Here is a 123,734-nt window from a genome sequence, read left to right on the forward strand (position 1 = left end):
TCTTTATTATATAACTTGGCTTCACATTTCTTTCTCATGACTAACTAATTTTGGAACCACGGTATAATAGTACTTTTAATTTCTGCAATAATAAAAAACGTAGTAATTTTATCCAACATATATAATAATTCCATTTATTTTATTGCTTGGATATAATCAGTCATTTAAATTAATACACAATTTCTTGCAAATGGTTACTAGTGAGAAAATTGCTGACTTGCAGACATTTGATCTACAAACACGTTCATTAAAATCAAACGCCTTCCTGGTACCGTACCCATTTACACTGCCATGTCTGCTGAAAAATTTTAGCCTTCTACTAAATTGCTGTTTCCTAGTCAACACGATGCCAAAGGGACATAATTAGGGTCTGATTAAGTTTTCTGCAGGAGACACAAATATTCAGAGATGTTCTAATATTTTGTTTTGATGGGCTTTTCATACAATCCCTAATTGTCTGACATCCTTTGGTACACTTAAAATAAATACGGTGCGCACGGATACGGGGTTTTTAAAGTAACGTCTCCTTGAACTGCTCCTGGAGAAGAGATTTCTTCTGCAGGGAGACTTGTCCTGTTCTGCGAGAGGTGGTATCTTGGGGACTGGAGACAAAAGAAAGCAAGATGTGCCTCCAGACTCCCCAATTCTCGCCTTTCCTTCAGTAATCCCCTCCTCCCTGTCCTACTTTTCAGCCTGACGTTTCTATTCTGGGTTTCACTGTCTTGATTCATCGGCCCCGTGCAGCCCAAGCTGCTGCAGAGGTTTCTTGGCGGGGGAGGTGGGTGTGAAAGGCCTCAGGCTTGGCCCTTCCACCCCGGCTCCGATGGGACAACAGGCACGTTAATGGCAGGACCAGCGGCAAGGGGCAGGCTCCCGGGAGGCCGTTTGGTCGCCACAGAGGCCTCGCAGCTCTCTCCAAGCTCCCTCACACTGGTCACCTCACGCGTGTGGCCCAAGGAGAAGTTGGCGCCATCCAACACCCGTCCCTCATGCTCCCGCTCAGCCTCTGCGAAGCGCGGGGAGGGACGAGGCGCTTCCAGGCCTGGCCTGGGACATGGCGGCTGAAGCCCTCGGGGAAACTTGGCCCTTCGCGTCCCTTCCGCGGAGCCAGGAGGGAGCCAGGCTGCCGGGGGCGGGAGGTGGCAGCGCTGCTTAAGCGCCCGCCGGCGCGGAGGGGTGCGCAGGATGCGCGGGAAGGGTCTCTCCGCCTCCCCGGTCCCGCTCCCGTCGATGCGGGCGGTGTCCGCCAGGCGGCTCCGCGCCCGGCGCTGAGGGGAGGAGGAGGAGGAGGAGGAGGCGGCGGCGGCGGCGAAAGGAAATTTCCTGCGCGGCTGCCGCCGCCTCTGCCCGCCGCCTCGGGCCGGAGACCGGCTGGGCGTCCCGCGGGCGGGGGCGCCGAGGGGCCGGCGGAGCCGCCGCCGAGGGAGCCGGCGAGGCGAGGTGAGGGGAGCCGGAGGGCGGGAAGCGGAGGGCGGAGAAGCAGGGTGGGGGGGAGGAGAGGAGGAAGGACCCGCCCGGGCAGCGGGCTGGGGGCGGCGGGGCCGCCGCTGCCCGTCAGCAGGTGCTTGCGGTGGGGGCCGGGGCTCGGCGCGGAGCGGCGGGGGGAAGCCCCGTCCGCGGGTGCGCGTCGGGAGGGGACCGGGGGGTTTGCGGGCGCGTTCCCGCAGAGCTCCCGGGGCCGGCCCCGGCTGCCCGCTCCTGGGGGTGGGGGACACGCGTGTCCCCTCCTCCACGGGATGCCCGTCCTCGGGAGTGCCCGCTGGAGAGGCCGGAGGGGTTGGGCGCGTTCCGGTGGGAGCCGGGAGGCCAGCGGGCGCCCTGGCGTTGAGGCCGGGTTTTGGGGCGATGCATCGGGGCCAAGCGTTGTGTGACCCACTGCCGGGCATCCCCCTGAACTGGTCTCCAGGTCACCCAACTGGGAGGCACGGTGGCCGGCTCTTCCCCGGCCCCCAGGATGGGGCTCGCCAGCCAAGTTCAGGTTTAACAAGGTGTTTTATCTCCTGTCAGTGTGTCCACCTTGTTTTCATCCAGCTCCTTCTGAGGTGAGCGGGGCTGTGGGTCTATGCAGCATTCAGGGGTACAGGACCAGTGACTGAGGGAGTGACGTGGCTGCATCCAAACTCTTTCACTCTCCCTTGGGTAAAATTAGCGTTGTTCAAAACCTTTACGTTTCCGTTGGTGCCGTTTATTGGTTTGCTGTTACGTTGGTCGGCTGGTTCCCACGGCTGACAACACGGTGCCTGGGCAAACACTGAGATTTGGCACCAAAGGGTGCCCGGAGGAAGGGGGTCACTGGGGAGCCAGTGTCGGTGCTGCTGCCCCTGTGCTCCCCGGTGACCCCTTCCCTGGGGGAGAGCGAGGGGCTCGCTGAGGCTCCGGTGAGCCTGGGGCTGCTGGCAAGGAAAGCACCTGGTTGTGTGGAGGTAGGTGTAAATCCTGCAGCTGGTGAAAAACTTTGTGTTTTCCTTATGCAAGCTCTGAGGGAGAAGTCAAATGAGGCTTTTGTGGAAAAAATTGAATTATTACTTGCAAAATTAAAGATACTGTGTTCCCCCCCCCCCCCATGGTTTAGTTTAAAATAATGACAAACCTCACAAAGATAACGTAAATTTAACTGTCTCCTATAATTGGATTTTTTTTTCACTTTAATTGAGGGTTGTCGAAAGGGTTAATGCATATCTGCTGCAAGATTGGACAGTGTTTTTTAATTGGGAAGGGGTGTCTCTTAATTTTTTTAAATCTTTCTGTGAGGTTGCTCTCCTTGTGGCTTATTTCCATAGAGTGAGGTGATTTGCTGTGTGTTCAGCTGCGTCGCTGCTAAACTACTGCCAGTGCCTGATTTGTATGGGGTAGAGGCTGCTGAGTTAGAAAGAAATGACATCGCTTATTGAGCTTTTTTTTCCTTAAAATGTTATAAGGTCTATGAGAAAACTTAGTGGAAATAAAGAGGCTGAGAACTGAAAAATATTTATTATGTGCATGGCAATCTTAGCTTGTAAAAAAAAAAAAAAAAACAAAAAAAAAACCAAAAAAAAACTTTTGATGAAAATTAATGATGTTCAGCTGGAAACTTGATGTCATTGAAAAGAGATTTTTATGTGGATATAACAAGCCTCCTGGACGAGGAGAGCGCATTAAGTTCCCAGTTATCTTTGCTGGGTAAGAAATGAAACCACTTATGTCATGATGTAGGAAGATGCAGGTGGTCTGGTGGCACCAGCCCTGTATTGTTCTTGCTGGAGGTGGAAGTTGGGCCTTGAGGAGTCCCTAATGGGGTAATGTTAATTACTAATTACTGTTGATGGCGTGGGGGGGGCTTGCGGGGCAGCCTGCCCCTGCTTTGTGCTGGGGGTGGTGGCACTTGTGTCCCGGGAGATGAAGGGAGTGAGGATGGAGGTGGGAAAAGCAGAGACCGTCTGGCTGAGGAGTCCGCGATGAGCGGGGCTGTGATGGTGTGGATGCAAATATCACGTACGGGGGCTCTGCATGAGGGAGAGCCAAGGGAGTTAAGCTAGAAACGTTTGTTTTTGCAAGTGACAGAATCAGTTGTTTTAGAAATGTAGGAGGAGAAGGGAAAGAAAATAATGCGAGAAACAAAATGGTGTGGGTGTAGTGTTTGATCCCTTAATTTGCTCTGTCCTTGCTCACAAATAAAAGAATTACACAGAAGCTGTGTTACACCAGCCATCCTTGCTTGCTATGCTTTGACTAACATACTCTGTATTCCTTAAATGCATTTAATATATTCTTTGAAAATAAAAACTGAATTCCTAGTTTAAAAGCTTCCTGACACCTTTAATAAAACCAAACATCTTTATATTCCTTAAATCAGTGTGATGATGCTGTTTGGACTACAGTAATTTATCCTCAGCCTGTGAAATGCAGGTGCAAAGTGGATAATTTTAGCATGTTTGGGTCCTAGTTTGCTTTTGTATCTTGCTTTCTCTCCTCTTTTCCACTTCACATGTTTATGTACATGTTACCCAGCTCGATCGATGTTTTTCATCTGTATGAGTTAAGGGCTGACCTCTGCCAGAACAGCTGCCTCGAATCCCCGTTTTTCTTGGTCTCATTTTTCTTCCCCTTCCCTCCGTTGCACTCCCAGCTCCCGGATTATACGGCCTGGGCAATGTCAGAAATGCACCATGTGGGCTGAAATTATGGGGAGCTGGAAGATGATGGTTCGGGGACTCTGCAGATTTGAGGTCTGTGTAAGACCTTCCTCTTCCTCGTGGATTCTCAGGAAGGTGAAGCTGAGGATAGGCAGAGCTGCAGTCCTTGCCTTGCACAGGTCGAGTGGGCTCTGGCATGTTCGCAGCTGGAAGGGGCCAGCAGTGGCTTTTGGGGATTTTGAAGTTTGTATTTTCTTGGCCTCTTTCTCACAGGATGGTGTGTCCTTCGTTACAGCAAAAGTTGCACTCGTGAAATAAGTTTGGTGCCTTGCGCTGCGCCCGTGGTGCACTTTTTGATTCTTCTGTAGGACAAGCTGTGCCATGAGTTGTTTTTTTGGAGTCATTGGTTTATGGATCAAAGCTGCAGAGCTGTGTTATTAACTGAACTTGTTTTAGAGCATGTGATAGGAGTACTTCGACCGGTGTACTTGGTGACCTTTCTCTTTCATTTAAGAGGTTATATGAAGAAAAATGGTGGACGTGGGTTGACAAATTACAAAGTGAAAAAGAGCTGTAGGAAGTCAGTGGCACAATCCTGCCTTGTCAGAGATGTCCTTGGCCTTTTCAGAGAAGTCAGCTATGTTATCAGTAAAGTGCTTATATACTACTTCATGTTTGATGATGTCACGTAAATTTGTTCACTAAGGTTTTTGGAGCAGGTCAGTCATACTGTGGCGAAGAACAAAAAAGAGCTGAGGGGAGTGCTGAATGCTGTGTGGGATGAAAAACAGAATGATAAAAAGGAGCACTGACTGTTTGCCTTAGTGATGTGAGCAGAGTCCCCCCTGCTCACTGAAGGAGTGGGAGGTTCTGCAGGACAAATTGCTCGATTATAAAGCTGAGGATTATGTTTGTACCTCCTTTGAATGATGTTGTCATTTTATAAATGTGATATTATATTTCAGTCTCTATTTCCAAAATACTCTTCAGCACAGATTTATGACAGGGCTTAACACCAGGTGGAGATCCTGTGTTTGAAGGTTGTATCAGAGCACTTGAAGGCCATCACCAATGAATGAAGATGCTTTAGTGAAAAAAAAAAACCAACTTGCCTTTGCATAGAAACATTACAGTGAATGACTCTGTATCTGAAAGTACCCTGAAAATTCCTCAGCGAAAGCAGTTGGCAAGAAAACAGCTGGTTTTGGTAGAAGGTGCTGTTCTGTGGGTGCTGGGGGTCGGTAAGTAAGAAGGGGCCGGCTGAGTGGTGGGGGCTGATCTCCGTGGGGAGCAGAGGTGGGGCAGGTTGGGCTCTGGTTCCTGCCCAGGAATGGGGAAAGCAGCAGCGAGACAAACCCACGTGCCGAGGCGCCCACGGTCAAACCCCTGCTTTCAGAAGGGTGATGCTGGCGTTTTTAATTTTTATGTAAAACGTAGTGATGGGGGCAAGGCAAAGAGATTGCTGAGTATACAGTTATATGTTTGAGTTTACTGAAGGGTGTAAGGGGCTCTTAGGAGTTTTCTCAGGGTTAGCAGGAGTGGTGCATTCAAAGTAGATGGAGAGCTGTGTGAGAAATTGCTGCTTGTTTAAAATGGAAGGCTCATTACCATAATTGTCGTGTTTAGAGATAACCACGCAGTTTACCCCATCCTGGAATATAAGCCGTACACTGCATTTCAAGGAAATACTTGGATTTTTTTTTTTTTTTTTTTTTTTAAATTAATGCCTAAAGAGTGTAGGAGGAACAGTGCAAGGCGGTGTTCCCGGGGAGTCATGGATGCAAACTGAAACTTGGCCACTCGCTCCGCGTCCAGCGGGCGCCGGGATGCTGTGGTTTTCCAGCGCCGCGTCTTCGCGGGCCGGGAAGCGGCAGCAGAGGAGCCAACCTGAGAGCTGCCGGTGGGGTGCCTGCAGTGAGCAGGTCTTTGTTTCTTGACAGACGTTTCATGATTGATTTCTTGATACAATATTAATGAAAGCCGAATCCCTCTGTAACCTAAAATATAATTTGGTGCCCCGTAATCGAAAGTCTTGTAAATTGACTCGATGCATTATTAAAGAGTTCTGAATTACGTATTCTTTGTGGAGCACCGTGTATGGGTACCCTGTATGTGATGCTTGTTTTATGGGTTGAGAGCTGTCTTGGGGAATGATTCAGATATTGCTTTAACTGATTTGCGATGTGATGCAGCAGAATTCAAGCTGAATGAAAAGTGGCTGTAGCCACCAGGCTGCTCTGCACAGGCTTTCTGCATCCTTTTGAACTGTAATCTTATCTTCTTTTTCTCATTGCTTATGCCCTTCTGCACAAGGTTTCATCCAAGTGTAGTCTTTGTCCTGTCTGATAATATATTGTATAATCCCAAATGCTATAAGGGTTAATATTAAAAAAGAAGTGCCTGTGTTTGTTCCAAACTTTTTGCTAAAATGTAGATATCTTTTAAATATGTATGTACAACAGACTGGAAAACTTGTGTAAGCCAGAGCTGAAATGAGATACTGGTAAGGCAGAGATTAGGAGAAGATCATCATCAGCAATTTATTGAAGTGTTCGTACAAGATTTATTTTTGAGTTATTCACAACATGGAACATATTTTTCAGGCATGTGCACAGTGCTGTGCCTTTTAATTCAGTCGATTTACTGCAGGTATTCCATCACAGTATCCTTTTGCCTGCCAAAATCCTCTGTGGGGTCTGCAGAGGATGCCTCTGGGCAATGGAAGAGTAGATGGGAGATTTTCTTGCTGATGGGAGACAGTGATGCTGTTGGACTGCATTTTGGTTGCGGCGTGCTCAGATTTTTCTTTCTGAGTAAGCCAGCCAACCCATTACCTCCAGTGAAACAGCTCCCTGCGCAAGTGTAGCATTAAAGGCTCATTTTTTTTTTCCTATCCTCCTGGCCCTGGCAGCACACGAGGAGACGAGTGGCCTCGCTGATGGTCTGCCCTGGCACCCGCAGCACAGGCACAGGAGCCCTCGCCCTGCCTGGTGCCGTGGCCATTGGGCACGGGGGGGGGGAGCTGCCTCCACTCCTCACCGAGTACATCCCCTGTCCACCAGTGATGCCCTAAAAATGCCCTTTTTCCTTTGACTCCTGGCTTGTGACTCACTGATGAAGTGGCAAAGCAGAACTAGATGCTTGCAGACATCTAGTGCTTGCCCATGCAGAGGTGATGTGTCTGTGCTCAAAGGTGGCTCCTGGCTAAGGGAAGAAATCAAACTGGAAAGAAATTTGTTGGGGTAGTTTGTTGCTTGCAGTGACAGCTTATTGTCACTGGAAAATGTGGCACAACTCAGTCGTGTGCTTTTCGATCCCTTTTATCCCCGCTGTAAAAAAGGAAAAAGTGCTCAGTCCTGAAAACCTAGCTTATCAGAGATTTTCTAATGTAAAGTAATAATTTTCCGTAAGAATGAGAGATCTGAGCAGGTAAAACCAAATAACAAAACTGTAAATCAGGTAAAGATGAGATGAGATATGAACTAAAAAACATAGATGAGTGATGGAAGTGACAGTTTTTTGGATTATTGGCACCGAGAAGAAGCAACTGTTTCATGCAGGAGAGTGGGGATGCCCTGGCAGCTGGGCAAAGCTGTGCCAGTCATGCTGCTGTTCACTGAAGGTGACACACAGAGGCAACGATGCAGCAACGTCAAGAATCGCCAGGAAAAATGCCGTCTCATAAAGGCTTGAATTTTTAAGAAAAAGCAAATAACTAGCAGAAGACTTACAAGGGAAGCAAGTGAAAATTGTATTACTCCTGTCACTGAAAAAAAATCAGGACAAAATAATTAGATAAGCTGGAGGATAAATTTTTCTACCGCAGCAAGGGAGTTAGCTGAACTAAGAGGTCTCTTCCTACTTCGAGGTTTTGTTGCTGTGGAGGCACCAGAGCATAATTCAGAATGAAATATGCAACTCCACATTCATGGCAAGATCTTACTCTTTCTGAGACCAGGCGGTTGCAGGTTTCCTGATGGTTGAGTGTTTCTTTAATTGTTGTGGTTCTTGAGTTTTCTTCCTCTTCAGTAAAATCAATATTTCTTTCATCTGAACTAGCTTTTAAAGAAAACTTAGCTAAAATGGAGCGCTGCCATCGTTCACGACAGTGCCTTGCAGGGGGGTGACTGAAGACTAGCAGAATAATTTTGATTATCGGCCAGCGTAACCAGACTGAGGTGAACTGTGGGAGCACGATGCTCTTAAACATCACTTTCCCGTGGACGCGGTGTAATGTGGGTTGTAACAAGGCCACAATAATTTGGTTGCACAGAGCTGGTACTTCCCAGCCTGTGGCCTTGCAGCTGAAGGGACATGGTGCCCCGTGGTCGGCTGGTGTCCTGCCTGCGGGCGGGACCACGTTCCCTGAGCTTCGTGCTACGTCGTCTCTTATCTTGGCATTTGCTCCCATCACTTGTTACCTCTCCTGGTTCTTCTAATGAAATTTTTTATCAGAAACAAAAGATAGCTCTTTGGCGATGAGAGAGAGCCCATGTAATCACAACTTGAAGCTAGCGATGAGAATTTGTGGTTAAAGACCCTCTTGTTTTCAGTACATTTGATGAAGGATCTATAAATATTTCCTTACCAAGAGCTGTAATTCTTTCGCTTCAGAGCAGTTTTCACTACATGGGATGCATTTTAATTTGTTTCTTAGAGGGGTAATTCACTTTTCAACCAACCTTTCTGTCTTTTAATTTATTTTTGGTAAAATGTGGCAATTTGTAAGCATATCTGTGTGTAAAATCTGCAGAGAATTTACCATAACTTATTCAGATACTTTCTTCTCTCACTTGTCTGAGTAGTGCCAGGTCTACTCTCACTTCCAGTGTGCTTCAGTTGCAATTTTTAGACTTCCAATGCTGTAAGACTGGTTGGAAGAGTGTGAACCTTTCAAAGTGTACTTAAAATTATTTTTTTCCTAACAGATTTTATTGCTGAACATGCTGATTTCTTCACCTGTAGCTGTTTTTCAGCTGAATTCCAAACTAACAGTGCAGATTAAAAAAATAAACAAGCAAATGAAAACAATCTTGTCCGATACAAATATATCTATTAACCCTTCTTCCATCTGGCTTGCTATTTCTTTTAGTAAATCCCATTTTTATTGTCTTTTGCTCTTTAATCTTGCTGTCTTTGCTGTTTGTCCTTTGATTATTTTTCTGTGCATTCCTAGCCTTAGTTTCTGCTGTAATCCGCTGTGTATGGCTCGAGCTACAATGCTGTGCTTTTTCATGAGTAGTAGGCTGTTGGTTTAAAAAAGCAATGGATAATGTTTGTATCCCATGTTCTACAGCTTTAGATGTCTCAGGTACTTTCTGAGGGTTGTTTTTTTTTTTTTAAATTTAGATTTGGGTTTCATGAATGTGTTTAATCAGACTGCACAGTGTCACTTAAAATATTTAATTACTCAACAATATTAATTTATCTGCTGCCTGTTTCTACTAATCTTGTACAATTGGGCCAAGTTTGCAAATTGCTACTGAGAGCAAGATAGCAGTAAAAAAGCTTTCATAATGCAGAAGAAAAGCCTTTGTATAAACAAGTTAAAATGATATATGCTTTTCCTGTTAAACAGAGAGATGACTTTAAATGGGTTCACATTATCATTTTGTTTGCAGTTGTCAAAAACTCATTAATTTTAAGTCAAACTACCTAGCTTGCTGCTTCAAATTGCTTTTAAATTACACATGGGCTGATCAGTCTTGAAAAGCCAAATTAAAAACTCAGCTGAGGGCACATTTCAAGGCCACAGATACAACACTTAATTCTAATCTGGTTTTCACAGGCTAACCTCCCACCTCCAGCACCTCTCCGGTTCCCGGCAGAGCTGGGGGGAGAGGAAGTTTTAGTGACTTAGATATTTCTAGGAAGGCTGGGAGGAAAGGAAAAGGTGGAAACAGGGAACTATATTTAAATAATGACCTATTTACATTGCTTAGTTTGAACTGTTAGAAGCAAACTTAGAAAGATGTGACGTTGAGATAATTGGTACTGTTATAATGTGTGATTTTTTTTTTTTTTTTTTTTTTTTTTTCGAGGAGACTTGCTCCTACTCCAGTGTAAGTCCCTCTGTTTCATCGAAGCACAACGTGACTTGACCTGCGGTACAGAGTGATGTGCAGGAGGGCTCTTGGCAGTCAGATACTTCACTTTTTCTTTTTTTTAATGTCTTTGACCAGAAAACTGCAGAAGTTATTTACAAGTTATGTGTCCACGTGACTGACTGAGTTGTAATTTGTGCTGGAAAAGCTGCAGAATTGCTGTATTATATCGAGCTATTAGCCCTTGAAATTTGGCCTCATTTACCGGGATCTTCAGAGGAAGAAACTTGAATAATTTCCTTGAAAAATCACTGAACCCTCAAAATTTGCTCTGTCAACAGTGTTTTACATTTCTAAAGGCCCTTGGTTAGCAGTTTATTCTTTAAAATGAAAGCTTAATGCCTTCCAAAAGAGATTACATATTTTGTCCAGTGTAGCTCTGTATGCAGTTAACCTCTTCAGGCTCAGTTCTGCCTGTCTGTCACTGTCCCACCAGCATACTGCTTTTTCCTCCTGCGATGTTATATTTAAATATGATAAATTTTAGCAGGTTAATTGCCCACGATACCTTTTAGATTTTTTTTTTTTTTTCTGGTACTCTGTCCTTCCCTCATCTGCCGGGCTCTTTCACATCAGTTTTGCCAGCTGTAATGTCTACATTTCCTGATGTTGGTTTTCCTTTAAAAAAATGACAAGGAAAGGTCCTGCAGTGGCTGAGCCTCCGTGACATCTCCTGGATCTTAGAAGGAGAGAAAACGGGGGTGGAATTGGTGTCAAAGTTGGAAACAGCTTGCACCGTACTGTTCCCTGATAATATACTGACTTCTTTGGGGCATTGTGCTTTCTAACTGATATTTGACTGCAGTGGATATTTTCATAGCTGTTAGCCTCGGTGGGGAATGGAGGTACCTTTTGTTCCTCGTTGGGGATTGTATGAAAGAGAGCTGAAACACAGGGACTGTCAGAAGGAAGAGAGCAGAGAGCCTGGGAATAGCTGCTGGTTTATCTCCAACCTGCCCCTATAATCTGTACAGGGCTAATGTTTTAAGTAATTAATACTATGCAGGATGCTTTGGTGCTGAAGATGTTCTTTAAGGACAGTTTTGCGCCATGTACTTTTATTGTAATTGAACTTAAAGGTGGCTGGTTATGAAATGCTGAAAGGAGAAGAAAGATTATGTTAGAAAATTCCCTCGGGGGGAGGGCTGTGATTTTTATCTTTTTTAAAGGAGAAAGTATCCTGCTTGCAAAATGAGATGAAAAGTATTCCAGCAATAGATTAGCAGAAGAAAAATCTTCTGGGTTTCGAGACAGTGCATTTATTTACTTTGGCCCTTGTGGCAAGGTAAGACCCTCAAGCAACTCTGCATTTTCGGAGACAAAGCTTATTTTGGAGTTTTTGGAGGATAGATAAATAAGAATCCACTGTTCCTGTCCAGCCTGGCTGTGGTCTGCCGAGATCTTTCCCCTCCGGAGAGAAACTATTCAGCCCCTTAAAAAATGATCCAGTGTGAGCTTTGGGGACAGACCGTGGCTGAGCTTTTGTCCCCAGGGCTCCTCGTTGCAGAAGGCGCTGGGGCTGCCTGCCCCGCGGGACGCTGCCGCCGCTGGGAGCTGCAATCGGAACCAGCTCCGGAGCGTGGGACAGGAAGGGACTATCCTGCTGGACGGCTGTCTGCAGAAATGTGCCCAGCTGTCCAGGGGCCGGAGAGGGGAAAGCGATGTTTTGTCAGTTTTTCAGCTAGAAATGCATTCACAGCTGTGTACCAGTTTTCAGAGGGGTGTTTACAGGATTTAATTTTTGCTTTCATACCTGAATTTTATATATATTTCACTTTTAAATTTAATGACTTCTACTAAACATAGCTGTTTACATCTGTAATACAGATACTAGGTGATCTTTAAGGTCCCTTAAAGATTTTGTAGTCTTCTTCAAAACCTCCAGGCTCTCCTGTTCTCTTACAGCTGTTGTCCTGTGCTATTACACAGCCCCATATCTATCCAGCAGTGCTTTGGGCAGCTTTTAATGTCTTAAATGATGATGCTACTATGCAAAGACATGTTGAAAGGTTGGTGGATTTCTACTTATTCATTTAACTTATTGCTCAAGTGCAGTAATGTTTTTCATGGTGTTGCTGAGAGGCTCTGACAGTGCTCTGTCCTGCTGCTCTCAACCCTTGTTGCATCCAAGTAATTAATATCCTCATCACTGATGGAATCCAGCAGGTTGGATTTTTATTAAGCTGCTTGCAAAATAATTTTCTGAAGCTGTCAGCAACTTGGATGCGTGACAGTTACTTCCACTTCCACATGTGCACTCTGCCTGGAAGTGAGTAGCTGTGTTCTCATCCTCCTCCGTGAGTTTATGCCCACAGTGCTAAACCCCATAATAACCATTGCATGACTGATAACGGAAACATCATCTTTGTAGCAAACAGAAAGTAAGATCCTGGTGTAGTTCAGCTGGTTTTCAAGTGTCTGAGCTGTAGTACAGAAAATTGCATATCCTCATTTACTGCTCTCTGTAGGTGTGTGCTGTTATGGCCAAGAAATAGAGGCTGATGATTCAAGGTCAATGAGACAGCAGACTGGCAGGATTTGTTAATAGATATCCGTTGGTGGTAGGATCATGTAACCTACCTGGACAAAGCATTTGACACTGTCCCACACGACATCCTTGTCTCTAAATTGGAGAGACATGGATTTGATGGACAGACCACTCGGTGGGTAAGGAATTGGCTGGATGGTTGCACTCAAAGAGTTGTGGTCAACAGTTCAATGTCCAAGTGTTGAGCAGTGACGAGTGGCATCCTCAGGGGTCGGGGTTGGGACTGGCACTGTTTAACATCTCTGTTGGTGACATGGATAGTGGGATCGAGGCACCCTCAGCAAGTTCACCAACGACACCGAGCTGTGTGGTGCGGTGACACGCTGGAGGGAAGGGATGTGCCATCCAGAGGGACCTGGACAGGCTGGAGAGGTGGGACATGCAAACCTCATGGAGTTCAACAAGGCCAAGGGCAGAGTCCTGCCCATGGGTCGGGGCAATCCCAAGCACAAATCCAGGCTGGGTGAGGAGTGGATGGAGAGCAGCCCCAAGGAGAAGGACTTGGGGGTATCAGTGGATGGAAAACTGACTGTGAGCCAGCAACGTGCGCTGGCAGCCCAGAAAGCCAACCGTGTGCTGGGCTGCATCCAGAGCAGTGTGGGCAGCAGGGCGAGGGAGGGGATTCTCCCCCTCTGCTCTGCTCTGCTCTCGTGAGACCCCCCTGCAGTGCTGTGTCCAGCTCTGGGGGCACCAACATCAGAAGGACACGGACCTGCTCGAGCAGGGCCAGAGGAGGCCACGAAGATTCTCGTGGGGCTGGAGCAGCTCCCCTGTGAGGACAGGCTGAGAGAGTTGGGGGTGTTCAGCTGGAGAAGAGAAGGCTCCGGGGAGACCTTAGAGCGGCCTCCCAGGACTGAAAGGGGCTACAGGAAAGGGGGGAGGGACTCTTGATTGGGGGGGGCAGGGGGGGATAGGATGAGGGGTAACAGCTTTAAACTGAAAGAGGAGAGATTTAGATTAGATCTAAGGCAGAAATTCTTCCCTGTAAGGGTGGTGAGGCCCTGGCACAGGTTGCCCAGAGAAGCTGTGGCTGCCCCCTCCCTGGAAGGGTTCAAGGCCAGGTTGGACGGGGCTTTGGGCAACCTGGGCTAGTGGAAGGTGTCCCTGCCTGTGGCAGGGGGTTGGGACTAGATGGTCTTTAAGGTCCTTTCCAATCCAAACCAGTCTGATTCTGTGATCACTTTGAAGACATTCCTTTTATAAAGGTAGATTTATGGCAAATGCTTATATTGTATTTTACTTTTAAAAACATTAAAAAAAAAAAAAAAAAAAAGACCAACCCCCTGAAAGGCTTGTCTGGCAAAGCATGATGTGCCCCTTTGATGGTACTTGGATGCTTAGGTTCCTATGCTCCTTTACTAAGCAGATGGACAAGTTGAAGTTCAGTGGAGAATAGGTGCTATGTCACAGTTCCTCACCCATGGAGCATCGGGGTTAAAATTGGAGCTGGGATATTCTGTCTTCCTCCCAGCAGTCAGGTTATTCTCATAACAAGGAGAATGACATATGCTCTGCAGCCCCTCAGAGAAATATTCCTTTCTCACACGGTGTGTGGGTGTGAGCTTGTATTATTTTTCTGTGTTTGGGAGCAGGTCCAGCTGCTGCTGGGATGGAAGGAGGCTGTGCCTGATCCTTCTGGCAGAGCAGGCTCAGGCTCTTGAACTGCCTCTCGATGGTCAGCGGGCGTTTGCATGCACAGAACGCTGAATTTAAGTATATGAGAAATGTGTTTTCACACTGGTTGTATTTTAACACTGCTGCTTTTGCCATGATCAGAATGGAAAGTTGGTGGTTGGGTAAATTTTCAAACTGTTGTATCTGTACATGAGGCATGCTGCTGTTAAACAGGACATTCAAAGTTGAGAAGCGTATTAATACTGTATTTTTTCCAAGATTAATGTATTGTGTTTTCAAAGGCAAATTTTTTGTGAGTGTCTCATAATTAAAACCTCTAGGAACCTAGATACGTTGCTATCTTAATATTACTGTAAATTTGAAAACTTGTATTTCCCGGTTTATAAACTTGGGTATGTGCACTCCCCAGCACTGTACCCCTAAACTGGCAGGCTGGTTTACTTAAGCTCTGCCTTTAGTTGCTAGAGAGAATCTTCTGCAGTGATAATTCAGACAACCTGTGGGCTTCTGCCCTGTACTGAGGGCACTTCTGGCCCCGAGACACTTGTCCTACCTTGTCCCGCCCTCTGATGAGGGAAGGGAGCACGGAGAGATTAACTGGTCGAGTTCCAGTGTTGGGCAATGTACATTTTATAGATCTATTTGTGTCTATTCATATATAGAGATTGATTCTTGCAGCTAAAAGAAACTTACCAAAGCCAACAGAACAAGGTAAATACAATAAAAATATTTTAGTTTATTTCTTGTATACGAATAACAATGATAACCTGATTGGTAGACAAAATTCATGGATAGTTTGAATGGGAATAAAACAAGGTGTGATTTTTTTTATTTTATTTTATTTTTTTTAAGATTTGAAGTGAAACTTCAGCCTGTTGATGTTTAGTTTCCAGGGATGGAGGTGGCTTATGTCAAGCTGTTTGGGGAAAGGCAAGATGAAGAGAACAGATAATCATGAATTCAGGAGAGGGCTGTGGTGATGCCTGGGTCGAGTGGCAGGTGGGTGAGGGTATGAGAAACCCCCTGAAGGGGCAGGGTCTGGAAGGTGGAAGTGGGCTTGCGAGTTCCTGGCTCTGGTGGTCATCACCTCCTTGGTATAACCGGCTACAGGGCAGAAGTTGCAGCTAGTAAGGGTGATGGGCTTTCCTGTTTCTGCTTTGAATAACAACCTGAAGCCAAAGAACACCTTGCAAATGTATCCTCATGTGCATTAAAGATTTTGTCGTAAAAATGATTTTTTTATAACAAGATCTGCCCTCATTTTTGAATGAATCAAATCTGGCCGTGCTGCAGCTTTCCCTTAGGTAAGCACATTTCCTGATTGCTTTTCATTTTGAGACACTCTGTAGCTTTGGTGCTTACTGAAAGTTGCTTCAAAACGCAAGGATGAAACAAAAACCCTGAAATTTTTAAGAAAATACTGCATTTCTTTTGAGTATTTTTCACCGGAGGTGATACAAGCACATCTGTTGATGTCTAGTAGGCTGCTGCTCAACCCAGCCTTGAGGAACCACAAACACCCATTGTGTTGGGCAACACGATGGGCTCTGGAGCTCGCTCGTCACACGGTGCCAAACACTGAAGCTATTCACAGTGTCTGATCCAAGGGGCTGGCTGACAGCAATCTTTATCTCTGCATAGAAACTAGAATTTTCCTCTGGGACAGAAGCAACAAAGCTTGAGGGGAAAAATGACCGTGTTCAGCACCGATTTGTTGCATCCTGTCAACGGCAAGGCCGGAGCGTAGGGAAGTCTCTCCACTTCCCTGAGCCAAAGGCAGGTGGTATCAGCTCTTTAGTATCTGGGGCTTATGGCTGTGTTTTATATATGCTTATCTTTCTCACAAGTGAGGCTTTTTATTTATTTTTTTCATATCTTATTAGGTCAGAAGGGCATACTGCTTTCTGGAAAGATTCGTTGTAGTATTGATCTATTTTTTTTTTTAACACTATTGATGAATTGTATCTATGGAACATAAGTGCAGTTTCAAAATACTGTTGTGATCTCAGGTAGAAGGCAAAGGGAACTTTTTTGGGTGGTTTCAGCATCTAAAATCAACAGTTAGAAATGATACAGCATGTAAACATCAGAAGTAGTACTGCATTTGCTGGGAATTGGTGGCATGTCAGAATTTGCTGCTTAGGGGTTTGCAGCAGCTGAACAGTAGCTTATAAATTTTCAAAAGTATTAAACAGATTCTGTTAGTTTTTGGGGCCAAAAGGAAACAAAACTCAGAAACCGCAGAGGCATTTGTGTGATTTCTGACTCCATGTTTAAGAACTCCCATGGGAACCTCTTAAAACCAACAGGTGTTTTCTAGCTTTTTAGGTCTTTATTGTTTTCTAGCTTTTTAGGTCTCCCTGGAAACATAAACAATTGCATCACATGCCTGCTCTTTGATCAGAGTCTTTAAATACTGAAACTCTTCTTGTTTAATTGCAACACATGCTGTTTGGTAACATGAATTTGTGAAATAGTGTATCCTTAAAATAGCTTCATACCTAGGTCGTGGTAAATACATAATCAAATTCAAGCTGTACCAAGGTACTAAGTGGGGGAAATTGGTAATTGTTGCAGTAAAATTAATTTCGGGATTGTTGAGACAACAAAGTTGTTGTGTTTCTTTGGTTTGGGGTCTATTTTTGGTCCATTTTAATTATGCCAGTTAAATAATTGAGCAAGGATGATGTTTATGGCAGCAATTCCCTAGTGTGGCTGAGCCTCAAAATAGGAGGTTGCTCCATCCCGAATCCCTGTAGCCCACATTGCTTCTGGATTGTCTGGCAGCTGTTCGTTTTATTTTTTTTTTCCCAAGGCATGCAAGCAGGTATTGAATATGTCTATGCTGTCATCTCTGTCTGTAGGAAGAATGGGCAAACAAGGCATTGCCTGTTTATAAAGTTGCTGGAACGCTAGAATCATTTGTGTGCTTTGTTTCCAAGCAAACAAAATCAGGACAATGGGGAAAGGATATTGTTATTGGGCCTCTGGGACTCTGCGACTGCATTTTATTTTGAAATAGCCTTTAATATTTCTGACCTGATATCCTGAGCAATATAAAAAAATTCCAAGTGGATAGCTAGCTTTCCTTATTTTGGAAATGTCTCTGCTTCCCCCCATTTTTTATTTATTTATTTTTTTTAACTTAAGATGCAGGTTATTTTCTTAATGCTAGACCAGCTTATCTGCTGGTGGTGCACCACTGTGTCTGAGAAGTTCAGTAAAAAATAATTCTCAACACAAATGAAACCAGCTAATGTGGTGTCGATGTCCTGCCAGATGGTAAAGCAGAAAGTAAAAAAGGGAAATAAATTATGCAGATAAATAGCATCACAAGAGGAAGCATTGAGTATAGGGTTAGATGATGGATGTTGTTTGAGACTGTCTTGAGTGTCCGTCCGTCCATGAGCTTTCAGCCAGGTAGGATCAAGTCTTTAAAATACCATCTGAATGAACAAGGAACCTTTATAATGTTGGATCCTAGAGAGGGCTAAAATTATGTCATGGCCTTGTGGTCCAGAGATCCAAATCCAAACTATTTCTCCTCCCAGCCTTGAATACTATTAGCAGGCATTATTCCGTAGATGTCTTTTAAAACTTTATTTTAAAATGTTGTTTCATGTTAACTGAATGGCCCAGGGCAGGCAGGGATCCCTTGCTCCAGCCTGAAGGGAAGCACTTGAACGGCGCTTCAGCACAACGGTCCAGTTTGATGCTGTCTGGGTTTAATTTAGCAGATTTGGGGCGTTTTCTAGGGTTATTTTTACAAGAGAAGGAACAACTTTCTTGCTGGGAATGCTGAGCAGTTGTTACTGCGCGTGGGTGGGCTGTGTCTGGGCGATGTTACACTTCATTTTGGCTCATCTCTTGGGGGATACCTTCTCTCCATTTATGTCTTCAGTAACATGTTTACTGTTAGCATTTAAAAAAAAAATAAATCTGGTTTTCATTTTCCTTTTACAATGTTTCTGCATAACAAATGGAACAAATTTATTGCGTATTCTCGCTGAGTTAACCTCAGTTCCTGGTAACCCACGAGGACCAGCCAGGAGCCAACTTAGTCTGTGCAGACTCTGTTTCAGCAATACTTCTGCTCGCCTTGAAATAAAAAGTTTACTGATATTGTGAAATAATGCATGGTATTGTGAAGATATAGAGTACATTATTGCATGGTATTAAGACACTAACAGGGATAGATATCTGGGTTAATGTTGTGGCATTCTGTGCTGCTTCCTTCCGAGGCTTAGGCTATGTACTCTTGAGAGTGTCTCTGATGCTGACCTGGTGGGGGTGGCTTGTGCAGCAGCTTTCTTATATTTTTGACTGAGGCATAAAGTGATCATTCCTGGTAACAAAATGATATTTCTGTCATTCATGTCTGTTAGAGGGACAAGGACAGCTTGGACAGATAAGAAATGGCCATTAAAAGAAGAGGTAAGAGCTGCTGTCAAAATTCTTTTTCATGATTATGTACAGAATTTGCCACGTGACTGAAGAAATCTCATTGGCAAATGTAGGTTTTGGAGAAGAGGAGCTACAGAAAGATGCTGCTCCTTACAGTAAACACAGGAGGCATGAAGAGAGAAAAATCCTTCCTTAGATGCACCAATATGTTTGCTGCCATCAGTAAAAGTGACTGGGACGTCCTTCATATTGTCTCAAAAATATTTTTAAAAAATTTGCAATAATTAGGGGAGCTTATGACGACTTGCTAATAGTCCCCATCTTCCAGCGTTTGTGCCATCATTTCACTTCTGAAGGCTTTGGGCTGGGATGTGGTTCTTCTCTTCGGTTCCCCTCCCTCACCCAGCTGTGGTTTACCTACTGGGAAGCTGCTAAACCAGTCCTAGCTCTGAGGCCTTGGCTTCCTGAGGGCCCTGAATTTTAGGTTGAAGGATGAGAACAGTCAGAGGTCTTTAAAACTAGACCCTTTGGGTTTCTGTCCTCCTGAAACAGATCTCCCTGGGAGCTGTGGTTGCAGTAGGGGCACTTTACACTCCACATGGAGATGTAAGAGAGGAATATGCATGACCCAGGAGACTGTGTGTTGATTTTTTTCCACATCCCTGGAGTGTGGACGGCATTCTTGGTGTGGCCCATCAGTCTCTTGAGCGATTCACATCTTTTGTTGCTGGTTTGTGGACCTGCCTGCCAGGTCCCGTCACCATGTCTGTCCCTTCTGTAGCTTCAACCTCAGAGCAAGAGGGAGAGAAGAGCACACGAGCAGAAAAGGCCTTTCTAAGCTGATTGATTTCTAGCTCTATGGTGTTTACAGTTGAATTCATCTGTGTAGGGCTATCCAACCACCAGTATTGGAGGGAAAGGTTCATCTGAAAGACAGGCACTGTTATTTGAGCCTTTTAAAGGCAATCAAGTCGAAGAGGGTGTTTTCTTCATGGAAAAATAGTCTGTGCCAAAAGCTGGGCATAACTCTCCATTATTTAAGGAGTGGAAGGGACTGGGGCAGCAGAAGAGCCCATAGAGAGTCAAGTCTACCCCTTGACTTTAACATGTGGACTTCACTCTGAAAAAAACGTGTGTAATACATGCATTGGAAGTTATGGGACTCTGGAGGTGGCAGGAGTCACTGTACTGGTCATCATCCTCAGCCTTGAACAGCTCCTGGACATCTCAGAAAATATATCGGTGTTCATTATGTGTTTTCAGCTTGGAGTTGTAGAACTCCTCCCTCATCGTGTTTTTGTAAAATAGTGAGAGTCCATATGAAATCCTGTATTTTTAAAAGGAGATTCATCTGTTTTTATTTCACTCTCCCACCAGTAGTTTTTGTTTTGCAACTGGATTTCGGGTTGTTTATCCAACCTTCAAACATGAACATCTGACGTGCTCCTGGAGCCAGTAGTAATAATGACTTAAGGAAGAACGAAGTTCACCATTTCTTTTTGGATAATTGTAGGGAAGAATAGCTGAAATAAGCAAAAACTGATACAAGTATGAGTTTTCATCTCGCACATTAGGCAAACAGTGGTTCTAAGTTTCTACAGGAAGGTCTTAGGATAGCAGTGTCCAAGCCCCTGTAGGATGTATCCAGTATATTCAAATGAAGGAAATTTTGTATAAATGAAAACATGAAATGCTCTCTGAGGGCGGTAACTTTTATTTATCCCCTCAGTGTTACAGAAAACAAACTTGGAACCAATTTCTGCTCTTTAAAGCATCACTCTGAGTCTCTGGAGGATGCTGGCCTCCTTCCTGTGCATGTACAGGTCTCCAAGGAAGAGTCCTCTCCAGTCAGCTCAATCTGTGAAGTTGGACCTTTCTTCTGCGCTAAGGCAGAGAAACAGTTTATTCTCATCACGTTTGTTCTTAAACAGAAGAAAAGGCTATAGGTTAACTTGGCATCAAAGCACATTTATAATGAAAATTGGCACTCCTAAGAGGAGGAGGTTACATCTCCTGTACTGCAACATTAAATGACAGAATAGTTCCTTGAATCTTACAGATTGATCGTGGAATGGTTAAGGCAAGGCAGTGCTAGAATGAAGATGATGAAGGTGATATTTAAATGTTTCCTGCTGTTGAGGTATGTGATTGTGAGAATCCCATTGTGATAAAACTTAATGCCTCAGAAACAGGAGATTGTTTGTACTTATCTGGAAGTTGCCTTTCTCTCAAGCTGATAAAATTCTGAGGAGAATAAAAATAGAAATTGCCATCCACTGAGTTGTGTCATCTCATTCGGAACAGGTTTTCTAGGCACTCTAGTTGATGGAAAAATATTTTCTTTAAATAATATTTAATGCAATCTATCATGTTCGTGAAGTAGAGTTGCATTATATGGGCTGTGGAAGAGGAAACTGAAGGAAATAACTTGTTAACTCTTACCGGTGATCTGGTGGTGTGGATGCTGCTCCCACGCTGCAGACGAGTGTCCACTGCAGCAGACCTGACCTGGCAGCGCCGGTCTCCAGGATGGGAGAGGGATTAATATTCTGTTTGCATTACACTGGAAAAAACTATTCCGAAATCTGTGCAAATGGCTCACGATTTACTTGAGCACCAGACGGAGATGACCGCAGGACCTGCAAGCAGAGCCTGCGTTTCCCTGGCTCCGCAGAGGAGCTGCTCTGCTCGGCGCAGTCGGTCTTTCTGGTCTGTTTATCTTCCCTTTTGCCCACAGGGAGCCATTATGTGAAGGAGATTTTTGGACAGGAAAAGTTACAAACTAAACAGAGACGACAGACAAAGGCTGAAGTAAATGAGCTAACAGTGTTCTTGTTTTGTCGATTTGAATGAAGGCTCTTCTGGTTATATGAATGTCTTCTTCCAGCAAAAATTGTTAATAGGTTTCTGCCTGTCCTCAGTTACTTATTCATGCCCCTGAGCTGCCACTCACTGAAGATGTATAATGTTATTATTTGTGGGCTGTAAATCAGATCAGGGAAATGTTTCCTTCTGCAGGGCTCTTTTATTTATTTATATTTTATCTATTTCTTTTAACCCAGATAGTTTCTCAGGCTGGCTTACAGCAAACAGTTATGCCAAGAGACCAGGGATGGTGTGGTGTGGAGCGACTGAGGTTCTCCGCTACGGAGGGAGGAGAGAAGAGACAAAGGGGAAGAAAAAGGAACCTCTGATCTTGGACATTGTTTTTATTGCTGTTTGTATTCATGCACGTGCTGCACTCTTTGTTTTTGCAGTGCTGTGAGCTGTGCTTCCTTTCAGCGTAATGTTGAAAAGAAGGTCCCCCATGGTTATATGGTGTTTTAGATGGCTACGTCGCAACTGGTGGTCGTGTCTTAAAGATGCCACACAAAGAGAAAAGTAGAAAGATTGAACAGGAAGAATAATAAACTGATTATTACTAAATCAATATGAAATGCAACACGGAGAGCCATGTTTCTGTAAAAGCACGGATGGCTGATGGAGCTGCCCTTTCCTCGGGCTGTGGCAGTAGGTGCTGTAGCCAGGACTGCCCTTAGGGTAGAGGGAACTGTCATTGCCCAATAACCTGAGATTCTGACTTAAATTCGTTGCTTCCCCTGGATATCCCTGTTTGAGAGCACACTCTTGTACCACTTAGCTTGTCAGGTTTGCACTTCCTGTGACACTTCTCTGATTGTCCCAGGGGGAAATTGCCTTGCTCTCGGTAATCCTTTCAGAATGAGCGTGTTATCAAACCCTAACGTTATTTCCGGATGTTGCAAAATAAGGTTGTTTTCAAGACCTATATTGCCACATATTGATGCAGAGCTTAGTCATCAAGTTTTGCTTCTGGTAATTTGTTAAATAACTGTTTAAAACTCTTCAATAACAAATACATCTGGACTATTTAAAAAAGGAAAAAAAAAAATCTCCTATGTCCTTATAGAGATAATATTTCATATTATCTTCTTCAGAATTACAGTTTCTCCTCTGACACAGAGGGTAAATCCAGAGCTTCCAAAGCAGAACCCTAAAATGTTTGCTGCAAACACACATCCCTTGTTAACTAGTATTTACATAAAACATGCTGACACCACTTTGGGGAGATTGAGTAGGATGCTTTCTCAGCTGCTGAAATTTGCACACGAGATGGAAGATGTTTTGATTAAAAAAAAAAAAAAAAAGGGTTAGCTGAATATTTTTTTCCATTTATTCCCATGTGTCAAAATCAAAGCAGCGTTTCTCCAGGCGTTTTGCCCATTTTTCTTTTTTTGTTCCTCTTGTTCAGTTGTTTGGATTTTTTCCCTCAAGGTTGTGATTTGGGGTTTTTTTTTCCTCTTAATGGAGGAATTCAATCACTTAATGAGATAAATACATGTAAAAATGCCTTTTAGACAAAAATGAACATAATGTTACTAGTTTTAGTTTCCTGCTTATTTTTAGTAATATTTGTAAATTCATTCTTTTATTTATTGGTATAGGCAATGGTGAACTAGGGGCAGACAGTAGGAGACCTGTGAGACTTCACCAAGAACGTCCTCCTGCTGTGAGAACACTAATGAAAAAGATTACAGTTATAATGCCTATTTTACTTCTACACATTCTTTTACCTTGTGAGTTTTCTAATATGAAGCCCTTTCTGTGACAACATTTTAGTATGTGGTTGCTTAGTTTATTTTTGAGCTGTATTTCAAAAGCCTCCTGTCAAGGAGGAGAACTCCAACTTTCTTAATCAGTGTTGAAATGACTTCTTAAAAGCATAAAATAGAATCTTATCTTTTTTTTCCCTGCAGTGAGGAAAAACATTCCCTTTCTCATTTCTTTGTTTTTATTTGCTCGTGCTTCTGGCCACTCAGAAACTAGAGCAAAATCTTTTTTTAGAAACTAGAGCAGAATTTTCATAATAAACCTGATCTCGTGCAGATTCAGAGCCTCCTTCGGGGGGAGGGATGCTGGAATTAGGAAGGGTTATAAGCAATGTAATTTCAAGGATCCATATTCTAAAAAGTCTCCATGGATTTGCCACTACTGCCTGGATTAGGAAGCCCTTTAATTTGCTTTTAATTAAAATGATTTTCATTTATTCTGTGCCTTCTTCAAAGGTCCCAAGGCACCTTACAAACTTGTGATTATATATATGAAATGCAAAATCCATATTCATGTGATGATGAGGTTTCACGTTGAAGTATGAAAGAGTTTTACCCTCCTTTTTTCTATTAGCATTTTTAGAACCTCAATTCCCCATTACAGTGGAACTTTTAAAGCACTGTACATGTTTGATCTCAATGAGATTGCAGTCCAAAGTGTAAACATTGACCTTCCATAAATATCTTATCTGAATAATATATTTGAGTAGCCAAGGCTTTATTTTTGCAACCTCATTAAGCTGGAGGAAGAAATCATGTAAATACCTTTATTTTGTAACAAAAGGAAATGCACCTATTGCAGAAAATTCCAAAACAAAATGCTATAAAAATGGTGTATTAAAATGGAAACTGTTACATAGCTCATATGTGTAGTTAGTTTATGCTAATTTTCTTTTAAATAGCTGGTCTTAATACAATGTAAATATTCAGAAATGAAGAAAAGCCTTTCCTAAAGATGACTGTACTGCACTATATTTTACTTGTGTACTTGACAAGAATTACTAAGGGGAGACCTTCTCTCCATGTTCCAGTATTTAAAGGGTGGCTACAAAGCAGATGGAGACTCCCTTTTTACAAGGCGTCCCATGGAAAAGATGAGGGGTAGTGGGTACAGACATTCTGACCGGATACGAGGAAAATTTTTCACAATGAGAACAATCAGCCACTGGAATAATCCCCCCAGGGAAGTGGTGGGTTCCCCAACATTGGACACTTCTTAAGATTAAGCTGGACAGGGTGCTGAGCCAGCTTATCTAGGCCGTGCTTTTGCCAAGAAAGGCTGGGCCAGATGCTCCTTGAGGGCCCTTCCAACCTGCTATTCTATGATACTAAAGAATAGAAGAAATAGGGTCATCAGCTGGGAAATACCCATATTTTAAATTACTTCTGTGGTGGTTTCGTTCTTTTTGGTTATTTGCTGTGGAATTAAACTTGATGATCAGCACAGAAACCTGAAGAAGTCCAAGGAGTCGTATGGATAGCGAAGTCTTGGGTAGGAATTTGATGGCCCAGGTAAGATGATGGAGCTGGTGTTGGGAGAGAGGAGCAGCAGAGAGCAGGAGGCTGGCAGGAGCAGGGATGCACAAATGCTGAATTTTTCCAGAGACTGGAAAAGTTGCTTTTATGTTGGTTCTTTTGGTTTTGGAAGAAGCATAAGCTATAGTGGCAGAGATGCTAACATTTATTTTTTTTTTTCATGCTCATTAGTTTAGACAGCTCTGCATTAGCGTTGGGACATTTTGTAACGACCCACAGTCTGCTGGAGGCAGAAGTTCTCTGTGTGCTTTTGCACGCCGTAGGCAGTTGTACAAATTTGGTAACTGTACCATGAGTTTTTAATATGTGGTAATTAAAATGGAGAGACAGAATAAAGTCCTTAAAACAATTTAGACATACTTATTTCATAATAAACTTGTATCTTGAAAAAAATGGGTCTTCTACTGTCAAGGAAAACCTGATACTTTTGCTTGTTTATAGAGAGCCAGAAATTTCACTGTTCAAGTTTGGGTAAGCAAAATGCCATTTTTGACATTACACTGTTGTTTGAAGATATTACACTAGAATTGTGAGCAGCATATTTTCTTATAATACCGTTTTTGTTTTCGAAATGAATACAGCAGTGTTCGTTTCTACGGAGGAGTTATTCATGAGGAGTTCACAGAACTTGCTGAGGATCTGGGAGGAGGGGAGATGGCTGTGCTCAGAAATTTGACCAAGGATGGGATTTTCAGGGGGTTAATTATGGAAAGGTTGGGATCTTTGCGTGGATATGTAATATACAATTTTAAAAAAAATGATGCGTTTCAATTCCGTAGCTGTTGGCAGTCATCTGCCAAAGCTATCCAGGTAGGGTAGAGGTGGTGCTGGTGGAGGCTGTGGTTGAGTAGCAAGAACTGAGTGTTCCCAGTGAACAGACAACTTCTACTTGCAGGATTTCTTTTCCTAAACGTGAATTTTTGAGTTTACTGAATTCAGTTTGAGGCTTATTGGTTTTTTTTCATTTGTTTTTCTTCCACCATTATGTCCCAAACCTGTTCCCCATCTCTTGCTCTACAGTCAAAACCATAAAGTCTCAATATTATTTTCTGGTAGAACCGATAAATAAAAGTGACTGAACACGTGAAGGCTGGTATTTGGCGAAGCATTAGTGAAACACATTGTGAGGTAAAGTGTCTCCTCAGGGCAGATATGCCGCCTTCTCCCTGCTGTGTCCTCTTCTGGCCTCTGTGGTTTACAGTGGCAGCAGATTTCTGGTGGTTGAGTCTTTCTTCAGACCTGGAGTGGCTTGTTTCCAGTAAGAAGTTGCTTGCAAACTTTGGCCTGAGAATCATGAATTTCTGCTTTCTGGAAACACGTTAGGCAGTAGGAAAACTGTATTTTAAAAATACAGTTGCATGGTAAAGCTGAAAAGGCCTTTCATTTATTTTTTTCTTGGTTTTAATTGACTCTTACCTTGAATAAGATGTTTGACTGAATTAGAAAGATGGTTATAACCATCTTATGAAACAACTGTGTTCTGTTACTCTGTAAATAGGTATCAGAAATGACTGGTTTGGGATTGTGTTCATTTGAGACCAAGAAACATGCTGCTGCAGGGTCATTTCTTGTGAAATTGGAGGCCATTAGGACAATGGACTTTGCAGCAGCTCTCTGCATACAGCTTTATGAAGGGCCAGTTTATGCATTTGTGATGAAAACCGTAGCAGTTGTGTACTTTAAATGACTTTGTGAGCCATCTGTGTTGCATCTACTGTGCTCCGTTGTTTCATTTAGGCACAGATGTTAGAAAAATGACTGAATGGAGTTATGTAAAACTCCAGTGCAAATGGTTATTCTCTTTGAAATGAGGACGGTGTCATCTTATTTTGACTCTGGGGAGGTCAGATGAAATGGGCTTCCTAGAGGAACATCAAATACCGCAATTTGCAGCTGAGTGTGACCCCACATGCTTTGTGAGAGCTCACTGCTCTCCATCCCTTTAGTAGTACTACCACCATGTGGCATCGGTGTGAATTATGATCCCCAGAGAAATGGCATTTACGCTGCGTTTCGCTGCCCGTGGGAGGGTGTCGGCATCCAATAAAGGACCATCATGTTGGAAATCCAGTTGAAGAGATGTATCCTGCTGTCCTGATGTGCTACTTCAGGACGAAAGGGTGTAGAGAAGTGCCTGTAAATTCTACAGGTTTAATGAACAGCCTTAAAGGCTTCCCACAAAGCAGCATTCACTGCTCTTCAGGCAGTGCCATTGTATTTTGAAGGCGAGGGCAAGGTATGCAGAGGTAACCCCTGTAACTGCTGAGGGTTTTGGCCGGCTCTGGTCTGGTGCAACTTCACCTCTTTGTTCAGGATTTCTGATCAGGTGTTCATCTGTGAGTTTATCTAAAGCTGGATATGCAGCGAATGCTGCAAAGTTGTTGTCATCTCATACGTGCATGAAAGGAAGTTCCTTAATGAGTGCAGGGTAAAAGTCATTTTCATAATTACTGTTCTAAAATAAATTTAGGAAATACTCATAACTCTGACAGTCTCTGGAAAACCTAATCTAAGGCCCAGCTTTCCACAGAAGATTGGACCAGGTCTCCACAGCTCCTTGCCAACTTCAGCTTTCCTACCATCAATTTTAAAATCACTTGGCATGTTTCTTTCAGGATTTGCAGCCTCTTCAGTAGATGCAATTAATTAATTTCAGGTGGAGAAGAGTGCTTAAAAGAAGCCTTGGGGAGGCACATTTAAACTCGTGTCAAGCATATGTCTTTTTTTGGGAGGGGTGGCAGTGGTGTGGAGCCCTTTTAATGCATGCATTAATGCAAGTGAGTAACCAGCATGTTGGAAATAAATGCGGTCGCACACCCCTCAGTGAACATCTGAGTTGAGCTGTTTGTATTTCTGCTGCATTGAGGTGTAGTGACGTTTGGGATTTTGCCTCTTGAGTGCTTGTGGCAAATGGGAAAAACATCAGCCATTGAAGTCTGCTGAAATAACTTCAGGTTTTAAAGTGTTTTATATTCATCAAGAAGCAATTTTTGTTGTGGGTTGTTTTTTTTTAAGGTGTGGTACAAGAGTTGGATGTTAGTTAACATTGTCCTGATTTTGCATTCTGTATACATCTAAAACATCCTAACAAACATCCTTTGCACATCAAAAACATAGAAGGCATGCAAAGCCTGACCTCTGAACACAGTGGATTTTTCCTGTTTACATTGGCCAAGACGCTTTAAAAAAATTATTTATTTTGTCATGAAGACAACTACCAAATAAGTTCACATCTGTGGAAGCTTGTCTAAGGTAGTGAAACTTGGCATGTTCTGTGTGTTCTTGTCCTTCCAGGAGATCACTCAGGACTTCTGTGTGGTACCATAGTCTTGTCATTGGAGACACATGGGATCAAAATGAAGTGACTGCTACTGCGCTTTACCAGGGAGCAAACTCTGAAGTCAGGTTTGCCCAGCAGCTGTTCCTTATTTAATCTGAACAAACATGAGAGCAAAGGTCTTTATACATCATTTTCCACTGGAGACTGTTCAGCCATGTGTTCATATGCAACATCTCTGCCAGTGACCTGGGTGAGGGGATGAAGTGCGTGCTCAGCGGGTTGGCAGATGGCCCCGGTTTGGGAGGAGGGGTTGCTGTGCTGGAGGGCGGGGCTGCTCTGCAGAGGGACATCAAAAAGCCTCCTGGCCTTGGGCAAAGCCAAGTGCAAGGGCATGAGGATGTGAAGCCCAGAGGAGAGGCCTTGCAGGGTGGGGACTGAACTGAAGTATCCTTGGAGGAAGGGGATGGAGAAGGCTGAGCCAAGCTCTACGCCGAGGTGCAGAGCGCAAGGGGAGGAGGCACTGGGCACAAGCAACTGGTTCTATGGGGGGAAAAAACAAAAATTCTTCATGAAGGTGGTGTGCAGCCCTGGAGCAGGAGCACAGGGGGGCTGCAGCATCCCTTCCTCGGAGCCCCCCCAGCATGAGCACACATCCCAGCAGCCTGGAGCTCAGCTCTGCTGTCAGCAGGAGGTTGGGCAGATTGACCCTAAAGGTCCTTCTTGGCTTAAGTTATTCTATCTCCTTCAGCATTGATGCCCACCTGAAATCGTTGCCATAAGCTGTAAGTGCTGTTAAGTGACTGGCTACTGTTAACTGGGAAGTAAGAAAAAATTACTTACGAAAGGGAGTTCACATCTGTGTGCATCTCCAGCTACACTCGGGTATATACAGCAGGATTCCAAAACGCTGGAGATCCTCACACTTCTTATCATCAATCTGCTTAATTTTTATTATTATTAATCATTATTATTAATATTATTATTAATACTTATGATTAGTCTAAGAAAAATGTTTAACATTTCTGTTCAGAGGCTGTATTGACAGGATAGCGTAGCTTATCACAGCGGGTGTTTGTGCTGTTCTGAGGGACTGCACTGCTTTAAAACATCCTCTGGTTACAGTTGTTAATTGAATTATATTATAAATAAATTTTCATGAAGTAGGTGTACTGTTATGCTTTTATTTTGAGCCGTGCTGTTAGCTGGTATAATACTAGAAATCGGAAACAATTCTGTTGATTCAGAGGAGAGTAAAATTTGACATTTATGTAATGCTTAAATTATTAATGCTTCTAACAGACTACAGGGCAAAGTGAGAGCTCAGCTTAAATGTGGAGAGGGTTGTAATGTAAGTCTGGTGTACTTAGTGAACTCAAAGCAGCGTTACAGACCGTAGTTAACGGTTTTAAAGAAACTGAGAGGTGAACCCATGTTTCAGGGTTTAAACTCCCAACAGGGGAGGCTTAGACTGGACATTAGGAAAAAAATTTTCTCAGAAAGAGTGGTCGGACAGTGGAATAGGCTGCCCAGGGAGGGGGTGGAGTCACCATCCCTGGATGTGTTTCAGGGTCATTTAGATGAGATGTTGGGGGATGTGGTGTAGGGGAGAACTTTGTACAGTAGGGCTGATGGTTGGACTCGATGATCCCAAGGGTCTTTTCCAACCTGAATGATTCTGTGATTCAGTCATCAGAAGGTACCATGTTTCAATACTGGTCACTCACCACCACCCATCCTCTGCAAAGAGCTTATCTTTTTGCACCATCCCCGTATTTATATCAAAAATAGTGCTGTTTCTAGCCCATTAAACCAGGACGAGTAACACCAGACACAGTTTGTAAAGGAAGTAAAATATATATTTATATAGCCTTGTGTGGTAGCTGTGATACATGTATGTATGCATATATATCATAGCTATACATATATGTATTATAGCTATACATATATGAAAGGTAATACACAGTTCTACTCTGTTTTGAATTTTTAGTGTTGAAAAATAAGTCAGTTTTTATCAAGTTGGTACAGTTACGTCTTACAATACGTCTACTTTTGTGTTTTTCGTGATGCATTTTGCCTGTGTGGGTGAGCATGCACTAATTAAAAGTCATCAAGGGGTAAAAGTCTTGGATCTTTAATGAGTTTCTTCAGATCTTTTTGATGAAGAAGGGAAGGGTTCCCCTCCAAAGGAGTAAGCTCTGCAGGTATCAAAAGTGTCAACAGAAAATGTGTTTAGATTTAGATCTTCATAGAAGGAAAAGGTTGAGAAGCTGCACAGAAAGGTATGCAGATTAGTTTTGAATTGTATTCTGCTGGGGGAATCATGCTGTTCTAGAAAGGCTGATAATGAATGAATCACTAGAAGATCTCCTGTGGCCTCTTTTGGGCAATATTTAGAGAAGTACTTCGTTACCAGTGCTGGGAGGCAGAAGGACACAGTGGGCTACAGCCGTAGCTCTCAGCCACTACAGCCAGCTCCCGTGGGTGCAGTACGTGGTTCAACTGAGCGCCAAAACCTCTGCATTTTGGTCGAAAATCACTCTGCTCTAGAGAGCACGTGGCAGCAACCTGCCTGGGGGCCTCCTGGCTTCCACCCCTGCCTGTGCAGGTAACTTTGCAGATTGTTTGGGTTTCAGGCAGTGCCATGAGCCATCAGTGCCCCCTGGCGTAGTGGGTTAGTCCTCAAGGATGGGTAGAAAACCAGGGGGCTTTTCAGAGCCAGCAACATCTTCTCAAGATCTAGTGAGTTTAGAGACAACCCGTTGTGTGTATAGTCAACATTTTCCCCTATTTTACCAGTTTGCATTGGTCATGATTGAGTGGTGTGATAACCTTCCCCAAAATCTGATCAGGAAATGTGAACTTTGTCCAGACTGAATAATTTTAAACCTGCAGATTTCATCACCTCCCTCTTTATCCTTTTTCCAGATCCCTGAAGAATGGCATTTCTTTTATTTATATCGTCCAGGCGCCAGTGCAGCTCCTCATGAAACACTGTTGTGAAAACCAGTAAGTAGAGCAGGAAGAGTAAAGGGCAGAAAAAGTGATTCACCTGCTAGCAGGTCTTCAGCTGTGTCCTCTGGTTAAAATACAATGACGTCAAGAACCTCAGTTTTACATTTTCCAAAAATGATGTTTAGGAAGTGTCCTCCATCCCAATCTTATTCTTGGTGATCAGTGTTTGTGAAATAAGGAGAAAAAAAAACCCAGTGTCTTGCCATTCCACCTCACTTCACATTTTTTTGTCAATACAGGTGAAGCAAAGGTTTTGCTTTATTACTGAAGAATCTAGTTGGCCATTGTTTCGAAAATACTCCCTGAGGGTTCATCTTTCACTGGCTCAAAAGCACGTTAAAGAAGGCATTGCCTTATCTCAGGAATGCATCTTGGAAAGTCATTTAGTGAGCAAATTGCCAGAATTGCAGTTGCATTGATCTGCTGTCGAGAAAAATGCTGGTAATGGACTGATCTTAATCATGATATCAAAATATTGGTTCTGTTCTATTAATTAACATGCTGTGAAATATATATATATATTTTTAGAGAAGCAACTTAGGCTGATCTGATTTGCTTTTTATTTTTAGTTAATGCCTTTAATTGGTTCCCTGAAAGAATCAGAGCTTTGTGCCTGTGTGTGTGAGAGGGAAAAACAATTTCTAGGGTGGCAATAAATGAAAATATTAAAGTGTTTTACATAAAAGAAATTTTGAGGTATATCTCGGGATTTTGTGTAGCTTTGTTGAAAGATTTTTCTCTTTCCTTCAACACTGCTGTTTTCCTAAGAGTTGCCCACCAGTGACAGCATGTGCTTCACTTTTAAATCAGTTGTTAGCAGGAAAACTCCTGCATTAGTCTGTCATGGTACATCTGCATTTTCTTTTGCTGACCTTGTCAGAGAAGGTGATGACTGAGCAGCCAGGAGATGCAGGAAGGTGATTGAGTTTGGCTTTTTCCATGAAGTTTTAAAGCTTCCTTGATGGTTTTGGTGACACCCGGAAAGCTGCTGTTCAGACACGGAGGAGGCTCATTTTATAGGATGTTTATGACTTAATTTGCTTTTCTCCCACACTTTCCTTTGTAGTTGATCTACTTGACCTGTGAACAAAAGGTCTCTTGGAAGCCAGTGTGTCTTGATTTTCTTATGTTGTTGGGTTTTGGTTTTGTTTTGAAGCACTTTTTTGCAGAATAGTATTGACCTAAGTGTAGTTAACATCAATTTTGTTGATAATTAGACTTGGCTCTCTGCTCTCCAGCAATTTTTTTTTTTTTTTTAAATCTTTACATAACTTACTGCTGTTAATACAGCCAAATAATTAAGACAGTGAAATAGGTGCAAAAATCAGTTGGAGCCTGGAAATGAGTTACAATCCCATTATTTTGTCTCATTTATTTTTCAGACTGTGGTTCTTCCGTGGCCTTTGAGGAAAGGTATGCAGTATATTTGAGTATGAAGGGAGAAGAATTGAGGATAGGATTTCTTTTCAGAAATGCTCCGGTGCTACTTCTGATAAGGCTAAGATATGTTTTATGAAAGAGCTAACTTGCATTAAATTGTACATTAATGACTTGAGCTGGAAAAGCAGATCATAAGCACAAAATATGCATGCCCCAGGGCAGGTTTTTGTAGCTAATGCCTGATGTGATAGGAAAGGAAGGGATATGTTTCAGACGCAGACTGCAGAGCTGCTTGTAAATGTAGCTTGGTTCCATTTCTCTCCATCACTGCAGTATGCTGCATATAGGGTGTATATATATTTTTTTTTTTTTTTTTTTTTTTTTTTTTTTTTGCTGTTTAAAAGTGTGTGAGATGGGGAGAAGCCCTCAGCACCCCGGCAGTGCCTCCTGTGGTCTCTGGGATAATCCTTACCAGTGCAGGAGCGAGCGGTTCTGCCAGGCATGCTGTGCTCGGAAGTATACCAGTAAATTATCCTGTTTTGGTTTGTTTTTTTTTTTCTTGGTGTAAAGCAGTTGACTTCAACCTAGCAAAATCGGAACTACCCGTTGTTTTGCAGCTGCTAGAAAGATTTCTTGGGGAAAAAAAAAAAATCAACTCTGGTCTTCCACCTAACGATGCTTCAAGTTCCACATGAGTCTTTCTGAGACTTCATTAACTCAAGTTTATCTGCTGCCTTTCTGAGTTTCCCACAATTAGTAATTGCTAATATCTAAGAAAAAGACCCTGTTTTTGTTACGTGAAATTTTTGTTACGTGAAACACAGAGTCCCACAGAGCACATGGGTGAACTCTTATCTTTGCTCTTCCCACCACCCTGCTCAAAATGAGTGTGTTACACCATCAGTTGGTGGGGCTTCCCAGAAAGCAATTTCCTTGCTTTGGGACATCTAATAGGCTTTAAATTAGCTTTTCCAGCTCACTGAGTGCAGCTCTTGGTTCTTTTAAATGCCTGTAAAGAGACAGTTCTCCGGAGCCTGCTGGACTCTCAGAATATAGTTAAAATTACCCTGACCTGGTGATAAAAATCTGGTTTACTTTTTCCTGCTCTCTCAAGCTTGTGCATCTTTTTCAAACATGAAATTTTTCTCCTTCTTCCTTCTCGTGAGATGTTTCCCAACATGTATGAAAAAATAAAGTAGTTGGAGATGGGATTTTTAATTTAATCTCTTGCAAATATGTTGCAGGAACCCCCTTCTGGGGGCAGGGAGCAGGGGCACCCGAGCGATGGGAGCAGCGTTAACTGGGTTTGAAGAAGTTGAGCCCCAGTTTCCCAAGCTGGGCTTTCCCAGGGCAGGGGGGAGGCAGCCGGCGTGGGAGCACGCTGACAGTGCGCTTGTAGGGAAAAGGGAAAATTGCAGAAAAAAAAATTTCCTGCAACTTCCCCTTTCCTCCTCCCCCAGCGTTTGTTGATGAGACTGAGGACTGTATATTGAATATTTTGTTTACCTGTACCACAAGCAGATTTTCTGTTATCTCCTAGGATAGAAATACGTGACCAGGTTCTCAGTAGCTGCTCTGTTGAAAAAAAGAAGGGACTTCACTTTGTTGTGGCTTCAACCAGTCATTGATCAGCCTGAGTGTTTCCTTTTCCAGTCACAAGAGGGAAATTTTGATGTTCTAATGTGGCCAGTGCCTCTCAGGTTATTCCACTGAATCCATGGGATGAGCACTTATCACATGCTAAAGCCATGAGCAAAACATTCAGCAATCAGGTTTTCCATCACCAGGGTGGGACTATACAAGCACACTGAATTTATTCTATAAAAAAGTTCATCCTTTTTTTGGCTGATACATTCTGAAAGACAAGTTTGACAGCCAGCAGCATTCAACTGATCTGAAAAAATGGATCCCCTGGGGCAGCGGTGTTTGCTCTTGCGCAGCTCTGCATCAGTTGGAAAGCAGGTAAATAAAAGGAAAATAAAAATTATCAGTTTGTATAATTCAATTTGATGAAGTGTACCTGTATTTCTAGATATGTGCCATCTTTGGGACCACAGAGGGGAAATACAGGAGATGTTGTGTGTCTCATATTTTGCCGTGCTGGGGTAAATCTGCCCAAATGCTGTGGAAGAGGAGGGCACGGCTGGGGGCGCAGGGAGGCAGCGAGGGACTGGAGGGACAGTGGAAACACGTCTTGCTGAAATACAACTCCACTAGTGCATTTAGATTGAAGGACTGAGAATGAATCAGGATTACTTTTAGTAGGCTTGGCCATTGATTGACCTGAAATAATCTCTTCAGGAATATTAAATTAAAAAAAAAAAAAAGAAACACAAATGAGGGGGAGGACTGTAGAACAGCAACCTATAAATTACTTAAGTGAAAAGAGTTGGAAATACAATTTGGAGGGTCTCCTTCCTTACTCTCTTGGGCCTATATTTTTTTTTTTATCCTAAAATGTACATGTGTGTGACTTGTCTCTATGAAGCTGGTACTATGGCTTGGGTTTAAAAATATGGGTGTATTATTTGTGCTTTAAGTGACTGTGGTCCAGAATGTACAAAGGAAAAAAAACAAGGTTGTGTTTTGTGGACCAGGAAAACAGAGAACTAGGAAGGTATTTTAAATATTCACTGCTTTGAAAGATTTGTTGTTTTAGAGAAATTCAGTTGTTACAGTGTGGTAGCCGATTACTCAAAATATAAGATGAAAATGCAAACCAACCAAACGAAAGAAGTAAAAATATTAGTACATGTGCATTTGTAAATTATACTGCTTTCGTACTGGAGATTTTGGTGATGCTATTTTAATCCTGCTTCATCAGAAAGGGTTATCAAAAGGAAGTAAGGTTGACTGGTTTAGTTTCATATCCTCTGAGGCTAAAAGTGTCATTTAAGTAATTTTAGGGTCTTTCTGTATCTGACAAACTAAAATTAAGGGTTTATGTTTCTGTAGCCTAAGGCAGTCTGGAAGTTTTATCGTTGTCGTATTAAAAAGTTACTGTTTAATTAGCTATATCATACTGGCAGTGTATTTTTATTACAGCAGATGTAACATACTATGATGCTCAGTACTTGTAAAATTGCACTTCTAGTGAAAACCTCAAATTCTTTTCCATATGAAAAGAAAATTCATCTTCTGAAATGGGCCTTGAGGTGTATGGTATCTGTATGCAGGTGCTTGGTTGTTCTGCAGGTAAGCGGAAGTCTGGAGGGGGGTGAATTTTGGAGTAACAAATTATTTGTGTAATATTCCCTGGTAAAAGCCTGTGAGCAGCCGCGCACCGTGCAATTGCCAAGGTTGGATTAGCAACTACAGCGTGTACCTACCCGCTATGACTGGGACCTCGGGACCCCTCAGTGTCCCCGGAATCCCTTGGGGAGGGACAGAGCCAATGATATCCAAGGCCAATGGTATCCTGGCTTGAATCAGCACTAGCGTGGCCAGCAGGGACAGGGAAGGGATCTTACCCCTGGACTCGGCACTGGTGAGGCTGCACCTCGATGACTGGGTTCAGTTTTGGGCCCCTCACTCCAAAAAGGCCATTGAATGGCTCGAGCATGTCCAGAGAAGGGCAACGGAGCTGGTGCAGGGTCTGGAGCACAGGTCTGATGGGGAGCGGCTGAGGGAACTGGGGGGGTTTAGTCTGGAGAAGAGGAGGCTGAGGGGAGACCTCATCGCCCTCTACAACTCCCTAACAGGAGGGTGCAGAGAGGGGGGATGAGTCTCTTGACCCAAGGAACAAGCACCAGGACAAGAGGGAATGGCCTCAAGTTGCGCCAGGGCAGGGTCAGACTGGCTCTTAGGAAGTATTTCTTTGCAGAAGGGGTTGTTGGGCGTTGGAATGGGCTGCCCAGGGCAGAGGGGGAGTCCCCATCCCTGGAGGGGTTGAAGAGTCGGGCTGACCCAGCACTGAGGGATCTGGTGGAGTTGAGAATGGTCAGTGTGAGGTTCATGGTTGGACTGGAGGATCTTCAAGGTCTTTTCCAACGGAGATGATTCTGTGATTCTGTGGAGCTGATCCCAGGAGCCTCGTGGTGCCTCATGCTCCTCCCGTGGCAAGAAACATGCTTTTTTTTCTCCCACCCTCGTGTTCTCCCCCCAAACACACTCCTGCTTGCGTTTTATCCTCAACGTGTAATGTGAAATAAGGGACTCAAACATCACGTAAGTGAATAACCGGATGTGGAGCCTGTCTGAAGCGCAGGGGAGTGTGTGTTTGTGCATCCTCCACGTGAGGCTGGGCTACCAGCAGGTTTCCAGTAAGCAGAAACAGATGGCTCGGGCAGACGCAGAGCTCTTGCCAGCTTCCTTTTTTCAGCACATGCCGTAATAAACACTGGGGCAGAAAAAAAAAAGAAGTTTTTATTAAGAGAAAAAAAAAATCTGCCCTTTCAGGGAACAACTAGTTTTAGAAAGGGAGGAGCTTTCCTACCCCGTTATTTCAGTGGATGCTGCTGGTGCTTGGCATGGAAGGGGCAGGACATGTGCCTGCCAGACAGTACCAGGTTGTAGGCTCTGCTCTTGCTGTTGTCTGCTGTTGGGTTTGTGAAAATAAAGCTTGCAGATTTGGAACTGAGTGTCCTGTACAAATGATGGATTTTTTTTTTTTTTTTTTTTTAGTTAACATACTTCCAAAATAGAAATAGAATTCTCTTTGATCTTAGATCCAGAATACAGTCTCAGTCCAAAAAGCTATTCCCATGGTAATAACCCACATTTGACCAACGGGTATTTTCCACCAAATAGTATTTTTGGATGAAATAGGCCAGCATCTCTAAATGCGATGGTCAAATCAACAACTTTGTTACGTGTTTCACTTCAAGGACATTCCAAAATGGGATCCTCTTCTGTATTTTCTACACATGGTGTCTTAGAGACAGCTGTCAAGGTCTGGTGGGAAAACACTCTGCCTTTTTTAATTCCTATCCTCAAAGAAAAACATTCCTTTATGAAAAAATCCAACTTACAGAGTAAGGAAGAGAAATAAATGACTTTAGAAATCCTTGCAAAATTATGTTTTTGTGAGCTATAACAAAATCTGCTGTAAATGCCCAGAGCAGCACTCAAAATTTGCTTGTGCTAAGTATTTCCCGAGAGTATGCTTCTATATTATTGCTATTATTATTGTACTATTAATCCCATACCGTTTTTCTTCTGTTCCTTAGTAAATACGTTCAGGAGCAGCAATTCCTTTTAATATCATGTCTTGAAAAGAATTGATGAGAATTTGAATGCTGCCTGGCTCTGGATGTTCGGTGCTTTGCCAGGGATTTAAGATACGTGTACATTTTATCAACGGTAATGCCATCAGGAATTCCAGTGACAATTTTAAAACACATTAAATAATAAAATATCAGTTTATTCTGCAGCAAACCTAACAGTAAGTGCATACTGTTGTTGACACGAGCTGTCACTGGAAAGCAAATATTCTTTAAGTTGTTTATTTGTAGGCAGCAGAAGTGATGACAGCAACCTATAGGAAAATCAATAGCTGGATTTTCCATCAGGCCAAACTACTCCTGAATGAAACCGCTTCAAATTAGCATGTCTGCACGCTTCTTTGTTAATGAATATTGTTGAAATCCGAGCAGAAGAAAAAGGGGGTTCTGTATTAATTGTGGATGGGACAAATGGCAAGCGTAGGAGTGAGGGCTGCTGGTGGCTGGGTTGGGGAGCATCAGTGTTTCCTACCCCAGCGTGTTGCGGTTGTGGGTGTCCAGGAGGTCAGCCCCTGCTTGTGCTTTGGGGAAGATTGATCATCTCTTGAGTTAATTCTCATCATATTTTCCCGGTTACCATACATCTGCCAGTTGTTTTTCCTTCTGAGTGATACTTTCAACCTTACTTTATTGCTTGAAATTTGCTACTTGAAATTATCTGACGATTAAATGCTACATTGCTATTTTTTGCTTGAAATCCAGCCCCTGACAACCTCTTTCTTGTCTCCTTCCAAAAAAACCTAAAAAAAAGTAAGTTGAGGACTTAGGAGGACTTCATTCATGAATAAGCAATGGCAAATTGTAGCCTTTTGGCCCTGTCTGCTAAAGCTGCTGTGGGGAGTTCTTGTACAGGCTGTGATTTTTTTTTTTATTTTTTTTTTTTTATTATCCCCCCCCCAATTTGACTTGAAAACTGACTTTAAGCCTTTGATGCAATATGGTATTCATACCTGGTAAGGTCCCAGAGGAGCCACCAGCCTTCCTGCTGGTACCAGAGTTGCCCTGTTTTCTGTGCTGGACTTTTTCTTTAGTGGATTTTCCTGATTTTTGCTTCAATATACACAATTACAGCTGTATCTCAGAAACCGTCTGGCATCCATCTGCTCCCATCCAGTGCAAGGTTTTCCTTCTCTTACTCTTCTTTACATGTGTTGGAAATGCGTTTTTCTTAATTATTTCACCCACGCCCTTCAAACCGTGTTTGAAACAAGGGAGGCAGTGGTTTACTGCACTAAGGGTCAGCAGAAAAAGGGGCTATAGCAAAAGGAAAGAAGAACTGTCATTAATTGTGGAAAACAAGCACTTATTGAAGTTAATTGAAGTGTAAATGAACTTGTTGCATGCATTAGCATCAGTGAAACTGAATATGCTGTTTGGTAACTGCAGTGGGGGCAAGCAACTCTCTAGATCCAGACTACTTCAGATATTTTTAGTTGTTCCTTTAGTCATCAGCTTCCACTTTTGTCTGTTCCAGGCACCGGTGGGAAAATACAGCAGCTCTTTTCTCCAGAGGGTCACGTTGTTCTGAGGAGATACGATTTCTTTCAGTTCTTTTTTAGCATGAAGGGAAAATGCAGCGTTTTGAGCTCTTAGCATTACGCTGGTGAATACTTACTCCCATCACAAATCTGTAATGTTTCTTTCTCAACCTGTCAGCTTTTTGAGGATTATTAGAAAGGTGTTAAACAGGTCTGAGTTTGAGTTGAAATAACAAATACTGCTCGTGATAAGCAGCTGAATATCTCCTCTAATGAATTATCTTCCATCTGAACTGCAACATTGGACAAAACATGAAGTAGCACACCTGGAGATGTGCGTCCATTTTCTAGCAATCTGCTGGGTTTTGTACTGAATTAGGTAATTACCAAAAGTCCAGGCAAACTACACCATTCGTGGCAACTTCCAGTGAATGATGGAATTGCTTTAGAATGATTTTACTTTAAAAACTTCTCTGGGTGAGGCCAAGTGTTATATCCAAGAACTGCCTGGTTTATGGGTCTCCATGTGGTTCTGCCTTCTTGTGTCTCTTGAATGCACTAAATGAAGCAATTAGATTATGGGGGAAAAGTGCACAGTGAAAATGTTACAAAGGTTGTAAAACTCCTCCTTAGCTTCTTTCTTTCTGGAAAGACATTGTGCTAATTATTGAGGAGTCTTGTTAACTGGAGGCAGGAGTATGGTGCTTTCCTGGAGGTGGTGGCGTTGACGTGAGCATAGAGGGGAGACTCCAGAGGAGAGAATTGTTCCCGAGAGCATCTGCAGACATCAGGGAAGGATGGGTTGACCTTCCTTTTCCTTCTGTTGTTGACTTGGACTGTACGCATCTGTATCATGTGTGTGGCAGTAAAAGCTGTGGTGGCGGTGGTCTGAGTGAACTTCTACAGTGAACTCTGCTCATCAGAATAGTTTGGTTCAAGGAGCAGTTGTATGCCACAGGTTTTTGTAGCTCCTTAGATCTACAGGTCAATGTTAAGGTGATGAAGAGGAAATTCAGTATTTTAGCAGAAAATCTCAGGAGCTTGGACTCTGATGGGGTCAAGCTGTCAGGGCTGAAGCTCTCTCTAGCTGAAGACCTATATGGTGCTGTGGTTCATGCACAGTACAATAATCTTTACCATTTTTAAAGAACTTTGCTGGTTTTCTCCACATAAAATTTTTCAAAATAGCTTGAAGTTGCTATGCCAGTTAATTAAACCCATACTGACTATAATCAGAAATGAATGGGAGCAAACATCAGTCACAGCTAAACCTGCGCTGGAATGGAGCGAGAAAATGGCAGAAACAGAAATTCACTGTTTCTCCATGTCAAGCTGCAGCAATAATTGAATATAGTCAATTGTGGGCCAAGATCTAAAGCCAGCTTTACAGCTGGCAGGCAGAACTGGGGTGAAAAGGGGACTGTCACACACAGAATAATGTACCAGGTGTGTTGAAATGGTATAAACAAGGTCTGGAGGAAGCAGAACCTTTCATTTCCATCTGCTCTTAGTCTGTGGGGTCAGAAAAGACCTTGGTATTGTAAATTAGGGAATATCTGCCTTTCAGGTGGTTGTTCACGACGATCATCTTCGTACAGTGTGTCCTTCAGAAAATCAGCTGTAATGTCCCCGTGATGTGCACTGATGTGGACCCTTACTGTAACACAGCCTGTGCACAGCAGAAATACAAACCAAAAAATATTACAGTTACTACAAAATAACTGTCTGGGCTTCACTGTCTGGGTTGGCAGTATTTGAACATATGTTTGCTGTCAGCTTGGCTTGCAGATGAAAACCTTAATGTTTCAAACAAACCGGCTCTTGTGGGCTCTGCATGTTAAGGGGAGGTGTAACAGCCCCGAGAGCCTTGTCTGTGGTCGGATTCAGCAGCAGGATTCTTGTTTCAGTGCTGGGAATTCATCTTCCTTTAGCTTCTTTAATATTTTCCCAGTAACAGCTGTTACACCCTATGACTACTGGTGTATACTTACATAATAAGCTTATATATTATTATTTAATTATTTTTATTACTGCTGTATTACCCGGTTTGCTAAGCATTCTGCTTTAGGCATCGCGTGAAGGTGCAGAAGTGGTTTTGCTGAGCAAGATGAGGAGGGGTTTACGCCGAAGCCCAGCCAGGCGTCTGCTCATCGTGCTGACAGTGCTGGATGTGCAGGATAACCTAAATACACAGTTTTAGGCAGCTTCAACTGAATTGATTTGACCTCTTTTTTTTCTTTCCTTTTTTTTTTTTTTAAATTTTTTTGGAAACGTGAGCCATAAAAGGGAAGGAAGCAGCTTTCTCTGTTGGTTTTTATTTTCAGTCTGTCTGTTAAGTCCTCTCACATTTGTATTCGAAGGGCATTACGTTTAAACGGTCCAGTTTGCTGTTATGTGGCAGATTGGTACAAGTGACACGTTGCTGCAAGGAACCACACATGCAAACCAGTTCATTAAGAATATATAATCAGGTTTAAAATCATTAGATATTCTCCTGATGACTCCACTGGTGTCATATGACTTCTCATTATTACAAAAGTAAGAGAACAAAAGTGAAAAAAAACAGCTTGTTGATGGCTTTTTGATTTGTGGGGGTTTTTTGACTTGTAAATTAAGTAAGTCTTGGCACATAAATATTTTAAGTTTGGCATCAGGAATTGTTGAAGTTCACGCTTAGTCTGACAACGTAATAGAATAGAATATTTTCTGTTGTAAAGGTGTGAGTCTAGGATGTAAACTACTTTGTGTTGTATTTTCATTTTGGACTTTATAGTCTGAAACACGAATAATTTCTAAATAGTGGGTGGAAATGTATGTGTACATACAGACAGGCCATGGACCTCGAAGCAGTCGTACTTGCAGGGTGAGAAAGAGCCATTGCAGCCTCACTATCTGTTGTCCCCCAGAGATCCATCTTCTCCCCGCAACGGCTCCTTCAGGAAAGGGCAGCCCCTGCATTTGGGGAGTTGGGGATGTCGCAGAAGGGATGCAGCCCTCTCCTCTGCAGAACAAGTTGCTGTCGGGATGCTGCGGATGTCTGCCCTGGCTGTGATTTGTAACCTGCAGTTTGCTGCTCTCACCAAATATTCCCATTTAAGAGCAGATAAACCTGTCAGTAAATCAGACTGCAGTCTGCTTGTTTCTCTTCCATAGGGGATAAAGTGTGTTTCGAGAGTGCCAACCCCTGTTTTACTCTTCCAGAAGCAGAGACAGATGTAGTGGCCAGCTTATATGAGGCTTTACTTCTCCTGAGTAAAGCTCCATGGGTGATGGGACTTTGTACCTTTGTCTGCCTGAATTTGAGTTAAAGCTGCTGGTCCTACATGAGACCTCTTAGTAATGGGGTCCAAAGTCTTCTGAGAAAATGTGCTGCTTAGGGTGTGCTGAAAGCAAGCCTGAGTGGAAGCTAACATAGCATGAATAACGTGACTAAATGCATCTCTTGTTCTGATTCAGCAGTGACTTTGTGGGAATAAATGGAGAACGTTCTCAAGTAAATATTTTATGCACGTCCAAGTTGTGCAGAACAACAGGAGCGATGCAGACCTTGTCTTGTCAGTGAGAAACTAGGGGATAAGAAGTGAATGGGGGTTAGTTTCATCTCTTTAGAGATTTAGGAATATGTTCCTACTCAGAGCCTATGTGAAGCTGCTGGAGAGAAACCTCCAGTTAACCCGTGCTGCAAGGGCAGAGGTTCCTGCTTGGTGACACTTCCCCTGCCATGTCATTGCTGGGGTCACAGAATCCCAGAATCATCTCGGTTGGAAAAAACCTTGAAGATCCTCCAGTCCAACCATGAACCTCACACTGACCATTCTCAACTCCACCAGATCCCTCAGCGCTGGATCAATCCGACTCTTCAACCCCTCCAGGGATGGGGACTCCCCCCCTGCCCTGGGCAGCCCATTCCAACGCCCAACAACCCCTTCTGCAAAGAAATACTTCCTAAGAGCCAGTCTGACCCTGCCCTGGCGCAGCTTGAGGCCATTCCCTCTTGTCCTGGCGCTTGTTCCTTGGGTCAAGAGACTCATCCCCCCTCTCTGCACCCTCCTTTCAGAGAGTTGTAGAGGGTGATGAGGTCTCCCCTCAGCCTCCTCTTCTCCAGACTAAGCCCCCCCAGGTCCCTCAGCCGCTCCCCATCAGACCTGTGCTCCAGACCCTGCACCAGCTCCGTTGCCCTTCCCTGGACACGCTCGAGTCATTCAATGGCCTTTTTGGAGTGAGGGGCCCAAAACTGAACCCACTCATCGAGGCACGGCCTCACCAGTGCCGAGTCCAGGGGTAAGATCCCTTCCCTGTCCCTGCTGGCCACGCTATTGCTGATACGAGCCAGGATACCATTGGCCTTCTTGGCCACCTGGGCACACTGCTGGCTCATTATCAATCAATCACCCCCCCCCAGGTCCCTCTCTGACTGGCAGCTCTCCAGCCACTCCTCCCCAAGCCTGTAGCGCTGCTGAGGGTTGTTGTGGCCCAAGTACAGCACCCGACATTTGGCCTTATTGAAACTCCTACAGTTGGCCTCAGCCCAGCGATCCAGCCTGTTGAGCACGTGTAACGCCACCTGGCTGGAGCTCCGTGGTCCTGCCTGGAGTGCCCCGGCAGAGGACAGTGGGTTGCTCTTCTGTTAAGTTGGTAGAGGTTACTCAGCCACCCAAAGGGCTCCTCTCCCCAGTTTCTTCCACAACCAGGTGGGAAGCTACAGAAACCCATAGCAGCTATACTGCAACATCACCATGGCAACCAGCGAAAATAAGGGCCCCTTCTGGGAAAACGAGAGATTTCAAATTTTGTTGCAGCCAAGAATTATTATTAGTGTCTGATTGCAGCGCCAGCACATCCTTGTTTCAAAGTTTCTCATCAAACCAAATGGTGATGGCTATTTCTCTGATGCTTGGGTGAAGGTATTGGCAAGCCTGTACTGTTGGTTCAAGAAAAATAAATGGGATTAAGCCAAAAATACAGAAGAACTACTGCGTTAATTGCATTTATAAAGCTACTTAAGTGCAAGATTAAAACCTAAAAGTCTACAACAGTCCTCAGTTCTGTGTGTAGCCTCCATGAAAAGTATATAAGGCTGTGTATAAAATCAGAACACCTTGAGTCTGTAGGTGAAGTTTAAGGTCTAGTGTTTTGGTTTTAGTTTAAGCCACTGGAGGAAGTAGCCATGCATCCAGTCATTTTCTGAATGTGAGAACCCTTTTTTTTTAATATTGGGCTCCTTTGCCAGTCCTCAAGGTATCGGTTTGCTCTAGTTCTTTGTACACAAATCTCTGAAATTGTTGGGGTTTGGTTATTGTTTTTTTTAATCAGGAAGTTACTAACAAAACTTGAAAACATGTAAATAAAAATGGGGAATTTGAGAATTACAAAAGCAGTGTGCTGTTGAGTCAGAGCTTATTTTGCATAGAATTACCATTTCATGTCCTCTTTAGCTAAGAAACTGAACTATGTAAGAAAATACCATATGATATTACATATGGCATTTTAATAACACCTATTTTACATAGCTACTGCTTAGCCTAACTGATAAATGTGAAATGTAAAATTTCAAAGACACTTTACATTTCTAACGGAAAGTCAAGTTTGCCTGGCAAGCTAGACCATGCTTTTGGTTTTTTTTTTTTCCTTTTTCATTTTTTCTTTGAGCAGAGGGGTGAGTCCTGTGCAACTGGAGGACTGTTGCCCCATCAGCATGGTTATTCGTTCATCAGATCTTCCCGAGCCAGGTCGTCGTGCTGTGCTTGAAGCAGTGGGGCTCTGTGGGGGCCACCTCCTTCCTCCTCTTCTTCCTTTAATCACAGTTAGTGACAGCTCCTCATTAAATGTAGGTTCAGGTGAAGATCAGGGATCTTTTTCAGTTATTTCTGGCTCCTGCATTTTAACTATTGATCTATGTTGATGAGGGAAGGGAGAAAGAAGGAGAGTAGAGGAGAGCCTGCAGCCAGCAAATGGAGAAGGCATATATATATGAAGATATGACCCTGCTTGGATTTCTGTGTGTCTATTATAAATGAAAGCTTACATATTTTAACCGATAAAAGTTGATTTTATTCTAGTTCATAATGTTGGTGTGGGGAAATACATGGGTCTCCAAATAATAGTACCCACTGGTCTGGAGGGTTGGAGTCTTGGGTTTATTTTCTGGCTTTACACAAACTACTCGTATGTTCTGGTTTGAAAGCCTAAATCCATACATTTTTAGGTACTTAAAGGAACTGAATGTTGCCCAATGAAATTTTCCAAAGTATCGAGGTGCCAGACGTCAGATCTAAGATACAGGATTTTTACCCTTCCACAATTACCTTTATACCTGATTTGAAGACCTGACATGGTGCCTTACTCACACTTACAATATATAAAAGTAAATATAAACTGGTTTTAAATTATATATAAAAATATAATATACTTTATATATATTATATATAAAAATATATTAATATATATTAATATATTATATATTTTATATATTAATATATATTAATATATTATATATAAAAATATAATTTAAATTATAAATTATAAATTAGTATATATAAAATATATTTAAATTATAAATATATATTTATTTATATAAATATATATAAATTATAATTAAAGCTACTTTTGTCATAGAAAATTTAGACTTTGAGGAAAGTTGCTGAAATATTTTTAGCCCTCTACATACTGCTTCCATTGTAGCATATAAAAAGTTTCCAAAATTTTACTCAGCAAAACATACTAACTTTTTTTCATAAATGTAATCTTAGCATTAGTTTATTTTCAGGAAATATATTTCAGTCCATTAAATCTGCCTTTCCTAAGGTGGAGGACTTGGAGTTGGCAATAAAGACCTGACCCCTACCTCTTTCCTCCCATTATTAACATTTGAAGCCTGTGATGGTTTTCCTCTGTTTGTTTATACATGGAAAAAAGTTGGATAGATCAGCTCCATATGCCATTTCCTTCCTGAGAAAGTGGAATGTTGAGGTTTTTTTCTGAATGTATAGGTAGGATGAGTATTGACTACACATCATCTTGATCATTCAAACCTGTTATTTTAAAAATTATCATCACTACTGTGATATTAAAATCAAGGATTAAGTTGCCTTTATTGCAGAGTAGACATTCACTTAAATATTGACAATTCAAGAATAAGAAAAAATAAAGAATTGGAAGTTCTCGGGTTTGATAAAACAGTTTGAGTGATACATAATTTGTGGATCTCATGCTCAGCTGCAGAGATTCAGCCTTGGGTATCACTTGGGCAAGTAATACATAAGTAAATAAAACCTCTTCCTTTTTAAATCAAAAGTCAATATGGTTGAACCCTGCCCAGCATTCCTGTTTGCAGTCCAGTTTAGTTCCCTGTCCTTAAGAGATGGAGGAGAATCTCTGGCCACACCTCTAAAAGAAAGTTATTTAATGATTACTGTAATCTTAGGTTGTACTGCATTTGAACAAGCAGGTCTCCAAGGGCACTTTACACTGTTAGCAGTAGATATAAGACTTTGCTCGAGTGTTTGAAGTTGGTGGTGGTTTTTTTTTTTCGCAAAGAACTGTTCCCAAGTTAACATCAAAACAACGTTTTCAGGTGATCTTGAGCATTTCTGAGAATGCTCTGTGAATGTGCAGTTGAGTCCTCAGAATTATTCTAGATTATCACATCACTGGTGAGACTATATAAAATACATATTTTAAAAGGCCCAAAGAAGACTTAAAGATAATTTTAATGCCTTTTGGCTTAAATTTCAGGGACTTTGCTGGGTTTGCATGAAGAATTTTAATAAACATGTATTGGCTGTATTAGCTTAAGTGCTTAGAAAAACACAGTGATGGGAATGGATTGTTTGGTTAATAAGAAAGGAATAGAAAAGTATTATAGGCTTACTGCTTCCATTTTCAGGAACATACGTGTCTTGGGCTGCTTTCCACAATATGAAACAATCTTTCCCCTAAGCTGATGTATAGGGCATCTCTATTTTGGGGTATATCTAAGTGCATTCCAGCAGATGCATTCAAAAATTCTGCACAGCTGCCATTTTTCTGAAGTTATTCACAATTAAAATAATATGATTAAGTAATTTAAATGTGGTCACAATTAAAATAATTTTTATATGGTATATGTACTCTCCAGTCTGACTTCAGCATGGGCTGCAGAGCTATTCTGCATGCAAATGAATATTAAAGGGTTTCCTGTTTGAACTACCTGGAGATAGCCACAAATGTTCACCTTCCTTGGGAGGCAACAGATTGCCTGCATCAAAGTTTTTTGTCCTCATTTAGATGTAATCTTTTACCTTTTCCCCAGGTTTTTTTTTTTTGGTGCCTTCCTTTTCTTGTATGTATGACACTGCCTTATTACCAAATAAAAATTGGCTTACTTTTGGATAAACAGTGTATTTCATGTTGATGAAAAGGAATTAAAGATTATAGGGCATATGAAGAGAAATGAAACTCCTGCATATGTCTTAGAAATGAGTGTTCATGCATCATGAAATTATTCTTTGGCAGTTATTTATATATAAAGACTCATTGTTTTCCAAGTAGTTTTCATTTTGATGAAGAAATGAGGCATAAAGCTGTGCTTTCAGACCATATATGCATTTTGGAAATGACATGTGGACATTCTCCTTTTCTGTTTTTTTTTCTGGGGTTATAGCGAAGTTGAGTCCAGCGCGGTGCAGTTCAAAGCACCGGTGTGCTAGATTTTGCAGCTGTTACATTTCGGGGGCTGTTTAATTTCTTTGAGATTAATTTTGAAATACTAATCCTTGCCTTTTGAGGCAGTATCTTAGAATTATTGAAGGGATAAATTTTGCTTGGAATCATCTACTTAACTAGCTCAAATGCCAAGAGAGCTGAACTGAAGATTTATCGTTTATCACTGTAGTTATGATTGAAGAAAAGATGTTAGCACCAAGTGCCACAGATACACTTTTAGGAGAAGGATCTAAGCTTCACTTTGGCAGGTCATTATGTATATCATACTGTTGTTCGGTTTTCTGAGCCAACAGGATATAAATATCTAGGAAGGAAAATAGAAGGTCAAGTGTAAACCTCTCAACATCAAAGGAGGCCATCTAGCATCTACCAACCTTCATTGTGCTAATCTCTGATGAGAAAAACATATTTTTTTTTTCATAATGCAAACAAACCAGCCCCCCACCCCACCCCACCCCCCCCCAAAAAAAAAAAAAAAAGTCTCTGAATTCACTCGGGCTAGGAATAGTAAAAGGTGGGAAGTTAGGAAATAGGTGGCTTGAGGAGTGTCAGGGATGGTACAGCCCAAGGGCAAGAGCAGTTACTGACACTGGATCCTTGTGCCAGATTTTCCTGGGAAGTGTTTTTAGACTATACTCTTTGATACAGCTGTAAATGTGAGAATGGGCCATGTTTAAATGTTTTTTTGCTGTAGATAATACTTTCAAGGAAGCTCAAAATGTTATGACACTCGCATAAGAGCTGCTTTTCTAAATATAGTGATGATATTTAATTTATAATTCTCTCCTCTTCTTTGGGGCAAGAAAAGCTCACTCTCCTGCTCAAGTTTCTGAGATGGTGAATATGACTACTGAATGTGTAGGCAGTAGTGGAAGTAATTTGTGGGCATGGAGGCTATACATAAATTTCATATGCTGTTCCCCTACCCTACTAAAATGCCGCGTGATTCGGAGGCTGGGTGGGGGCGCAGGGTGCACCCTTGCCCAGTTTGCCAACAGCACCCAACTGGAAGGGTGGCTGGTAGACCTGATGGCTGTGCTGCCGTCTAGAGGGACCAGGACCTGCTGAAGACGTGGGCCAGCAGGAACCTGGTGAAGCTCAGCACAGACATGCCAAGTCCTGCCCCTGGGCAGAGTCCTGCCTGCGGGAAGGCGGCTGGAGGAATGCTGCTGCATGTTTAAATCTGCTTTAGGATCTAACTTTTGAAAGCTGCCCTTTGGTCGACTAACGTTATGCATCATTGGCTTGAGCCCCGTGTTCTGCATTAGCATTTTAAGCTTAGTTTTTTAAACAGGAGCTCTTGCAAAAATGGCTGGCATTTAAAATTTGGCCATGTGTATTCAAATATTTATTGTGGCTTAATGACTTCACTCATTTTGAATATATCAGATTGTGATATTTATTTTTTTTTTTAGTGATACAAAACCTACAAGCAGTGCACTGCTTCTGCATTTGAGTTTGAATTAAACCAATGGGAAGGATGGTGGTAATAAGCTGCAAGGTCTGCTGTTGTCCAGGGGACACTTTTTAAGTCCCCCAGTCAACAACTTTTGTTTTCCTGACGTCTCTTGGACCGAATGGTCCGACAGTGCTGTAGGATGGCAGTCGCACAGAGACAACTGTAAGGGTTGAAATGTCCGTTAATGCTATAGGTTGGCTTTGCTGTCGATGCTTACGATTGCTCTTCCTGACTTTCTTGTTAATAGATTAATGCATTTCAGACAATTTGCACTCTTTGGCACAATTTTGGCCTTTATAGATGCATAATGTAGTAGGCTGAAACACTGAATAGTCAAAAGTAAGAGCTAACGTAGCAATCAGCATTTTGGAAGCAGATCTAAAATAGTCGAAGTATGCTCTTTTCTGAACATTCAGACAATATAAGCCTTGTCAAGGTTGTGCAGTTATCTTGCATATTTATGAGAATATCGCCTGCCCTTGCTAAAGCAGTGTATGGTGGGACTTCCATAGCTGTGAAGTCTCTGGCACCTCCTCAGATCGCACAAATGCAAAATTTGTGGCATAAGTATGTTGTTGTGAGCAGCAGTGAGTACCATGGATTATTTTCCTGAAGGTTTTCAAGAAGAACCTTGTTACAGAAGTTGCAGTGTTATTAGTTCACAATAAATATCCCAGTTGACCAAAAAACCTGTTTTGGTACTGGAGGTTGCTATTTGTGTTTAGGTGGCATTGAAGAGAGAAAAATCCTGATGTAATTTAGTGAAGCCATCAGAACTAAATAAATAATATGACCTTGGTTGCCTGATCTAATGATACATTTTCTCAAAAGATGCAGCAGCTCCACTGCAGAGAGATTCCTGTATTTTGGGTAAGTAGCACAGTTTTTGGAGAAGGCGGGGAAGCTACTGACCTAAATACATGTTTATCTGAGAACTATTCCATTACAGGGAGGTTTTTAAATAAAAATGGTCTTAATGTTTGTCCTCTAAATCAGTAGGGGTTTGGAGATTTTTAAGGTTACAGGACCCAATACATTTGCATGGACTTTTCTTGCATTATTCTGTGTTTATTACACAGTTTCTTTAAAAATCTTGCAGTTTATCATTGGTCTGGATGTTTGTGTATTGGTAGTATGAATTTAGTGTGAAGGTATGGCACAGATGTAAAGTGCACCATGTTAGACTGAATATTATACCTACTTTTCATTAATTTTTTTTGAATGGGTATTTCAGAGGAGATGATTTTCTGGCTGTAACAGTTCAAGTTTTTTCAAGGCTCAGAAGCACTAGATAGAGAAACATTTTTCTTTACTCATAAGATGCTGTCGGTTTTTATATACCACAGACAGTGACTTTTTTTTTTTTTTTCCCTGCTGTTCTCACATTTGTAAGCAGCATCTCTAATGCACTAAAGAGGCTGCAAATGTGCCCTCCGGTGTGTATTTTATTTTTCTTCCACTTGAACTCTCTTGCCGCTGCCTGCCAGCCGCTCTCCCCGGTGTGAGCTCCCCCTCCGTGCCTTGCCCCAGCAGGCCCCGCGGCTGCTGGCATGTGGTTTGGAGAAGTTGTGGTGATCAGGGAGGGAGGGGAGGCTGGAAATGAGGAGGCAGAGCAGCGATGGGTGCTTTTGCAAAGGCCTTGTTTCTTCTGCAAAATTACAGTCAAAAAAATGAGAATATTAGCTGGGGATTCTGTCATTGCCTGCTCCTTCCCTGAGCGTGAAGAACCGTTTGTTGTACCAGGCACGGCTGTAGGATGTTGTTAATAAAATATTTGTGAAGATGAAAATCAAATTAAATAATAATTCTAGGAAATTGTACTGCCTGCAGTACTGAAGACTCTTTCAGCCATCAAGGATGAAGAGAGAGATCTTGGAGGCAGAGTAACTTTTTTTTTCCTTTAAGCCTGAGTTGGGTGGAAAGGAACAGAGGACTGTGTAAGGCAGAAACTTTGCCTGTCACAAGGCATCCTGTCATCCTGCAGATGTGTGGAGAAGAGGAATATATTTGGGGAACAGAAGTTTTGTCATGTCACTTCAAGGAGAAAAAGGAAAAACAATGCAGCCCTCAGCCCTTATTTAAGGAAAGCTTTCTGTTGACTTGCATAAGACATCGTGAACTTTGGCTGTACTTTGTAGTGCAAACACTAAGAGCTGCTCACAGATACCAGGAGACACAACCTGAATTTTTGCAAATATAGTGACTATAGCATGTGTTTCACTACGCAGCTTTCTTTCTGATTAATTACTAAGTGGTTAAGTTCTTGCAGATCAGAGCCTAAGGCTGTTGTCATTGACAGTCGGGACGCTCAGATGGTGATGCTGTTCAGATAGGAGAGAAAAAAAAAAAAAAAGTTCAATAATGTTCCAGTAATGAAGTTTATATTTTCATTCAGAAGAAAAAATTAGAAGCCACCCATCGTTAGACAGAAGTAGTTATGGAAGAAGAATTATCTCTGTGCTTCTTGATGCATAAAGGCTTCAGCCTTAAGCTTTCTGCCTGAAGTGCACAGCTTTGGGGAAATTTAATTATAGAAGGCAAATGGACTTTTCTGGGTTTGTCACTATATTTTGAATTGCAGTTGAGAATGTAAATAACTTTTCTAGTTAACAGTTTAAGGTTTCCAGTCTTCACTTCAGCTACTCATTGCCCAGGTGCTCTTAATGGGCAGGGGCATTTTTACACACTGACTGTCTGCATCTGGGAGAACCCAGAATTTCTAGAAAATTTGAGATGAAAAGGTAAAAAAATTGTTGTTGTTGACCTACATGTGCTCTGCAGTTTAGTGAGGGGGTTTAGTATCATTTGAGAGAGAGTGTTTCTATACTGGAGATACTGCAGGTGCTTTTGAAACCTGAATGGAAGCAAGTGTTGGTTAAGAAACAGTGATGGGGCTGGTGATGCCCTGGGCTGCTGAGGACAGCCAGTGTGGGCTGGTACCTATCGCCTCGTAGATCAGAAACACAGAGTATTTTTGGTGCTTATTTTTCCCTAAAAATACATTTTTAAAAGATGGTTAAAACGCTATGAGCTGATATTTATTGGGCAGTCAGGTCTTGCATACCTCCCTTGTGAATAGTAACACAAAAACATTGGCCTGTACCAACTTTTCTGAATTACTAGGAAAATAGGTTTGGGTTCGGATTTTTTATTTTGATAACACCTTAAATATTCTTAGGGCCCCAGTGTAAAATGGTGGTTCTGGATGTGTTTCATTCCTTTGGTGCTATGCTGCTGCGTTTAGTGGCAACTAACAGAATTACAGAAATACCATCAGAGTGTTTGTTCTGAAGATAAATTCACATTTTCCCCAATCTAGTCTTGGACAGAGCAGATGTGTAACACCAGCTTCTTCATCAGGGGACTTGACATGGAAGTGAAAGGGTTTTGTTCAGTGCCCCACTGTCAGATAGCTCAGCAAGCTACTGCTCCAGTAACTCCTTGGCTTCATAAAAAGAACTGGATGTCTGTCTTATCTCTGTATCAAATAGAAGTACAAAAATGTAGTGATTTTTTTTTAATAGAAAAAAAGGAATCTTACAGTGTTTTAGCAGCTTCTGACCAACATTATGACAACTGTTACTCAGCTAAAGCAGGGGTGTGCTTGGTGGCGAATGAAACAAAAATTGGAAGCCTTCGGTTTTGTTTTGAGCTATTTCCTGTATTAGAATAACAAAAAAATGCATGAAACTGGAAGGATTGTTACTCAGAAAGCTGTTGCTTTGCAAGGCTAGAGGTTTAGAGAGCGCAGCTGGAGAGCAGCCGGGTAGGTGCATCGGCGGCAGGACGAGAAGGTTTGCAGGGGGTGCTTGGGGAGGGGAAGGGCCAAGCCTAGGAGGAGCGGAGGGAAGCCCAGAAATAAGAACAGATAACTCAGTGGGGCAAAAGGGAACACTGGCAGCAATAATTTTTTTCAGTTGTGGTTGTTTTGGTTTTTTTAAATCTCCGTTTGATGTTCTTTTCACATGGTTCTCAGACTATTACACTTTCGCTCCGTATATTGGACATTTTCCCATTCTTATTTATTGTATTTCTTTGTAGATTAGGTTTGCACACAGTCCCAAAGTGTGGCCTAAACACCAAGAACAAGGGAGATGGTTAATTGGCTTGCTGGGGGGTGTGCATTTTCGTTTTGTTTTACCTTTGTCTTGGTTTTTTTTCCCATGTGAATTCTCACTGTTTGCTCTGAGCATCTTCAAGCTGAGGCTCAATCCTGTTTCTCGTGGGAAGAGCGTAGGAAATCGAGCAGCGTGGCCTTGCACAGAGGTGCTTATACTTTTGCCTTCACCCCAGAGACACCCGAGCTGGCCCCGGTGGTAATTGTGGAGAAGAGTCCACACTTCCAGCTGTAATTTGAAGGGGTGACAAATGGTCTTTTATAGCTCATCAAGAGCCTGGCTTTGCGATATGAATGTCATTGCCTCGAGGAACTAATAGGAATCCATCAATTGTAGGGCTGTAAAAGCGAGATGATGATGATGATGAATGGGAGGTGAGTTAAGCCCACGGAAAGGACATCTCCAGCGGTGTAGCTGTCGATAGTTTGGGCAGCTCGATGTCTGCTCTCAGTGTAACCATCAGAGATCATCATCTTCCTTGGTAAATTTTACCCCAGCTCTCTGTATCTTTGATTTCAGAATCATTTATCTGAAATGGTGTTCAGCTGTCATGTAATTTGAAGGTGATACCTAGCATCATTTTTAAATGTATACTGATTTCCAACTCAGTTTTTAAGCTTAACTGTGCAAGTAGTGGTGTGACAAAAAACTTGTGCAAAGCTTTATCCTTTTTTCTGAGCTTAATGTAAAATTTTTTTAAAGTTGACTGTCTATATCATGCAGCTTATCCTAAAGAGTCCCTGTGTCCTTTAGTAATCAGTAAGTACAGGGAAAATGATACACAACAGTCCAGGATGTTTCTAGACCCAAAATCTTACCCATTATTTTCTTATCAGTACCTCGCCTCCTCCAATCTGTATTTCTTTGTCCCATTGCATGGAGATTTTGCTAATAGGATGCCTGTTTGTTAATTCAAGAGTATTTTAAAGCCGATTAGATAACACGACAAAACAATTGGCATATTTAACTCCAGTGCACCAGGGGTACGTTGTAATCTGCAGAAAAAGGGCGAGTGATTTGTTGGAATAGAGCCCAGGTTGGCTAAGTTGGGCTTGTAAATCCAACTCAGGCCAAACGAGATGTTCTGCTGAGCGAAGACTTCTCTCCAAAGGTAACGTAAGTTATACAGTAGAGTGGGGAGAAGGAAAACAAAGCGGAGGGGGAGAAAGGGGGGGCGGTGTGTTTTGAGTGAAACACCTCTGTATGAGCAGAGCAGAGTTACAGCACGCACAGGAGGCTTTGAGAGCCCAAGGACTGCAAAAGCAAGTGGTGTTTGCTTCCCCTGGGAGAAGCTTCACGAGGAATCTCCCCATATTTATACTTGGGGGGGTTGGTTTTCCTTTCCTATACATGTAGTAAAAGTCAAGCTATAATCCTGGGTCAGCTAGAGAAAAGGAAGGATGGTTTTCCCTGGTGATAAAGGCATTGAAGATCTCTACTTCAGGCATTGCAACAAATATCCAGGTTCTCACTCCTTTTCTTACATTAAACCTATAAAAAAAATCTAATTTTTTTTTTTTTAAATCTCTTTTTTTAGGGAGCTTGCTACCATTGTGCGGTGCTCAAACTATACTTGTCAGATGACCTGTACAAAAATCTCACCCCTTCCTTGCAGTCAGAGGCATTTTGCTGGTGTGAGGGGAAGCTCTGCGGTCCTGCCTTGGCTGGGCCGGGTCCTGGGGGCAGCAGCAAAGCCCCGGTCGCTTTTCATTTGCTGCCTGTACAGAGATTGTCTTTTGATTTGGGGTTTTCTTTCTGATCATTTTCTTTGAAGTGATTGATAGATTGTATAATGTTACATTAAAAAAGCAGAATTTTTGAGTCTTGACTCCTAGAAATGATTCATGTTAATATAAGCAGCTGCAGGCTATGTGCTGCCCTTCAGAGGTGTTGAAGTATTTTTTTTATTGGACTCTTATTTTCTTTTTTTTTGTCTTCATGGAGTTTATTTTTTATTTCCTCTTAAAACAGAGTTGACTGATTTTTGTCCAATGATCTGAGTTTGGAAAACATTCCATGAGGTCCCACTTACTGATACTTATTTTTAGGAGTATGTGGCTGGCATTATTAATTTTGAATGGTATGCAGGTGTTTTAAATGGAAATTCACACATTTAAATTGTGCCTTCTTGCCCTGCTCCTTACTCCCTCATTTTTCTCATTCTATGAAAAAGGTTAATTTTTGGCACAGTGCCGGAGGGGAGCAGCTGCCTGGGCTCTGAGTGTCACACATGTCTCGGGGAGGACTTCTCTCCAAAAGGATGAAAGTAATTTGGTTTTCTGTTTCAATATCTTTCAAGATAGTTCCATTTCTTCAAATCTAGGATAAGCTTAAAGTTCGAGAAGGCTTCAAACTTTGAAAGATGGTCCAAAGACTTAGCTCAGCTCAATACTGTTCTGTCAGGTTTTCTTGAATTTTCCCAGGCCAATGCTGATCTGAGCTGAAATGACGGAAAATTCACTGCGTTCCTACAGAGATGGTTTCAGTGGTGAATTGCTCTTGTAGTCTAGTGTCAGTGTTTTGCCATCAGAGATGGTATTACGGGGAGGAGGTAGGAGTTCTTGCTGCATTTAACCTCTGACTGCTGCAGAGCCCGGGGTGTTAGAGAGCTTGGTACTAATGTAATTTTTCTATCTGGTGACTTTTCCAGCCTGCATCAGCGTTTTCCTCTTGGGGTTAACTTTTTTTTTTCCTAGTTGTTGTTCCTCTTTTATGATACTAATTCTTCTTTTTCAGACTTGAGCAAAGATAAATCTTCTCCCCCTGCCAAGAAACCTTAATCTTCTGTTATGCCATGAAAAGTTGCAGATAGCTTATTCGGGAGGGATTTTATTTTCTCAGTGCAGAAGAACAGCATGTGTTAACGCTTTCAGCACCGGTTGTGGCGATGCTGAAGCTGTGCCCGGAGCAGTGATCTGCCCTCGCGCAGAGACTCCTCGGGGTGTGGGGTGGAGTCCTGGGGATTCAGGCACTCAGCACCCCAGGGATGCTGCCCACCGCTTCTGTGGCCAGGCTTGAGTGCCTGCATCCCTGGGACTCAACGCAGGCACCAAGAGCTGCCTGCACAAACCGTGCTGCGGGCTTCAATTTTCCATTTCTAATAACTCAGAGGCTTGCTAGTTTAATTTTAATAGTAAATGCAGTTTCTATTTATTTGTTGAGACTCTAGGCTGTAAAGAACTTTACTATCCCTAGAAATTTGCATTGGTAACGATCTTTTTTTGAGATAAATGGCTTATTAGCAGGCTTAGAACTTAATAATGGATGAGAAAATCAGGTTCATTTCATGTCCCAAAGCCTTATTTCGAATTAAAGCTGCTGCTGTTGATATCATAAATTTAGTTATATAAAGAAAAATATATCTGCTAACTTAGTGAATGTCACAGGAAAAGAGAAATGTCGAACACTGGTGACAGATGCTACAATATATATGTAATGCAGGCCCTGCTGTTGCTTTAGTTCCTAGTGCAGGGGAGCTGGAAGAGCAGAGAGCTGCCGTCTGTCCCCGAGACAGCGATGTCTTTCAGATAAATAATTGGAGTATCAGGCTTTTGATGAATGCTCAGCAAGCAACTAATATAAAAGCAGATGTTACCCTTGAATCTCTGTGCACGTTTCCACACACTGTTATTACGATATGACACCAGTCACAAAACAGGTGTTACATGAAATTGTCTGGGGCGTAAGTTCAACATCTGGCGTAGCTTGCTTCATTAGTTTTGTAATTGTTTCTTACGCATTTAATTTGCCGCGTAGCCCGCCTGGTCAATGGGAGGTGCTTTTGGTTGGAAGGTGCAGGTTTTCACAAGCAGCGAAATTTGTTTCATTAACCTTCGATTTGGTTGCTGAGACTGCTGTCACTCTCCGGAGACTGTTAGATTGTATGAAGGAGAAATATTTCGGGGTAACTTTTAGTAGTTGAAGTTGTAGCACTGCTTTGTAAAAAATTGGAGATATGTATATACACACACACACACAATTTCCTAAGTGTGCAGAGCAAAAAAGGCTACAAAGAGTATGGATTTTTGCCTGCTGTAAACTGCAGTGTGTGCTGTTTTGAAGCCGATGCTTTCCGTGAGCCCCTGGGATGTAGGAAGCGAGCGTGGTCCTCTGCTCGCCTCACATGATGAGTGGCTTAGTCTGAACATCAAGAACTCCTGTTGCTTGAGCTTTAAAAATAATCCCCAAAGTGACATTTATCGTGCTGTGCTCTTGTATTTTGAAAGATTCTGGTTCATGCTCTTGTCAGTGTTTGGATACAGCTGGCTCGGCACGAGGAAGCTGGATCCTGACACCCCACCCCACCCCACCCCCCTCTGTGGAGGGGAGTTTTCCTGGGACAGTTGGGGTTCCCAGCGTGGGGAATGCCCGTGGCTCAGTGGCAGTCCCTCTTGCCTGGCTGGCAGCTCAGCGTGTGGATGGTGCCTCCTTGCTGCTCCACACTGGCCAGGTCACAGGTACGGATATAGGGTGTAACAGAGGAAGGTTGAGCTTGGGTTTAGAAAGTACTCAGCGCTTAAAGAAAGGGTTGAGCTGGGGGTGGGGGCCTCAGGGAATAGGGTCTGGTAAGGCCTTATTTCAGCTTGAAGAGCAGGTACCCGTCTGTCTGTAGGACATCAGCAAAGTCCAGAGCAAAGTCCAGAAGCTCTGCCGAGGAGGCTGTGAAGAAACAATCTTTGTAAGCAAAGAGGGCTGTGGAACCCCACCTGCAGTGCGTGTGTGATCTGCAGGCGTGGCTAAGCTGCTCCTGACTAGGCTGGCTCAGGTACTGTTCCCAGTCTGAGATGCTCTGCCCAGTGTTTACTGCTGCTGCTCTGCAGTCCCTCGCCTGTGCCTGCATTGCAGTATGTGGGCACCTCAGTTTCACTGGCTCAGCTGTTGGTGGGGCTATGCTTGTGAGTTTGATCATTAAACTGGTTCAGATTTAAGAAGAAAATAAGCTTTCCTTCCTTCTCCCCCTCGTTTTAACCTGATCAGATGGCAGTATGATGTATGGTTGTGTTGGCGTAAGTAGGAACAAGTGGGGCGTAGGAAGACAAAAGGTATGAGAATGTGTAAAGCCTTGTGCTATCAAACCCTTTGTGTTTTAGAGCAGCAGTCAGAGGCTGATACAACCACTCTGGCATTGCCTCCAAGCTGTGCCTGTGTGTGCTGGGAGGAGGAGGTTTCATAGAAGCATAGAATCACAGAATGGGTTGGGTTGGAAGGACCTTTAAAGGTCATCTAGTCCAACCTCCCTGAGCAGGGACATCTTCAGCAAGACCAGGTTGCTCAGAGGCCCGTCCAACCTGACCTTGAACCCTTCCAGAGAGGGAGCATCTACCACCTCTCTGGACAACCTGTGCCAGTGTCTCCCCACCCTCAGCATAAAAAATTTCTTCCTTTCAGTCTTGGCAGCTCCGTGCCCCGGTGAACTGCTGGAGGAGGGTGTCAGCCATGTGCAGATGTGGTGCAGAGCTGATGAGAGGAATTATAAGCCTTGAAATTTATTGGTGCCATTACTATTTCTCCAGTTATACCCTTGCTAAAAAATTATATTACTGTACATGGGAAGCAGCTGAAGGCTTAAAACCAAGAACTTATTCTACTCAAAGTACACCTTGGACACATTAACTGCAGAGTCGGGGGATCCTGTGGAGGACACTGGGCAGGGAGGAGGAGAGGAGGATGAACAGGTTACCCGAGGCAGCTGGTCTGAGCAGCTCTGGGGCTCTCTCCAGTAGTAAATGGGGGGAAGGAGCAGTTCTGAGTGCTCTTGAGATGTGCCAGCTTTGTGGTGGGGCTGGAGCTCATGACCAGTCTCACCAGCGAGCTGACCTCCCCCACTAGCCAAGAAGAACCTTTGCTATTAACTTTAATGTTGATCGTGTCCATTTCAATCTTCAGCTTTGAAAAAAATACTTCTATCTTTCAATTTTACCAAGCGATGGAGTTGATCCTGAATAATATGCCCAAGGCTTGACTGCTTACCTTTTCTTCACAGATAACACTGGTTTACCTGACCAGCTCTGGTGCTGGTAGGAAGCACCCGGAGGGGCTGTGGGGTTCACAGTGGGACGTGGGGCTCTTGGCCACCGAGCTCCGAGGACCTGGTGTGGAGGGAGCTGAGGGCATGGTGGGGTTAGAGAAACAGAAGAAGGATCAGGAGTGAGCTGGAACACTGTTCGTGTGTAATGGCCATGACTAATGATGGCACTGAAAGCAGTGACGGAGTTCCCCATGTCTGGACGCACCACAGAATCCACCTTTTTACTTGGGAGCTTGAGCGTTGCTTTTGCTGCAGGGACTTTGGGTTTGAATGTCTGCAGTGCAGAAATTTTGGGGTTGAATTTCTGCAGTGCAAACCCACGCTAGGCTTTGGATATACCCGTAAGGTTTCCACGCCCTGCTGAGCTGAACAGCTTTAAGCCGTAACACTGCTACCTTCCTTTCTGTATTACACCTTCTTGATGTGTTACAAACGAATTCTCAAACATCCAGATGTCATGTTCTCCTTTTGTGCTTTTTCTGAATATGTAGACAGGGCACACACACGTGTGCTTTTGTTTTTTCCTTCCTCCCCTTCTCTCCTCCAAAATGAAATACTTTGCTGCTGAAACACAAGCATTTAATCTGGCCGTTACGGTGTATATAATTTTTCTGTATGTGTTTTTCATCGTATACAATTAGCTTTCCTTTTCAAGAAGCAATTTTAAATATTCATATATATCTGTTACAAGGGAGCATCTGTATGATGATATGTCTTCTGCAACTGAAGAATAAAAGGACCACTGGGATGGAACGAAAGGCAACTTCTCAAGTTAATTGTAAGATTTTATTGGTGTTTCACTCCACTGCTCGAGGGTTTCTCCTGCGAATCAATCGCAGACTGCCTAATTTATGTATGAGCCCCGGTTGAAAGGCATCACAGATTGATTTGCTGACAATGCACAGGGAAAGGTGACCCTAATTTGTGACTTCAGTCGCCAGCACAGCCCTGTTGGGAGAGGGGGATGCTGGAAACATGCAAAAATGTAAATGCAATTTTTTGTGTTTGCTTGAAAGATTCTCCATACGTATTCAGTAAAACAAAATTGAGTTGGGATATGGGTAGGAATTGTTTAGAAGATATTAATGAGGTTTTAAAATCAGTCGAGGTGTTTTTCCTTCAACGTTCTTGTAAGATTTTATAAGGAAGTCTTGGAACTTTTTTGTTGGCCAGTGTTGCACTGTTTGATTACTGCCCTGAAAATAACTGCTCTGATAAGCCTCCTTTCTTTCTCCATGTTTCTGTGTTAATGAACTCGCTCCTTTGGTGAGCTTGCAGATAAAATAGTAAATAATTCAAAATAGAGCCTTGCCGTGGAGATCTTTATTTATCTAAAATGAGACCAAGAAGGACAGACAATGAATATTTATGCAGCGAGACACATTTGGATATGAAATAGGAATGTAACAATGGCTGTGGCATGGACCTAATGGTGGACAACATGTACTTTTGAAATCATCCAATGTTTTTTCTTTTATTTCCACCATAATAATTTTCTGTGCTTTAATCTCAACTTCGTCTTTCATGGCTCAGTCCTCCACATGAACACTGGGCAACGTGTAACACCGGGGCTGGTGCGAGCACCCCCTGGGGAGCGTGGCCGCGGTGGGGTGGGCTGGGGCGTGGGTGTGCGGCAGTGGCACCGGTGGTCAGGAGCCACAGCCGCCCTGCGAGCTGGGCCACCGCCAACCCAGGAGTCACAACCGCTTCCTTTCTGTGCGCTGCTCCGGGACACGATGACGGTGGCAGCGGCCGGAACGTGGGCTTCCTGCTGACTCAGCACCGGCATCCTGCCCGCGCTGCCCATGCCACCACTGCCCCTCTCATTAACCGGGAGTTACAGCTTAGCCTCCTGGCAGAATTGCTCAGGGCTTTTCATTTCAGTTATAACTCATTATCTGGATATAATTTCTTCTGTGCCGAGTATCTGTCTCTAAACTTTAAAGTGTCTTTTAGGATTTAGCCTCTGATCTAGAATTCCTAGCGATTTGGGGTAGAACAGAGACTGTCAGGGCAAGTTGGGGTTAGCACTGATAGCCCAGGCAATTTCTAAACCTCCTCTGTCAAAAATAAGATGAGGCCTTTTCTCCCACACTGCCTTTGAATTGGCTCCTCTTTGTGCACTCCAAAAGCTGGCATTATTCAAATGTTCATCAAAACACTGATATAATGCTCTCCTGCGCAGGGGAGTGGGGGGCAAGGGAGGGCTGGCTCCTCGGTGATTATAAGCTTTTCTATATATAAAATTGCGTGACTGGCGATATGAAACGTTCTGTTAACTATTTCAAAAATTCTGCCTTCAGCAGTACTTAGAGCAGGTATCACTTGCTTTCCATTAAGTCATTTGGCTAATGACTAAGAGCAAGGCGTAGTTCTTAATTTTCACGCACGCAGCCTTGCATTGCAGAAACTGCTGCTGCAATTGGGCATGTTAGCAAGAAGGAAATGGTGAAAGTGGTTATAAAAAAAAGGGAATAAGTCCAAGTGCAACTGCATGGTAGAAGTAAGAAAATGGCAATAAAGTGAAAATAGTTTGTTCTTCCTGTAAAAATGTCATACAATGGAGATTCAGGTTAGGGCATTATCTGATGAGCCTGCAGAAATATTGCAATTTAAATACTGAAGACAACTAATTCAGCTTTTTCTTTAGCTCAATAAATACTTTTACAGCAGCTTTTGGGCTTTGTGTGGAATCAGTTAGTTGAGAATCACTCCTGCCTCTGGAGTCACCTGCCAGTGACTGGCGTGTGAGGTGAGCACGGACAGCGGGTAAGATGAGGTTATCAGGGTGGTGACACAGGGACACGTACAGGTGGAGTGATGGTGGCCTCAAACTCCAGGATTTTGCTGTTCTGGTTTCCAGTTTCTGCCTCTGCCACTCTGGCTGAAGCTGCCGTGGAATTTGGGCTCAGACCTGGCGTTTCAGGTCAAGGTTGTTCCTGCAGCAAGGAGCTCTCTCCCCAGAGCTGCAGTTTGCTTTTTGGGGGCAGGACTGGGCATTGCAGTTAAGACATGAGGGAGAGTCTCTCCTGGGACCAAAAAGAAGAAGAATCAACTTCTCGTGAATTTTCTGGTTTCTGAAAAGACTTCTGGTTTTGCAGAGTTGTTGTCATTCAGCTCCTTTACAGCTGTACCTTCCCCAGATGACTGAGAGTGTCTGGGCTTAAGTGTCACTGAAAGAAATGATCCTTCGGGGGCTGTGTGTGTGAATACTGAAGGTAGGTGAAAGAATGCATGGAATAGAGGTGGCTTAGCTCCCCTCCCCAACAAGGATCCTCCGTGCCTCGGGCTGCTGCCCTCCCTGCCTGGGGACAAGCGGGGAACAGGCAACCAAACCCCCCGGGGCGCGGGTGCAGGGATGGGAACTGGGGCTGCCATGAGCAAAGGACAGGTTCGCGTTCAGGTGAAGGTAGGTGTTTTTAAACTGAGTGGTTTGTGTGCAGCTCTCATCTGAAAACAGGCCGGAGCCATCTCTGGGTTTGTGTTTGGGAGGCTGCAGAGGCCAGGACATGTTGTGTGAGCAGGCAGAGGGCGTTACGTGAGTCTGTTGTGGGATGGGGACGAGGACTCCTGGCTTGTATCAGCACTAGCGTGGCCAGCAGGGACAGGGAAGGGATCTTACCCCTGGACTCGGCACTGGTGAGGCCGCACCTTGATGAGTGGGTTCAGTTTTGGGCCCCTCACTCCAAAAAGGCCATTGAATGACTCGAGCATGTCCAGAGAAGGGCAACGGAGCTGGTGCAGGGTCTGGAGCACAGGTCTGATGGGGAGCGGCTGAGGGAACTGGGGGGGCTTAGTCTGGAGAAGAGGAGGCTGAGGGGAGACCTCATCGCCCTCTACAGCTCCCTGAAAGGAGGGTGCAGAGAGGGGGGATGAGTCTCTTGACCCAAGGAACCAGCGGCAGGCCAAGAGGGAATGGCCTCAAGCTGCGCCAGGGCAGGGTCAGACTGGCTCTTAGGAAGTATTTCTTTGCAGAAGGGGTTGTTGGGCGTTGGAATGGGCTGCCCAGGGCAGGGGGGGAGTCCCCATCCCTGGAGGGGTTGAAGAGTCGGGTTGACCCAGCGCTGAGGGATCTGGTGGAGTTGAGAATGGTCAGTGTGAGGTTCATGGTTGGACTGGAGGATCTTCAAGGTCTTTTCCAACCTGGATGATTCTGTGATTCTGTGAAGAGCTGGAGGTTTCGCAGACAGGTCAGCTTAACTCCATTTCCAGGAAAAATACCAAAACAATTAAATATCAGTAACCCCCTGGAAACTGTTGGAAAGATGTGTAGGGACTGACATGTCCTGTCACATCAGGCTTTTTCCCGTGACAGTGTAACATGCCTTACGGATTTCAGCAGAACCTGTAGATGTTGTAGTGGGGTTTTGACCCTGTCTCAAAGAGACGATGCTTTCTCAGAAGCATGTTAGGAGAAGGTGGATGTGATGAAACCGATGCTTTCAGAGCAGCTATTAATTGGAAAAACTCTACCCTGAAGAGTGCAGGTGTGTGGCCTTCACGGCAGCCTGGATGTTGTTATGTATTGTGTCTATTAATGACTTGGCTTGCTTGACAAGTATTGTATTAATGGCATTCAAAACAATCTTGACTAATTAGGGAAGCACTGCGGAGAGGGCGGCATGCAGATGCAGAGCAGTTGCTTAGGGAAGGACCTGCCTGATCCTTCCCATCTCACGATGCGTAAAATATATGAACCTATGAGAGAGTGAACTGGTCATACCTCTGCATTTTGGGCTGATGAGGCCTTACCCAGCGCATCAGGACTTTGGGAAGGATCTTGGGCTGAGAGAGTTCAGCAGACAGTAATGAGAATTACTGGGGTTTAGAAGTGATCTTTTTGGGGAGGCTGAAAGATTCACTGTGGTGAATGAGTTTACAGAAGAGAATATTAAAGGGAGATGCCCGTCTTCAAGCATAGGAAGCTCAGATGGGAATGGTTTGTAATCTGTCTCTCCAGGTGGGGGGAGAAGGAGCAGTGGGCTGACTCTACATGGGGAAAATAAATTTAAAAAATAAAATGTGAAGGACTAGAATACAGAGCTGAGGGATGCTGAAGAACTGGAGGTTTGGATGCACACTCCAGACTACCAGGTCAAGAACGGGGTAGGTGTAGTCAGTCCAGCCTGTGGTGAGGACATGGCCTTGGTGACTTGTCAAGGACCTTTTGCAAAGAAGGCCCTCTTTGCTCTGCTGTATTATTGAGCACTTTACAGCTCTATTGGTTGTATTTAGAATTAATCCTCTTGCAGTTGTGTAAAAACCTAAATAAAAACATGACTCATTTAATTAATTACACTGAAATCATAGGACTTTACACTTAGCTTTAGACAGGAGTTATTTTAACTTCCTCCTTAATGATTAAAGCCTCAGTTCAGGACATAAGGGGTATGAATCGCATAAAAATATATTTTGGTTAAATTTTCAGAATATTTAAACATTTTTCTGTACATTGGGTAAGAAAGTTGTGAAATAGTGTCCTCGATGTTTTGACTTTGGAGCTATAGCTCCTAGTTGTAGCAATCTGGGCTTGAAAGACATCCATCCATAATGGTACTCATCACATCTGAAAACAATACTGCATCTACAAATAGTGTCAGTCATTACATCATCAGGTGGGGGGTTATTTTATAAACTATAATTTGCTTTCTGGCTTCATCCTGATTAATTATATTTCATTTATTCTGGTTAGTGTGGGCTGGCTTACCCTAGCTCAGTTTAAATCAATATTGGTCTCCGTGCTCACCGGTGGAGGTGGATTATCATTACTTCAGAACTGCACCTGCAGAGACTGTTGTTTCCTACAAAAGCTGGTTAGACAACTGAAAAAGTGGCAAAGGAGTTTTTTAAAAAGTGTTTGAGAGTAAATGTACATCTGTGAGAGAGAGAATTTATTAATCATCCTGACCGTTTTTATTGCCGCATGGAAATAGAGTTTTCAATTTGAAAATAACTTTAATCTCTATCTCTGAAGTTGTAGTTCCTTCTCTTTTCTGTGCACTCTTTTCTTAATTTTGGATTTTGATGATATGAAAGCTGACTGTTCCAAGTCTGACCTGTGTAGTTTTAGATATGATGTCCCAAAATCTTCATAGCCTTTGTATTGCTTCACTGAGAGCTACTCAGCACAGCATGGAAGAGAAATCTTTTTTTTTTTTTTTTCCCCCTTCATTTCCAGAACTATGGGGCTGCAAATAAGCGCAGACAAAATACACGAGCAGGAAATGTATACTTTTCCAAAATCAAGGCTGCAGTTAAAGTTCATTGTGTTCCTGGTTTTAAACACACCTAAAGCAAACCTCCTTTTAATGCAATTTAGCCCACAGCATCTTTGTAACTGCTTTGAATCTAATCCTGGTGAGCAGTAGTACCAAAGAACCCAAGCAAATCAAAGCAAACAGATTGCCCTCATACTCAGCGCTGCTGCCTCCTGCTCCTCTGTGCATTTGTAGAATCCTACTGAAAAACTCCTCACCATTTTTAGTGTGGCAAATGTCACCGTGTAACGGTGGCATGTCAGCCCCACTGTCAACACTGTCATTTAATCCTTTTCAGAGCAGACTTGCTAATGCAGTGCTTAATCTGCTGGTGACAACCAGTGATTTATATTCACTGGAGATCCCGGCAGTGCTAATTGAAATGGATTTGAACTAGTGTGAGCCATGGTAGACTGGGTTTTGAGACTTGCTTGTGACACTGAGAAAGACAGACGGGACCAGCTCTATCAGGTCAGTAGAATTTAAAAATTACTATTGCAGAAGTGGTAATTTTTGTCTGTATTAAGGTACGTATCTTTAAACATAACTTTTTTTGAACAGATAACATTTTCTCTATAAATCCTTGTTAACTGTGTATAGTCCATGAATGCGTGTGCCCTGCAGATTGCTGGTGTGTGTACCTGAGAAACTGGCTCCCAGCAGATCGGAAAGCGTCGTTTCTCGGCACTGCTGTAACTTTTTGTCACGCACATACTCTGTGCTGCATACACTGACCTCTTACGTGAAAGTGAAAGCAAATGCAATAATTTGTCTAACTGAATTAGAGACGAAGTGACTAAGCAAGTAAGACAGTCTATCAAGCTTGATTATTCTAAATGGGAATTCATTTTATTCAGTTAATTGGTACTTTGCCTCACTCAATCTCTTACGTGTAAGTGATTATTCTAATTTGTATTTTTTCAATCTAATTATTTCCATCTCCTTTAAATGATCTTTATGGCAAGTGTTCGTATAGAATACATGAGGAATTGTTATTGTCAGATAGAATTTTGTGAGCGTTTATATTAAGTTATACATGATTTTAAATATTAGATATATATCCCTTAAATTCTCTTGCTATTCCTGAAGAGGTCAGAAACAAAGCTTGTATTTACATGTACAAAAACCCCAACAGTGAGTGTGTTGTAGACAGTCCCATGAAAAACAGATTTTTATGATGAAATTTAACTTCCCATCACGAGGTGTTTTCTGACTTGCCTTTGAGGACTGGCCGTGCAGCAGTCCGCACGGCTGAATTTTGAGGAACGTTTCCCAGGCAGAGAGGTCCCTGCCCAAGTTTCTTGCTGTTTGCTGGGCTGCACTGAATGCACGTGTGAACAGCTCAACAAATATCCCAGTCCTTTTTCGTTTTCTGGATTTCAGGACATCCTAAGTCTCTGAGGCAGAATTACAGGGATTCGGAAAAAGAAAAGGGAAAGATGCCTAATATATTCATTTTTTCTAAAATGAAGCCTGACGTCCTGCTGCTCCCCAGGTTTTGATGCTGACTGCCCAGGGTGGGGACAGCGGAGGAGAGCTTGGCCTTTGCTCGGAGGTCTGCTGGGACTCGGCGCTACCCTCTGCCATTTATTCAGTTATCCTGAAGCCATGCGTCTTGAATTCATCTTCATGCAAGTTTCCACTTTCACCCTGTTTCTTTAGAATGGAAAAGAGCATTTCCTTTTCTATTTTTTTTGTAAAAACATAGTTCAAATGAATAATTTTCTTTGAAATGCTGCAGTAATGCTTTTTGACCTGCCTTATGATGTCATGGTGCAATAAAGCCCTACCTAAAAATGAAGTCATGCGAGAGCTATTTCAGATGAACTGTAGCTCGGTGCTGAGCTGAGGTGGGACAGCAGAGATGCGGTGGGAATGTCAAGGCTTCAGGAAAGAGAAAGTAGCTGCAGTCAGCCTGGCTGGGGGCGAGAGCTGATCCCAGTGCCCGGGGGTCTCAACTGGAGATGAGAGCTGCTCCCGGTGCCTGGCGATCCCGGCCGGGCCAATGCCACTGTGCCAGCTCGCCTGCTCCAGGTCTGGCAGCCCCCCAGCCAGCAGGAGAAAACAGTCACTGGGGCTTAAGACTCTAGAGCAGGACCAACGGTGTTTGGGGGTTTATGGGTGAAAAGCAGGAAGAGCAAAAGGAGAAGAAGGAGAGAGGATGGTTTTCCCCGATTCCATTTTCGAAGATTTGGGGGTTTTTTTTAAACTATCAACCTTTTTGGGTAGGTGCTTGCTCTTGGTGTGGCCAACATCCCAAGTGCCAACGCGTTAGTCAGCCTACAGTGAGAATGCTTTCACGTCTCTCACTTTTAATTATATTTTCTGAACTGATGGGTGCTTATCCTTTAGAATATTACTTTCTTAGCACTAAAAATCTGGGGCATGACCCGAGCTGCATGATACTAAAGCCTGAGGGGGAGAAAAACCAAAACCCGTCAGCCTTTCCACCGTCCTCTTTATTAGATGGGATGTTTCGCTGTGTTGTTCCAGGAGGGTGCAGGGAATGGGTATCTATTTCACCTGCTCTGAAGGAGCTTGTGCATCAGGCAAAAGTCACACAGCTGTAGCAACACCACGCAGCATGACAAAGGTTTTATTAGCGTATTTTCTTAAAACCCAGGTTTTATTCTTAAACGGTCAGGTCAGATGAGGATTCACTTCTGTGGCGAAAATAGAAATTAAGCATGTGTAGTAATCCAGTAATCCCTGAAAATAATGCCATTTTCTCACATTTTGGGGAGCTGGGCCATTCCCCATGGCATGTCCTTGGGCTGTGCGAGGAGCGGTGGCAGCGATCCCGATGCTGGGAGGAGCTGTACAGGGGTTTCATGCGCTCCCCTGACTTCTGAGCTGGCCCTTACTGGATTGCTTTGAGATTTCAAGTGCTTTGCCTCCTTGGCAGGATTTGAGTTAGCTGTGCGATTTTACAGTCTTTTTTTTTTTTGTTGTTGTTGTGGTATCAAGTTCTCTGTTGGACATAGAAGCATTTTTCTGGAACAATGCAGACTTTTAAAACTGTGGTTGTAACAGGAATCTCTGGCACCTTTTTAAGGCTTCAGATAACCAGAAATAGCTAAGAATCCTTCACTACAAAAAGTACTAGTCCATGGAGTTAAAGCTTAAGTGCCTGAGCCATTTACCCACGCAAATCCAGGAAATAAAGGCTGGAGGTAGTAGGATATAAGTAGATAAAAATGCATTGTATTCCCATACGGTTATGAAAGCAGTTCCTATTTCTTCTTCCAGGCGGGGCAGCAGTTGCCTTACAGTAAAGCCGTGTAATAACGACAGTGTGTGCCTTTTACCTGGGTCTTGTCCTTTCTGATTTTATCAACAAGAGGTTTCTTTTGTAGTACACAGTTGTCCTTTCTTGTTCAGCGGTGCTCGTCTACCTGCCTGTCCTCTCTGGAGAGGAGTTGTTATTGTTTCTTACTTTTTTTTTTTTTTTAACAGACTGTACCATGACATTGTACCTTCTTGAGGATGGAAAATATTGCTGTGTCTATGATGATAGGGGTTTTTGGTTCAAAAAATTGTATCGTTGCTGTATCCTGTATGTGAAGTACATAAATATACAGTAAAGCTTACAGTGTTTTTATGTTATTGCAACTTGCTCACCTCCCCATCCACCCCAGTCTGAAGAGGAGTACTTACTACTTGGTTGTACGTAAATCTCGGTCGTGCCAAGCTCAGTCTCTTGCATCTGTCTCTGTGCTGCGGCACCCAAATTTGCTGTAAGTTGTAGTCCTTCTTTCTTTAGCAAGTCAGAAATGCAAAGTGCTTCGGACAAAAATGAGATCCCAGAATTGGCATAATCTTTATAGCTGTGTTTATTTCTGATAAATTGTGGGGCATCAACTGTACACTCAAGTTGTACTTGGGTACGTTCAAGAGAACAGGTACAAGATGTCTGGCGTGGGGTTTGTATCTGTAAAACGCTCATAACAGTAATTTTGTGAGAAATTATGTTCCTTACGCTTTCCAGTCTCTCAGAAACCTGCCAGCAACTTCAATTATTGTGTTTTTCTTAAAGAGCTGGATGTATTTTAACTGTGAGCCAGTGAACTCAACGCTGTTCTGTAAAATCATTCAGCAAAGCAGCTCGCTGTAACTGCCGGAATCGATTACCCGAAAGGCCAGTGGATCTGAGCAGCCTTTGCCGAGGGTGTAAAGCTCTAAAATCAGTCAAGTGCAGCATTCAGCACCTCATTCCTGGCAACGCCAGCCCTTTCCCTATTGATTCCACTGTTATTCTGGCTTTATTTCAGATTTCCAAATCCTCTTCCTTCCTTTCCCCTCCCTTCAGTTTATGTAAACTGCTGCTGTGTGTTTTGAGCTTCCAGCATACTATTGCTTTATAATTGTAAATTTAAAATTTTGAAAGGTTATATATGTAATGCTAAATACAGTGTCACCTTACCAAGTTTTTATAATATGGATTGCTTCCAAAATTACACCAAATTCCACTGGGGGTGTTTGTTTTGCTGAACAGAAAAATTCACAATGACTTGCAGGTTTCTAGAGCAGGTGATTGTCTTAATTTTTTTTTTTTTTTTTTTTTTTGTTAGACACAGCCTGGGTTTTTTTCCTACAACATCGAAATACTAACTTCTTACTCAACTCTTAGAATGGATGGACAAGACTGAGGAAATATATTTGTTTAACTCAGCCCAAGCAGCCTAGGTATAAAACTTCACATACTTGATAGCAATATGGTCCCTCACCATAGTGACTATCATATGAAACTGTAAATGGTTTTGATTTTATCCAGTTACACCTGGCTAAAGAGATTTCTCAAAGCTGGAGTGTTTTGGAGTGAAAAGGGTGGATGTCCTGCTGACAAAGCTGGGTCGCAGTTGTCAGACCAGGTCTGCGTGTGATGGGAACACTGATACGTTTTGTGATAAGCTATTATGCATAATTAGTTGTCTGATCCTAAGAATGGCTAGTTCAGGGGTAACCTGGCTGTTGACTGAGCCTGTTAGTGTAAGACATCAAGTCTGCTTAAATTATAAAGAGTAGCAGAAGGAATTGAATGAGTAAATCTGTCAGTAGGAAGCTGGACTGGGGAAAAAAAAAAAAAAGACATTTAAAAAATAAAGTTTGATGCTAATAATACTTTTTTTTTTTCACTCATTATGTTAGAGAAAAAAAACAGCTAGATCCACTGAGCTTCAAGAGGAGCAAGAATAAAGAAATGCTGTTAAGTGTGTGCTCCTATGTAAAAAAAGTTTTATACCTTTTATTTTTTCCTCAGAAAATATATTTTGTCTTTTTACTTTCATGTTTTTTTTTTTCTTGCTCCTATATTCTCAGAACACTTGGAAGAATTTAAAATGGCATCTTAGGAGCGATGGATAGCATCCTGCAGTCCCTTCTGGAAGGGGTTACTGTGGTAAATGGAGCGTGCTTGAAGTGCTTTCAGCAGGCAGAAGGGCTGCTCTGTATCGAGAGCCTTGAAAAAGAAAACAAATAATGAAGTGTAATATCAGATGAGATTATTTGACGCCCACCCTTTAAGGGTCTGTGTGCTCCTTAAGGCATCTGCAGTTTGAGGTGCCCTCAGCTGAGCCTTGCTGCTGCCAACATCCCTTCAGAGCATAAGAGAGTTAATTTTTAGGTCTGTTTCTCTTTTTTAAAGAATACCAGCTGTGTGCTGAGTTTGAATTTAGTCCTAGGTATAGCAGAGAGGCTGGGAATAAGGTTCACTTCTGAGTAATGCATGTGAGAGTGATGAAAAGGTGGTGTGAAAGTTGTTGTTACAGGAGTTTTTTATACATTCAAGATTATCCAGAGATAATTTCTGGTAGATTATCCCATTTTACATTGAAAGGAAGGATTTTCTAATGGTTATTCTAATACTGGATTTTTCTAATGGTTATGCTGAACTGCCAAGTTCATGGATTTTTTTTTTGTCTGTTGTTAGGCAGCACTATATAATATCCCGTGCAAACTGTAATATTAAATATATTTAAACATCAGGGAGCTTTGTTGTGCAGTATTACAATGATTATCATTTTAGCAATGGACGTAGAGCCACCATCTGGATGTGTTCTGCCATTTACGAAATACAGAAAGTAATGTTTGTGTGTAATGCCAAAGAAAATATTTTTAAATCAAGCAAGACTGGCTAATGGCTGAGATGGCAGCCTCTTATAATTAATATGTTTATTAGGGACTGGATAAATGTAGACTAAATTGATAACATTTATTTTTTCCACATAAATGTTGATTTAGAGGGACTAGAGTATTTCTAGACCAGCTCATTTATAGACACTTATTAATTTCCCTGAATTTCTCTACGGTCTTCAAAGTAGCAACACATTCTCATCACACCTTTTCTCTAACCTTCTCTACATTGGAAATTATTTTCTGAAATTCTGTGTGTTTGGAAGGCTTTGGTGAAATGCTTTATAGCTCGCAGACGTGTTCTCCAAAGGGATGTATCTGCGAAGCACCATGTGTATGTCTATACATGTGTATGTCTGTAGCAAATCAATGTGGGGTAAGGAAGCTCTGAAAAGTGCTTGTTACAGGTACTTTAAACCTCATGGTTGTTACTGGTCTGCCTGGTCATAAAAGCTTTTCCTCTTTGTTTTGGTCTCCAGGCATCGGTGGTGCCAAAATGGTGTGTCAGAGTTACACCATGGTATTGGTCTTACGGAGGAAAGTCTCTCGGACCCTCAAGACAGGGTCTGGCCACGCTGGGGTTTTGGGCTGCTTTCCCCTCCCTGCAGCCCACGGTCCTCCTGCAGTTATGGCAGGAACCACCAAAAATATGTGGGTTTTGCATTTATTCTCAAGATTTGCTTTCACTCTCAAGATTCCAGTTGCTGGTCCTCATGAGTTTTCTTCTTATTTATGGGAGTGACTTCCAGACTCCTTGCCTCGGTGTCCTCAGCTGCTGTGTTTTACTGATGTAGAGTAGCTTTTCTGGCCCGATTTGAGTTGTTGTCTTTGAATGATGGCTGAGCGTTATCTTCCTGTTCTTGGATTTAAAACATTCTCAATGAATTCTTAGTGTGCACAATGGGTATTTTTCTTTTCCTTCTGCATCAGAATTGAAAATTAAGTGATAAGGCAGTGGGAGAGTATAAAACAAGTTTTAAAACTTTCCTCATCAAAAGTAAACATTGCTTTTTCTTTTCACTTTGTTCTGATGTGAGGAAAAACTGTAACAGCAATTTGACCTGAACATTTATCTTTTGCTTTCATTTTCTTTTAGGTCCAGGATGGAACATTCCTGCTCGCTCCTGCTGCTCTGTGTTAGTTTTCTGTTTGCACAAGCTTTACCACCCAATGGAACTGAATTGCCAAAACCACCACCAACAACAAGTAAGGACATCACTTAATTTGTGGGGATGGGAGTGGGTGTGGAAAGGGTCTTACTGAGTTCCCCCTGGTGACGGAGTCCTGAGTATTTTCCCAGGAATTTGACCACACTAATGTGCTTCTAATCTTACCCATGACCTCTGTACTTGATCTCCATATGACTGGTGCTGTACGCTTTACTTTCTCACATATGGGAAATGCACAGGATAGCTTTGGGAGAGGTGGAGAGGCACAGGATGTCTCCTCCTGCCTGGGCTGCAAGCTCTCCACGGCCCAGGAGCTATCACTGTGGATCCTCCAACGTGATGGGACCTGGACACAGATAATATGAAATAAAGAAATTATCAGTTAGACAACAGGATGAGCGCATTTAAACATCACGAGGAACTACAGTCTATATATGTGTTCTGTGTTTTCCAATGATACAAGCTGTCTAAAGCAAGACTTGAGGAGATGGATAATGCGTAAGATTAGGTCAGGTGGAAAATAGAAAAACCCTTCTACTCACCGGTCCTCCACAGCATCTTTTATTCATTCTCATTTCTATTTCTGGAATTTCTTCTTCTTGCTTCAAGCCCTCCTACAAGTATGTCCTAAGACATTACAGTCCTGGAGAGGGGCTCGTTCAAGTCAAATAAGGGTTTGTTGGGGTTTTTTATTTAAGATACTGATGCTACTATTCTGTTCTGTGATGGGATAATATATTTTACTTGCACATTGTCCTTATCCTTTGTAATCCTAGCTGGCTATCTTTGAAATCCCTGTGCTAGTGGTCAGGCAGTGGTTTGCTGTTCCTGCTCATGAACACTGTGCTCATGTCAGAGGGGGGTTTCCGAAGGGATAGCTGCTCTGTGGGCTTGGTCAAAGGGAAATAAAGCTGATGATGTTCCATATAAACAGTCTGGTGAAATCTTGGTAAGTTTTCAGACAACTGTTGTTGACACCCGGTCTTTATAGGAGGGTGTTTCTGTGGTTTTGTTGGTTGGTTTGTTTTTAATCTGCCTGTGAACTTTACACACATGTGGAAGGAGAGCCAAACAAGAATCAAACGCTAGCCATGGCTGATGGTCACTTCGATTGTTTTGGTCCTTAGCTGTAGTAATTTAGGTGTTAGGCATTTGCTTCCACCAAAATCTGAGGCTGGAGAACAGTGGAAGTGCAGCCGAGCACTGCTCTGCCCAGGTACTAACACACTGTTGCAGGGGAGTTGGAGGCTTAGGGGCTCTGCTATGAGTAATGACTGTCTTGGTGTTGTTGCTTGAAGCTTTCAAAACAAATAAATTGCTAATATAAATAAAAAATTAGCTAAGTATAAAATTGGTAATAAACAGCTCTGCTGAAATAGGGTCAAGTAGTTGTCAGTGTCCTACTTCTTGTCTGGCACTTGGAGCAGTAGAAGAACAAGTTACTAATATTGGTCTGAATGTATAAGAATATGGGAATTGGGAAAGAGAAGTAACTTGTTTGTTGTATCACTTCCCAGAATTTTAATAAAATTAGTAAAAAGGGAGTTTCTCCATAGATGCTGTTCATCTTGAAAGCTTAATTCCACATTATCTTGAATTTAAGTACGATAATATGGATAAGAGTAATCTTATCATCCATGTTTTAATTAAATCTTAATTTCAGTGATACGATCTAGAGACAGTTTAGCTGTACAATACAGCTTTTCCCCCAAATATCAAAGCCTTCATTATTTTGCAGTGAGAAGCAAAGAGTTTTGTCTGATAGCCAAGTACGTGCACACTGAAAACATACTACGGTATAGAAAGGTCCAAGATAATAGCATTATCTGATACATTTTATAGCTATTAAACTAACACACTATTTTTTAATGCAAAATTAAAGATTTTTGATTGAAGTATCAAGAAAACTCCATTTAAAAGAAAATGGAAAGAACTGAAGAATACTAAAAAACATCCAGCTTTCCTTCTGCATGCTAATTTGATGAATGATCCAAAAAGATAAGATGCTTTTGATTCTGAAAGGAATAGTTATAATTTATTGCATGTCATTATTTTAGCTGACTTGCTCTTTAAAACATTTGTTGAATTAAAATATTGGGTTTATACTTATTTTAAACATGGATACCTAGTCTGTATGGCTCAGTTTTTCAACACTACTGCCGTTTTGCTTCTTACAAGGGTACCATGAAATTGCTACCATGAAATTTCCCTTGCATAAAATCAGAATATTCTGGGGTTTATTGCACTGCCATTTACTGGAGATATTGCACTGCCATTTACTCAGAGTATTCAACTGTAGTAAATAAATATAAACCAGTAATTATTTATTTGGATTTGCATAATAAATGTGTATTTCAAGTAGATAAAACTTTATGCTGTCAAATATGTGTGACAGACTATTTATACATGATGTTGTCCATAGCATTTAAATAATTCCCTGTTACTCAAATATTAATTAGTTATCCAGTATTCTTAGTCAGGATTCTTTTACTTCCTCTTGTATTTTTACTTGTTATGTAGTTTAAATGTGAAAGGAGTCTGGGAGTTGCAGTAGTAAAGCTTTTAAGACCTTTCCAAATGTTTAAATTTCTTTAGTGTTTACTCAATGAATGTTTCATGGGTTTCATGCACATCTTTACCATTTCTTTCTGCTACTGATGTACGAACATGCAGAAGTAACGAATTTATCAGATGAGTGGGAGGTTAAAAGGCAGCAAATGGTGCAGCTTTTGATGCCCTATTGCTTGCTGGTTTAAACTTTCAAGAAGTTAGTGGGTGTCTTTGAAGACAGCTGAAGCTGTCTGGGAAGCTTGAAGCTGTATAGGAAGAATTGCTATACGATAGCCAGAGATAGGGACTTTCACACTAGACTTGGGGTGCTGCTTTCATGTAGAAAATGAGGCATTAACAGAAAATTGAGTTTTGGAGAAGGAGGCTGGCTCATTTTACTTAGTATTTAAAAGCCAAAGGGATGCTTTGCTGGTAGATACTCACTTTCAAGAATTAGTTTGAAAAGCAGAACTTCAGAAATAGGTGATTTTGGATTGGGGGTTGGGATAGATGGCATTTAAAGGTCTCTTCCAACCCAAATTTGCGGTGGCAGGGTGAGGCTGTGCTCGGTCTGGCTGTGCGGCATTCAGCTCTGCGGTGGCACGATTCTTGCCTTTGCTGCTGCTTGCCTTCTTGTGTACTGCAGGCTGTGGACAGTGGTTTGTCTTCCCTACCTGTCTTTTTCCTTTGCCCTTCCTTTATTCATTTATTTTATTTACTTTGGGTTTGTTTTTCATATGTACCAAATGCATCTCCTGGTTATCAGCTGCATATCTGCTTCCTCTCCACAGACAAAGCATGGTGAAGCAACATGATTCTCTGCAGGGTTGGGGTTTTCCCTTCCAAAAATAGCGAGAGAGGGCTTAGTCTGGACTTGGCGGTATCCCCGTTGGTGTGGTGAACTTTTGCTCAGCCACTGCAGCACAAGTTCAACTGGACAGCAAGGAGGCGGGGTGGCTAGATAGAAACACAGAGAGGCAGAGAGTTCTCCTTTTATTGAGTTAAGTTGTAGGTTTTCAGTGTAGAGAAAGCACACAGTGATGTGCAAGAGGCTTAATTATAATAAATCAGTCACTCTTAAATCTGAACAGAGAGTTCAGCAAACAGAAGTTAAGCACTTGCAAAAATTTTTACAATAACAACAAAAACTACTTTAAATAGTTTATTTATGCCCAGGTGGCCAAGAAGGCCAATGGTATCCTGGCTTGTATCAGCAATAGCGTGGGCAGCAGGGACAGGGAAGGGATCTCACCCCTGTACACGGCACTGGTGAGGCTGCACCTCAATGAGTGGGTTCAGTTTTGGGCCCCTCACTCCAAAAAGGCCATTGAATGACTCGAGCATGTCCAGAGAAGGGCAACGGAGCTGGTGCAGGGTCTGGAGCACAGGTCTGATGGGGAGCGGCTGAGGGAACTGGGGGGGCTTAGTCTGGAGAAGAGGAGGCTGAGGGGAGACCTCATCGCCCTCTACAGCTCCCTGAAAGGAGGGTGCAGACAACTGGGGATGAGTCTCCTGACCCAAGGAACCAGCGGCAGGCCAAGAGGGAATGGCCTCAAGCTGCGCCAGGGCAGGGTCAGACTGGCTCTTAGGAAGTATTTCTTTGCAGAAGGGGTTGTTGGGCGTTGGAATGGGCTGCCCAGGGCAGGGGGGGAGTCCCCATCCCTGGAGGGGTTGAAGAGTCGGGCTGACCCAGCGCTGAGGGATCTGGTGGAGTTGGGAATGGTCAGTGTGAGGTTCATGGTTGGACTGGATGTTCTTAGATCATCTAGACCAGATGAGGGGGATGCTCGGGGGGGCTGGAGCAGCTCCCCTGTGAGGACAGGCTGAGAGAGTTGGGTGTGTTCAGCTGGAGAAGAGAAGGCTCCGGGGAGACCTTAGAGTGGCCTCCCAGGACTGAAAGGGGCTACAGGAAAGGTGGGAGGGACTCTTGATCAGGGAGTGTAGGGATAGGACGAGGGGTCACGGTTTTAAACTGACAGAGGGCAGATTTAGATGAGATCTAAGGCAGAAATTGTTCCCTGTGAGGGTGGTGAGTCCCTGGCACAGGTTGCCCAGAGAAGCTGTGGCTGCTCCCTCCCTGGAAGGGTTCAAGGCCAGGTTGGACGGGGCTTTGGGCAACCTGGGCTAGAGGAAGGTGTAGTGGAAGGGTTGGGACTACAGGATCTTTAAAGTCTCTTCCAACCCAGACGGTTCTGTGATTCTATGACAGATTATCCAGCCTGAAGTATCCCCTAAATTAATGTGTGAGGTTTCCACAGGCACCAGGCAAGCTGGTTGCAGATGTTGGTGCAAGCTGGACTGAGCTCTTCAGCAGAGCCATGCCTAAGAGCTCCTGTAGCCGCACATGGGGGATACGTTATTCTGATAGAAGTTGTGTGTAAGAACCAACATTATGGTAAACTGGGAAGCACTGGGTTTTGTGTCTGCAGGTGACAAAACACCTCTATTAAAATTTGACCAGAATTCTATTCATAATCATAAATTTTATAACGTGGCACTATTGAAGATCGCATGCACTGTGTTTGCTGTGTGATGGATACGGTCGGTGTCAAGATGTGACTGTTACTTTAAATGTAAAATAAATGTAGGAGGAAGTCAGGGTCCTTTGCAGGACTTGATGTCTGAAACAACAGTTCTGACCCAAAAAAGAGGCATGTGTCACTGCCCAAAGTGAGATGTGACTGAGCACTGTTTAAAGGACATTTGTGTCTGCTGAAGGGACAGCAGAGATGAAGGATGCACCCTGAAAAAAAACCAAAACACTTGAAATCTAACCCAGCTAATGGGTGAGAGCAGTTTAGTTTTAATTTTAGAGACGTGGAGGGTTCAGTTCTCTATTTTTTGAAAAGAATTTCAGACCTGTGAATAAATAGAGCCTGTTGTGGGATTTCTTGTGTGCTTGGATAAATAATATCTTGTCTGTCAATCACCTGAATAATTTCAGGTACCTGACTTTCTGTCAAGGGCAAACCTCGCACCTTGCCTTGTTAGCTTGCTTTTGTGGAGGGAGAAAAAAGTGTTTTAACCGCACTTTTATTCATGGGCCATTTTACTGTTCTTGTCCTACTTGCATAGGAACCAATCCAGGGATGAAGAAAATCAAAGATTGGGAGAGAGTGTGGAGAGCGGTTCACAGGGCAGTTGCTGATGTGCATACACTGCTGTTAGTTCGCTTTTTTCTTGTGGGTGGCTTTGTTTTTGACACACACGGAAAGTGGGAACATCATAACCCTGAAGGAAATGGTGATACATTTCCAGAAAGAGCCGTTCAGAGAGCTGGGCCAGCAGCTCAGGGAATGAAGCTGGGAAGAACCCATGAGTCAGCCTTGGTGGGTGGCAGGGGAAGCACGAGGGGTTGCCACCATCCTCCGGGTCATAATCCTCCTCTCTTGTCAAGATGGAAATCACTATTTCATTGTATTTCTGAAAAAATACCCTTGGGATGATCTTTTCTGTGGGGCTGCGAACAGAAAGCCCTGTGGTTTTGGACCACAGCTCTCTTTGTGTTGAAGCAGTGGAAAATTTTCCCTGGCAGTAGCTGCAGTAGAGCTCTGCTTTAGAGGACATCTGCCTCTTCTGCGTGCCTTTACTCATATGTTTCAGTTGTTAATTTTTGAAGCAGCACTAATTAAAAAATATTTCAGGTCTGCCTTTCAGTCTCCCCTTAAAATCCCACTTAGTATGTAGACAGTTGCGTTGCCCAAAGATGGTTCAGCCTCTGAGTCTACAATGACCTAAGCCCAGTTGTAACTTTCTGTTAGAATTTTTGGGCTACATTTATAAAATTACCAATGCAGATATTGAAGAAAATCCAGGTAATAAATGAAACTGTTTAAAACCACACCATGCCTTACATGCAGGCTCTGCAGAGGTGAAGCCAGTGGTGTGCCACTGCAAGGCTTTGAAAATAAATGTGACCATGTACAAGGAAGAAGGGACTGTTTGTGGGTTTTGTCCTAATTTCCTTGTGAAATGGTAGGAGGAGAGATGAGGTCTCAATGCAGAGAATTGCACCGGCCGTTGCAGGGATGCTCTGTCCTTAACTAAAGAAATTTAGACAGTGGTCTGGCAGGAGGTTGAACTTCTCTCCCCCTGAGTTGGATTAAGGCTTTTTGTGTTTGTCTGGGAATCAGTCTTCCAAAGACACCCCAGAAATGTGTGAGGTACATCCATTCTTTTGAAGGGAGGAGACGGGTGATTTTGTATTGTGTAATGAAGTGAGGGAAATTTTAATTCCCTTGTGACTCAAACTTGTTGTTTTTTCCCCCCTTGTGTCATGGGTCTTGACACAGAGCCACTGAGGAGAACTAACACAAAACCCCTACATCCTGGAGGATTCCGAGATACTGAGTCTGAAATTTCTAAACTTCAAAAGTGGGTTAAAGTGGCTCCTTTTTGCCTGTGGGGGGCAAAACCAGGGGTCTGTGTGTGTTTGTCAGACCTCGGTTTCTGTGCAGAGCACGGTGTCGCTAAATACCACACAGAAATTGTTAAACCATTTCTGGTGATGAACGTTCATCCAGACACTCCTTCCAATAATGATTGTTTGAAACCCTGTCAAGTGATGGTTTCTGATTACAATTTTGTCATGCCTGTCACTTTTATCTTTATATACCACTTAAATGTCAAGTTTCATGCATTTTATTGCCTTTCCTTTCTTTGTACTATTACATTGACTTGAGATACCTTCTTCCCTTGTATGCCACCTTCTTTCCACGTATGCCTCTAAAGGAGGTTTTTCCGTGCCCTAATACCCTGTTTGAGCATCCAGAGAGTTTCCAGCCGCTCACAAGATACAAACCAACACTCAAATGGTTTTGCAGCAATTCTGGACAGTGGGTTTATCCATATGTGCTCTTTTCTATAATATAGTAGTTGCTGTGTACTCCTAGATATTTACTGTAATCTTGTGCTTTCATGATATTTTATGTCGAGGCTGGTGACAAGATCTCTTCAAAAAACCTTTGCTGCAAGTAAGCAAAAAGAGTTTAGGGAAGTGTGAGTGCAAGAGGTGTTAGGAGAATAACTTGGATTTATTCATCTAGTTGGAAAGAAAAATGGATAGCAGGGTTGTATTTTGCTTGCTGAAAGCTAAGGCTGAGAGTTTTGCTTTCTTAAATAAAACATGTTGGGGTTTTAATGGTTTTAATGTGTTAAAATATTGAATTGTTCAGTAGAATTTTAAAAGGTTAGAGAAGCATAATGAAACTGAAATGTGAAGTCACGTACATAAAAACACTATTAGCAGAAGGAGGAGACTCTCAATTTATACTAGATATAACAAAGATATATTTGTTTAATCTCCATTCTGAGTATTTGTTAAAAGCCTCATCATTCCTACTTGTTCTTATATAATATCTATATGATATATAATATAGAGATATATAAAAGAAGCAGTAGAAGATGCTGCAGTTTGTGCTGTCCCCTCCTGCCTTGCCCCTCCATCACGCTCAGCACGTGCTTTACAGCCTAGTACAGCCAGCAGCAGTGGTTTGGACTGTTCAGTGAGATGTGTTTAAAACACATGTTGTGTCTCTGGAGTCAATAAAATCCATACAAAGGGTGACATTCTTGGGTGATTTCTGTCTGGCTGAGAAACAGCTCATGCGCATAAGGGTGCTGCAGCAAATGTTTTGAATGGGCTTCAAATGTAGCTGAGTACCTTGTGCCCATTAAACTTACTCTAACTACAAGTAAGTTCTTTGCTTAACTAGTCATCCCCCAAAATATCCTCGATATTCTCAGCTGCAGGTAGTTTGGTTGTGCTTTTGAAGGGAGGCAAAAAAATAAAAATAAAAAAATTTAACTTTCAGCTTTGCCTATATTAAATAATTTGTGAAGCTTTTGGTATGTACAAGTAGATTATCGCAGAGATTTTTGATACACCAAGCACAGTTTCTCTACCAGATTAGGCAATCCATGTCTATAATGCTTCACGTTTGCTGTGTTCAATCCACAGACTCCACAGAGGAGAACAATTTACACAAGGACCTACTGACTTCAATGCTGATTCTGCTCCTGGTCTTCATCATTTTCATTCTGTTGGCTGGCTATTTTTTCAGGTAGGTCTGTGTGGAGCTCTGCAGGCAGAACTAGCTCAGTCTTGTTTCGATATGATCTAACAAGGAAATGAAATGCGTATTTATGGTGAGGCAGGAGCCTCCATCACAGTGTAGAGGAGGCTGCCGCGGCGGTGGTGGCTCTCGCTGTCAAGATGAACAGAAAGAGTTTCTCCAGAATTATGTGGTTGGTAAAGACAGGTTTGGGAAAATGCCTGTTGCCCTTCAACGTAGTTACTCAGATTAACATGGTGTATGTATTTCAGGTTCAGAAGACATAGGAAAGCTGTTGTGAACTCCGGGGACAAAAAGATGCCAAATGGGATCTTAGAAGAACAAGGTACGGAGAGATTTGCTTTCCTTCTCAGTGTGATTTTTGTTTGTGTACGTGCACATTTGTTTGCTAATTAAGAATTAAATTATTCAGTTATGTTTGCTTTTTATTTATAATAGAAGTTATAGGGTTATTATTAAAGAGAAAACAGTTTTAAAAAATTGGAGGTCCGTATTAAGCATGTGTATATATAATCTTAACTTTCTGATGTTGGTTTTAAATCATTTTCGCTTTATGTTGTGATACAGCAGATGTTTCTTTGTGAATGTTTCTTGTGCTCTTTATATACGTTTTATTAGGATGCCAGCTGAGATCCAGGTTTCTGGCCCTGTGATCTTTGTATTTAGAGAAAGAATTGCAGTATTTCTTCTTAAAAGGGGGAAAAAACAGTCCTTAATTCTTTGTGAATTTACTGGCTGGTTCCTGAATGTGAAGAGAAACAAGCAAGGGGATGAGATAGGGCAGTACTGTAAGCCAGTAGCACTAAAATAAAACACTCTTAGGAGTTGAAAATGTTTTCCTGTGGCTTTTTCAGTGTGCTGGGTTTATGTCTGTTCGTGGGGAGCCCTTCGGGTGGGTTGCTCTGTGGATATAGGAAGTGTGGAGGGGTTCACTCGTTTCTTGCTTACAAACTATTTTAGCCATAACAAAGAGAAAAACAGTGATAAAAAGAATTACGTCTTTGTGCCAGTTCTGCATCGCTGCGTATGAACTGAAGAGTGAGTTAATAAACACAGTAGCAGTCGGATAGAAAGTCAAACCTCTAAATATACCCGTCTGCTTCCTGTTGGGTCGGTGCTTGTGCACAGGAACCCCGCGGGGCGAGCGCGGTTTGGAGATCCCCGCGGTGGCCTGGTGTCCTTGGGCGATGAATGGTTAGTGCCACTGCCAGCCAGTTTTCATTTGCAAGTGGAAATGCCCCCCTCGTTCTCAGCGTGCAGGGAAGTGGTCGGCCTTTCTGGTTGCCTTGGGTTGTAAATAAAACTTGTCTTCGCCAACAGTGAGCTTAATCCCCCCCGCTTCTTCCAGCCGCCCGTGGGGATGCTCGTTTCAATTTCTAAGTGGCTGGTTGTGCTCCTGAGGGGCCATGAAGGTTTCCTGGGGCTTTATTTCCTGATGAGAGCCTTTATTTCCCTACGTGAGCCTTTATTATTTCCCTACACGAGCTGAGGTCTAGGTAACAAGCAGTGCCTGCAGCAATCCCTGTACCAAACCGTGCTGCCATGGAGCCATTGCGTGCTGGGGCTGGGCTGATGCTGGGCTGGGGCAGCTGAGAGCCACAGCTCATCTCAGCGCAGAGTTTCTGTCATCTGACAAGTTAAAGTTGTTTGAGTTTTTTTGGTTTGGTTGGTTGGTTTTTTTTTCCCCCCTTACAAGTGAAATAATCTAGCATATCTTTTCAGTGGTAGATACTAAAAGCTGCCCCTGCCCTGTGACAGAGCAGCTCTGGGTTGGGACACTCTTCATCAGCAGAAGGAACCTTTTCCTTTTCTAAATAAAACTTGGTCACATTTTAATCTGCTGTAAATACAGAAACCAGTAATTTTACCAATTGGTTCTACTTGAATTTATTATCTTCTCAAAGGAGCTACTTGGCCTGTGGTTTTGGTTCTTTGTTTCATTTAAATCAGCTTTATCACTGATTGAAGTGTCATGTGAGAAGTATGTTTTGTCATCTTCCAGCAGAAAAATTAATTTGTAGTTGGAAATAGCTTGTTATCTGTTGCTTTGGACACGCCTTTAACACGTTCTTCCCTTGTGCTGACAGAACAGCAACGGGTCATGCTGCTCAGTAGGTCTCCCTCGGGCCCAAAGAAGTATTTCCCTATTCCAGTGGAAAATCTCGAAGAGGAAATACGGATGCGCTCAGCGGATGAAGGGAAGCTCTTCCGGGAGGAGTTTAATGTAAGTTCTTGCATGTGGAGTGGACGACTGGATGGCAAGAAGTGGCGGGCAAATCAACACATCTGCAAATATTAACGATTCTTTGAGAACTGTTTGGTGCGTGATGCTGATACCCCAGAGCCTCAGCACTTGTGCTGATACTGTTCGTACGTGCCCTGTCACGCGTGGTAACACCCTTTCTCTGGGCAAAATCTGAAAAGTTAACTGCATTATGACACAGTGATGCCAAATATGTAATATATAAACTGTCTGACACTTGCTAACATTTAAAGAAGGTCTTTAGTGTTTGTCTGAAAGCTGGAGGAGAGGAAAATTGAATATAAATCTCTTCAGCATTGATTTTCTTGGTGGTGGTGGAGGGTTTTTTAGGAGTCTGAGTCTCTCACCTCTACGGAAAGTACTTAGAGAAGACACAGTGTGGCCTTTAACATTGCCCTGTTGAGGTTTGACTTTTTTTTTTTTTTTTGGTAAGTTGACCTTTTGCTCTTTGTTATTATCCCATCTCTTCCCTATTTGCAGCACCCTGTGCTCTAGCACATACTTTTCTATGAAGTATCTCAACTTTAAGGGTTTTTCTTTGAAGCCTTGCCTGGTCAGAAAGGAGATTCTATTTTCTGCCCATGGGCTGAGCTTCAGGCACGTGTGGTCGTGTAGATGAGTCTTAACTGGAGTCTGTGGCAAGCTGCTGCAAAGCTGGTTTCTATGGAGAAGCCCGACGTGATGAGTCTGTTCTCTCACGTCTGCATTTGGGGGCCTTTTCCATACTTTTATTATTTCTTTTCACTTCCCTTAACAGCAGAAGCAACTTGCTCAGAGCAGTAGCTTAAATGTCAAATTGAAGTTGTCAGAGCTGATGCACACATTGATTAGACAGTCTGTTAAGTTACCTTCTTAATTGGTGGCATATTTATATCTGCAATTTGTTTGATGATATATTTAAAACAGAATTTCTTTGCCTTATCAGAGAGTGAGCATTGTGGAGATATTTACCAAAGTCAACAAAATGAATGTGAAAACTGATTTGGCAAGATGTGCGCCTTTGGATTTTGACTCTCCTGACTAATTTGTTCTGCAGTTAGGAGCAAAACAAGCCAGCTATTTTTATTTTTAAAACTTGCTTTGCTTGGATCGTTTTCTGCACCACGCTGTGCACGTGGTGGATGGTGGACTGGATGATCTTCAAGGCCTTTTCCAACCTAGATGATTCTGTGATTCTGTGATTCTGCGTGTGACTTTCTGTCTGTGCAAGTGCTGAGTCTGAAAACTGGGGTCCGGTCCACATAAATGAGCAGTCTGAGCAGTGACCTGAGGGGTGATGGCACATAAAGTCTGCTTGATGCTTGTGGGTTTGTTTGGACATTGAATTACTTGAGCGTGTCCAGAGAAGGGCAACAAAGCTGATGAAAGGTCTGGAGCACATGTCGTACGAGGAACGGCTGAGGGAACTGGGGTGGTTTAGTCTGGAGAAGAGGAGGCTGAGGGGAGACCTCATCGCCCTCTACAACTCCCTAACAGGAGGGTGCAGAGAGGGGGGATGAGTCTCTTGACCCAAGGAACAAGCGCCAGGACAAGAGGGAATGGCCTCAAGCTGCGCCAGGGCAGGGTCAGACTGGCTCTTAGGAAGGATTTCTTTGCAGAAGGGGTTGTTGGGCGTTGGAATGGGCTGCCCAGGGCAGGGGGGGAGTCCCCATCCCTGGAGGGGTTGAAGAGTCGGGTTGACCCAGCGCTGAGGGATCTGGTGGAGTTGAGAATGGTCAGTGTGAGGTTAATGGTTGGACTGGAGGAGCTTCAAGGGCTTTTCCAACCTAGAGAATTCTGTGATTCTGTGGTTTGGGTTTTTTTTTTTTTATCCCGCTGTGTCTCCTGTGTCTGCTTGTGTTGGATATATGAGCTGTTTGCTCAAGCCTGAGAGGGGAAGAAAGGGTGAAAGACAGTTGAAAATGAGAGTGAGCGATATTGTAGCATAAACCAGGGAAGCTGACAAACAGAAGTCTGTTATTGCAGCACTGGAAGGAAAGGAGCTGAGGAATCAAGACCCTTCAGCACAGACATCTGTGCCTAATGGTGTTCTTCAATACTTCTGATTTTATCCTTAAAGTCTAAATTACCCTTGCTCTAAAAATTACCTTTGCTCTAATCAAAATAGCAGAGGCCTCTTCTACTCTCAGTTGCTTCATTATTTTATTATTTGATTCCTTTGTGACCATAGGACACGAGGAAGTGTGTTCTTTCTTCACAGGAAAAAAGGAAAAAAACCTTAAAAACTCCATGTTCCTTTCTGTATGGGCCCTTACCTCTATTTCTCATCCGTAATGCAAGATGAGCTGGATGTTTGAAATTTGTGAGGGCTAGCTCATTGCCTTGATTTTTCAGATTAGTGTCTGAAAGTCTTCCTGTAAGAATTTGCTTTCAAAATTTTCATTTTGACTTGATTAAGATGTCCCTGTGGCTCATTTAGTGGAGGAAAAAAAAAAAAAAAAAAAGGAGAAAATGCAGCAATGCTGGGGTCGATGGGGCCCCTGGGAAGCTTCAGAGGAATTTTAGGATTCCTGCGAAGTGGGAGCAGATAGGACTGTGCTGGCAGCGGATGACCCAGCACCACCAGGACTCATCGGCTCCTCGTGATTCGCGGGGTGATGGAGAGGACGTGGTGAAGTGCATCCTCGATGAATCACACCCTCCCCTCTGAAGATGGGTGGGAGCAGCGAAACGCGCTGTGTCCTTGTGCCAGGGTTCAACGCCGGCTCTGGGCCGCGCAGCGCGACGTGAGGAGGTTTCTAGGGAGATGTCAGGGCCTCGCAGGAGTATGGCACAGGGAATGGAGAGGTTATTTTGCCAGAGATAATGACTTTTCATGTTTTTTTTCACATGAAGATGCAGAACTTATGTGACTGTTTATTGGGAAATTATTGCCTGACTTTTGAAGTTCGAAGAAATCATGTTTGAAGCGCTAATTATTTCTTTTTAAGCAAAACAAATTACGTTTCTGTGTTTTCTAAATTGTAAATGTATTTTAATTAGCAAAACCATGGGCTTCATTCAAATAAGGAATTAAACAGTTTGCTAAAAGCAGCTTGCTTTTTCAACTCTTTTTTAACCTTCTCTCCTTTCTTTTTACTTACATTCACAAGTTTAAGTGATACATATAAAAAAAAAACCAACAAACCCAACACCCAAACCCACAAATGCACATTGCTGTTTCCTCTGTGGCGGTGGTGAAGTCCTCCCTGCACCCCCCCTTTTATCCTATGTCACCCTGACAACACGGATTGCTGCTTTTAAGGGGAAATTCCAGGTCCTGCTCTCTGCCAGCCAAGCGGGGACAGTTGTTTTAAACCGTACCATCACTTACCGTTTTTTTCCCTTCCCCTAACATGATTCAGGCTGGGCTGTGGGAAGTGGGAGGTAGAAGGCGGCTGGGAGAAGGTGGCTGTGCGTTCCCAAACCGCTGGGATTTTACTTTGCTGGCATCCAACACACTAACACTTATTTTTTAGGAGTTCAAGACAAGAAACTTGATGAAACTCGGTTCTCGTTTACGCCATTTGCAGTGGGGGGGGCAGCTAAAGGCAGGAGCCTCAGGCCGTGTCTCTTGCTGAGCGGTGCCTTTCCTGACTCCCCCCTGCCCTGGGCTCCCGAGCTCGGCCCCAGTGGTGGCATCTCAGCAGCTTCTGCCGTGCGGGTTGAGGGGCTCCACCTCAGGCACCTCCTTGTTTTCATCTTCACCCTCTTCCTCTCCGTTTCTTCCTTTCATTTGATTGCTCTGCATGACTGTTTGGTGTTTTTTTTTTTTTAAGCTTGACTAAATTTATCTGCAGTCTCAGATCTTGCTGATTACTTGCAGAATTGGACTCGTGCTCCTACAGCGACTTTCAGCATAAAAGAATTGCGATTTTATTTTTTCCTTCTCCCTTTCTGCCAGAGTTGGGCCCTCACCTGTGGATCTCGGCAAGATGTTTGATATTTAATGTTCTTAGCAGTGAGCTATTAACAATCAAACTCTATTTATGCTATTGAACCAACTGTTATTGCTAAAAGTAGCTGTCGGAGCCGAGCTCGAGGGAGCGGCGCATCCGCGCGGCTGGGTCACGGCGCTGTGAATCACCACGGCAGATGGCAGCTTAAAGCAGCAGCTCAGAGTTTCACAATTTTCTAAATAACTGCGATCTCTGGTGGAAAAACTACTTATTTTTCCAAAACTGCTGAACTTGTTTTCTGTGGTTTCCTGTTATAGAGTAATGAAAGTTGTTGTGAAAAAAAAAAAAAAAAATTCAATTCTGTTGGATGCGAGGCAAGATGTATAAATGCAGATTTTTCCCTAAGCCATGTGCAGTCAAGAGTTAGTTGTTTTCTAACACATTGACTTCTGTATGTTTTTTTTTTTTTAGTCATTAACACCTGGATATGTGCAGGGAACATTTGAAATGGCAAATAAGGAAGAAAACAGGGAGAAAAACAGATATCCTAACATCCTGCCATGTAAGACATTACCTTTTCTTTTAAATGGACTCTGGCACTGAGCAAGCTGGTAGTAGTGTTCATTTGCTGAAAATATTCAAGGAATACAATTTCCCTGGTCACAGATGTTCTTTGTATATTGTGTGTGCAAAACCTCTCTGCTCTGTGGCACATCTTGAGTACTGATCTTCTCCTAGTGGGGTTTTCTGTGGTGGTTCTCGGGTGCTGTGCTATAAAGCGTTAGCTCTCACGGGGCTCTACCAAATCACACTATGTCAGGTGGATATTTTAGGACCTCGGTTTAGCTGGGGACAAGCAAATATGGAGAATTTTGGGCTTCCAGTATTGTAGAAGCTGGAAGTCCTGGTGACCTCCAGGTGTGGGAGCAAAGCAAGATGTTAGTGGAGAAAGTTTCTTGATGAGAACAAAAGACAGTACAGGAGAGCGCTGGTTTGGGAAGTATGTGCTTAGCCAGGCTTCCTGCTTGCAAGGAAATAACATATTTCGGATTGATTAACGTGCAAACGTGCTCATAATGTGTTTTCTTCCAGATGATCATTCCAGAGTGATTTTGACCCAAATCGATGGAGTTTCTCCTTCAGACTACATTAATGCATCCTATATAGATGTAAGTTGACAGTTGTCCACTGTTGGCCAAACTGCAAACTTTGGCTGTGAATTAAATAAGCATTTTTCTGCTAACATGGCATTTGATCTTTTAACTGCTATGATATTTATTTCCATAGGGTTATAAAGAAAAGAATAAATTTATAGCAGCACAAGGTAATTTACTCTCATTTCTCTATCTGTACATCTTATGGCCGAACGTATTTAATTCTAGATGTGTTTTAAAGGTTATTTTCAGCTGCAGATGGTGGCCAAATGTGAGGTGGGATTTAGAGGTTACAGTTGAAACAGATTTAAAGGGAGCTTGAGGTAACCCACTGCCTTCAGACCTGCAGATACTGCTCTGAGCAAAGAGGCTCAGAGGCTCATCTTCCCCCCTCCACCCCTGCTTGACTTTTCTTTTTTTTTCTTTTTTCATCTACTTATTGGGTGTTTGAAAATTGATGTCTCCTGATAATACAGTCCATCTAAGTGATCGTGATACAGAAACTAGCATTTTCACAGGAATTCTTACACTATATTTAGTCACAAATTTGGGGAACTTGGTCACTGCAATCCCAGATGCAAAGCAATAGCTGTCCCTGCCCTTTGGGAATGCTCCTGTCCTGCCCAGAACGAAGAGCAGCTCTCCCACAGCAGCTCGTTGTGGTCATGGGGAGTGTCTGACCATGGCATGGGGGAAGCTGCAAAGCAGAAATCCTAGATGATGCTCCCACCATACCCTGCTTAAAAGAACATTAATAATATTTCAAGAGAAGAGATACCTGCTGGAGATGTAGATTTGAGTGCGTATGGTTGTGTAAAAGAAAATAAGATTTTTTTTTTTTTAAGGAGTAGGTGGTGTGTTCAAAGCCTGAGCAGTCTGTAGCAAACACAGGTCTGGGTGGGCAGGCAGGGGCAGGGGGTGGTCGCGCATGCTGTGATACGCTGGGCTCCGTCACTCCTCTTGAGCAGAGCTGTATTCTGGCTGCAGGACCGAAGCAAGAAACAGTTAATGATTTTTGGAGGATGATATGGGAGCAGAAGTCGGCCATTATCGTCATGTTAACCAACCTGAAAGAAAGAAAAGAGGTAAAGAGCTTTCAGTTTGCTCTGGGATGTCTCTACAAGAGCGTGCTCCAAAAGCAGCTCAGCAGCTGGCCAGTCGCCTCTCTGACCACTTCCTTCTCCCGTCTCTGTTAGTGCATCTGAGTTTCTGCTCATAAATGTAGTCTTCATTTCCAAAATACAAGTTTATTTAAGTTGTTCCCAAGGAAAAAATACTGACAGCTGATTTTGCCCTGCGTAGCCCATAGCCAAAGGCAAGTTCTCGTGCCTGTTTTTATCGCAGCATGAGGCTGCACTTGTGGGTGGGTTTGGTTAGAAATGAGGATAAAAACTCTATTCATTTTTCTGAGTATTAGGTTTCAAAATTCGTTTTGGCATATGCACAGAACAACTAAAAACCAAAGCTGCTGCTTTGTGAGAGTGATGCTTTTCCTTCCTCTCCCCCCATTCCTCCTCAGATGTGTGTCTCTCCTCTGGTTGTGTGAGATTTTCTACGTTCACCAGCTGAGTGCTGAGACGTACAGGACAAGCATGAAACATTTAATTTCATTCCTGCTTCGCAGGCTTGAGAAACTAAGTTAAAACATTAAGGAAATGTACCATCAGAAACTTAAAAGATACTTTTTAATTATTTTCTTTTCCCCTGGGGGACAGTTTGCCACACTGAGCATGCTGCATCATTATTTGAAATGTCTATAAAGTCCTCAAAAACTTATGCCTGAGAAAAAAAGCTCGTTTCCTTGGGGAGCAAGGAGAGGGAGGAGGCAGAAGCCACCCGGTGCCGCAGAGCTGGGCTTTTCTTACCCTTCAAGGGTGACCTCTCCTGCCAGTGGGGAAATACGGGGCAAGCAGCAGTAGTTGGCCTTGCGAAGGAGGTGAGGACCCGCTTGTGCGACATGATGGGCCATATCGCTGCGTGAAAGTTGGCCTTTGTAGCTATTTTGTGCATTTTTGTACAATAACGAAAAGGTGATTGTGATCCCGTCAGCTCACCGCGGTTCTGAGGATGGGCAATCCTTGTCTGCCTCTTCACAGTGGTGCTTTGGCTGTATTTTCCTGCAAGTGCAGTGTTGCTTGATGAAGCTCAAACAGCAAAGACAGTCCATAAGTCTGTAAGAAGAGCCCATTCCCAATGTGAGAAGCCAGAACTGTTCAATCTGGATGTTCCAGATGACTCCAAATGAGGACTCCTCGCGTTTCTCACTGACTACACCTAAAGCGTAAAAATCAAGAGTCAGGACATCACAATCCCCACAGTTAGGCACCTCTTAACAAAAAAAAAAAAACAAAAACAAAAAAAACCCAAACCGAAACAAAAGCTGTTTAGGTCTGGCTAGGTTAAAAAACAACTTCAAAGCTGTTCTCACCTTCTCTGCATAAATTGAAGCACCAATAGCACCAGCAAAGTGTTAAAGCTGTGTTGTGCCAGATGAGAAAGTCTGCGTGCTCATATGCATGCTTATGTACACTGTGCTCAAATAATTTCAGTGCTTTATGAGTGACCAACACTGGAAGGGGACTCAGTGTTACAGAACTCACTGTGTGTTTGTACAGGAAAAATGTTATCAGTATTGGCCTGATCAAGGGTGCTGGACTTACGGAAATATCCGCGTGTCAGTGGAAGATTGCATCGTTCTGGTGGACTACACCATCCGCAAGTTCTGCGTTCAGTCGGTAGGTAACAATAAAGCTCTTGTTGGGGGTCTTAATTTTTAAAGCTGATTGTTACAATGTCAAATATTTGCTTAAAAGAAATTCAGGAAATTAGTTAAGCATATTTGCTGATGTGTGGCAGCTCTCCCAGGCGGGGAGGCAAGCTCTGCAGGTCAGCACGCGTAGCATCCGCGACGGTTTAAGGGGTTGTGAGAGGTTCTGCTCCATTTCTTCTCATCTGTAGCCAAGGGCCCCAGAAAGTCATTCCTTGTGACTGTCAGGGAGGGAGCACAGGAGAAGCATCTTGAACTTTTGGGGACAAACTACATAGATAAATGAATGAGTGAATTTGGATCTGTTTATTTGGAGTAATCTGTGGATATTAGTTGGCCAATATCAGCCAGCATTGCAGCCTGATTGCTGTTGTATCCTTGGTCTGCGGCACAAGTTAAAGCTTTAGATCACAGCAGAGATGGTGGGATGACTCTGCTCTGGTCCACAGCGTGTAGCCTGGTACGGGAGCAAACTGCAAGAGATCCTCACCCCCTAAAGGGAGGGCTGCTCTGTTTGTATCACGATGACGGTCCAATTCAGATTGAAAACTGAAGAAATACGACTGATGAGAGGTGATAAACCACATGTAGCTGTGTAGAACTACATGGAGAGCTCAGAGCCCCTCAAAATATGGGTGGGTTCATTCAGCATTAGTTACAGATTCTGAGCTGTGGAGCAGTCTCTGCTGATTTAGCATGGAGATCACTTTGGTATGAGTAGCAATCGCTGATAAGGCATCGCTGATAAAAATGCTCAGAGGGAATGTGCTCAGAAAGGAGAATGGGAGAGAAGGAACAGTACAGAGATGTACGTACTGTGGGTAAAATGAAAGTTTATGAATGGACCTGGCTGCCTCTCAGTTGTTCATCTCTGCTGAGTATGTGTTTGTCAGGTTTGGTTATGCTTTGGTGGAGACAAGGCAACCTTACAGAACCAACTGACCTCCTGACCAACTGAGCATAGACCTGCTCGAGCGGGGCCAGAGGAGGCCACGAAGATGCTCAGGGGGCTGGAGCAGCTCCCCTGTGAGGACAGGCTGAGAGAGTTGGGGGGGTTCAGCTGGAGAAGAGAAGGCTCCAGGGAGACCTTAGAGCGGCCTCCCAGGACTGAAAGGGGCTACAGGAAAGGTGGGAGGGACTCTTGATCAGGGGTGTAGGGATAGGACGAGGGGTCACGGTTTTAAACTGACAGAGGGCAGATTTAGATGAGATCTAATGAAGAAATTGTTCCCTGTGAGGGTGGTGAGTCCCTGGCACAGGTTGCCCAGAGAAGCTGTGGCTGCCCCCTCCCTGGAAGGGTTCAAGGCCAGGTTGGACAGGGCTTTGGGCAACCTGGGCTAGTGGAAGGTGTCCCTGCCTGTGGCAAGGGGATTGGGACTAGATGATCTTTAAGGTCCCTCCCAACCCAAACCAGTCTGTGATTCTGTGAACTGGCTTTCCCCAGTTGGAAAGCAATGGCCTTGACCCTGGCCAACAGCCTGAAAGCTTGTGGGACAGATACGCTTCCTGACCTTCAGGACAGGTTGGGGTTAGTGAATGCAGGTGAAACGATGCTGAGCTCTGCTGTCGTTGCTTCTGTAGCATCTTCTCTTTTCTTCTTGAAGAGCAGGTCAGGCCATGAACCTGTCAGTAGTTGGCCATTAGAGGTGCAGCTCTTCTTACATTTTTCATACATGATATGGCAAAATCTGTCATTTGGCATCTCACAGCAATGCAGATCCTGAATGTTTAGACTGAATTTTGTGAGTGTTATCTGAGGCTGCTAAAGAAAGTGTTCTGAAGATTTTATAAGCGAAAAAGGACTTAAGATTTGATCCGTTATTAAGATAAATTGTGAGTCTTACTCTTTGCAGTCCTATCCTGGGATTATTCTAGTTTTCACTGCAAAGATGCAGTTTAATAATATGTGGTAATTTTACTCTGTGTTTATATTTTACATATACTGTAAACTTCTGATCCTTGAGTCTGGCTCTAAATGTTGCAGGAATTAAAGTCATAAATAACCACAAAAGTTTGTTTATAAATCTTTGCATGAAAACGAAATGTCAAACTCAGAGTCTGTGTGTTCCCTGCAGCTTCATGACGGTTGTAAAGCTCCGAGGCTCGTTACACAGCTTCACTTCACCAGCTGGCCTGATTTCGGGGTGCCTTTCACACCTATTGGGATGCTGAAATTCCTGAAAAAAGTCAAAACATTGAATCCTGCCCATGCTGGACCAATTGTGGTTCACTGTAGGTATGTATGTGCTCTTCAAGCCATTCTCTTAACTTGGCCTGGAGTTATGTGTATAATATCAAGGCTGAATTTTAATCTTCTGTTCATAGGCCATGAAGTTTGTGTGTGTGTATATACATGTGTATATATATTTACTTACATATTTTTATATTTAAAGGGCAATAATATGTTGAGTTTTTTGAGAGCCCAGGGTAAAAACAATTTGAAAAGATCTGTCTTTGCTGTCACTTTAATACTCAAACAGAAGTTGTTTTGGTGGTTTTTTTTAATCCATGAGTGATATCCAGTGTTTGGAATAAATATGTTCTTTGTCAGAAAAACAGACTTGTAATACAAATCTGCGCCCTTTGCCACTAAACGCTCCTCTGAGAATTCATCCCCCACTTCTCCCACAATAAAATTGAAGTTTGCTATGTAAATTATCCATTAAATGCCTAGAAAGTTTTGAATAAAGGCTTGCATTTAAGAGACTTTAACTCTGCAATGTTAAAAATCTGCTACATACCAATAGAGAACATACTCCCACTCATTCGGTCACACACACATGAACGTCCTGCTATTAAAGGCTTGCGTTAAACTGTTTGAAATCTTATGTTAATGAAACCACAAACAAACTCCAAATCAGTGGTAAAAGAATAATTGCAATCTCTATAGCAACTGTAAGCTCACAACTGAGCAAGAAGTGTCTTTTCAGGAGCAATTATCATAGCGAGGTTAGAAGAAAAAGAAAAGAGTAGCAGCCTTGTCTTTTTGGGTCTTTTTTTTCCTAAGGAAATGGTTGTAGTTTCATGTATTTGTTTCTTTTTCTCTTGCTTGTGTCAGACATCTAGAAATATTCTCCAAGAGTCCTTGAAGTGTGTACTATCGAAAAAGAGTGTGTTTGTCCTGACCAAGCCAGCCTTTTTGTTCCTTCGTTTCCACCCAGATCTTGCCTTGCTAGGATTCATCTTCTCTCCCAGGTGTCATACATAACAGGCCTAAAGAAAAGCATTAAATGGAAAAAGAAGATTTTAGTAGTCTCGTATAGTCTTTCCTGAAATACACAATATTTTTGTAGCCTTTTGCCATGATCTGTGGAGACTCACACTGGGCTTGAGCCAGCACCAGCAGGAAATTCTGTACTTAATCAGCAGAAGTACAGACAAAATAAAGGAAAATATGAAATATCTTAATAAAAAATCTGCAGAGATTTACATATAATGGTCCAATGAAATGCAGTAGCACCGTTATGTGTCAGTGCTGGGGGCTAATGCAGTGCTTCAGCCTGCGTTAGAAATAAAGAACGAGAGAGGTGACACTTAATTTCCGTTGCAGTTCAGGATGTGACACTATTGAATTGTTGAAAAAAGGAAAGGGAAACTCATCAATAGTGAGTAACCATCCATTTTTAGTGAGCTTTTATAAAAATATCACCTAGTCATTCTGACCAAAACTGCTCAGTCGGAATCTTTTGGAAGTTAATAAAACACTTATTTAGCATTTGGAAGTAAAGCAGATAAAATGGCAGGGGGTGGGGGTGGAGCAGGATGTTCTGCCAATTCTTTTTTTCCAGAAGTTTTCAGAAATACATTTTTTTCAGCGAGCAGAGAGGTGCACTGAGGAATAGCTGAGTAAGGGATACCCTAGAGTAGGTTAAGGATGGATAAAATCAAGGAACTTCTAAGGCCAATGTCAAGGTTGTTGAAATCACCAGCTTTAGCAGGAACCTGCAAGGCTTGAACGAAGCGCTGAGCCTGAAGTAAGGTCACCTTGGGGCAGAGGCACGGGGAGGGAGCAAGGATGTGTAAAAAGGGATTGTATTGGTGAAGGGAAGTGAGGAGGCTGAGCTCAGGGCTCGGTGGGTGAAAGCTCACGGGACTGAGCAGTGAAGGACAAGCGTGAGCTGGCGACGTGTGACCTGTGCCCAGAGGTGGTTTCCAGGACAGGCCAGGAAGAGGAAGATCTCTGTGAGCAGAGAGTCAGGACAGCAGGACTCGGGGTGGACTCGTCTGCAGTGGCCGAGGTCAAACATGGAGGCAGGGACATGAGAGGACGGGGAGCCTTGGCCACCGTGGGGTGCAAGCTGCGGTGGCCCGTGACCACAAAGGGGCCAAGGGGACCGGCGGGTGGGAGTACTGGAGCAGGACATGGCTGGGCGAGGAGCGAGGGGAACCTGCCAAACCGATGGTTAAACACAAAGGGATTTGGAGGCAGAAGGTCAGAGAGGGCTTGTTCACTGTGCAGAAGTTGGGTGAAGTTTTGGTGGAGGGCCATGGTGATCCACGGCTCTGCCCGTCCCCATTGTCCCTCCGGGTCTTCGGAACTGGAGGGCTCAGGGGCTTTGGTTCCGCGAGGTGTTTGCAAGTTAAAAGTATGTCTGTGTATGTATGAACTGACTCCTGTTATGCATGCAGTAATTTTTTTCTGGTATGATTGAAAACCTAATGTTTCCGCTGGGATTGGCGGAGAGATTTTAGTCGTGTTTCAGGTGTTTGTGGACATTACAGCAGTTGCTGTACAAAGTAGGCTAACAGAAGGTTAAAGGAGAGCTCTGAATGCCTCGCACAGGATGCCATGCCCTTTTCCTCTCCAGGGAAGAGCTGAAAGTCGGCTGGAGTGGTGTAATTTATAATGATCGTGCTCCCTCTCGTGGCTGTGGAAGGATATTTAAACAAAAAAAACCAAACTAATTGGGGATGGCAGTTAGGAACTGGTAACGAATAACTATTATCTAAATAGCCTGCGGCAGCAGCCATGCAGAAAAGAGCTAAAAATTAAGAAAGAATATTTAAAATGTCATCTTAGACCGAATTATTATAGCTTGCCAAGCAGAATTTTTTTCCAAAGGTCTTTACTAAATAATTCTGATGTCGTCATTTCCGAGATGTTGAGGTGACTTTTTATGTTAAAAACTTACACACCTTTATTTTTGCTATCATAGTTAAAACAAAAAATGAAATTTTATGTTTCACAGTGAGTATTTCAGCCTGTTATATACAGCATAAGTTCTACCTGTGTCGTTGCAGCAGCAATTCCCGCAGGCCTGGTAATTCCATAGAGCTTTTTGTTTGCTTTTGTTTCCTTTTCCAGCGCTGGTGTGGGTCGCACGGGCACGTTTATCGTTATAGACGCCATAATAGACATGATGCACGCGGAACAGAAAGTTGATGTTTTCGAGTTTGTTTCAAGAATCCGTAATCAGCGTCCGCAGATGGTTCAAACTGACGTAAGTGGACTTTCATTGGTTCAGATGACCACTTTTTGCAAAATAATTGGAAAATCAACAAAGCCCAGTGGAAGACCAGGGTTGGGGAAGAAGATTGAGGCATGTTGGGGCTGGGAAGACCATCGTAAGGCACATTCTCTTTAGGTATCATGTCCAGGTTTCCCCATGCACAAGAGAGTGGGATTTTAGAGAATGTAGGTGATGTAACAAGAAAACTGTTTTAGCTTAAGGTATATTATATATTATATCATATACTTAAGGTGTAGTCGGGAACTGTCAGTGTGAGGTTAATGGTTGGACTGGATGATCTTCAAGGTCTTTTCCAACCTTGATGATTCTGTGATATTTTGATAATTAGTAGATGGTAGACCAAATGAGATAGGTGAAAGTGCCAGATTTGATAGTTTCACTTCCTTGCCTTGCAGTATGCTTACCTGGCTGGTTTTTGTTGGTTCCAGATGCAATACTCCTTCATTTATCAAGCCTTACTTGAATACTACCTCTACGGTGACACGGAGCTAGATGTGTCATCCTTAGAAAAACATCTACAAACATCACACAACGCGGCGCCAAACCTTGTCAAAATAGGGCTAGAAGAAGAATTTAAAGTAAGTATGGAAGTCCTTTGGCACAGGATTTGTAAGTGTGGAAACATTTAAGCCAAAAAGATACTTCAAAAGCAGGAAAAGTGTAACCTTAAAAGAAAAGGCCCATCCAAACAGAACAACTTGTTTTATTTTGTGCTTGTTGTCAGTGGGTCCCGCGGAGTTGGTGAATGGGGCCTTGCTGAACATCCTGTCCTGAAAATCTCATTCAAAGCTACGTCGTCTTGCAGACCTTTTCCTATATGCTTTCTGTTTATTTATAAAAGAAAAATGGAATTATTCTTTTGGTCTGGTATTAGATGCCAGATCAGATAATGGTGGAAGAGGGAGCTGGATTACATGCACCTAATTTGCATCTCAACAGGATCGTTACCTCAGTGATGACTGAGGGCAGAGAGAATGGCAGAGAATTTACACATCCTGTGCAGAATATCATGACCTGTCAGGAAAGAAAATCCAAAAAAAGCATTTCTGTTTAGTGGAGAACCCCCAAATGCAGAAAGCAACCACACTGGCTGTTTGTGATCATCGTTTAAAATAGACTTTATTGTCCTGAGGAAATAGAACTTTTCTATGACTTTTGATATGCTAAAATATTTTATATATAATATATAAGCCTAAAGCATTAAATAACAAGTAGGTGTTAACTGCAGTTCTCGCTTTTCTTTAAAGGATTAATTTAATCAGAAATTGGGAACTGGAAAAAGAAAGTTATGTAAAAATAAGTCTGATGATATAGCAACAAGTTCAAAACTCAAAACTATTTGTCTGTCTGAGGGAAGGAACCAAATGAAAACATCAATATCCTACTTTCTCCAGAATTCCTAAGTTTGTTTTTGCTGCCCGCTGTGCCAGCAAGGCTGCATTAAAGTGCAGAGAGCAGCGCTTAGTCTGTTCTGAAAAGCACCAGGAGCACGGAGCCCACCTAGACCAAAAAAGAGTAGAGCTGTGGTGTAACCAGTATGAGAGTCTCTGACATAAAGTCACAGTATTGCAGAGCAGCTGAAAAGTGACTTCTCGGAGGGTAGGAGTTTCTTTTTAGTAGTTTGTTGCCAGTCCTAGAGATTTTACTGGGATTGAGACATGCTCCTGAAACACAGTACCTGGCAAATACGTGCCTGAAAACCTTGCAGTTTGAAAATGAAATTAATTTTAATTTAAATTGAATTAAGTAGTTGCTGAAATGCAATTGTGTAACTATGATCGTTTTCTGGTAAGTCCCACCCCAGCAGAAGCAGCTGATTATTGTGTTATCTTGCACAATCTTGTGGTGTGTAATCTATACTATAAAAAAAACTGTTGGGGCAAGGGCAGTGTTTGTCTTCTGTGTCCTGGGAATGCTGTCAGCACAAACTGAATAAAAAATATGGAATATTGGTCCCTTCACTAGCAAGAGCTTGAAAATGTACAGAGCAGAGCAGTCCGTAAACTCGTGCAACCTCGTTACGCCAGAAACAGGGCGGTGTGCTGCAGGGAAAGCACAGTCCTGGACTAAAGGACCAGAGTTTTAATACTCTGAACAGGATTGTAATAATAGTAATTTGAAAATTTAAAAAACTACAGTTAATTTGATAAAATGGTATGCAGATATTTTCCTTAAAAGGTGTTCTTGAAAGTGGCTAATTTTATGAAACTTAAGTTTCCAACTGTCAAATTTAAGAAGCGGAGACCTTGTCAAAGGGAATGGCTACTCCTGCTTCTGAAAGCCATGCTCAGGCCATCCAAAAGTGTCTTAAAAAAACCCAAACCGACCTAAAATGCTAAAATCTGCTGTCATTTTACAGCCCTGCAACTTTATTGATATGCCTTGGGAGTATGTTCCGCTTCTTAAATATTTTATCAGTATGAAAAAATTACATGCCTGTTACTCTTAATTCATTTTTATAGGCAGGACAGTGAAGTGGTTTTTGTGAAGAGTCAGTCTGGCTTTGACTGTGTTGCTGTTTTGCACCCGATAAAGGCACTTGGGAACCCTCTGAGTACAGGACATGGTGAGCCAGAACCGCTTCTGTTCCAGCGAGTTCTCATCCTCATTTGTGTGTTTTGTTACAGAAGTTAACAAACGTTCGAATAATGAAAGAAAACATGAGAACTGGCAATCTTCCAGCAAACATGAAGAAAGCTAGAGTCATCCAGATTATCCCATGTAAGAGATCAACTTTTTATATATAGAAACAGGTGCTATAAATACGGGATTATGCTAAGGCTGTTGTCAGTACATACTGTATCTGTGTGTCGGCAACAACCCCGCTCACTTCAGAATGCTGCTCTGTCGGGGTAACTCAAGAACAGAGATCCTGCCCCCACTTGGAAACTGGAATTCTGCAAATAACAGCTGCGTATGTCTTGGAGAAAAAGTTTTAACTTCTCTGCCTGTAAAATTCAAGGGCTTTTTGTACTGTACAGAGTGGTAGTTTTTGGGTTTGCTTCATTTTTAGCTAGAACACATTTTTTGGGGTGTTTCTGTTAGCCATCCCCTTGGTTTTGTTGTCCTCTCTGCTCTGAAGTTTCTGGAGAACTTACTGATACAAACAGCACTATCCCCTCCTTATAGTGTAATGCCCTTATAAAGTGCCTGCAAACAATTTAATGAATTGGTTTTTGCTTTATCAATGCAAAATATATTACGATCGGGTATTTTGGGGGACTGAATTAAATAATGCAGCGGTTTCAACTTTTAAACAGATGTATTGTCTGTGTGATTCCTTGTGATTCCTTGCGCAGTCGAGCGGTGCTGTAATATCTGCACCTGAAAATGAAAGTTTCAGGCCTTGCTGGCCATATCCTGTGTGAATGGAAAATCTAGTGCTCTCCTCCCCACACTTACTAAATCCTGGATAAGATCTTTGAGACACTCTGGCTTTCAGAGAAAAGATTTTGTTGCTTTTGTTCTTTCAGAAATGTAACAGTGAAGCAGGCAACATCCAGTTAGCAAAAGTAAGACTTGTCTTTTTTTTTTTCTCCCAGATGATTTTAATAGAGTGATTCTGTCGATGAAAAGAGGGCAAGAGTATACAGACTACATCAATGCTTCCTTCATAGACGTACGTATAAAAAATTTTCATGTATTTAAATCATAAGTCAGATATTTTGCTGTTGCTGATAAGTCCTTTTAAAGAGACACAGTCAACTGGGCTTATGATGAACATTAGCTTTTTTGTTTGGGTTTGGCTTATGAGAGTTTCCAAATGTATTTCTTAACTGGTGTTTCCGATTTCAGTTTAAATGGTCGGGTAATTTAAACATTCTTCTTGTTATTACATTTATAACCTGTGGCTTTTATTAAATTCTAGCAAATGGGGAGTGAAACAAATTATCAATACAACTAACATCCCCCAGTTCCCTTATCTGTGTTCAGGTTAATGGATGTAAATACGTGCTCTTCTGAGGAAAGGAAAAAGAAAAGCCCATATTTAGCACAGGGAAAGGCTGTGACAGTGTCTGGGAGCCAGGGTTTACTTGGAGCCAGGGTTTACCTGGGCAGACCTGTGCTAATTCCCAGCTTTCTTCCCACCTTCCTGTTGGAACATGGGCAATGCCTTCCACTATGTCTTGTTTTTATTTAAATATGGGAATTAATTATATCCTTAATCAATAAGTGATTGAGGATTGTGGATACTACAGCTGTGAAGATCACGTCAGTATGTAAAGAGAACTGTAGCTCAAAAATTGAGGTTAATTCTGTAGTAAAACTAGTAGCTGCAGTTATGATCACGGTGTGAAATCCTCTCGGTTACCTGTCACTGCAGAATTTCATCCCTTCAGCCACAACTGTAAAAAAACCTCATAAAATGTAACTCAGGATTGTGAATTTGAGGGATTTTTTTTTTTTTCCTGCGTTTCTGGGAACGAGCAAGAGTTGGGTGGGCTTGGTGTCATCAGATTTGCAGTAACTGTCACATCACCATGCAGTTAGAATCACAGAATGATCTAGGTTGGAAAAGCCCTTGAAGCTCCTCCAGTCCAACCATGAACCTCACACTGACCGTTCCCAACTCCACCAGATCCCTCAGCGCTGGGTCAACCCGACTCTTCAACCCCTCCAGGGATGGGGACTCCCCCCCTGCCCTGGGCAGCCCATTCCAACGCCCAACAACCCCTTCTGCAAAGAAATACTTCCTAAGAGCCAGTCTGACCCTGCCCTGGCGCAGCTTGAGGCCATTCCCTCTTGTCCTGGCGCTTGTTCCTTGGGTCAAGAGACTCATCCCCCCTCTCTGCACCCTCCTTTCAGGGAGTTGTAGAGGGCGATGAGGTCTCCCCTCAGCCTCCTCTTCTCCAGACTAAACCCCCCCAGTTCCCTCAGCCGCTCCCCATCAGACCTGTGCTCCAGACCCTGCACCAGCTCCGTTGCCCTTCTCTGGACACGCTCGAGTCATTCAATGTCCTTTTTGGAGTGAGGGGCCCAAAACTGAACCCACTCATAGAGGTGCGGCCTCACCAGTGCCGAGTCCAGGGGTAAGGTCCCTTCCCTGTCCCTGCTGGCCACGCTAGTGCCAATACAAAATGAAGCAGCAGTTTGAGCCGTGATCTCCTCTGGGACCGTCGCCTCCTGTCGCCTCCCGTCCCCCATCACTCGTACCCACGTGTCGGGATGTGAACGCCTCCCGGTCTCTCTCGGCAGGGCTATCGCCAGAAGGATTACTTCATCGCCACCCAGGGACCGCTTCCGCACACGGTGGAGGATTTCTGGCGGATGGTGTGGGAGTGGAAGTGCCACACCATCGTTATGCTCACAGAAGTTCAGGAGAGGGAGCAGGTACGTGTCCCGCAGCGGCCGGCTCCAGAGCAAAGCAGTTGCTGTTCGCACCAGTAAAATATGAGCATTAATATTAGAGAAACTATTTGTTGCCTTCAAATCCTACTGATACGAGATTATTTTTTTTTTTGCCTAAAACAAGCACTTGCTTCACAATTTGGTGTGGGCCAATGTTGTTGCTTTTGCTTGAATTGTCAGAAAACCCACCAAAACTACTGAAAATTATGGTTTGCAGAAAGGCCCAGTTCACATTAAAAGCACAAAATTTATAGGGATGCCTGACACGGGATGGTGGTTTGGGATTTGGGAACAGCTGGCCAAAGCTTCTGTGAAAATTTCCCTCCCTGTTCTGCCAGTAGAAGCTCCAGTGGCTCGTTCTGAACCTCTCCTGGTGCCTCATTCATTAATGAAGAGAGGTGGGGTTCTGCAATTGGAAGATTGGGGGTTCAGCGCTGCAACCAGGGTGTTTTAGTGCTGAAAAATGTTTTTTTGGTGGTGGTTTCAAGAGGCTTTTTAACAACACCGCATTGCTTTCAGAATTACTTTTCATTTTATTTTATTCTAATCTGCTTTAAAGCAGTATTTGCCATCTATGACTCTAAGCCCTTTTCATGGTTTATATTCTAGAAATATTACTGCATTCTTGGTTATTAGCCTTTTCATTATGAAGTGTTTAGAACACGTTTATTACGCTGTATGTCACATCCTATATTGGACATTCATGACAATGTAGATAACTGGAAAAAATTGCAAAGAACTTTTACAATTTTCTCTCAATTTTGCAGGAGAAGTGCTGCCAGTACTGGCCATCAGAGGGCTCTGTAACTCACGGAGAGATAACCGTAGAAATAAAGAATGACAGTCTGTTAGATGCCATAAGTGTAAGGGACTTTGTAGTCACATACAGTCAGGTAATGTTTTTAAATTATATGAGGGGTTTTTTTGCATTTGAAGGCATTTACAAATATGATTATGTAACTTAATGCTGGAATTTCTATCCAAAGATACATGTGATTAATCAATGTTGACATTGTATCAGTCAAGAGGAAACTTACATGAAACATTTTTGCTTAAAGCTCCATGAAAATTCTGGTCAGTAAAACACGACCTTGATCAAAGTGGGGTGTGGGATTCGGAGGGTTTTTTATGTTTTGTTGCTGCTGTTATTGTATTTTCTCCCACATATCTATATAGGAACATTTGATTGAAGATTTTTAAATCTACAAAGCACTTCAGAGCACATGTACTTGCCTCTGCCTACCAGCTCTTCTTTTATGTTGCTCTGCTACAGGCATGATCTACTCAAAACCTGGTTTTGATCTTTTGGGCGTGCCTCTCTTCACGGCATCATTTCTTTAGGATCTGATTTGCATTGTTCTTTTTGAAAAACAACTAAAAAAAATATTTGCAGTTAAGAATATGATTCATTTAACTACTTACTGCACTGCATGTAATTTAGGCACTTATATAGTTGGCGCACACAAAGTAAAAGGACTTTAAAGCACTTTATTTCCTTAGGAAGGAGCGTGGTGGATTAGGTGTGAGTACACATTGCGTCCTTGCCAGTGTGTTGACTTACGTCACATTGGAAAGTATTTCAACTTCAAGTCACAGCATTTTAGGTAATATCCAAGCAGCAATGAGCATTTTTGCACTACAGTGCAGCATCGTTAGAAGTGTTTGCTGCTGCAGATCTAAGAAATCTGAGCAACGTTTGTATTGTGCCCGAGTCCAGCTAGACTGCAGTGATGATATTTGAAGCAATATTACGTTAAAATATCTCCTGCAGGGAGGAGGGAGGGACCGATCAAGCTTTTTTCCCTGTAATGGTGAAACCTTCCAGGCTTCCAGTACAAAACAGTGTCCAGAGACTTCCCAGCAAACTTCCCAGCAAACTCATTCACCAGATGTCCCCTGAAAGCACCCAGCATCAGCAGAGACCTCATGTTTTCAGCTCCCAATGGCTTGCCAGAGTTGATGATATATAGTAAAATTGCCAGAATATTAATGTTTTATCCATACACTTACAATGCAGCTGTGGGAAGCAGCAAGCAGAAATTTCAGGGTAGTTAAAACGAAGAGCCTTTCTGCATCCAAAGCTGTCCAGAGCTAACTGCATTAGCTTGGTGTTAATAGCTGTTTGAACTTTTACTGTGCTTTTGATCAGCGAGCATAAAGGCAAGGCAAATAATTGTCAGGTTTCAAAGCAGCAGGTAGTGGGGTGCAGAGAGGAGTGTATTTCGTGAACTGGGTTCTTTTAAGGGCACTTTTGCCCTGCGCATGGTGAAAGCTTTCAGCCGTTGGCACTCGGGATAAATAATCTTTAAGTGTATCCTTAGGGATGAAACAGCTGTGCAAATCAAAAGGAAAATGGTAGGGGTAAATCAGCAGTGTAGGGGATGGGGAATTTAGAAGTAGAACTTTCAGGTCTGCATCACCAATAGATTACAGACTGGGCTGCAGACAGCCCTCTCCACGAGAGTGGTGCAAAGTGTACGTTACAAACATTTCAGGTAAGAAGTGTCTTTCCGTTTCGAAGTAACAAATGGATAAATCTGGTGTTTCCCCGCGCACAGGGTAACCAGGAGAAGCAAAGCAGGCTCGTTCGGCAGTTCCATTTCCACGGGTGGCCAGAAATCGGGATTCCTGCAGAAGGCAAAGGGATGATCGACCTGATTGCAGCTGTCCAAAAGCAGCAGCAGCAGACAGGCAACCACCCCATCACCGTGCACTGCAGGTAAGAGTTGCCTCTTCTTCCCGCCATTATGGAAGGAAATGACTTGATTTTTCTCCAGTCTGGTTGTTTTTACAGCAGTTTTCCTTTGCGAGGGAGTAGACTGCATCCTTTGGAAAAAATAAATAAAAATTAAGAAATATGAGAAAAAGATAGGAAAAAAGAAAAATCTAGCATAAAGAATTTCTGACTTGTTTCTTGCTAAATTAGCAAAGCAGACACCTCAATGGTAGCCGTAACGGCTGGGAGTAAATAAACACATTAGTAACTTGGGGTGTTGTATCTTGCACCTGAGTGTAGCTAAATGCTGTGCTTGGGGGAGTGAAGCTGTAGGTCTGTTGTGGTGATGTGTAATACTCCCCCCCAATATAGGGCTCAAATGTTCTGTCAGGATCAAAACGCTGTTGTTTTTTATGAACTATAAGGAGAATGAAATGTATTTCTAGTCTAAGCTGAAGGCAAAATGTACTCCTGCCCCTGAAAGCAGAGAGGAAACAATATCTGCATCAATGCAAAGAGGTACCTTGTGTATGACTTGATACATGACAGCTGGAATATATCTTCATCCTATGCCAGGTTTTCATTTTTTTGTTTTTTGGGTTTTTTTTAATAATTGTACATTTTTATTGTGGCCTCTTTCTTTTTTTAAAAAACTTTTTAAAGGTATACATTGAGCTTTTCTTCTGTTTTTTCAAATGATATTTTTCAGAGTGTGGGGTTTCTTAGCAGTCATGTAAATAGGTCTTTTTCTGTACTACATCCTCTGATTTAAAAAAAAAAAAAAAAAGTAGTAGTAAAACTAGTGTTCTGCCTTTTCCTAAGTCAGAAATCATGCCTTGCTTTTAAAATATTTTAAATTTTATAAATCAATAAAACTTTTTCTATTGTCTGGTCAATACAATGCCAAGCTCACAGTACACAGGGACAGGGTCAGCAGGGTTTCAGAGCCCCCAGAAGAGAAGTTCCTGTGTTTTGGGTTGGGTTTTTTTTTTTTAAGAAGCAGCTATTAACCTTTGACACGAACCTCTTTTCTGCTGGGGAGTGCCTGGGCCTGTTCCGGGCGATGGAGAGACGGACTCCCACGTCCCTTACCCAGCATGAGAGCTCTGAGAGGCCACATCCCTCTGTTCCTCTAAGATCTCCCATAGGAGAGTCTCTCTTGCAGTTGAAGCTTGCAGGCTCAACCACGACGTAAAAAACAATCATTGTTTTGTCTCTGATTGCCCTGAAAATTGTGGGGTTTTAATTCATTTTAAATACTGACCTTTTAAATCTTTTCCTCTTGGGCACATTGTACAAGATGAACTGGTTTTGCTGGACCACTGGGTATTTTCTAGCAATATAAGGAGGTCAAGTTCCTGCCATCTTTATATCTAAAAACATCTGTTGTATTAATAGTGATATTTTCTCTACCTGTCTGTGATCCCACTGCTGAGAAACGCTTGGCACCTGCACTGTGGTAGAGCCCCCTCATGACTGATGGATAAGCCTCTCCAACCTTTGGTCAGTGAGCTAGATAATCTGATGCTGCTTCTGGATTTTTCCTGCCTTTCAGAGACTATCTATCTGATTTTGAATGAGCAACCAATTATTTTTTCTTCTGGAAAAAAAAATACTATATTGATTTATCTGACACTGAAATTGTTGTAGCATCATCTACAGGGAAGTGGATTCACTGACCACTTGTATTTTGTATTTTGGCAGAAGTAATTTGTATTTTGGCAGAAGAACCTGCCTGTTTGCTACTAGAGTTAGAAATAGGAATGGGCGTATTACAGCTGTTCTCGGACTTTTATTTTGCTCAGAGTTGAGTTTCAAAGGTGCTGTCTCAGTCTCTGAGTACTGTGTTTTGTGTTCGGCTGTCTGCGATGTCACCTGTATTTTTCATGCACTGTTGAAGCAAAGAGATCCTGGGAGCTTGAGCCAGGACTCGGATCTGGTGGTGTTTTGGGACATGATCTTGTACTGATGCATATTCATTGCTAAAACTTTCTCCTCCTCGCTTCGGAAGTGTTTTGCTCTTTGCTGTTTTCATACGTTTTCCCTAGGGGACTGTGGGTTCCCCCACCCCATGGTGGCTGCACTCGAGGGTGATGTGGTGACATTTTGTGTTTGATGCTGCGAATTGACAAATTTTTAACAACCACTTCTTTTGAAATGCTAGGGAGTTAAAATTCTGAATGATAATTAAAGTGGGTAAAACATCAAGGAGTTCTAGCCAGTAAAATAAGAGATAAAAACTAATGTCTTTGATATGCACAAATTAGATGCATAAGAACTATCTGAGTAGCTGAGTATCTGCTCCTGCTTTTTCAAGCTTTTAGACCTGCAGCCTCTCCGAAGCCTTACCTTAATCTTTTGGCATGCATTTTTCCTAGATTTTTAAAAAAACTACTGCAATCATTTTAAAATGGATTAAACAAGAAGATAAAACCCAAACCACACGATGTGTTCTAGGATTTTTAATGCTGAGAATTCTCTCCTGTCCCTGCTTGGACAGCCTGTATGTCACAGCTTTTGAGGTACTTGAACTTCTCCATGAAGTTTGAGTCTTCAAATATAAATGAATGTAACTTTATGAATAAGTAGACACATGTCAAGTCTAAGACTGATTTTTCAGAGTGTTCGCATGTACTTGTCAAAACTTCTGTTCTTTTTTTCCAACTACTCATGAACAGTTTAAGGAGCTACAAAAAGATAATTCTTAAGTAGAATCAAGACGTAACCCTAAATGGTTTAGAAGGGTTTTGCTGACAGAGTTGCCAACAGAACTCAATCTGTTCTAAATCCTTCTCTTCCAGCGTGTGTCTGCAGCTGCCTTCTGTTTAGTTCCTGGCTACCTATGCTGCTTCTCTCCATCATCTCCTCCTTTCCACACTCTAATAAACGATGCAAGTTATTTAGAGATCCCTTACTTCTGTCTTTTGCCACAGCTTTGCCCATTCTGCATGTCCTTTGCCTTTGAACTTTCTGTCTCCAGAAATGAAGTTTGAGTCAAATTTTAAAGTTTTCTTTTTTAAGGGAATTGCAGAAAGAGAAGCAAGTATGCAAAGAGTAGTGTTGTGTTCCCATGAGACAATACATATTTTCTCCTGCTTTCCAAATGCAGTTTAGTTTTCCATGCATCCATATTAAAAAAATTTTAAATTAATTAAAAAACCCTATCTTGTATGGGCTTTAAGGAGTTGCTAAAAGCACATTTTTTGGAGTGAGCCTAGCACAAGTAGCGTTAAAAATGGAGTGCAAACCTCTTCTAGGCATAAACAAATAAGCAACATGAGTGATGTGTGTGTACAGGTTGACTTTATGTCTTCACGTCCTCATCTTTTGATAGTTGTAGACCTACTTGGAAATGCATCACTCGTGGGTTGCTCTAGAAACTGCAGATGGTTACTAGAGATCAGCTAATTGCAAATAAATCTGAACCCTTTTAGATTTTGTGTTTGTCTTTAGTCTGATAAAAGTAATTGTCTAAAGGGAGTAACACATCAAACACATATGGGTTCATTTTTCCTCCAACGAGACTTTTAAGGAATCCAGCTGAGGACACACGCATTTGCACTTAATCTTTTTATAAGGCTTGTGCTTATCAGGTTTTTTTTGTATTTGATAGAAATAAGGTAGAAGCAATGACATGTGATTACAGTTCAGTACTTAACTGTAAAAAAAAACCCAAAAAAACAAAAAATGAAAACCTGGCATAGGATGAAGATATATTCCAGCTGTCAGGTATCAAGTCATACACAAGTATGACTTACATACAGTACTTATGGTTAAAGCACATGAAAATGATCAGTTTAATAAACTATTTTGTGTTCATGATTATTCAGCAATCCAGTGAACCTTCCACTCCATATTACCTCCGACTGCCAATTTCTCAATCCCATCCAGGTTTCAGTAACTATTCCCTGTCAAAGCTACTGGCGTTCCGGTGCACAGCCACCATTTTGTTGGTGTCTAATAGTCCTTATTTAGTGTGATTAGGAGAGAGAAGGCAATGTTTTAAAAATTTGTTTCTTTTTTGGCTCTAGAGTTAGGCATAATAAATCAGATAATAATTATTAAAATGTATTTTGGTTCCATGGCATCATGATTTGAAACAGGTAGAAGGACAAAATACTGAGTCAAACATACTGAAATAAGAGAAACTAGTTAGTTGGGAGTACATTAGGTGAATTATTGTAGTCAAGATCTAGGCAGAACAGGCAATTTTAGTTTCTTGTAGGTAGTATAGCCTCATGTGTAGTCTTGCTTTAGTTTGTCCTTACATTAATACCTCTGAGAATCACCGAATGGTTTGGGTTGGAAGGGACCTTGAAGATCATCTAGTTCCAACTAGAGAGGTTGGAACTTCTGTCTGTGGATAGGACATCAAATTGCTTTGGAGTAGTAACATAATAATGATGATAACAAAATAATAATGCTTTCGCATCTGTCCACCGTGCAGAAGTATAAATCACAACCTAATAGAAAAATGGGGGTTTGATCACACAGTGCTTCTTTGCATTATAACCAAGTTGTGCAACTGAAAGTCTAAACGTTGTGTTCTCCCGCCTCAAGAATAAAACCAAAAGCAGAGTGTGGGAGCACCGAGAGTTGTCTTTGCTGAAGATGAATGCAGACTGGAGTAAGCAGCTTTGCCAGCTCATTATTTGAGGCTCAGACTTTGGCTGAGGGTGCCCACGTACTGCTGCAGGATCTCCCACTCGTGCACAGAAGCTGACCCTAACGAGCCTTTATTGGTTCCAGCCTGGCTGTGAGTTAATTGCCATTAATTCTGGCTCCCTTCTAGCAGAGCTGAGGTGACAAAATAAGCCCCAAAAATGAGGAAAGTTGGCTAATAGTCATATTTGGCTATTCTATATCACTATTATTTCTCTTTTTAACATTTTTATCCTACTGTATGTCAAGCAAATGTGTTTCCGTTGCAGCGCGGGCGCAGGAAGAACAGGTACCTTCATAGCACTCAGCAACATTCTGGAACGGGTGAAGGCTGAAGGGCTCTTAGATGTATTTCAAGCTGTGAAGAGCTTAAGACTGCAAAGGCCACATATGGTGCAAACACTGGTATGATATTTAACAATCCGGGGCTTTGTCAAAGGATGTATGTTTGTAAATATTCTTGTGGGAGAACAAAGGATTTTTTGGCAGGTTGAAATAAATTATGTATGATGGCTGTGTATGTACAAGGTATTATCAGAAATCTGTATTTTTACAGATTTTTTTTTTTTTTAAAGCATTTCTAAAAATACAACTTGGCTAAACATTCTTTGTCTCTTAGGACAGTTAAACCAAAATTTTTTGTGTGTTGTGGGTGACAAAGCATATGAAGGGAATGTGTTTTAAGCTGTGTATCAGTTGTTGTTCTTTCTTACCTTAAAATGTCTGGGTTAAAATTGGCTTGCAGTTGGTTGTTGCAAGGGAGAAATGTCTTTGACTTCTTTAGCCATCTACAAGCAATATGTGAGGCTTGGTGCAGACACTTTTCCCTACTGAATAAATATTAAAAAGTTTTGAGACTTATGTTTTTGGAAAATATATAAAAATGCTGATATTTTGTATTTTGATGGTAGCTTTCATTCAGTAGTTTGAAACTTCTTCAGACACAATTCTCTCAAAATTCTCTCAGGTAGATGTTTTCTCCATGCCACAGATAGGAAGAAAGGGCTTGAAGAAGTAGAACTGGATTATCCAGTCATGCCGAGACAGGGATGAAATATTTCTTTTGGGGTTCTGTGATTTAATAATGTTAGTTAAGGGTGTAATTGCCACCAATATTCCCAGCTGAGCCTGCGGAAAGGCTTCTGCTTTCCAGCGTGAGTGAATTCAGGTGCCAATTCCATTTATTATCAGTGTTGTTAGAGATTTGGTAACACAGCAAATGCCGTTGAGAGTGTATCAGCAGGGCTACAAGATGAGGATGTGTCCCAGCTGTAGGATGCAGAGGACGAGCCAGCAGGCTCACGTAGGCAGCGGCTGAATATGCTGCTGTGACAGCCTGTGCGAGGGAACTCGGGTTCAGAAAAATGAACGCAGAGGTTTTTTAGCGTTCTATACACCATCACTTAGTTTTGCTGTAGAGCTCAGCAGGTGGAGCCCAGAGTTAACCAGGCAGGCTCAGGAGGAGGGACCTGCCCCAGCAGGAGCCGGGTAACAGCCAGGTGCAGGAACTGCTTCATTTCAGTAAGACAAGTCTAAGAATTGATTCAGTTTAAGAACGATCACCTGGAAAGCTTAAAGAAATCATTTTAACTGAAGAGCAACAATCAGCCTGAATTTGACAAAAAAAGAGTGAGGTACCATTGCTTTTATTTAAAAAAATAAATGCATAAATAAAAATCAGAACAGACCAACCCTCAGGTACTGGTTGTTAGAACGTGGTGCATTTATCACTAGGCTTTGCATAAGTATGACTTTCTCCACTGTAAAAGCACGTTTTGATATCTTTTTATTGTTTTTCAGGAGCAGTATGAATTCTGCTACAGAGTGGTACAAGATTTCATCGACATATTTTCCGATTATGCTAATTTCAAATGAAAATTCCTGCCTTATTTTTTAATTTCTCTGTATAAATAGTTGTATATGCTGTTAATTTATTCCATGTCATTTTCATGGCTGACTTTACTGTAAATATGACCTTGTGTTTGCTCTAAAAGTTGCCATTTGCTGTATAAAGTTATTTCTTAAATATAAATATCTTCTAAAGCGAAGTATAATGTTCATATACAGTATATCACTATAAGATGGTATAGAAATCTTTATTCTAAATAACAGTAAATTAATTCTCGAGGGTCTATTTGAATTTTTCCACTTATAAATATTTATCAATAATGTTATCTCCCAATTCTTGAAACTTTACACAGGTGATTTCCATTTCATACTAAAAAAAGTGAATTGTGGTACATACGTTTAAACTAAACATCTTTTGGCCGTAAACCCTCCTTCACAATGAAAATAGATGTTTATTTGGGGACACGTTCTGATAACCTGCTCATGCTTACTTGTAATTTATTTCACAAATAGTCTCGTTGAAGGCAAAGAGACTGTTGGAGTGAAGTGCTATTAATGGTAAAGGTATCAGAATATGGCCCTTCATGTGTAATAATGTACAGTCCAACTGAAAAATATAACTGCTTTTAAAGTCTGTTTTTAAGAACCTCCCGGTTGATGGCAGTTCTATTTTGAGTCTTACTGTCAATAAGATATAATCCATATAAATACAGATGCGAATGTTTGACTTAATATAGCTTTCAAAGTCCATTTATTTTGTTCTTTCCTAAATACTACACCAGCTTAAATCAATTTAGAAAGACAATATTGTGAGTTTACCACTATTTTGAGAATATTTTGCATATCAGAAGAGTATATTTTGCAGCACCTGAACTTGTCTAGTTGAAGAGGCTTTATAGCCATTGCCAGAAATGGATTTAAAGCTTCTCTATGTACACGTGCATAATTTCCCACTTCTTTGAGAAAAGGCAAAAGAGATGAACTCTTATTCTTTGATTTGACTTAACAGAATAATTAACAGTATTTGCTAAAATTTTGAAAAAAACATTTTACTAAGGGTAATGCTAGCAACGTTAAGCGTTGTAGCAAAAAGCTCCTCGACGTTCTCACCCTCCCATATATATTATCAAATTATCCTTTATCTAAAAGGGGTATATGATTGTGTATATAGATATATTTTTAATGAAAGTACTACTGATAGTATAATTGGTGAAATAAAGTTTAAAAGTCTTTATCGTAGCCCTGAACAGGATATGCTTGGGGGTTAGAAAATCCAAAAATCACAGGGCATCTGAATGTTGAATAATTGAAAAGTTTATCTTTTCCACTCTTTAAAATGCATATATGAATTAATGAGCACAAAGTATGCGAATATGTACTTTAATTACATAACTAATATGCAATAGTTCTGTCTTGTCCAGTTGGTTGGGTTTTTTCAATGCAAACATAAAAGCCTTATTTAAAATAAGCAACTTACACTGATCATTTCACTGTTCTTGCACTATTTTAGCCCGTGACCATTTTTCATTCCCGATAACAAGTAGCATTATACTTTGTAACAATGCAAGGAAAGGGGGAGGTGTTCATACCTCTCCTTTCACTTCATACCGAACGGAAAAGGTGCAGTTTAGAAATTTCTAAGCACGCTGTTCCGAACCCTGCCATTTACTGCTTCTTGTCTTCCCATCGATGCACTTCTGTATTTATTTGTACAGTAAATTATGCACTTAAAAAAGATTGTCTAAAGACTAAACCTGTGTCGTGAGTTGCTATGAGAAGATACACTCAAGCCGCAGGAGGTGTTGAGTAACAAAAACGAATGCTAAGTAAGTTTACATTACTGCTGCATGCTAAAATTTCATCACATTTTCACAAGCCATCAAATAAATTTGCTATGGAAACCAGTACAGCGAGGTTTTCAGTACGATCGTTCCAGCACAGACTCAGAGAGGTTAAATGATGATAGAAAATAATGCAGAGAAACTCCCACCGTTTTCCAAAGAACCATGTTTTATGGTCCCATTAGATCGCAATGTCAGGATCTTTCCAAACATTTAGCCTATATATTTGAAAAATAACTTGTCTGTTGGCTGGCCTTTTGGGTCCCTCAGATAAAAGCCTGGACGAAGAGCTGCCTGGGAGGCGAATCTGCTGGGCGTGGTGGCCGTGCGGTGTGGCGTTAGCGGGGACCCATGGCCCCCCGCAACGGCAGGAGCTGCATAGAACGGCCCCTGGGGTTACTGCGAGGGGTCGTTCTGCAGGGCACAGGCAGCTCTTGGAGCTACGGCAAGTTGTAGGATGGAGTTAAGCTGGAACTTCAAATACTAAGTAGGTACTCAGATGTTAGTCGCTAACTGTATTAAGATATCTAGGAGGAAACAGAAATACTTCTAATATATTTCAGAAGTCACAAATATAGCTACATGACTTTTTTTTATCATCTGAAAAGCTTCCTTTCCAGTTGTTGTGTTTAGTCACTTATCGCAGCTGCCTAATAACTGGGGAGCTGTATCTTGATATAGATATATATGAATTTTCTTTTAAATTTTCCTATGTTGCATGGAATTCCTTTAAAATGCCAAATAGTTGATTAGAAGTTGTACATTCTGATCTGTATGTGGTTTGGTCACTATGTGACTTGACTGTCTGTTTTCATGTGTTAAGACAGGTTCCAGTTCACCCAAGCATTTAAGCATTCGCTTTACGACGTCTCTACCCCACAGAACATTTAAGTCCCATAGGTTCTCTGTTCCTGAAGCAATCCCTTAAGTGCTTTGCTGAATTGGGCCTTAACGAAGAATGCATACTGTAATTACCAGTGTTTTTTAGGGTATTTTTACGTATCAGTTTTTTAAACTTTTAAAATGAGCCTGACCACCTGTGTTCAGTATTTTGAAATGTTTTCGTTTCCCTAGTACCATTTTTAATGTAAAGTTATTGAAACTTTTCTGTATAACCAAATTGTATTTAATTTGTCAAATCTTTATAATATATGTATGTATTATACAGTTTCAGCTATTATTATTTTCTTTTATTACATTTATAATTTCATCTTGCTGTGTTTTTAATGCCAGTGAATGTTGCTGAATTATTTGTACATGCAAATTGCAAGATCTAATACATTCTGATGCAAGAACAAAGCTTCGTTTTTATTCTCCAACTGTATTACTTCCTTTAAATCTTTTCATTTCATTCCTGTACTGCGTGTTCATTTAAATTAAGTATTCTAAAAGAATTGAAATCCATTATCTAGATAAGTAATTTTTCAGTACTTATCTGCAGCTGTTTGGCAGCATTACTCTGATTCACGTCGGAACTGAAGCATTGTGCATATAAAGTGCACATAAACTCATGATAGTGAGCGCAAGGCCGGGTCTTCCAAACTGCCTTAATAAGTATGACCTGACACTATCGAGCTCCGACGTGACTCATCCCTTTGCAGCCTTCGCTTTTGAGTATAAATTTGACGATTTGTGGCTCTTTGTTCAAGCCCTGCCAGCCTGGTGCCATTTTGCATTGCAGGCTGCTCCTGGGATGGAGAAGCGGGCCTCGGCCTCTGAGGGAGACGGGAGGGTTAGTGAGAGGGGAGAGAGCTCGCTCACAGCACATAAAACCTTTCTGTTCTTTTGTACCTAAGTTTTAATAGTACTGTGGTACACTACGGTATCGCACCAAGATAAAAATAGTAGATTAACTTCCAACTATGTCACCCATCCTTAATCAAAAGCCTACTCTAGTTAACAGCAATTTCTTCATTAATTTCAACAGGCTTTATATGGGACCTCGTGCCAAAAACAACCAAGATGGCCCACTGTTGTGACAAGTGTCGGGGGATTTATGTAAACCAGGAGGAACTATGGTGAAAGATTACAATCCTAATGTCAAGTTAATATCACTGAGATTTGAAAAGACACATGTCTTATGAGGAGCGGCTGAGGGAACTGGGGGGGGGTTAGTCTGGAGAAGAGGAGGCTGAGGGGAGACCTCATGGCCCTCTACAACTCCCTGAAAGGAGGGTGCAGAGAGGGGGGATGAGTCTCTTGACCCAAGGAACAAGCACCAGGACAAGAGGGAATGGCCTCAAGCTGCGCCAGGGCAGGGTCAGACTGGCTCTTAGGAAGGATTTCTTTGCAGAAGGGCTTGTTGGGCGTTGGAATGGGCTGCCCAGGGCAGGGGGGGAGTCCCCATCCCTGGAGGGGTTGAAGAGTCGGGTTGACCCAGCGCTGAGGGATCTGGTGGAGTTGAGAATGGTCAGTGTGAGGTTCATGGTTGGACTGGAGGAGCTTCAAGGGCTTTTCCAACCTCGATGATTCTCTGATTTCTGAGACTAAACGTTATGATTTAATGAATTGACTGAAGTATGATTTAATGGAGCAATGTTTATGTGTTTGACCCCTTTAGCCCTGTTTCATCTTGGTACACCTGACACCTAACATTTAGGGAATTACCTTTAATTTTCTGATTATTTTTTCTAAACTTGTTTGGAAGAACTTTGAGTTTGCGTGTCCTTCTTGTGCACTGCTCTAACACTGAGGTATTTGCTCTTGATAATCACGCTGGCTTTCAACACAAATTCAACCATCCAGGGATAATTGTAGCAACATGTTTGCCAGTAGTAACTGTGGTGAAGTGTTGCTTCCTAAGGACAGCAAGCATGTTCATCCTGAAGAGACATCTTTGCTTTATCTAAAAGATTTACTAATCAAGAATTTGCCTGTGGAGTTTTAAATACAGGGATCCACCACACTGAAATACAGAGCCTCGAGGAAATTAGTGTTCAGGAAAATATTGCTGTTTCTCACTGTGACACTAAATAGTACCAAGTTAAGAGTAATCTTTTTCATTACATGTAAACGCTATTAATTTTTTTTAATAATTCCAGATGAGCCGATAAAATATTTTTGTGATTGGATCGTGTACTTTCAGCAGATAGCGAGATGCACAGCTTGTGAGCCCACTGAAAGTTAACTTTGTATAAGAAGAGACAGATGGCTTTGTGTGGTTTCAGAAAATAGAAAAATCTCAAGTATTAAGCAGTTATTAATGAATTAAAAGTTGATTTTTTTAAAAGTTAATTTAAATATTGATAATCATTGCTACAGATCTACACAATTTCTAGTGTAGTAAGGTTCTGTGTAGCAGTATAGCAGAATCACCATTTTTAGATTATTCAAGCTAAATAGCGGGGATTACAAATTATGAGGCACAGAATGAGTTTCTTGTGTTCATCTCAGTGCGCTTCTGTTGGTCTTTTTCTGTATTAAAGATCAACAATAAAAAGCATCTTTGTTATCCAGCCAATCATAGTGGTTTAAGTAACAACAAATCTGAAGTTGTAGAAAGGACTTGGGATCACTTGATCCTCACCTAAAGCAGCTAAGATATGGCTGTTTAGATACTGCGGTGATGATAAAGTTTTCGTATTTGCCTGTAACATCCCCTAAAAAGAGATTTTGGTGAGAAGGTGACAGTGTACTTCGGATCCAGTGAGTGGAAATGTGTTTCTCACAACAGATACCGTCTGTTCTCTCCTATGTCCCATTTCAATGACAAATCTGTAACAAACAGAAGAATTGTAAGACTTCACTGGAATAGAGAAATAATATAACTATAAAGAAAGTATGAAACTGTATCTTTTGCAATCTTATTTATCTATAGATTCTATTTAATTACATGCAAGAACTAAATTTTATCACTGTGCTCTTCTCCAGTGATTAATTTTTCTTGGTTCATCTGATGAGAATGTGCACCTGTTTTTTTCTGCTTCTAAAGATTACGAAGAAATACCATAAAGACCTTGTGCTTCTTTGTCAAGTTTTTGCATTTTACGTTTTGTGATGCTGAAGACGGTTATGTTTGAAAATCAGCTTTTAGAAAAAACACACTTTCATTGTAAACGGTTCATGAAATATATTGTTTAAATAACCTATTAAAATAAATATAAACTAAAGAAGATCAAAGACATATTTGTTCTGTGTAGGGCATATATGTCAAGTCTAAGCTATGCTTTCCGTAATACAGAAATTGCTCAATGCGTCTGAGAATTTTTCAAGCAATTGAACTTCACCGTGAATGTTCTTCATCTTAGGTATTAAAGGATTATGTTGTAATTTAAATAGTTTCATAAGAGCTCTCTTCTAATGACTTTTATACATTTTCTGTGCTGCTTTGCACAGAATAGAATTACTAAATTATTAATCAAGTTGAGACTTTGCCAAGGAAGTTCTTTTCACAAATAATCATTTTTTTTCTTTCACCTGTTTCCATGGCATTAGAAATTGTTCCAGTGTTTTCCTGAATGTCACACTCAAACTATTTCTAAATGTTAAACAAAAGTGGTGACTTCATGCCAGTTGGGTAGGCCCAAAGCAAGCACAACTGTACCAGCCTGGAAGAGCTTGAGAAGGAGTTACTTAGCAGGGTTGGAATAGTACCGGGTTGTGAAGCTGAGGTGGTGCTGGCGGGGGCAGTGACCCGGTACCAGCAGACGGGGTGTAGCAGAACAGGCCGCGGGCCACATCTGTCACGTTTTGGTACAAGAGAGAGGGCTGTCTCTGTGCTGCTCGTGGTCCCTGGGGGAGAAGATCATGTTCTCGTCGTCCTCGAGACACCATGCTGTCTCTGTCTCTATGAAATATATACGTTTGGGGTTTTTTTTGCCTTTATGTTATTTTGCTTCAAAATTTTATACAAGTATTTTCTAGTTGAGATTTTTACGGTAACCACGTGGTAGCCTGTGGGTAAGTACAGCTGTTTCCAAGGATGCACCACATGGAACAGCTTTCCTCCCTTGTTAGAGTATTTCATGCTTGAATAGAGCTGATGTCATTTGCTGAATACAGTGGAATCTTACCCCGATCATAATAGCCAGGCGCACAAATCTCTAAGTCTTAGACAAGCAGATGTGCAGAAGGACTGAATGGGCAATGCAGAATCCTGCTTAGGGTCACCTTTAGGATTCCAAGTCACCTGGTGAAGTTAATGGCAAAATTTCCCAGAGTAAGAGTTTTGTTCCCAGATTACAGGATTCTCGCTGGTTTAGTATGGAGAGCTGTCAGGGATGGTTTCTTGGCCATTCTGTAACATTGGAATTGGCAGTCTGAAACACAGACACACAACAAAGACGTGCCCAGCCCCAGATACGGACTACAAAGTATTAATTTACATTTTAAAAAATTATATACTTCACCATGACATTGTGTAGTTTGCTTTCCAGTCATCTTTCATGGCTTGGAAGGCTTTATGTGAAAACCACCTATGAGAAAGCTGGTTTTCAAGATGAATTTTGATCTTGTGAAATACGGAAGTTTCTCCTTAAAAATATTAGTGCTTCACATCACATAGGGAAGTTTGATCTTTCACAATTTCTTTCCCTTAGTAGTTTGTTATGCCTTGTTCTGTCACCATTTAAAAGAAAGAGAAATGTATTATTTCAAAGTATTTATGAAATGTGAATAGAAACCAGTTTGGAAAACGTATCCCATTTGTTCATAAACTCATGCAAATTCCTCACACATAATGTAACTTGTCAAAATTAGATTCTGCGTATGAATACAAGCATTCAAAAAAATCTTAGGTGCAATAACATCTCAGTGTAATAGGCCATCATTTTAAGGGAGGAAGTCTATTGCAAAACATTAAATTTGCAGAGATTCATCATAACAGTAACTTACTAATCTCTAGACTTTGCTTTACACAGTGTGAATTGCCTGAAATATGTATTTTTCAGTGCCCGATAAAAAATCATAAATTGAGAACTGATCTGTGATGACAGTGCAATTTCATCCATTCTAATCACACCTACGTTAACAATTTTCTGTGAGAAGATAGCTGTTTAATCATCACTTACCAGGTGTAATTCTGTCTGAACTGGCGATTCTAGAAGCGTGACTTCCCGCCGTTGGGTGGTTTGTGCCTCTGTTCACTTCCCTGCTGTGTCTTCCGGATCCCCTGGCCAAATCGCAACTACGTTCGGAGGGCACTGGTGTATACCCCAAGGTAACTCTGTTTTCTAAAAACGGGGGCTGAGGAGTGGTGACGGCCTTTCACTAACACTAGAGTTGCTGCCTGAATTTAGGCCCTTATTTACCTAATACCTATAAAAACCCTAATCTAGTAAAAGCTTTAGGTGGAACTTGTGCTTTCTTAGACTCATTTAAAAACCAATAGTAGTATAAATCTGTGAGAAATAAGCTTCATTCACTCAAGTGCCTCCCAACCACCTGTTCAGAAACTAGAACAAATGACCTTGTTATAAGGAAGGATCTTTGTATGAGGAATTAAGATGCTAACTTTTCTAATTCTTTTTATTTTGTGGTTGTGCTTGTGCTCTTGGCTCAGTATGCTTTAGTGATTAGGGGCCTTTTTGTATTACTGGGCCACTGTACTCCACTGATAATCCTGATCATTAAATCCTCAAAAGGCTCACAAATCCATCCTGATGGATCTCAGTGAAGTGGCTTTTTTCTAATTTCCTGTTGATTGGTCCAATAAGTTAAAAATGTCTAAACAACTAGCAAGGAGGTTCAAGGACTGATTTAAAATAGCCTGTTTTTCAAGACATTTTTGAAAGTTGACAGTTTTACTTCAACATGTATGCAGATGTCAGCTTGTATTCCTAGTAAATTCAATGTTCACAGATACCAACTAACCTAACAGAAAATTTAAACCTTGAAGAAAACGTCATTTTTCCCTCCTATAGATTTACTTTTTGTATATCTATTACTTAAGAGAGCACTGCTGCTCTTGAAAGCAGATTTAAAGGTATGCTTAAAACCTTTATTATCATTTGTGTTTTCCTCTAAGTATTGCTGTTTACAGACCTTTATCACAAAGGATGTGACAGGGTTTTGTGCAGTAGGCGCACTAATAAACCACTTTGTGTCATGCCAGAATATACAATTATTGGCATACTGCAGATTTTTATTTTTTTAAAATCACCAAAGTCCTTGTCAACCTGACAATGCCCATATAACGATAGCAGCAAAATTGGTCCTTTGCTGTCTAGCTCAGTTTGATCAGATGTGGGCTAGTAGAGACTCTAATGAATTAGGCTTTCAAAGAGTTTTACTGGTATAAACTGGTTTAGATACATTGTTCAGGTAAAACTGCACTTGTACACACCCCCAGGAATGCTCTGACTTTAATATTTGTTTATTGGCAATGATACCCAGTGTTAGAACGCTGATTTGTCTGAATGTTTTATATCTACATACGAGCTTGTCCAGTAGCATAAAGCTATTGTGACAAGCTGAAGGTATAATGTCATGGCTTAATACACTGAACTAAATTAAAACCCACCAAAGCTTATAAAATAGACTTCAGAGTGATTTAATTCAAAGGGGAAAAAACCCCACCACATTTAAAAAGCTGCTTACATCTAACCGTATCACATCTAAAGTACCCTAAAGTCATCATGCCACATGAAATAGTATTTGAGGCAAACTAGGTAATTAAATAAAATAGTAATATCAAAAGGAGTTCTGCTTTGTGAAAGATCTGAATAGTAGAATTTTATCCCCTGAAGCACAAAAGACTGGACGACCTTGTAAAAGGCCTTTCTCCCTTTGTATCTCTTTCCCCCCCACACACATAGAACTTTAACTTGGAATTAAGGTCACCAGATTCTATATCTCAGTAATGCGTATTTATTATAAAAATTAAAAAATCAGGCATCACTCAAAAACCTGTCTATTTTCCCTTGGAGTCTCCCCAGCCATCTTGGGATGGGGGGAGCGGAACTGTAAAAATGTGATGTTGGGGTAGGAAGAAAGGAGTTGAGCAAGCTTGTCCTTGCTGTAAATTAGTTATGGTAAAAATAAGGGTTGCTCTTTGAAGGAGTCTGGTAACTGGAATGTTTTGGTTTTAAATGTCTTTGATAATATGGTGCATATCAAAAAAGCTGTGCAAGTTGGAACCCACACTGCTCCTTCAGGATGTTTCTCCTGTGGTCATCTTAAATGGTAAAAAACAGGTTTAGGTGTTAGTTACAAGTTCATGTTTGCTGGCTAGGAAATAGAGGGGGAAAATATCAGAAATTCAAACTTATGTATGTTATGCAGGGTATATTTTAAATATCATCTGTAAATTGCTCTCCCTTTATTTCGGATTACTCAGAGTTTCTGGAAGTACTTTGGTTTTGGGTTTATCTTAGATTTCTTTTCTACTTACTTCTCCAGCAACAGAGGTTAATTTAGCTTAGATTTTTGTGGAACCATGGCCAGAAGATGAGTTTTCAGACAGTCTGAGCAAACATACCAGAACAGTCTTGCCCTCTGTCCCCCTCAGTACTGGCCTACCAGGGAGACAGAGACTGTTAAGTCACCTGAATCCTCGTGTTTTGTGTGGCAAAACTCCGTTCCCTTGGTTTTTAAACACTTTCCTACACTGTTTCCTGGAGACAAAACCAGCACCTTCCAATCTCTTCTCTAGAAGTCCAGAAGCTTTCATGACTCCCTTGGATGTCAAAAAGAATGAGAAAACAAATAGGGAGCTCGCTTTTAAAACTTAATATTGTGCATCACATAGAGGAGCCTTCGGAGAACAAAATTACATAGTTGGGGCCTATATTCTGCAATTTCAGACTGCTGCTACAAATGTTCAAACTACAGGAAGAACTGAATATAATGATGGAAGTTGTACAGACTCAGCATAATCTGCATTTTTCTGCACAAATTTTTAAAAGCATTTGAAAAAGAGATCTTGTATTCTGGAGAGGGCTACAGTTAAAAGCATTTTCAATCTGCAAAATGTTTCTGATCTGAGATTATATTCAAAATTACCTTTCTTTCCTTGGATGTTTTCAAATTATGGCTTCTTTTCTTTTTTAGTGTCAGGAGTTTATTTCGTCGGTTGGAGATGAATTTTTAAATTTATACAAACACAATAGCAATATCGAAAATATAAAATCAAGGATGAGGATGGAAATGATACTGGATTTGTCTAGGAACAGCTCTTTCTACCTTTGTGTGACTGAACCAAATTCTGGTTACTTGCCAGTTTGTTGTGTTTTTTTTTTTTTTCTTCTGTCTTCAAATACAGAGCAGCACAGTGTTGTTGATTTTTGGTTGTCTTACAGATTCTCAAATTGAAGCCTTAGTAATGGACTCCTGTCAGAAACCCGAGATGGGAATCAGTTTATGTAGATACATGAAGGTAATTAAATGGCTTATTAAAATGGGACTTAAAATGCTAGTTTAATTTTTACTGCTGCTTTCTCCCTCCCATCTTTGCTTGGTTTTTTCCTTCTTTAAAGTCCCTTATTTTTAATATTTTAATCTCACTACCAGAAGACCAGTGCAGAAGATGCAGATATTTAAATTAGTTTAGAAAGCCTAAGTTAAGCTGAAGCAATATAAACTGATTCTGGACCTTTTTTGACTGATCTGAGGAGTTCTCACGAGGCTGAAGCAGCATTAGTCGCTAAGGAGGTGCATCTTGGGGACCCAGCTGGCTTCCCGGGGACTCCCTCTCCCTCTCAGAGCGGCTGAGGACTCCCGCCCAGGTACAAGCCCAAACTTCCACCCGTGAGGTGGAGAGCCCTTGTCTCGCAGCGGGGCTGAGGCTAGAGAAGAGTTTTAAAGCTGGAGATGGGTTTTAAAGCTGGAGAAGGGTTTTGAGGCTGGAGACGGGTTTTAAAGCGGAGGCGTCGGCGGGCGGAGCCGCCCTGAGGCGGGGAACGGCTGCAGGGGCGGTGCCCCCGGCCTGCGCCGCCATTTGAAATCAAACCGCCTCCGCGCTCCCGATTGGCTCCGCCGCGCGTTCACGTGACCGCCCTCCCACCAATCGTGAGCTTCCG

At 42.2% G+C, this 123,734-nt stretch overlaps 1 protein-coding gene across 8 annotated transcripts; it reads left to right on the plus strand.

Moving 5' to 3' along the window:
* Positions 1-1,321: 1,321 nt before the first annotated feature.
* PTPRE (protein tyrosine phosphatase receptor type E) lies at positions 1,322-115,077 on the plus strand. Of its 8 annotated transcripts, none has more exons than XM_074831527.1 (21): positions 3,130-3,275; positions 28,262-28,372; positions 73,133-73,242; positions 81,715-81,817; positions 82,081-82,154; positions 83,917-84,053; positions 88,442-88,532; positions 89,063-89,139; positions 89,258-89,294; positions 90,112-90,209; positions 91,740-91,859; positions 93,967-94,127; positions 97,197-97,332; positions 97,791-97,940; positions 99,990-100,083; positions 100,905-100,981; positions 102,559-102,693; positions 103,479-103,604; positions 105,270-105,430; positions 110,359-110,494; positions 111,890-115,077. In XM_074831527.1, exons 1-21 carry the CDS (start codon positions 3,271-3,273, stop codon positions 111,962-111,964), a joined length of 2,214 nt encoding a protein of 737 aa, XP_074687628.1. In that variant the 5' UTR covers positions 3,130-3,270; the 3' UTR covers positions 111,965-115,077. The 8 variants fall into 8 exon arrangements, with proteins under 8 accessions (XP_074687634.1, XP_074687628.1, XP_074687630.1 ...); XM_074831529.1 differs by lacking the exon at positions 3,130-3,275 and adding an exon at positions 16,001-16,175; XM_074831532.1 differs by lacking the exon at positions 3,130-3,275 and adding an exon at positions 18,819-18,833.
* The last annotated feature ends 8,657 nt before the right edge of the window (positions 115,078-123,734 follow it).

This window comes from Strix aluco, chromosome 7, assembly GCF_031877795.1.
Source record: "Strix aluco isolate bStrAlu1 chromosome 7, bStrAlu1.hap1, whole genome shotgun sequence".
Taxonomy (NCBI): domain Eukaryota; kingdom Metazoa; phylum Chordata; class Aves; order Strigiformes; family Strigidae; genus Strix; species Strix aluco.

Bases quoted from the DNA above. Each gene is read 5' to 3' on its own strand.
- PTPRE (XM_074831527.1), top strand. The intron at 89,140-89,257 runs GTAAGTTGACAG...TTATTTCCATAG, and splicing joins TTAATGCATCCTATATAGAT to GGTTATAAAGAAAAGAATAA. The intron at 94,128-97,196 runs GTATGTATGTGC...TTCCTTTTCCAG, and splicing joins CCAATTGTGGTTCACTGTAG to CGCTGGTGTGGGTCGCACGG.